Source organism: Bufo gargarizans, chromosome 11 (assembly GCF_014858855.1).
Source record: "Bufo gargarizans isolate SCDJY-AF-19 chromosome 11, ASM1485885v1, whole genome shotgun sequence".
NCBI lineage: Eukaryota > Metazoa > Chordata > Amphibia > Anura > Bufonidae > Bufo > Bufo gargarizans.
In genome coordinates, this window is record NC_058090.1 from 96848426 (window position 1) to 96981821 (window position 133396).

General features: G+C 43.0%; 1 protein-coding gene across 1 annotated transcript; it reads right to left on the reverse strand.

The window, feature by feature from the left end:
• Window positions 1-41619: 41619 nt before the first annotated feature.
• On the reverse strand, window positions 41620-109084 carry NTRK1 (neurotrophic receptor tyrosine kinase 1). Its single transcript, XM_044271428.1, has 17 exons — window positions 108843-109084; window positions 83672-83746; window positions 82802-82873; window positions 76030-76098; window positions 75428-75582; window positions 75181-75323; window positions 74742-74877; window positions 70447-70776; window positions 70157-70174; window positions 65797-65855; window positions 62997-63099; window positions 52236-52382; window positions 50077-50207; window positions 49566-49738; window positions 46106-46346; window positions 43070-43228; window positions 41620-41805 (listed from the first exon to the last, which is right to left on the reverse strand). Exons 1-17 carry the CDS (start codon window positions 109082-109084, stop codon window positions 41620-41622), a joined length of 2439 nt encoding a protein of 812 aa, XP_044127363.1.
• Window positions 109085-133396: the final 24312 nt, after the last annotated feature.

The window sequence follows — 133396 nt, forward strand, 5'->3', positions numbered from 1 at the left end:
CCATACGGTTTTTGGAAGGCAGGTTTTGCTGGACTGTTTTTTTTTACACCATGTCCCATTTGAAGCCCCCCTGATGCACCCCTAGAGTAGAAACTCCAAAAAAGTGACCCCATTTTAGAAACTACGGGATAGGGTGGCAGTTTTGTTGGTACTAGTTTAGGGTACATATGATTTTTGGTTGCTCTATATTACACTTTTTGTGCGGCAAGGTAACAAGAAATAGCTTTTTTGGCAGCGTTTTTTATTTTTTTATTTACAACATTCATCTGACAGGTTAGATCATGTGGTAATTTTATAGAGCAGGTTGTCACGGACGCGGCGATACCTAATATGTATACAATTTTTTTTATTTATGTACGTTTTACACAATGATTTCATTTTTAAAACAAAAAAAATGTTTTAGTGTCTCCATAGTCTAAGAGCCATTGTTTTTTCAGTTTTTGGGTGATTATCTTAAGTAGGGTCTCATTTTTTGCGGGATGAGATGACGGTTTGATTGGCACTATTTTGGGGTGCATATGACTTTTTGATCGCTTGCTATTACACTTTTTGTGACGTAAGATGACAAAAAATGGCTTTTTTTACACCGTTTTTATTTTTATTTTTTTACGGTGGTCACCTGAGGGGTTAGGTCATGTGATATTTTTATAGAGCCGGTCGATACGGACGCGGCGATACCTAATATGTATACTTTTTTTTATTTATGTAAGTTTTACACAATGATTTCATTTTTGAAACAAAAAAAATGATGTTTTAGTGTTTCCATAGTCTAAGAGCCATAGTTTTTTCAGTTTTTGGGCGATTATCTTAAGTAGGGTCTCATTTTTTGCGGGATGAGATGACGGTTTGATTGTTACAATTTTGGCGTACATGCGACTTTTTTGATCACTTTTATTACCTTTTTTTGGGAAGTAAGGTGGACAAAATTTCAATTTCATCATAGTTTTTTATTTTTTATTTTTATGGCGTTCACCGTTCGGGTAAAGTAACATGACCGTTTTATAGATCAGGTCGTTACGGACGCGGCGATACCAAACATGTGTAGGGAATTTTATTTTTTTAATTTTTAATCAGTGATAAATGTGTTTTTTGATTTTTACCTTTTTTTCACTTTTTTTTTGACCCAGACCCACTTGGTTCTTGAAGATCCAGTGGGTCTGATGTCTGTATAATACAGTACAGTACAATATATATTGCACTGTACTATATTTTACTTACACTGAACAGATCTATGCTTTCAGCACAGATCTGTTCAGCACCATGGACAGCAGGACGCCTGAGAGGCGTCCTGTTGCCATGGGAACCTTCCCCGTCTGCTCAGTTATGGTCAGAACTGCGCAGACGGGGAAGGGTAAGGACGGGGCTCTGGGGGGGCTGTCTGGGGGCTCTCTCCCTCTCCATCGGGGGGCTGCAAAGGCACTGCAGCCCCCCGATCGGAGAGGGAGGGAGCTCCCTCTTACTGTTAACTTTTTCCATACAGCGGTCCGTACGGACCGCTGTATGGAAAGGGTTAAACGGCTGACATCGCATCACCGATGTCAGCCGTTTATACCAGGGTGCCAGCAATGTGCTGGCACCCTGGTATACCCACTGTACACCAACGATTACGCAATAGGAGGCGGGCGGGGGATCGCGATCCCGCCTGCCGCACCGCCCGCCTCCCGCACCGCCCCCACCGCCCGCAACACCCCCCCTGCACCTCCCACCGGGCTAAAATCATTCAGAGGTGCAGGGGGGGTGATAAATATATATTTTCGCCACACTAAAGTTTCTGATCGCCGCGGTCAGGGACCGCAGCGATCAGAAACTGCAGAAAGCGCAACAAACCGCAGGTCTGAATTGACCTGCGGTTTGTTGCGATCGCGGACATGGGGGGGTCACGGGACCCCCCCGCGCATTTAGCCGAGGTGCCTGCTCAATGATTTGAGCAGGCACCTTGTTCCGATCACAGCCGGCCGCACGGCAGTGATCGGAACAACACATGACGTACCGGTACGTCATGTGTCCTTAAGGACTCGGGAAACATGCCGTACCGATACGTCATGTGTCCTTAAGGGGTTAATAATGGCCAGTCAGGTCATGCCTGACCGGCGGCACAGCGATGCGCTCTCACAGTGAATTACATCCCGCCCCACCCCCGGCCCCGCCTCCACCAATCCGGCGCCGCCTCCACCAATCCGGCGCCGCCTCCATCAATCCGGCGCTGCTTTCTTGCTGTAATCTCGCCGGATCCCTCGGGCCCGCGGCGCACGCCAGATGACGGGAGTGGAGAAGTCTCCTCAGAGAAGGTGTGTAAATGTGCACACACCGCTGGCTTCATAACTCACAGAGGGGCACCTGGCAGCATGGCACAGTGGTAATACACAGGGGACTGGCATGGCAGCAAATCCTTCATAGGGGCCCAGCCTGGGGGACAAAATAATGACATATATAGGGGCAAAGTGAAAAAAATTGAAATATATACAGAGCGGGCAAAAAATGTAATATATACACAGGGGACAAATGTAATATATACAGAGGGGGCAAAATGGATTTATATAAAGGCAGGGGCGTAACGATCGCAGGCGCAGAGGGTATATATATACATTTTGCCCCCTCTGTATATATTACATTTGTCTCCTGTGTATATATTACATTTTTTGCCCGCTCTGTATATATTTCATGATTTTGCCCCCGAGGCCGGGCCTCTATGAAGGATTTGATGCCATGCCAGTCCCCTGTGTATGACTGGTGGGGGGGGGGGGGGGGGGCAATTCAAAGTTTGCCCCGGGGCCCATAGAACTCTAGCTACGCCTCTGTATAGACCTATCTCGCTGTTGAACCTTGACTTAAAAATATGGGCGAAAATAATGGCTTCTAGGCTGAGTAAGTTCCTCCCAAAACTGATAGAGCCAGAACAGGCGGGATTTGTAAAGGGGAGAAGAGAGGGCAGGGACAATTCACATCGAGTCCTACACTCCATCCATATTGCTCAAACAAAAAAACTACCATTAGTACTACTAGGAATCGACGCTGAAAAAGCGTTCGATAGGGTGAATTGGAGTTTCATGAGAGCAACTCTTGGTAAGTTTGCCTTGCCAGAGTCCTTTATTGATGCGATATTCACCCTATACGAGCAGCCAAACGCTAAATTAAGGGTTAATGGTACACTTTCACCAACATTTGAGATCACGAACGGAACTAGGCAAGGCTGTCCTTTGTCACCTTCCCTGTTCATTCTAGTGGCCGAGACGCTTCTGCAAGCAGTCAGACAAGATCCAGAAATATCAGGCATCAAATATGGAGGGAAAGAGTTAAAATGCACGGCATTCGCTGACGATCTCCTCTTCATTGTAACGAACCCTAGAGTAGGACTGCTCAGTTTAGAGAAAAGGTTAGAGGAATTTAGCAAAATCTCGGATTTCAAAGTGAACACAGCTAAATCGGAGATCCTGAATATTACACTTGCAGAGGAAGAAGCAGTGAGACTGGAGAGAGTATCCCCATTCTGCTGGACCAAAAATCCCATTAAATACCTTGGAATAAAAATCCCACAGAAGCTGGGAGACCTTTTTAAATACAACTATGTACCCTTAATAAGCCCTATCAAACAACTTCTTCAAAAATATAATATACCATTTTTGTCATGGATGGGTAGGAAAAACATCATCAAGGCATATATAATGCCCAAGATCCTATACACTTTACAAATGGTACCCATACACATTGAGTCACATTTCTTTGTAGAAATGAAACGCCTCCTTTCTAGTTTTTTATGGGCAGGGAAGAAGTCGCGTTTGTCAAATAAAATCTTGACGAGGAGAAGAGAAAGAGGGGGTCTTGGAATACCGGATGTGGGCACATATTATAAAGCAATCCAAATACAAAGATGGCTAGAGTTAGTGCAACCACTGAGAAAGTCAGATGTAGGAGAACTATGTGAATGTAGTATTGGGCATTCATTCCAAAAATATCTTTGGCTCCCTAAAATCAAGAAAGACTCGGTAGATAGTATGGATCCTTTGTTTAAGGGAATTTACACGACATGGAGCTCAATGAGGGATATTTTGGCCCCTTCTCCATCTCCACTGATGCCAGCAAGCCTTCTTCCCGACTTGTTAGAGATCCCAATAAATATATTCCCAGACCTGTGGTCTAGCCTGGCCAAAATTGGAGTGAGAGATTTCATGGGAGATATAGAACGTCACTTAAAAGAGCAGCTCACTGAAACGCTTAGGGAATCTCCAACATTCTTCCTGACCAATTCACATATAAACTCTGTGTGCGGGAGAGCTGCGAAGAGGTTCTCATTCCAGAGACCCCTCACTGATTTGGAAGATCTGCTGAAAACTGCCCAGACAAAGAGAAGGAAGATTTCCGAGATTTACTTGGTGCTGGGAGGTCAGGGTGAGACCATAAAACCGTCTTATCTACTGGAATGGGAAAAAGAACCAAAGAAGATATTAGCAACGTCTCACGGGTTCTAGCAATGTGTACGATTGCAAGAAAACCATTACAAACTCCTTTCTAGATGGTACAGAACACCAGAATTTTTATACAAAAGAGGTCTGTCTGAATCCCAGGAGTGCTGGAGATGTGGGGAGGGGGTAGGATCTCTATCACATATTTGGTGGGCCTGTCCCTGTATTGTAGTGTCCCACTAGGTAGGGGTGGGCACTACACAAGGGCTAATTGGTGTGCGCGTTACTCCTACTCACAAGGAACAGAAGTGTTATGTTTGATTGTGCCTTTTATGTATGTTCTAATGTGTTTTTACATGCAGTGTACCCCTGTATGATGCAACAGCAGGCCTAGTTGGGTGTAGTTGGACATCCCAGACACTAGAGGGAGATAGGGAGCCCCTAGTATAAATGTCCAGGCCCAGACAGGGAGAGTTAGTGCAGAGTCAGGAGTCTGAGAAGACAGAGGTTAAAAAGCCTGCTCCTGACATGCAGCTGGATAGCCCTGGCTGCTAGTGATGTCCAGGAGGCTAGTGAGAAGCTCCAGCCTGCCTGAGAACAAGAGAGCCTAAGTTAGCTCTGAAGATACCCCGGTTGCAGGACCCAACCTCCTGGGAGAAACCCACAGTCATCCACTTTACAAGAGAGGGCGATCCAGGGTAAGCTAAGTCACCCTGATGGGCAGATGAAACTAGAAAGTGCAGCAAGAATCTAATACCTGAGGAAGATAGTAACCAAGGATTTAAGCCACCCTTTAGGCATCCGGGCCTTGGGAGATATAAAGCCAGAGCAGGAGTTCTAGAAAGGACAGTGTACAGTGATTCTGAGGAAAAGTACAACCTGCTGCTGAGTGCTTGTGAATTTACCCTCTGCGTATCTTGCCTGAATATTACCTGCCATTGTGTGAATAAGCCTACTTGTGGAACTGTGATACAAAGACTGTGCTACACCTGCTGTACAAAGTTGGATTGTCCAGTAAAGTTACGTTTGGTTCACCATATACTTGTGTACCTCCATCATTCCAACCACCAACCGGCGTGCCACCGGCCAAAGGCACTGGCGTCACGAATCCAACAGGGACCTTGCCCCAGGCACTCAAAATACCCGTAACATCCAGGGCACCTCACCCACCATCAGGCCTGGTCCCTATCTACAGAGCGTGCCCCAGAGAAACCGTGTCTACCTCTCCTTCACTGCCACGCGCCTGCCCAGGGTTCTCCAATATAGTGAGTACCCTCGATTGCCCATAACCGTGACCTCACTTCGCTATACCCTGCAGGTCTGGCGTGTTGCAGTATCACAAAGTTTTGGGAGGGAATAAATAAAGCAGTCAAAAAGATAGCTGCACCAGGTTTTAATATATCTCTAGAGATGGTAGTTCTGTCAAAATCCACGAGTCACTATTCACCAACAAAGAAAAATCTTCTAACTCATCTGATAGCAAAAGCTAAGTCTCTTATACCATTGCACTGGTTAGACACGCACCCTCCCACCCTTCAAGAATGGAAGGCAAAAGTGGATCAAATTTACAACTTTGAAGAAATGACTAGCTGGATAAACAGAAGGCATGATAGCTCTAATAAGATGTGGAATCTATGGGAGACAGTGAAATCAGGAGTCTGAGCTTCACATAGGGACGTGTGAGTTGAGTTGTTAGGAGGTATTGAAATAGAGTATTACGAGAACAAGTCCTGGTCATCCGGGAGTGACCCAGATATTTCTAAACATGATATGGGATACTAGGCTAATTTCCGTTCGTTGCTATATAGATAGTGAGCGAATTTGGGGCGAGGTGTATATATAAGTTACGCAATAGCGGATTTTAACCATTATTTACATGGTGGGTTATGGCTGGTTTGAACTGCTCCGATCTGAGAGCGCCACAATGATAATAGTAATATCCGAACCAGACAACTAAGAGTGAGACGATCTGCGGGATACTGGGCGGACGACACAGCTATAATATACCACAGATTGTTAGATGCTTTTAAGGTAATCTTTGACGGTTTATTTTTAATGGTTAGATCTCTTAGGGTCCATTCACACGTCCGTAAGTGTTTTGCGAATGGGCAAAACACGGACACCTGCAATGTGCGACCGCACATCACAGACACTATAATAGAAAATGCCTTTTCTGGTCCGCAATTGCCGACAAGAATAGGACATGTTCTATTTTTTTTCAGGAACGGAATTGCGGATCCCGAAAAAAACCGGATGCGGATCCCGAAAATGCGGATGCCGGAAAATCGGATTTGCATCCGTTCCAGCCCCATTGAAAGTGAATGGGTCCGCAAATTGCGGAACGAATGCGGACCCAAATTACGGACGTGTGAATGGACCCTTACTGTGATTTTATGTATATTTGTGTTTTACGGAAATAAAATATTTCACTCCGCAGTGACACCAGTTGCCGAGTACCAGTCTGTAATACTATACAATTACGTTTTAGTGACCGGGAGACAAGTCACGACTAGCGCACCGTATTCATTTCCTCAAACAATAGGGCCAACCCTCATCTAAAATAACTATAAAAAAAGTTTTAATTTTTAAATTTTTTTTAATTTTTATTTTTTTTCCCAGTATTAAAACACAAGAAAAACTATCCATATGTGGTATTGCCGTAATCATACTGACCTGGAGAATGAAGAGCACAAGTCAGTTTTACCACACAGTGAACGGCGGTCAAACAAAACTCATAAAACTGTGGCAGTATTACGTTTTTTTCACCCCCAATTCCACTCCACTTGGATTTTTTTTTCCAGCTTCTCACTACATAATGAAAATATTGCCTCAGAACTCGACCCAATGATAGGATTTTGCTACAGATATCAAAATAAATTTACTCCATATCTTGCATTACCCCCAGGCAAATGTCTTGTGGACGTAGAAAAACAAGCCGCAGATCCGCCGGTAATCCACCGCAAACCGGTGCATTTCTGCTGCATGTGGATAAAACCTCATCCAGCAGGTGGCGCCAGACAGATACATTTTAGTGAATAACATTTTTGATGACAAAATTCTTGGTTTGAAAAAGGTACCGTATTTTTCGCCGTATAAGACGCACTTTTTCTTCCCCCAAAATGGGGGAGAAATGCCCCTGCGTCTTATACGGCGAATGCAGTCAGTTTTACATCGCTGGATGCGATGTAAAGCGAGCGGGGACTCGGGGAGGGACTGGGAGGAGGAGCTGGGGCCGGCAATAGCGGCGGGGCGGTGCAGTCACTGTACTAAAGGCCCGCCCCGCCGCTCCGGTGTACTAATAAAATGTCATATTCAATTAATGGTTACTAGATATGCCCCTTTATGCCTAATGGTACCTTAAATCCTAAGCGCATCCGTACAATGCAGGCCGGGCGGGCGGCAGCGTAACTCCCTGATGTCACGTGCCTGCGCCGCCTACTTTATGAATGAAGCAGGCGGCGCAGGCAAGTGACGTCAGTGAGTGACGCGCCGCGCCGGCTGCCCGGCCTGCCGGCATTGTACTAAAGCGCTTAGGATTTAAGGTACTTTTAGGAATAAAGAGGCATATTTAATAACTATTAACTGAATAAGACATATTATATTAGTATACTGGAGCGGCGGGGGATCTGTGGATGGCACAGTTATGGGCTGGGAGGGTCTGTGGATGACACATGTATAACAGTGCCATCCACAGATCCCCCCCCTGTAACAGTGCCAGCCACAGATCCCCCCATAACAGTGTGTCATCCACAGTTCCCTCATAACAGTGTCCGTCATCCACAGTTCCCCCCATAACAGTGTCCGTCATCTACAGATCCCCCCCATAACAGTGTCCGTCATCTACAGATCCCCCCATAACAGTGTCCGTCATCCACAGATCCCCCCATAACAGTGTCCGTCATCCACAGATCCCCCCATAACAGTGTCCGTCATCCACAGATCCCCCCATAACAGTGTCCGTCATCCACAGATCCCCCCATAACAGTGTCCGTCATCCACAGATCCCCAGTAATAGTGCCATCCACAGACCACCTAGTTCCAAACCCACAGCACACCTTTTGGTTAAAAAATTTTTTTTTCTTATTTTCCTCCCCAAAAACCTAGGTGCGTCTTATACGCCGGTGCGTCTTATACGGCGAAAAATACGGTAGGTTATTTTTTGTGGCACAACCCCAAACGGTTTTAATTTTAATTTTTTTTTTATTCAGATTTTTATTTTATTTTGTGCCGCTATGGGATTTGTGTGATCTTTGGATCACTTATATAATACACTGTGATACTTTTGTGTAGTGAGTATGGCAGCTAGCATCTCCTTACAGTAAAACGTCTGGTATCATCTTGTCTATTCTTATAACTTTGTTACACGGTTCCTTTATTATTCCTTCTAGAAGTTATGAATACCCTAAGTTTCCAGTAGTTTGAAATAAAGGTCCAGCTGGGTGTTACCAGTTGGAGTGCGTGTCTCTACACAGTCTGACGCTATCCGATCACTGCTGTACAATCATGCCCTCAACTGGTAAAGCCCAAACTGTTAGCAATGCATTCATAACTTCTAGCAGGAATAATAAAAGAATGGCACGACATGGCGTCACAAGAAGAGAAGCTTCAGAATTGTTATTACAGGGGGGGCTCTTTAAAACTCTACTCAGTTTCAGTGAAGGGACTGAACATTGCAGCAGCCTCCCTGTTTTTAGCCGATCGATTTGGACGATTTGAAGAAAATTGATAAAAACCTGGTGTTGCTTTACCTTAACTGACCACTAGATGGCAGCAGTTGATTTTCTTTACTACAGCGGACAAGAGAGGCCTTCCTTGTGATCATACTAAACCAAAATCGAGGTAAAAATGGAAAAAATATTGAGATTTCATCCTTGATAAACCATCTGATCAAAAAGACACTTGTCTAAAACTGTAGCAGTCCTTTAAACAGCTATAAGACTGCTTATTAGGAATTAGGCCATGGCGTTGAAAGGGAATAAATATAATGAGATGGTGACAATTGATTTGCCAGTTATTGCAGTGAGCAGGTGGCGCCATCTTCTAAAACTGCATTAATAGGCCTTTTTTTGTTTTACTATTTGTTTGTGTCTGTCTTCCCTATAATTTATACCGTATCTCTTCTGTCTGCCCCATGTTCTATTATGTACAGTGTCGCCACCCACATTAAAAATACCGAAACATTGGCTTTAAATACTGCCCATATCCATATGTTTAGCGACTTGGCCATCTGTATTCTGCACGTAATGCCTGGCGACCGGGTCTTTGGGGGCGGTCAGGCACAGAACAGTTGACGCCCCCTTCCGTCAGATTGTAGGTGTTCCTTAGAACGTCCGGATGGGTGTAGACTGAAGTAAACTCTCACCTACCATAAGTGCAGGACTTCATGTCCGTATCCTCCTCTCCACAAATCTGTTGCCCCTCCCAGCCTTTGTACATTACAAGCAGAACGTACAGACTGTACATGTACGACTGGTAATCCCACTGATACCGCAACATAATACTACAGTACAGAGATATGGCAGTATATCCTATTTAAAAAATATATATATAAATCTAAGAATTAAAAACAAAACTGCTAAAGTAAAATCCCACTAATGAAATTAACACTGATACACAAAAAAGCCCTTATGTAGAGAGCTGCACTCACATCTTGTATTATACTCCAGAGCTGCACTCACTATTCTGCTGGTGCAGTCACTGTGTACATTACATTACTTATCCTGTACTGATCCTGAGTTACATCCTGTGTTATACTCCAGAGCTGCACTCACTATTCTGCTGGTGCAGTCACTGTGTACATTACATTACTTATCCTGTACTGATCCTGAGTTACATCCTGTGTTATACTCCAGAGCTGCACTCACTATTCTGCTGGTGCAGTCACTGTGTACATACATTACTTATGCTGTACTGATCCTGAGTTACATCCTGTATTATACTCCAGAGCTGCACTCACTATTCTGCTGGTGCAGTCACTGTGTACATTACATTACTTATCCTGTACTGATCCTGAGTTACATCCTGTATTATACTCCAGAGCAGCACTCACTATTCTGCTGGTGCAGTCACTGTGTACATACATTACTTATCCTATACTGATACTGAGATACATCCTGTGTTATACTCCAGAGCTGCACTCACTATTCTGCTGGTGCAGTCACTGTGTGCATACATTACTTATCCTGTACTGATCCTGAGTTACATCCTGTGTTATACTCCAGAGCTGCACTCTCTATTCTGCTGGTGGAGTCACTGTGTACATACATTACTTATCCTGTACTGATCCTGAGTTACATCCTGTATTATACTCCAGAGCTGCACTTACTATTCTGCTGGTGGAGTCACTGTGTACATACATTACTTATCCTGTACTGATCCTGAGTTACATCCTGTATTATACTCCAGAGCTGCACTCACTATTCTGCTGGTGCAGTCACTGTGTATATACATTACTTATCCTGTACTGATCCTGAGTTACATCCTGTATTATACTCCAGAGCTGCACTCATTATTCTGCTGGTGCAGTCACTGTGTACATACATTACTTATCCTGTACTGATCCTGAGTTACATCCTGTATTATACTCCAGAGCTGCACTCACTATTCTGCTGGTATATAGAACATACCTGTGACTTACTTACAATAAAATATAGTGCAATAACTAAGGCCCCAAAGAAAACCAAAATGTCAGCCTGCCAATTGTGAAAAGACTTGTATCTGCACAATGCTGGTGAGTGGTGTTTACCAATACTCCAGATACAAAAAACTTTACTGGATACACTTAACAAATAAATAATAATATTAATACTAGCAGTGAATAAAAAGAATGTATTCTACTAAATGCTCGAAGACCAGCCTTATGGATGCTGTGGGGACAATTAGGTAATTGATGTCCTGGGATTGTGTGGTCTTGTGGTGCTCCGATCTGAAAGCAGAGTCGTGGTGGTTGTCCACTGAAATGGCCTGTACTCAAATCTAGTCATCAAGTTACCAAATGTCCCATGCATTCCCCCGCTCAATGTCTGTTTCATGCAGGAAGCTTCTGTGCCAGAAGGGAGATGATGCTCACACCAAAATGTCTTCACCAAGAGGGACCTTGAGGTCTTGGTATCATCTCCATCTATGCATTGTTTTACTCTCTTTATACCATACTGATGATGTCTACAACATTCACAACATATTCCATACATTTTTACATTTTTTATATATTGTATGAAAAAAAATTCTTAAAAATGTCCACATTTCAGTCACTTCTCATAGACGTGCCTTGTACTCCTGCTCCTCACACACACAGTATGCAGGAATGTCCACATTTTCTATTACTTCATGGACGTGTCCCATATTCCAGCTCCACAAAAGCAGTATTTGTAGAACCCCAGAGTTTGGATGCAAATTGATCCAAATAAAAACTGTGGAACTTTACCACGCCTGGACTTGACTTATTCCTCCAACTACAGCTCCTTTTCATTATACGGAGCCTAACCCTGGGGAGTGATGGTATCCATGTAGGAGCACCGTGACACACAAACTCTTAAAGCTACATCACCACTTGGCATCCCTGAAGGGGGCAGCCTGTTGCATATGCAGGAATGTCCACATGTCACGGATCAGAGTGGGGGTAACTCTAATCCGTGGGATGTCAATATGAAAGATAGCTGCTAGGCCAGGACAGGACAGGAATCAGGGAGCAGGTCACCTCCTATCACATCCCTAATTCTGACCCTGTCTCCTAGCCGTATGAGCCAACCCTGATGGTAGGAGGGCTCATACTCAGGAACCTAAGATCCCTACTAGGAGCAGAGTAAGACGACTTGTTCCTCCACATCACGGAGGAACCGGAGTCTCACTGGCCAGGCAGCAAGGAAAGGGGCACATGTAGAGCATATGGCAATGACAGGTAAGTAGACTAGTATCACACGTACCTGCCACAGACACACAGCCTGGAACCCATGCACGAATGCGGCTGTCCACAAGAACACAAACGGACACAGCCCACACCACACATCACACAGGAACCCAGGACCATAAGCTGCAATAAAGATAAAGACACCACTAGACATACAATAATAAAAGAACAATAATGTCTAACATAACTTATGACCACAAGGGTGGCCCTCAGTGGACAGTTGGAATAATACCAGGAGGATGACTCCAGCAAACCGCATGGCTGGAGTACCCCTCAGCTTCTGGCATCCAGCAGGAGCTAAATAGCCCCAAGTAGCCACACCCACACAGAGACACACCCAGTGTTAACCCTTCCAATACCAGGCAAGGGATGGAAGCTACTTAAAAGGGGAAAAGCACAAACAAGCACACACTCCACCTGTTACCGCAGGCAACGGCCTGCGTGGCAACCATGTCCTGGGGATCAGCCAGAAGGCCGAGACACTGCCACCACATGCACACAACACCATACGTTGCCACGGGCAACCACAAGTGAAGGAAAGGGTCACTAAACACACCATAGGCAGTGACACCACATTTCTGTCACTTCTCATGGACGTGCCCTGTACTCCTGCTCCGCACACACAGTATGCAGGAATGTCCACATTTCTGTCACTTGTCATGGACGTGCCCTGTACTCCTGCTCCGCACACACAGTATGCAGGAATGTCCACATTTCTCTCACTTCTCATGGACGTGCCCCGTCCTCCTGCTCCTCTCACACAGTATGCAGGAATGTCCACATTTCTCTCACTTCTCATGGACGTGCCCCGTCCTCCTGCTCCTCTCACACAGTATGCAGGAATGTCCACATTTCTGTCACTTCTCATGGACGTGCCCCGTCCTCCTGCTCCTCTCACACAGTATGCAGGAATGTCCACATTTCTGTCACTTCTCATGGACGTGCCCCGTCCTCCTGCTCCTCACACACAGTATGCAGGAATGTCCACATTTCTCTCACTTCTCATGGACGTGCCCCGTCCTCCTGCTCCTCTCACACAGTATGCAGGAATGTCCACATTTCTCTCACTTCTCATGGACGTGCCCCGTCCTCCTGCTCCTCTCACACAGTATGCAGGAATGTCCACATTTCTGTCACTTCTCATGGACGTGCCCCGTCCTCCTGCTCCTCTCACACAGTATGCAGGAATGTCCACATTTCTGTCACTTCTCATGGACGTGCCCCGTCCTCCCGCTCCGCACACACAGTATGCAGGAATGTCCACATTTCTCATGGACGTGCCCTGTCCTCCTGCTCCTCACACACAGTATACAGGAATGGCCAAACCAGATGTTTATGGGCTCTTTGCTAATGGAACATCACCGCCCCATCCTTTCCTCTCCGCTTATAGACATAAGGATATACATCTGCCGGGGGCCTCAGCCCTCTGTAAATTAGTCACAATTACCATAAAGTGCCCGTATAATGTGTCTTTAGAGGTAATTGATGGGACCGAGCTCTGAAGTGCTGCGGAGGGAAATTTAGTGTAGCCGACTTCAATCTTCAATATGATTGTCAGATACTACTAGGAAGTGTGGTCATATGGTTGGGGGTATATACATACATATAAAACAACATCACAAAAATATAGTGGCCAATATGGGGGAACTGTCTCAACCACAAACACTGTAGCGTGTCTTTCATTGGGCGAGCAGTCCCACCGCATGTGAACCACAAAATACCGTGGCAAGTATGGGGGAGCTGCTGAAACCCCAAACACTGTAGCGTGTTTATCATTGGGGGAGCAATCCCACCGCATGTGGACCGCAGCAAACGACCATCCCGAGCAAGTAATGCATCCAAAGGAGGCCGCCAGCGCGGTCCACATGCACCGCAAAAACATCCTACACAGACAGGAGCATTGTGCGGATGAAAATACAATCATATAAATCACTGAAAAGCACCAAACAGATATACCTCTGACCATACTAGCTGGTCATACAAGCAGATATTAAAAGCTGAGACTTTTGCCAATATATTCCTGTCAGGAAGATATCGGAGCCCATCATGCACCACATCACGGTCACTCAGCATGGCAAGGTTGAGACAGTTCCCCCATATTGGCCACTATATTTTTGTGATGCTGTTTTATATGTATTGAATGGGCCTCTATCTGGCAATTGAACATTCTGTTGCACCTGGAAACCTCCATCACATGGTCTGATATTGGTGTGGCTTACGGTCTGGCCGTGTTCACATTGCACTAGTTGTCCTGCTAGGCGGTTGTGTGGAAGCTTGGCTGTGAGCTGGATTTCATCACCTTCAGACCTTGTTCACACCACAGTTAGTGCAGTGGTAGGACCCCTTGCCATGCTGAGTGACCGTGACGTGGTGCATGATGGGCTCCGATATCTTCCTGACAGGAATATATTGGCAAAAGTCTCAGCTTTTAATATCTGCTTGTATGACCAGCTAGTATAGTCAGTGGTATATACACTAACTTATACAATACTGTATACAAATTATTCATTAGACAGACAGATAGACTTTGTGAAGAGTGGATCTCCCCTTTAAGTAGCTGTACACCGTATAGCGATATTCACACTAGGCATGTCGCAGCCCGGTATATTTTCAGTACACAGCGCGGTTGTAAAGTTTCCAGTCGGTATCCACGATGTCTGAATCCCTATTTGGATGCAGACAAGTAAATCTGCTGACTCTGCGCATTATCGGCCGCAGGAACCCGTTATTTACATTTCCCATTCCCCGCGCCCTCATACTTAAATGAAGCTTTTTCTCTCAATGAGGAAATTGACAAGAAAACCTAATATATCGACCCGGGCTCCGTAAAGCCCTCGCTCCCCCACATCTTAAGTACAGTGTATGGAGAGAAACCTCTGTTTTGTGGTAAATAAGGGAGGAGATTCGACCTTTTGGGTCTTGAGATGGAGACGACCGTTAATTACATCTCACCGAGTTCTGCTCTTCAGTGGTTTCAGATGGATGCAGCTCACCATCAGGAGAGGAGATATCACTTAACTGATTTACCCATCCATGCATTGATGCCAGTAAAGACCATCTGGCCGCTATCAAGGCTTATATTGTGGTGTAAAATATTTAAAAGATATAAGAGCCCATGATATACAGCTATTAAAGGGGAAGTCCAGTCACCACAGATATCAGTGAACCTATATTATACCATTAATATTACTTAATTTTTTTTAAATGTCACTCCCATCGTGCTACAGACTGCAAATTCTTAATTCATTGCAGTAGAGCAATTTTGTAATGCTTCCGCTACATTACTAACTATTCAGCAACTACTTTAATATATTAACAGTACGTATCAGATTTAATATAATACTGCTCCTATGTACAAGAATATAACTACTATAATACTGCTCCTATGTACAATAATATAACTACTATAATACTGCCTCCTATGTACAATAATATAACTACTATAATACTGCTCCTATGTACAAGAATATAACTACTATAATACTGCTCCTATGTACAATAATATAACTACTATAATACTGCCTCCTATGTACAATAATATAACTACTATAATACTTCCCCCTATGTACAAGAATATAACTACTATAATACTGCTCCTATGTACAAGAATATAACTACTATAATACTGCCTCCTATGTACAAGAATATAACTACTATAATACTGCTCCTATGTACAGGAATATAACTACTATAATACTGCTCCTATGTACAAGAATATAACTACTATAATACTGCTCCTATGTACAGGAATATAACTACTATAATACTGCTCCTATGTACAAGAATATAACTACTAGAACACTGCCTTCTATGTACAAGAATATACCTACTATAATACTGCCTCCTATGTACAAGAATATAACTACTATAATGCTGCTCCTATGTATAAGAATATAACTACTATAATACTGCCTCCTATGTACAAGAATATAACTACTATAATACTGCCTCCTATGTACAAGAATATAACTACTATAATACTGCTCCTATGTACAAGAATATAACTACTATAATACTGCCTCCTATGTACAAGAATATAACTACTATAATACTGCTCCTCTGTACAAGAATATAACTACTATAATACTGCTCCTCTGTACAAGAATATAACTACTATAATACTGCTCCTCTGTACAAGAATATAACTACTATAATGCTGCTCCTATGTACAAGAATATAACTACTATAATGCTGCTCCTATGTATAAGAATATAACTACTATAATACTGCCTCCTATGTACAAGAATATAACTACTATAATACTGCCTCCTATGTACAAGAATATAACTACTATAATACTGCTCCTATGTACAAGAATATAACTACTATAATACTGCTCCTCTGTACAAGAATATAACTACTATAATACTGCTCCTATGTACAAGAATATAACTACTATAATACTGCCTCCTATGTACAAGAATATAACTACTATAATACTGCCTCCTATGTACAAGAATATAACTACTATAATGCTGCTCCTATGTACAAGAATATAACTACTATAATACTGCTCCTATGTACAAGAATATAACTACTATAATACTGCTCCTATGTACAAGAATATAACTACTATAATACTGCTCCTATGTACAATAATATAACTACTATAATACTGCCTCCTATGTACAAGAATATAACTACTATAATACTGCTCCTATGTACAAGAATATAACTACTATAATACTGCTCCTATCTACAGGAATATAACTACTATAATACGGCTCCTATGTACAAGAATATAACTACTATAATACTGCTCCTATCTACAGGAATATAACTACTATAATACGGCTCCTATGTACAAGAATATAACTACTATAATACTGCTCCTATGTACAAGAATATAACTACTATAATACTGCTCCAATGTACAAGAATATAACTACTATAATACTGCTCCTATGTACAAGAATATAACTACTATAATACTGCTCCTATGTACAAGAATATAACTACTATAATACTGCTCCTATGTACAAGAATATAACTACTATAATACTGCTTCTATGTACAAGAATATAACTACTATAATACTACCTCCTATGTACAAGAATATAGCTACTATAATACCGCCTCCTATGTACAAGAATATAACTACTATAATACTGCTCCTATGTACAAGAATATAACTACTATAATACTGCCTCCTATGTACAAGAATATAACTACTATAATACTGCTCCTATGTACAAGAATATAACTACTATAATACTGCCTCCTATGTACAAGAATATAACTACTATAATACTGCTCCTCTGTACAAGAATATAACTACTATAATACTGCTCCTCTGTACAAGAATATAACTACTATAATACTGCTCCTCTGTACAAGAATATAACTACTATAATGCTGCTCCTATGTACAAGAATATAACTACTATAATGCTGCTCCTATGTATAAGAATATAACTACTATAATACTGCCTCCTATGTACAAGAATATAACTACTATAATACTGCCTCCTATGTACAAGAATATAACTACTATAATACTGCTCCTATGTACAAGAATATAACTACTATAATACTGCTCCTCTGTACAAGAATATAACTACTATAATACTGCTCCTATGTACAAGAATATAACTACTATAATACTGCCTCCTATGTACAAGAATATAACTACTATAATACTGCCTCCTATGTACAAGAATATAACTACTATAATGCTGCTCCTATGTACAAGAATATAACTACTATAATACTGCTCCTATGTACAAGAATATAACTACTATAATACTGCTCCTATGTACAAGAATATAACTACTATAATACTGCTCCTATGTACAATAATATAACTACTATAATACTGCCTCCTATGTACAAGAATATAACTACTATAATACTGCTCCTATGTACAAGAATATAACTACTATAATACTGCTCCTATCTACAGGAATATAACTACTATAATACGGCTCCTATGTACAAGAATATAACTACTATAATACTGCTCCTATCTACAGGAATATAACTACTATAATACGGCTCCTATGTACAAGAATATAACTACTATAATACTGCTCCTATGTACAAGAATATAACTACTATAATACTGCTCCAATGTACAAGAATATAACTACTATAATACTGCTCCTATGTACAAGAATATAACTACTATAATACTGCTCCTATGTACAAGAATATAACTACTATAATACTGCTCCTATGTACAAGAATATAACTACTATAATACTGCTTCTATGTACAAGAATATAACTACTATAATACTACCTCCTATGTACAAGAATATAGCTACTATAATACCGCCTCCTATGTACAAGAATATAACTACTATAATACTGCTCCTATGTACAAGAATATAACTACTATAATACTGCCTCCTATGTACAAGAATATAACTACTATAATACTGCTCCTATGCACAAGAGTATAACTACTATAATACTGCCTTCTATGTACAAGAATATAACTACTATAATACTGGTTCTATGTACAAGAATATAACTACTATAATACTGCTCCTATGTACAGGAATATAACTACTATAATACTGCTTCTATGTACAGGAATATAACTACTATAATACTGCTCCTATGTACAGGAATATAACTACTATAATACTGCTACTATGTACAAGAATATTACTACTATAATACTGCTACTATGTACAGGAATATAACTACTATAATACTGCTCCTATGTACAGTCATGTGAAAAAATTAGGACACCCTTTGAAAGCATGTGGTTTTTTGTAACATTTTTAATAAAAGGTTATTTCATCTCCGTTTCAACAATACAGAGAGATTAAAGTAATCCGACTAAACAAAGAAAACTGAAGAAAAGTCTTTTCAAGATCTTCTGTAAATGTCATTCTACAAAAATGCCTATTCTAACTGAGGAAAAAGATAGGACACCCTTGCCCCTAATAGCGAGTGTTACCTCCTTTGGCTGAAATAACTGCAGTGAGACGGTTCTTGTAGCCATCTACCAGTCTTCGACATCGGTCTGAGGAAATTTTACCCCACTCCTCAATGCAGAACTTTTTCAGCTGTGAGATGTTTGAGGGGTTTCTTGCACGTACAGCCCTTTTCAAGTCACCCCACAGCATCTCAATGGGATTCAAATCTGGACTTTGACTTGGCCATTCCAGGACTCTCCATTTCTTCTTTTTCAGCCAATCTTTGGTTGATTTACTAGTATGTTTTGGGTCATTGTCATGTTGCATGGTCCAGTTCCGCTTCAGCTTTAATTTTCTAACTGATGGTCTCACATGTTCTTCAAGCACCTTCTGATACACAGTAGAATTCATCGTGGATTCTATGATGGTGAGCTGACCAGGTCCTGCTGCAGCAAAGCAGCCCCAAACCATGACACTTCCACCTCCATGCTTCACAGTTGGTATGAGGTTCTTTTCTTGTAATGCTGTGTTTGGTTTACGCCAAACATGTCCTATGCTGTTGTGTCCAAATAATTCAATTTTGGACTCATCTGTCCAAAGAACATTATTCCAGAAGTCCTGGTCTTTGTCAACTTTATCTCTGGCAAATGTCAGTCTGGCCTCGATGTTTCTCTTGGAAAGCAAAGGTTTCCTCCTTGCACACCTCCCATGCAAGTTAAACTTGTACAGTCTCTTTCTGATTGTAGAGGCATGTACTTCTACATCAACAGTAGCCAGAGCCTGCTGTAGTTCTCGAGATGACACTTTAGGGTTTTTGGAGACCTCTTTTAGCATCTTGCGGTCTGCTCTTGGGGTGAACTTGCTGGGGCGACCAGTCCTGGGCATGTTGGCAGTTGTTTTGAAAGCCCTCCACTTGTAGACTATCTTCCGGACAGTGGAATGGCTGATTTCAAAATCTTTTGAGATCTTTTTAAATCCCTTCCCAGACTCATAGGCTGCTACAATCTTTTTTCTGAAGTCCTCTGACAGCTCTTTTGCTCTCACCATGGTGCTCACTCTCACTTCAACAGTCAGGAGCACACCAAACTAAATGTCTGAGGTTTAAATAGGGCAAGCCTCATTCAACATGCAGAGTAACGATCTACTAATTATGTGCACCTGGTGTGATATACCTGTGTGAGATCTGAGCCAATTTAAGAGGGAATACATGTGAGGGTGTCCTATCTTTTTCCTCAGTTAGAATAGGCATTTTTGTAGAATGACATTTACAGAAGATCTTGAAAAGACTTTTCTTCAGTTTTCTTTGTTTAGTCGGATTACTTTAATCTCTCTGTATTGTTGAAACGGAGATGAAATAACCTTTTATTAAAAATGTTACAAAAAACCACATGCTTTCAAAGGGTGTCCTAATTTTTTCACATGACTGTACAAGAATATTACTACTATAATACTGCTCCTATGGACAAGAATATTACTACTATAATACTGCTACTATGTACAATACAAGTACTATAAAGCAGAAATATAAATATAATATCAGGACTGCAGTTTGTACTCTATAATTGTGGTTGTTACGGTATATAGAAAGTAGTAGCAGGACTTGGTGCATTTTCTGTCTCCACCTCTTACTATTTTATACATTGTTGTACTAATGTCGCATTAGGAGAATTTTATTATTTACCTTTGTAATTTCCTTTTTATTGTTTTTACATTTGGGGACGTTAAGCCATTTCCAAAAATTTCATCAGTATCAGATCTCAGGGCTATGACCCCCGGGAACCCTCACAGATCAGCTGTTAGAAGAGCGTTGCTGACCTCACTGTACATCGGCCACGTGGCCTAGCCCGAGCTGCAATACCAATCACTGCCACTATACCATGTACGGCGCTACCTGCATCGCTCACCAGACTCCCTGAAACAGCTGATCGGCGGAGGTGTCGGGACTTGTGCCCCCACTAAGTCATCATTATATTTTCTAGGATAACGCCTTAAAGTTCCCTAGAATAAAAAAAAAAAGCTATATTTTTCTGCCCAAAAACCCCCTCCGACCTCCAGTGGTATTAGGCAGCCTAGAGCATCATAGATTTCACCATTAACCCTTCATCACCCTAGACCACCAGAGATACTGTGCATTACTCACTAGACCATATTACAGAATTACTATCACTAATCCCTAGGTAAAAAAGTGCGATGGAGAAAACTGGCAAAAATGGATAAAATCAGGGGCATTTTGCCACCTTAACGATGGGTACCAATACAATGTGGAGTCTCCTGCTTGCCCCTAAACGCTAAGATCTTGTCACGGAAGGTGTACAGAAAACTAGAAGACACAAAATGAAGATCCGACTGACTGGATCCAAAACTAAGGAACAAAAGGGAGAGCCCTGCATCAGACCTGGCACTCTCCCTAACTGCTCAGCCTATGTGAAAATCTCAATGGTAGATGATCGCATATCCTCGTACCTCGACTGTAAAACACCTGAACACCCTATAATAGTGAGGGGACACGACCACTGGCTCCCTACACTTGATACGGAGGGAGTCAGGGTCACCTGGGATCCAGCAAACAGGAAAATACAAATGAATGAACAAAACTTATCTGTGGAAGACTCAGTAGTAGCATCAGCATGCACACACTCCAGGAAGTAATATAAACCGCAAAGTGATGCAGTATGGGAAGGGATTTAAAGGGATGCAATCAGTGCAACTACATGACAGCTGAGAGAGGCTAACGAGATGAGAAAACGAAAGCAAAACAAAACAAAAGGAACCTCAAGCAGGAGGTTCTGAAGAACGTCTGTCAGAGCTTCTCAGATGTCTGGTGGTGACAGATCTATCCTCAAGGAACTACTCCATTCGCATACTCCTCATATGGTGAATAAAACAGATCACCTTCACCCCTGCTCATGTTCTTCTGCAGGATCAGACTACACAGAGGACTCCTTTCGTAGTCTGTAACCATGGAGACACATACATTTTTGCAGAAGCTGAATGTGTAATAACAATCAGTATTTTTTATTTATTTTTTATAAAGATTATTTGCAAAATTGCTTCAGTTCTCAGTTTTTACATCTGTAGGCCATCTCAAAAAAAAAATGTAGTTGCAAAAGTCTACATACCCTTCAAAGAGATGTCTCAGAGGAAGAAGGGTTGAGAATTTTTATAGTTTTTTTAAGGGAGGGGCTCTAATAGTCCTCGTCGTACAGCAATTTAAGGAAATTGGCAGTAAGAAGCGTATGGTAATCTGCCATCACCTTCTACGTTACAAACGTGTTGGCAGTGTTGTGACTATGTCGCCCCCCCAGGTAAACAGGGCGTCGTACTGCGCCATGTCCGTCAAGTAACATTGTATATATGTCCACCGTCATGTCTGCGCAGTATAATTACACATGAGGAGCATGACATAGAAGCACTTTAGGAGAATAAAAAACATAAAAAAATAAAAATAAAATGGATTTCTCGGCCCATGTCCATAGACGGAAATGGCCCACCGCGCGGCAATGCTAAATAGGTCCAGGGAGGTTTGTCCTGATGATAAATAGGACACAGAGGCGCTAAATGCTCCAAGCTTTATACAGGATTAATCTGCTGTTCTAGAGACAAGTGGCTCCACTTAACCGACCCGTGTCTGTGTCAGGGAGGCTTATCCCGGGCCCCATATGCACACCGTGTAATCTGACACTTATATGGCGGTATAACGTACCATAAAACTTCACTTCTGCTGGAGAAATGTGCAAGACCTGTCTGCACTCAGCTGTACACAGATAACTCATTAGGAGAAGATACCCAGGTTCAGAGATGGTGTTGCGGTTCACCCGGCGGTCGTTTCACGGCGCACTTTGCGCGTTCGCCAACATGCGAACATATGGCGATGTCCGATGGCGCCATATTCTTTTGCATGGCGCCGAACTTTGACCCATGACACATCCATCAGGTGGGACAGGACGGCCAATTGAGACATTTCAGCACATGGACACACCCCCTACCTTATAAATAAACCCGATCTGGCCGCCATTTTACATTCAGTGTTTTGTCAGTGTAGGGAGAGGTTGCTGCGTGGAGCAGGGACACCAAACGCTAGCTAATAGGGCCACAAAAGTCCTTTTAAGAACTGGTATAGGTGTGCTATCGATAGGTGTGATATAGAGAGGGGTGTGATATACTTATAATATACTTTCTATATAGTGCATTTGTATTGTGCAGCAGTTGTGTGCGGTTCTGCTGCGATACCGCAGCTATATAGAGGGACAAACGCTATTGGAATACCTAATTGCAACGGGTGTAATATGCCAGTTGCCCCACAAAAAACTGATTGAGCGGTGTGATATACCTGTTGCCCCAAATAAACAGGGTGGTGGGATATAACTGTTGAGGCAAAAATAATAATTGAGGGGTGTGATATACCTGCTTCCACAAAATATTGATTGAGGCCTGCAAGATACATCTTCTTGTATATAGTGATGTGGAAGCAGGTATAACTTATACCAGCTGTACATATATAATTATATACAGGAGATACCCAGGTTATACCAGCATGCTCCATATCACTATATACAAGAAGATGTATAACTTATACCAGCTGTACATATATAATTATATACAGGAGATGCCCGGGTTATACCAGCATGCTCCATATCACTATATACAAGAAGATGTATAACTTATACCAGCTGTACATATATAATTATATACAGGAGATACCCAGGTTATACCAGCTGTACATATATAATTATATACAGGAGATACCCAGGTTATACCAGCATGCTCGATATCACTGTATACAAGAAGCTGTATAACTTATACCAGCTGTACATATATAATTATATACAGGAGATGCCCAGGTTATACCAGCATGCTCCATATCACTGTATACAAGAAGATGTGTAACTTATACCAGCTGTACATATATCATTATATACAGGAGATACCCAGGTTATACCAGCATGCTCCATATCACTATATACAAGAAGATGTATAACTTATACCAGCTGTACATATATAATTATATACAGGAGATACCCAGGTTATACCAGCATGCTCCATATCACTGTATACAAGAAGATGTATAACTTATACCAGCTGTACATATATAATTATACACAGGAGATGCCCAGGTTATACCAGCATGCTCCATATCACTATATACAGAAGATGTATAACTTATACCAGCTGTACATATATAATTATATACAGGAGATACCCAGGTTATACCAGCATGCTCCATATCACTGTATACAAGAAGATGTATAATGTATACCAGCTGTACATATATAATTATATACAGGAGATACCCAGGTTATACCAGCATGCTCCATATCACTATATACAAGAAGATGTATAACTTATACCAGCTGTACATATATAATTATATACAGGAGATACCCAGGTTATACCAGCATGCTCCATATCACTATATACAGAAGATGTATAACTTATACCAGCTGTACATATATAATTATATACAGGAGATACCCAGGTTATACCGGCATGCTCCATATCACTATATACAAGAAGATGTATAACTTATACCAGCTGTACATATATAATTATATACAGGAGATGCCCAGGTTATACCAGCATGCTCCATATTACTATATACAGGAAGATGTATAACTTATACCAGCTGTACATATATAATTATATACAGGAGATACCCAGGTTATACCAGCTGTACATATATAATTATATACAGGAGATACCCAGGTTATACCAGCTGTACATATATAATTATATACAGGAGATACACAGGTTATACCAGCTGTACATATATAATTATATACAGGAGATACCCAGGTTATACCAGCATGCTCCATATCACTATATACAGAAGATGTATAACTTATACCAGCTGTACATATATAATTATATACAGGAGATACCCAGGTTATACCAGCATGCTCCATATCACTATATACAAGAAGATGTATAACTTATACCAGCTGTACATATATAATTATATACAGGAGATGCCCAGGTTATACCAGCATGGTCCATATCACTATATACAAGAAGATGAATAACTTATACCAGCTGTACATATATAATTATATACAGGAGATGCCCAGGTTATACCAGCATGCTCCATATCACTATGTACAGGGAGATGTATAACTTATACCAGCTGTACATATATAATTATATACAGGAGATGCCCAGGTTATACCAGCATGCTCCATATCACTATGTACAAGAAGATGTATAACTTATACCGGCTGTACATATATAATTATATACAGGAGATGCCCAGGTTATACCAGCATGCTCCATATCACTGTATACAAGAAGATGTATAACTTATACCAGCTGTACATATATCATTATATACAGGAGATACCCAGGTTATACCAGCCTGCTCCATATCACTATATACAGGAAGATGTATAACTTATACCAGCTGTACATATATAATTATATACAGGAGATGCCCAGGTTATACCAGCATGCTCCATATCACTATATACAAGAAGATGTATAACTTATACCAGCTGTACATATATAATTATATATAGGAGATACCCAGGTTATACCAGCATGCTCCATATCACTATATACAAGAAGATGTATAACTTATACCAGCTGTACATATATAATTATATATAGGAGATACCCAGGTTATACCAGCATGCTCCATATCACTGTATACAGGGAGATGTATAACTTATACCCGCTATACATATATAATTATATACAGGAGATACCCAGGTTATACCAGCATGCTCCATATCACTATATACAAGAAGATGTATAACTTATACCAGCTGTACATATATAATTATATACATAAGATACCCAGGTTATACCAGCTGTACATATATAATTATATACAGGAGATGCCCAGGTTATACCAGCATGCTCCATATCACTGTATACAAGAAGATGTATAACTTATACCGGCTGTACATATATAATTATATATAGGAGATGCCCAGGTTATACCAGCATGCTCCATATCACTATATACAAGAAGATGTATAACTTATACCAGCTGTACATATATAATTATATATAGGAGATACCCAGGTTATACCAGCATGCTCCATATCACTATATACAAGAAGATGTATAACTTATACCGGCTGTACATATATAATTATATACAGGAGATGCCCAGGTTATACCAGCATGCTCCATATCACTATATACAAGAAGATGTATAACTTATACCAGCTGTACATATATAATTATATACAGGAGATGCCCAGGTTATACCAGCATGGTCCATATCACTATATACAAGAAGATGTATAACTTATACCAGCTGTACATATATAATTATATACAGGAGATACCCAGGTTATACCAGCATGCTCCATATCACTATATACAAGAAGATGTATAACTTATACCAGCAGTACATATATAATTATATACAGGAGATACCCAGGTTATACCAGCATGGTCCATATCACTATATACAAGAAGATGTATAACTTATACCAGCTGTACATATATAATTATATACAGGAGATGCCCAGGTTATACCAGCTGTACATATATAATTATATACAGGAGATACCCAGGTTATACCAGCTGTACATATATAATTATATATAGGAGATACCCAGGTTATACCAGCATGCTCCATATCACTATATACAAGAAGATGTATAACTTATACCAGCTGTACATATATAATTATATACAGGAGATGCCCAGGTTATACCAGCATGCTCCATATCACTATATACATATATAATTTTGACTCCCGCTCAGCGCTTTCAGCTGAACAAGGTAAATTTGGAGCAGGATGGAGGGTGGAAGTTGCCCCCTAGTTATTTTATTATGATCGCCCCCTCGGGACCCGATTCCAGGCCTTTCCTTTTTAAATGCAGTTAATGAGCGGCAGAGCGGGGGGGTCGGCCCTCTCTCCTGTGCAGGGTCTTATGTCCAGTGATTTTGCGGTCGGGGGTAATGCACTCCACTTACCGAGACCGAATAGGATTAATGTGCTCCACATACAGTCGAGTATCGATCCTCAGGCTGAAGAAGTAGGAAAGAATTGCGGTGGGCTGAGACAGAGGACCATGGCAGTCTAGCTAGCATGGCCGCCATTTCTACTCCTCACAACGTCGCCATAAAGCAGCCGCGCCTCACGGTAGACGCTGAGATTTTTTGTAGAATGAAAAGCTTTGCAGCTTGTTTCAAATTTTCACCATTTTCAAGATCTCTGCTTGCTGTCAATGCATGGGATGGGAATATTTGGCCTAATACAGGTGAAGGTTTGTTCCCGTTTTATCCGCTATGCATAATTCTTTGCGAGGATGCCAGTCCAATACATTTTACCTGCACTGATACATTGTAACAAACTACCAGGACAGGAAAGAGATATGCTGAGCTCACAGAGGGGTGCCTAGACTGGATACAATGGTAACAAACCCTCAGCTGTGAGTGGGTTCCATTCACTGACAGATGTCATGGGGGCACTCTAATATCAATAAGATCATGTTAGGACAACTTGCGATTAGAGATGAGCGAATCGAATGCAACAAAGTGGAATTCGATCCGAATTTCCGGATCAATTCGATTCGCCGCAAAGTCGGATTTCCTTGTGCTTTGTGGTAGCGAATCGATTTAACCTAAAATAGTGTAAAAAAACCAAAAGATTATACTTACCTCTACCATTTGCTCGCGACGGGCCGGCCGTCGTCATCTTGATGGCGAAATCCCGTGGAGGCGGTAAGTATCGTTACCAACCCGTCAGTATTACAGGCCGGTCTAGTTTATCGCCGTGTACATAAGTGTGCAGTGAACCGGTATTCGCAGTCAATCCGTTCTGATAGCTGTAGAGTTACTGTGCGTCATCATTACAGGTCACTGTTACTTTTAGGGCCCATTCACACGACCGTGGTTTGGTTCCGCATTTTTTGCGGCTCAGATACGGACCCATTCACTTCAATGGGGCCGCAAAAGATGCGGACAGCACTCCGTTCCCTGGCCCCGCAAAAATGATAGATCATGTCCTTTTCTTGTCCGCTTTGCGGACAAGAATAGGCATTTCTATAATGGGCCGTCCGTTCCGTTTCTCAAATTGCGGGAGGCACAAGAGCGGCATCTGTGTTTTGCGGACCCGCAAAACACGGCATGTTTGTGTGAACGAGCCCTTAGGCAGATTGGCCAGAGTATATCTGATTTAGGGACCACAGCAGCAGACCATGCGACTGCTATAGGGCCCAGTCTTAGGGTACTTTCACATTAGCGGCAGGGGAGTCCGGCAGGCTGTCCGGCGGGTGAACAGCCTGTCGGATCCGTCCTGCCGCTAGTTCACGTGTGCCCCCGTACTGCCGCTCCGTCCCCATTGACTGTAATGGGGACAGGGATGAAGTTCTGGCGGTAGCACGGCAGCACACGGCGACTGCATGTCGTACTTTTAGTCCGGCTGCCTCTCGCAGTCCGGGGGCACACGTGAACTAGCGGCAGGACGGATCCGACAGGCTGTTCACCCGCCGGACAGCCTGCCGGACTCCCCTGCTGCTAATGTGAAAGTACCCTAAGACTGGGCCCCCTATTGCCCTGGACCCCATAGCATTCGCATGGTCTGCCGAAAACGCCTTCCGGACTCCCCTGCCGCTAATGTGAAAGTACCCTAAGACTGGGCCCCTCTTGTCCTGGGCCCCATAGCAGTCCCATGGTCGGCCGGAACAGCCTGCCGGACTCCCCTGCCGCTAATGTGAAACTACCTTAAGTCTGGGCCCCCTCTTGCCCTGGGCCCCATAGCAGTCGCATGGTCTGCCGGAACAGCCTGCCGGACTCCCCTGCCGCTAATGTGAAAGTACCCTAAGACTGGGCCCCTCTTGCTTTGGACCCCATAGCAGTCGCATGGTCTGCCGAAAACGCCTACCGGACTCCCCTGCCGCTAATGTGAAAGTACCCTAACACTGGCCCCCTCTTGCCCTGGGCCCCATAGCAGTCGCACGGTCTGCCGAAAACGCCTACCGGACTCCCCTGCCGCTAATGTGAAAGTACCCTAACACTGGCCCCCTCTTGTCCTGGGCCCCATAGCAGTCGCACGGTCTGCCGGAACAGCCTGCCGGACTCCCCTGCCGCTAATGTGAAAGTACCCTAAGACTGGGCCCCCTCTTGCCCTGGACCCCATAGCATTCGCATGGTCTGCCGAAAATGCCTGCCAGACTCCCCTGCCGCTAATGTGAAAGTACCCGAAGACTGGGCCCCTCTTGTCCTGGACCCCATAGCAGTCGCATGGTCTGCCGAAAACGCCTGCCGGACTCCCCTGCCGCTAATGTGAAAGTACCCTAAGACTGGGCCCCCTCTTGTCCTGGGCCCCATAGCAGTAGCATGGTCTGCCGAAAACGCCTGCCAGACTCCCCTGCCGCTAATGTGAAAGTACCCTAACACTGGCCCCCTCTTGCCCCATAGCAGTCGCACGGTCTGCCGAAAACGCCTACCGGACTCCCCTGCCGCTAATGTGAAAGTACCCTAAGACTGGGCCCCCTCTTGTCCTGGGCCCCATAGCAGTCGCATGGTCTGCCGGAACAGCCTGCTGGACTCCCCTGCCGCTAATGTGAAAGTACCCCAAGACTGGGCCCCCTCTTGTCCTGGGCCCCATAGCGGTCGCATGGTCTGCCGAAAACGCCTGCCGGACTCCCCTGCTGCTAATGTGAAACTACCTTAAGACTGGGCCCCCTCTTGCCCTGGGCCCCATAGCAGTCGCATGGTCTGCCGAAAACGCCTGCCGGACTCCCCTGCTGCTAATGTGAAACTACCTTAAGACTGGGCCCCCTCTTGTCCTGGGCCCCATAGCAGTCGCATGGTCTGCCGGAACAGCCTGCCGGACTCCCCTGCCGCTAATGTGAAACTAGACTTACAGTAGTTGGGATCATGTCCTCTTCTACTGGGGGTGAAAACTTGGTCAGGACTCTACCATCTAAAGGAACAACTTTTGGCAAATGAAGCAGAGGAAAAATGGCCCAAGGCGGAAATTTATAGCGAGTCGTAACAAATCAAACTTCGGCGAAGCTGCTGAATCGAATTTTTTAAAATTTCTCTCATCTCAATGTAATCATCAAAAGACCCGAGTGCAAGACGTGTGTAACCAGTACTGAACTTTTCTACTACATCGTAACATGAGCCAAACATGAACAAAGGCCATAAAGCCGTGAAAGGTGAAATAATAAAATCCCCCTGTGCTTTATTATGTTCTTATGAAACTGAAAGCACTCCAGGAGCATCCGCGAAAATCAGAACGCCATGGCTGAGAACGAATGACAGAACGCCAAAAGTCCATTCTTAAAGGGTTAAATTGTTATTATTATTACTAACATTACATTATAATTATTACTACATAAAATTTTAACCTAACACCTTACTATTACTACATTAATATTATATTCCTATTGGTACTATTATTACATTATTATCCGTAATATTATAATTTTATTATGGCATTAATATTGCATTATATTGTTATCAACATGATTTAGTTTCTTTATTACTACTTATTACTTCTAACATTACATCCGGATCTGCTCACATCTGCCTTTGTATTTCTGCTTTTCTAGAGTTTCTTTAATCCTTATTAACATTTATAGTTATTTTCTCTAAATATTATATTTATTACAATTTTTTTTATGAGATTTCACTTTGTTATTTCCGTCTCTACATTTAATCATAATATGTGAAAAAGTTTAATTACAACAATGTATTAATACTACAAATAAAACAGTAATAATAATAATAAATAAATAATAGTATTAATACTAAAAACAATTAGTTTTAATAAATATGTAATAAAATAGTGTTAATAAATATATAATAAAATAGTTATAATATATAATAAAATATATAATAATATATAATTAAATAGTAAGAATAAAGTATATAACATTAATAAGATCAATAAATATATAATAGCACAGTAATAATAAATAAAACAAAATAATAGTAGTAATTATAAATATATAGTAATAATAATGCTAATAAATATATAATTAAATAGAAATAAAAATATAAAAATATAATAAAATAGTAATAATACAATATATAAAATAGTTATATATTATTATTACAATTTTATTATATATAATTAAAAAGTAAGAATAAAGTATACAATAACAGTAATAAGATCAATAAATATATAACAGCACAGTAATATATAAATAAAATAACAAAATAGAAGTAGTAATTATAAATATATAATAAATACATAGTAATAATAATAACGCTAATAATAAATATATAATTAGTTATATTAAATATATAATAAAATTGTAATAATAATATATAATTAAACAGTAAGAAAGTATATAATAACAGCAATAAGATCAATAAATATATCATAGCACAGTAATAAATAAAATAACAAAATAATAATAGTAGTAATTATAAATATATAATAAATAAATAGTAATAATAATGCTAATAATAAATATATAATTAAATAGTAATAATAAGATATATAATTAAATAGTAATAATAAGATATATAATTAGTAGTAACAAGATCAATAAATATATAACGGCACAGTAATAATAAACACATAAAATAGTAGTAATAATAGTAGCAATCAGAAATATATAATAAATAAAATAGTAAGAGTCATTATAATATTTATTCTGACATATTTACGTGCCCATTATGGCGGAGATTTATCAAAACGGATGCAAATGAAAACTAGCCCAGTCGCCCATAGCAACCAACCAGATTCCACCTGTCATTTTTCACAGGTCCCTTATAAAATGAAAGGATGAATGCGATTGGTTGCCAGTGTCTGATACTTTTCCATGTACACGTATTATCTACCGCTCTGTAATAAGCTGCGATGTATTCTGTGAGATTTCCCTGTAAATCGTCATGTACATCTGTGCGGGGGAGGGGGTTATTATTGCTGACCTCGCTCTTGGATGGTTACGTGCAGGTGTCACAGGGGTTAATAGCGTTTCCACATTAATGCCGCCCGCACTGATATATTGCCGTTTTATTTTTTTTAAATGGAAACTGTTTTTGGCTGAGCGAGGCCAAGGAGAGATCCCCGTAATGGAAGGCGAATTTCAGAATTTCCATTTTTTGGTCTTCTCGCTGGAGGAAAGCACTCACCGGGGATGTGAAGGACTCAATTATTTATTACAGAGCGAACCGCTCGTCATCGCCGGATTTACCACAGCTGCAGCTTTGTTCCAGTGTCAACCATTCCCATCTGCCTCATACTGTAGGGTCCAACCGTAGAGTATGGACTATTCGTGGTCACAGGATGGTTTCTACATTGTAGCAATGTTACCCTGGTCACATGACCACGGTCATGTGATAGGTCACATGACCACAGCAACATGGACACCACAGCCCATCAGCACGCGTGGGCAGGCGGTCCGTACACAATTCGCCATTGTGACCGGTTTATGGGCGCCGTTCCCCATGCGGTAAAATTGACCTGTTACCTTCATTCTCCAGGTCAGTATGATTATGGCGATACCACACTTGTATAGTTTTTCTTGCGTTTTAATACTGAATAAAATATATAAAGAAAAAAAAAAAAAAAATATTATTTCTTTTTATCGCCATAGTCTGACCCCTATAACTTGTTTGCAGTTGTGTGTACGGAGCTGTGCGAGGGCTAATTTTTTTGTGGAGCAATCTGTACTTTTCAGTGATACCATTTTGAAAAGTGTGGGGCTTTTTGATCACTTTTTATAAAATTTTTGGGGGAGGTGAAGTGGCAAAAAAAGGCAAATTGGCCCAAAAAAATTATTGTTTTTGTTTCTATTACGCCACTTGCCGTATGGGATAAATATTGTTATTTTTTATAGCATGGCAGTTTTTGCAAACGGTGATGCCCATGATGTGTATTTTTTTTATTGCTTATGTATTTTGATTTTGGGGAAAAGGGGGTGATTTGAACTTTTATATTTTTAAAAACATTTTTACTTTATTTTTTATTATTATTTCACCGTGGATGACTATGACTTGTAATCCTAACATAGACCGTTGTGTTTTGTGATGGGAATATAGCCATCATAGAACACACCATTTGCTATATAACAATACAGTGCTGCCACCTGCTGGTCTGTATTGATATATGGGCTGTAGGGATTCGCTCTGGTAGGCAGGGTAAGCGGACGCGGTACAGAGGCAAGAACGCGGTAATAAAGCAAAAGTTCCGTGTTTATTCACGCAAAAACAACACTGCGCAGAGTCCGGGTGTTAATACACACCACATAAAGTCCACAGCACAAATGTGTCACCTGGCGGACTGTTTTCTCCAGGGCAATCCACAGTCGCAGGCTTTAGGGCGCCTGATTTTCAGCGTGCGGCTCTCCAGCACGCTACCAACTGGTTGGAACCCAAGACCTCAGTGCTTCACAGATCCACTATAAAAATGCAGGGTAATCCACACACAGCTGAGCTGCTGGCTGGGTTTTTATTCCCAACCCAAAACCTGGCCTGGACGTGGGGAGCAGTCACCCACCCTGGTCTTTGGCTGCTCCCAATAAGAACCGGCCCGGATTGGCTTTACAGCCACACTAAGTAAAACAGTGTCAGCGAGCACTTGCTGCCGCTGACACATAAAATTACCGGTTTATATCTCACCTCGGTGACACATACCTTCCGTCAATGACGGACCCTTGCGCCTTCCTACAGGGCATATAACAGGTTCTCCGATTAATGCCGCTACAAGTGCAGGAACGCGCGGCTCCCATGTCCGCATCACCCAGATGCTGTGGTCACGTTTAACCACAGCATCCGAGGGGTTAAAATTTGCCTTGTTTAAGCTTGTCCAGAGCCAGAGGCCTTTTGCATTCTGGACAATGTCTGGTTAATCCGTTTTTCTCCACAGAGCTTCTGCTCGCACCTCCTCTCAACACTGGAATGCTGTTCACTTTAGCCGGTGTTTAGGCTTTAATGTGAGCTCATTTCTCCAGCGCTGTGTTCTGTTGCCTCAGCACATGCTACTCTCCATAGACATCCACCATCTCAACAATGAGTGCTCTAACCCAGGCATGTCCAAACTGCGGCCCTCCAGCTGTTGCAAAACTACAACTCCCAGCATGCCCTAATAGCTGTAAGAGTCTAACCACTTCCTATAGGGAGGGTAACAACAGCCCCACCTAGCAACTGGTTGCTAAAGCCTGTTAACTATTCGCTGTTTAGTACACAGAAAATACATAGAGATACACTGTTAGGGCTCATGCACACAAACGTATTTTCTTTCCGCTTATGTTCCTTTTTTTTTCCGGACCATTCACTTCAATGGGACTGTAGAAAATACTGATGTTCCTCCGTGTGCATTTTGTTTCTGTTTGTCCGTATGGCCGTTCTGCAAATAAGTAGTGCATGTCCTATTATTGTCCGCAAATCACGGTCCGAGGCCTCATTCAAGTCAATGGGTCCGCAAAAAAATACAGAACGCACACATAACACATCCGTATGTTATCCGTATTTCATCTGTATTTTGCGGATCCATACTGTAGAAATGCTATGCCCAGCTCATATTGCTCATGTGTTTGATCAGTTTTTTGCGGATTGGAAACGGAAACGGTAATTGATTAATCACCAAATACGGGAACAATACGGATATGTTTTGCGCAATAACGGAACGGAAGAGGACTTAAATCAAAGAAAAAAAAAAACTCAGATAGAGAACAACGGATCTGTGAAAAACGGACCGCAAAACAACAATGGTCGTTTGCATAAGCCCTAATGGGGGATCTGTGGCTGGGACTCTGTTACCCTAAGTTCACACCTGAGCGTTTTACAGCGCGTTCCTACCCGCTGTAAAACGCTCAACACGGAGAAACCAATGCTTCCCTATGGGAATGGTTCTCACCTGGGCGTTTTACAGCGCGTACGATCGCGCTGTAAAACGCCCGACGCTCAAACAAGTTCTTGAGCTTTTTTTGGGGCGTTTGTCGCGCGTTCCCGTACATAGATATTCGGGAACGCGCGACAATGTGTGCACGCCTGTCTCTGTATGCGCGATTGTAAACGCCCGTACAATCGCGCATACAGAGCGCTCGTTTCAGAACGCTCAGGTCTGAACCCAGGGTAAGGTTATGTCCACATGGGCAAAATACTCTGAAGGGATTTCCATGTCAGAATCAGTGTCAAAAAACATGGTGTGAACATACCCTTCGAGGGTCATCTGGTCAACTCCAGGGGTGTTTCCAGCAGGTCAACCACAATGAAGCTGTCTGTAAGGCCTAGTGTGCGCTATGTGGCCGTATCGCGGACCGCATTTCCGGATCCGCAATACACGAGCACCGCTCCGCGTGCATTCCGTGTCACGGATGCGGACCCATTCACTTCAATGGGTCCGCAAATCCGGAGATGCAAAATGGTGCGGAACGGAAGGAGCACTACGGAGTGCTTCCGCGAGGTTTCGTCCCGTACTTCCGTTCCGCAAGGAGATAGAACATGTCCTATCTTTTTGCGGAACGGCCGGATCGCGGACCCATTAAAGTGAACGGGTCCGAGGTCAGCTGCGGCTTCCCCACGGATGGTGTTCGTGCATTGTCCTCATTTTGCGGGCCGCAGCACGACCACGGGGGCGCACACGTTCGCGTACAGGAGGCCTTAGGCTGTGTTTACATATCATGGTCAGAAAATGCCCGAAAAACTGTCTCGCCATGGCGATTGACACATTTCCCAAGGATTGTCGCTAAAAGCGCTTCCATTTTTAGTGGTCACATCAATGGTCATTCAGTTAAACGAAAGTTTGGTCCTGTATAACCATCTGCGCTGTGTGAGCACTACCTCAACCTTTGAAGCATGGCTGCGGTGGCCACCTACCTGTGAGGCAGAGTGTGAGTGCACTGCATGGTCCTAGACCACATTATGGAGGAACTGGCACCATCACAGGTCGCGTCTCTATCACTGTAAGCAAGGACTCAGGTGGGCGGTGGAGCAGAGCTGGAGTTTTAAGGGGCGTGCCAGAATTTAAAGGGGCAGGCCAGAATATCTGATAATCTGGGACCCCTCTGGTTATTTCATTTCCTTGTGTCCTTAGACTTGCGTTTCGATCAGTACGACTTCTTGACTGTCCGCCATTAGTACTACCCCCCCCACCCCCACCCCCAGTAACATTTCTCTTCCCTCCTGTGAATCTCCATGACAGTCCGAACAGCACGGGCGTAAAGTAGCGGTACCCAGGCGATCGGCTCTCACATTGTAACCGCCTATAGTCAAGATGGCTGTCGCTCTCATTATGGGGGGCACAGCCCTCTCTGCCCCGGGACACTTAATTTGGACGTCTATCCTCCAGTGTGGGGTACCTCCGGTCAATGGCAAACGTAGGGGAGGTTTACGAAACCATCTGAAAGAAAAATCTGTCATGGTTAACCATAGCAACCAATCACAGTGCGGCTTTCATTTCATATTCTGCTCTTGGAAAATGAAAGCTAAGCTCTGATTGGTTGCTATCGGCAACAAACATAGCCCTTCCTATAGACAGTTTTAGAAATCTGCCCAAAAAGTGCTCCTCCATTTTGTTTTACTTGAATTGATACCCAGGTGTTTTATTTACCAGGGGCCAATGGTTTCTCTGGAGAGGGAACTGTACATTGATTCCCTTGACCCAATTGCAAAGGCATACTAATCGACATTTTCATTGGTAAAATTCGGGCATTTAAGTCCCTCCCTGTTATACAGGCCTGATAGGTGCTTTTGAAAATACCCTAGGGCCGTCCTTTACACTGCCTGTTGGGGCATATTTTAGGAAGAAACATATGGTCCTTTGCAAGTACTCTAGGGCTGCCTGTTATACTGCCTGTTAGGGCTTATTTTAGGAAAAGACATAAGGGTCCTTAAAAGTACCCTAGGGCTGTCAATTATACTGCCTGTAAGGGTATATTTTAGGAAAAGACATACGGGTCCTTTAAAATAAACTAGGGCTGTCCGTTATACTGCCTGTTAGCGCATATTTTAGGAAAAGACATAAGGGTCCTTAAAAGTACCCTAGGGCTGTCCATTATACTGCCTGTAAGGGTATATTTTAGGAAAAGACATACGGGTCCTTTAAAATAAACTAGGGCTGTCCGTTATACTGCCTGTTAGGGCATATTTTAGGAAAAGACATAAGGGCCCTAAAAGTACCCTAGAGCTGTCCGTTATACTGCCTGTTAGGACATATTTTAGGAAAAGACATAAGGGTCGTTGAAAGTACCCCTAGGGCTGTCCATTATACTGCCTGTTAGGGCACATTTTTAGAAGAGAATGTTTCATCCTTTCAAAGTACCCTAGGGCCACTGACCACACTGCCTATCCACTATACTGCCTGTTAGGGCTAAGAAACATATAGAATATGGCGGCATCATTTAAAAACACTTTTGTTTTCAAATTAACTTTATTAAATACATATTCGGTATCCCCATAACATCCTGTACAGTACACATGTTTATGGTGATTAGTAACCACCGCAGTTATCTTGAGAAACCTACTAATACGGTTACATAATGATGCCCGCATCCCTCACCACATGGATCTACAGTCCGGGGACCCTCTAGAAATTTGACTGACGTAAGCAATAGGAGTGGAGACTATGGACTTAACAAGACTGCCAGAAATGGAGCTATGAAGCAAGTGCCTGGGTGTAGGTGGGTAACCAAGTGACCAAAAACAGCTCTCCATAACCTCCATAATAGTGACACATCTTCCATCTGTTTACAGGTGGGGAAGTTCAGCTCTGGAATACAAACTTCTGCTCTAAAAATAACATAATTGGAACCCACATGAAAACATGTAGAGTATCTTTAGAGCAGAGTTTCCTCACCTGCTCAATACTAAGGAAATCCTGAAGGCATGAGTGGTAGGTGGGTCCCGAGGACCGGAGTGAGAAACCCTGCTTTAGAGACTTTCTCTATCATCAAGGATTGGGGCTTCAATCTTCTTTTGGTTAGGTGGCGCCCAAATTACCCCCAATTATAACTGCCTGCAGGTACAAAGCTAAATAAATATCAAGAGAAGTGTAATATACAAGAGCAAGGCAAAGATAAGTGCCCAAAGAGCTTGTAATCTGGAGTAACATAATAACCACTGCACATACACAGGAAGTTAACATGAGAAGATGATTGACTTAGGCCCGTTGCGCTTAGAGCTTACATTCTAATTATATCATACATGATACATCCAAGCACAATAAGAGGAAGGGTGGAGGGACATGTTGAGTTCTGGATAACTTTGGCACAAGAAACATATCTCCGCTCTTGTTCTTGGGCCCGTTGGCCTTTATACTAGTTCCAGCACAGGCGTAATCCATGTCCAATGTGTCTACAGCCAAAATGATTATTAATAACCCACAGAAGGTTCCATAGAATATCCCAAAAGTCCCATCATTTTCATGATTTAGTAGGAAAATATTGAAGGAAAGTTTCCAAAGTTACACGTAATACATCTGTTTCCATAAGGTCCACCACATGGTTCGTCCAGGGATGAATAAGAAGAACCTATTCCATGTTTCCAGGATTGTTTCTGACACCATACTCTTACTTGATACATAATTTATACTCCTATCATCCTGTGTAGTGGTAATGGTTGTAGGCCAGGAAAAAGGACGTAATCTTTTTTGGTTTGAGGACCATGTTTATGATTGTGCTACTCTATGGTAGAGATTCCCAACCTTTTAACCACGAGGAACCCCAAAGAAATGCTTTCCATCCACTGGAACCACTTGGTTAGGGCTACATTCAAACCAAGATTTGTTGAAGTTTCTTGCTTGTTACCCCACTAATCATCTCATGGCAGGCTGAAGTAAGTTTGCTATTCCTACAGCAAAAATGATTTGTTGTTTACCACAACAGTCTTCTCAGGAAACTTCAACTAGGTTCTATGAACCTAAGAAACTTTATCTAAGGAGATAACTTTAAGAATCTTCAGTCTACTCAAGATATAATGATGTTCTGTTCTAGATGGATCATCTCACGATACACTAAAACATCCTTTGAATAGCATATGGCATGCTGTGGTCCTTTACCTCATCTATGGTGGTGGATACATGAATATATTTTTGGTCTCTCCTGCATTGGTCAAGGTGAAGCCCAAAACCTGTAAAAAATGACCTCCTGTTCTATGGGAAGGGTCTTGGCTGGTTCCTAGAGATGAAATACCTAAAACGTATCTTTGGTTTTGTTTGATTCCCTCAAAACACTACTTATCCAACCTAAACCTCTAAACCATTCCCTACAGACACTGAGTTGAACCCTTCCTACTACTGGTAGTGCTTTACACTGTAGAAGGTTGATTGGGCAAGTAATTAAGAGATAAAGATAGCATCCTAAATTTGCAGAATAGTAACGTTAAAGACACTGACCACCACTAACAGGAATACTCTACATAAAAAAGTTAATTTGTAAATGCATTGCTTATCCTGTACTGATCATGACTTACATTCTGTATGACACCCAAGAGCTGTATTTATAATTCTGCTGATTTTAGGTGGATACAAACTTGCTGACAGACAAATCCCTAACAGCTTTGCTAAGGCTCCTGCAACCGATGTAACTCAGGATCAGTACAGGATACGTAATGTATGTACCAAGTCCCTGCACCAGTAGAATAGTGAGTGCAGCTCTGGAGTATAATACAAGATGTAACTCAGGATCAGTAAAGGATAAGTAATGTATGTACACAGTGACTCCACCAACAGAATAGTGAGTGCAGCTCTGGAGTATAATACAAGATGTAACTCGGGATCAGTACAGGATAAGTAATTTATGTACACAGTGACTTCACCAGCAGAATATTGAGTGATGCTCTGGAGTATAATACAGGATGTAACTCAGGATCAGTACAGTAATGTATGTACACAGTGACTGCACCAGCAGAATAGTGAGTGCAGCTCTGAAGTATAATACAGGATGTAACTCAGGATCAGTAAAGGATAAGTAATGTATGTACACAGTGACTCCACTAGCAGAATAGTGAGCGCAGCTGTGGAGTATAATACAGGATGTAACTCAGGATCAGTACAGGATAAGTAATGTATGTACACAGTGACTCCACTAGCAGAATAGTGAGTGCAGCTCTGCAGTATAATACAGGATGTAGCTCAGGATCAGTACAGGATAAGTAATGTATGTACACAGTGACTCCACCAGCAGAATAGTGAGTGCAGCTCTGGAGTATAATACAGGATGTAACTCTGGATCAGTACAGGATAAGTAATGTATGTACACAGTGACTGCACCAGCAGAATAGTGAGTGCAGCTCTGGAGTATAATACAGGATGTAACTCAGGATCAGTACAGGATAAGTAATATATGTACACAGTGACTGCACCAGCAGAATAGTGAGCGCAGCTCTGGAGTATAATACAGGATGTAACTCAGAATCGGTACAGGATAAGTAATGTCATGTATGTACACAGTGACTGCACCAGCAGAATAGTGAGTGCAGCTCTGGAGTATAGTACAGGATATAACTCAGGATCAGTACAGGAAAAGTAAAGTGTTTACATTATGTCTTAACCTTTTATGTAGATTTATTATATATGTAACTGTTAATTGGTGGTCACATTCTTTAAGTAAGATAATGAAATATATCTGACGTGTTCCTGTGGATCCCCTATGGCCATGAACATGATGATAAGGTCATTGTAGATATGGGCTCTCCTGGTCCTCTGTATAATATACATCTGCACTATTCACAGTTGACACTATGGCTAAAAGACATTCCTGTAAATTATATGATGCAGCTTTCAACCAAAACAAATCTACTTACAGCAGTGACATGTAAATCATAGACAGGCAGCACATATATGTGAGGAACCATCTGCATTACAGAGTATAGAATTCTAATAAATTAACATATATGTAATAAAGTCCATTGTCTCAGAGGGTAGGAGGAAACCTTTTCAAGTAAACCTCAATGGACATAGACGATATAGGACAGAATCATGTAAAGTCTGAGAAATGTCCAACTGGACTAAACATTTATCCGTGAAAGCCACAGCATAGTTGACTTAGCTAAGTATGTCTTCAAAAGTGTCTACAATGTAGAACCAGGCAAAAGGCTGGGGTAGGTGGTACTGCTAAAGTTTAGCTTTGTCTTAGGTGATGGACTCAGGATGTCCTACAGAATTCACTCATTTTATATTTCTTTTCATTTTGCCAGAGATATTGGTTAATATGATGATGTGAAGGTGATTGGCATGGTATGGACATTTGTCTTATATCTCGAACAGTAGTTGGTGAGAAGACTTTTAAAACTGGTCTCCATTGTGCTGTTATAGACCTCTCCTTATGGTCCCGTAACTTGTGCATAACAGACATTCCATAAGCCTCTTCTACTACTAGCTCTCTTGGCATTGAAGATCCAGAAATCCCATTCCCCCACAACATTATTCAGAAGATTCAGTGGAGGCATTGTTGAGATTGAAGACCTTCTATAAATCAGAGGTCTAGGATGAATCATTAGCTAAGCTTCTTCTGCAGTGCATAAGAGAGTGGTGGACTTGCAGGAGATGTTAAAGCATTCATGGTTGGTCTTCAGAAGTTGCTGCATATTCTACTGCAAAATGTCTAAGTATACCGGCGGGGCCTTAACTAGAGCTTGAAGCTTGCGGTGGATTTCTTTAATGTTTAGCCTCTGCTGAGGTTCTCTCTGCCAGCAGCCTTGCATGATGGTGTAGACTTCAGTAGGGCAGGTTCTTGGTCTTTCAAGTTCTCGTCCTTGAGTAATGCATTCAATGGCCTAGGGTAGAAAGCAGCTGGATAAGTTCACATGAAATAAATACAGAAAAAACATATCAAGAAATAGACAGATATGAGATAGATATAGAGATAGAGAGATGGATAAATAAATAGGAGGTAAATAGACAGCTTTCAGCTTCTGCTGGCCAAGTAGAGGTAAATATAACGGCACAAAGCTGAACTATTTCTAGACACTGTTTGTCCACCAATGTCACTATTGTTGGCCCACAATCCAGATACACTTCAGTAGAAGTCTATTTACCTCCTATTTATTTATCCATCTCTCTATCTCTATATCTATCTATCTATCTCATATATATCTCTCTAATATCTATCCTAGTATATCATACATATCCACCTGCCACTATCGGTCTAGACAACGTGTGTCCATGTAATGAGGTAAGTACCTCGCGGCCTCTGAACAATCACGAGTACCTGTAAATACAATTACGTGTCAGGAATAAATAATGTTGTGTTTGTAAATGTTCCTCATCTCTCTGCCAAGACGCCTTGGGCTTCACGTAACCTAATCCTTCTTGATGTAGTAAAGAGCCACTTATCTGGGTGTCTCCTGAGTTCATTACCTTCTCCAGTTCCTGAGGAGGTCACTTACAGGACCCACAGGGCATCAGAATTAAATTATCCCTATTGAGCACTGGAAAAAATTAAAATCAGATTCTTCTTTCGTGATATTAATTTATTTATTGAGAAAGCTTTCTTGGCATCACTCGGAGAGACTCGCGTGGGCCAAGAGGAGCCTTTCAGTGCCCAGAGAAACCCCCGAAATCGAGGGGCTTTATTATCCCACATGATCACGTCTTAAAGGGGGTTCTCCGGTCTTATGTATCTTAATCATTGCATGATAGAACGTTCTGAAACTATCTAATATAGTGTCTGTTTCATTTTCAAGATCTCTGCTTGTCTTCTGTGAATGGAAACCTGTACAGATCCCAACTGAGGGTTTGCTACAATGTCCCCAGTCTAGAGAATCTTCCAGGAGCACAGATCTCTCTCCAGTTCTGATATTTTTGTTGCATTGTATCAGTAAAGGCTGGAGTCCAGGCTGTTTTGATTCTTCAGACTGGATACAATTGTGGCATATCTTCAGCTTTGAGAAGCATTAGGTTTGTACAGGTTTTCAGCCTCAACGATGTAAAAGAGGTCTGATTCACTGACTGCAAGCAGAGACCTTGAAAGTGGTGAGAATCTGAAACATAGAGATTTCAAGGACTGTTTCTTTACGAAATCTGCATTCAGCAATGTACCTCTGTATTGGAAAGCTGGTACCATGGTTGTTTCCCGTAGGTGAAGATCTCCCAGAGGACCACGCCGAAGCTCCATATGTCACTATCTGTGGTGAATTTACGATACAAGATGCTCTCAGGGGGCATCCAGCGGATGGGCAGCATCGTCCGGCCCCCGACCTGTGAAGAGACAACAGTATAAGATTGTTTTCCCTTTACTTATTAAGATAATATGAACAGCTTTGATTGTCAGTGTTCCTCCAACTTGCTAGCCTACAACCAGTTATATCAGTTAGGCTTAAAGAGCACATGTCAGCAGGATCAACCCTTTAAACCACACATACTGTTTGGTAGAGTGGATCCTGTTAATTAAAATGACACCTGTCTTGTAAAAATCGGTTATGGGGTTCCTGAGAAACAGGACTTTGATTATCTCTGCAAGTGATGGCTTCAGTGCACTGAGAGGCGTGGCCAGCACTGAGAAGCTGAGGGTCTAGGCCCCTCCCCTTGATGCACTGAGGCCTTCACTTGCATACAGAATAAAGGTCTTCTTTTCTCAGGAACATCACAACCGATTTTCAAAAGACAGATATCACTGTAATCAGCAAAATCAACACTACCAGGCGATATGCCTGGTTTTATAGGGTCGATCATGCTGATAGCTACCCTTTAAGGCTTCTGATTTTATTTCTCAAGCCAAAAATGTTTTAATTTACTGACAGCAAGTAGAGATTTTGAAAATGATAGAGAGGGGAAGCTCAGTACACCCAGTACTCAATGTGAAGGGGGAGGGTATATGACATGCTTGCTTGAGGCAATATAGTAGAGGTTATACCAATGCCTAGCACCCATTATTTTTTAAGTAGCAATGATATTACACTACTAATCTATTGATCCTATTAGAAAGCTGACGTCGTGCTACATGCCCCACATCTCCGTCGCTCACTCCCCTAATTTTCCCCTCCGTTAATTTCCCTGGATTTTTCCTTTCACTTAAGTGATTTTCTTGCCTTCCCATCACAGGCTGCATTAAATATGAATACAAGTCTGACAAAGAGACAACTTCAAAGCACTAAAAGGGAAAAATAGAGGCTGGGGCAATTCAGGATGTCACAAGTTCAAATCCCGCTAGAGCCCTTGAACAGTATGAAGATGGATAGGATCTTCTGGCTGTGCCGAGGACTTGGCAGGTGCTTAGGGTTCACTCGGGCAATGAAATCCTCGATCTGGACCGGTGCCATCTCCCGAGCATGGCAGCTAAATGCCTGAAAGCATGTTACTTTCAAATGCGGTGGCTTTTTATTAGGATTACCATCAACACAAATCCTAATTTCATAGGGCTTTCCCAATGTTATGTCAGTGCAAGCTCACGCAGATGGGGAGGGATTTGGTTCTGCATTTGTCACGAATCAGCGGATGTGAACCCACTGACTGGCTATACTCTGGAGGGGCGTGTCTAAGCAACTACCTGGTTTTCACTAGAGCCTCAGATGGTGAGGATAGATTTAAGACGTTAAGGTAGTTGCCAGGAGCTACTCCAAAGCAGCCACCAAGTCAGAGGCAGCTGGTCCAGGCGGACCAGGAGGTACCTGAGTAGGTACAGCATAGTCAGGCAGGCGTGGTCGTTACCAGGAGCAACAGTGCAGGATGAGGCAGAGGCGTAGTCAGACAGGCAAAAGGTCAGGGCAGGCGGCACAGGTACAGGTCAGGAAATCCAGATCGGCAAAAGGAGAGTCAATGCAAGCAGGCAGGGAACAGATGAGAAGCAGAGTCCAGGAATAAAGCGTAAATCAGGAGCACACGAGAGTATCAGGAACTTAGCAAGCACAAGGACCTTGACACTGAGGCAACTGGAAGGGGGCCGAGCCTCCTTAATACTTGCCGAAGAGCCTGGGTTGGTCAGGGAGGTCACATGAACCAAACCCTGCAGCCCAGAGAGTGATGCGTGCCACCCCCAGGGCAGTAAAACCAGACACCAGCAACAAGCATACTGTGGCCAGGGCTGAATAGAACCCATGGAGCGGAATCCTCAGCACCACAACACGTACAGGCGACAGAGTCCAGGACAGCAGCGGTGGACAGAAGAATCATCGCTGAGCACGCCCCCCAGGTCCACGGCGGTAAGCTGGGGAACATCGGTGTACTGCAGCCGCTGTTACAGCATTCTTTCGTTCACATCCTGGGTCACCACAACCTTGAAGATTTTTGAGCTGTCCTCAGATAGGAGAGTTCTATGTTTCTCTCCTCTCAATGTGAAATCTTCTTTCATTCACATGCACCATACATGATGTCCCCTTGTATCTTAAACAGTTCTTGAGATACACCATTCTTTAAATTGACCCCCTCTATACATATAAAAAGGTCACCTCAAGGGCAGTGAACCCCCCTATATACATATAAAAAAAAATCTTAAATCCTCTGAGGAACCCAAAGCTACACCTCATATTGAGTAGAAGGGTTTTCTAAAGGGGTAAAATTGCATTTTAGTAATAGATTTCAATCTTTTTATGCATTTGCTTTTGCAGATGCCACTTGGCATTGAATGGTGCTGCTTCGATTATTGTTAGCTAGTATAGTATACACATAGTCCTTTTCTTGCTAGAGTCAGATTTCACATCCCCAGTTGGATATTGCATAACTTTGACTAGTGAAGGACCTACCCTTGGGACCCTCACTGATCCCCAAAACAGAGTCTACATTATACTGTATGGGAGATATGAAAACAACATTGTGTTCTCAAGTGCAGCCACCTCTCTTTGGGACCCTTGTTGGACTTCTAGCAGTTAACTATTAATGCTATAGCCTACATGGACAATTGGTGTGTATGGAGAGTGTTGGGAGGAATAGTAGTCGGCCAAACGAGCATTTGACCTATAGTTATTGAAGGCCTATAGGCACCTTTAACCCAAACACACCATCACATGGTGGTAGACCCACTACTCTGTAGGAGCCATCATATATATTGCAGAACTAATCTTGAGGAGACCATGCTGGAACCCAAGCCTCCTTACCTAAATAATAAACCTAGCCCTGTCTGAGATGTTTCGATGTCCTTACCCGGTAGTAATCGGTGCTATAAATATCTCGGGACATCCCAAAGTCACCAATTTTGACAACCAAATGGTTCCCCACAAGGCAGTTCCTTGTCGCAAGATCTCGGTGGACAAAGTGGAGAGATGCCAGGTAAACCATGCCCGAGGCAATCTGGCTGGAAATTTGTAACATCTGGGTCAAGTTGAGCTGGCCATATGGTTGCCCGTTGCCGTTATCCAAAATCTTGGCGTCTGGTCCATGGGATCTGTGTAATAGATGAAGGGAGTCACATCTTATAATCTATCAGAGAAAATATCAGAGGTCAACAATCAGCAGATGTATAGTATACAGATTGATTTCGAAGGAGATGCCCAAACATCTGGTGGACTGTCAGCTTCTAACTGGCCAACTCCCCCATATAGACCACATTCCTTATACTAAATTATACAATGGACCCAGATTCCATAACTTAAAGGCTATGTACACTTTGGGGGCAATTTTCTTATGATTGTATTTTACTCATTTTGGGTAAAAATATTTTTTTCAATTGGTCTTTATTAATAATATTCAACTGTTCTGCCACAAAGGGATAACTGTTTGTCTAGCTGTGTGAATCGTACTTTCACTTTGTGCCGGTCATCTAATAATCCTTATCTCAAAATTACTAACAGGTCATAAACACTTATTTAAGCCACATTCTTATCGGTAAGATAAGAATTGAGCTATAATGAGTGTTTAGGAGGTCAGAGATAAGGAGCCATCAGCGGAACTGCCTGACGAGAAACATTAAAAATACAGAGCCTGCTACTAAAGAATCTCGAGGCTGTACAGAGAAAGGGGCTCAACATAGTTAATAAAAAACAATTTAAAATAATTTAGTACAAAATGAGTACAATGCAATAAAAAAAATGTCCCAAAAGTTGTACATATCCTTTGAAGAGGTAAAATTCATAATCTTTAGTTCCTCCCAATTTCAAGATCTCGGCTTGCTGTCCGAGAATAAATATTTTGGTTCACTGGTTGAAAACCTGTACAAACCTGATACTCCTCTGAGCTGAAGGTTTGCTACTGATGTGTTTTACCTGCACAGATACTTGGTAGCAAACCATAAGGAGAAGCAAGAGATTTTTACTGTTCAGGTATTTAGCAAAAATGAGTGTGGCTCTCTTCCAGAAAGAAGAAAGCTCTCTCAGTAGACCCACCTGTAGGCAGCTACCTTGTCTGATCCAAGGAACGTCCGACCCATAAAAAAGTCTAGAAACATGACTAGAAATATTAGCCACATCAGGCGCTTATCTGTAGATCATGTTAGGGTAGCTAGCTATAGGTGGCACTCCTCCTCCTGGAGGAGAGCTCATTTGCAGGTTCTAAAGTCACTGCTTATAGGACTTCATGTATCAGCTGGATCTCATCAATGAGAACCAGCATCCCCAAGAACTAGCTCAGGAATGATCATCTACTGTAGCTTTTCACAACCCTCAGCTGTGTAAGGCCATTCGTGTAAGTCACTGGCACCAATGTCACTTGTCACTAACAGCAAACAGAGATCTTGAAAAAAAAAAACTTTTTTTGCAAAACAATTTGGTGGAATTATCATACAACACACAGATGCTTGGCCTAGTGACCTCTGTAGATCCTCCAGGTACAGTGTATTAAGAGGGGAAACCAAGTTCCTGCCCATCTTAGAAATATTTCATGTGACGGAGAGATGTGATTAGAGAGCAGCCGGCCCCTGACAAGATGCATTTCTCAGTCCCAGTGTAACAATAACCATAAAACACGGTGTCTCTGCGATCTCCCCATCAGTACCCGGACACTGTACAACGCCACTGGCAGCCCATGTCTATGTCTAATACCTACGGGACCAATCAAAAAGTCTCTGTTTATTTCAACTGATGGGCAATCTCCTTCTATTTAAGCCTCTCAGACAGATAATCTAATCAATATTGCAAAGAGGAGTGCATTAGCTGGAGAGATGGCAGCCGGAGAGAGGCAGCTCCACGGTTATAATGGTAGCTCGCTGGTGGGGGGGGGGGGGGGAGTATCGGCTGAAGGAGAACTGTAAAGATGACAATGGAAATGGGGAGCGAGCCTCAGCAATTATCATTGGGTGGGGCCTTCAACTATAATAATTGTATGGAAAAATGTATTGAAAATTCCTGGATATTTTGGAGCTAATTCTTTCCAGAAACTAAATTTAAGGAGAAAGAAGAGAACTGGAGGATCACAGAGCAACCAAGGTAAGTAGTCAGGTCTCCACTGTTTTGCAAGAGACTTTATTAGAAGTTGTCCAGTCAATGCGTTTCGGGTCACCATTGGCCCTTTTTTTCAGGCAATCACATACACATCACATAAGTTGTGACTGCCTGATTAAGAGGTCGGTCCGGCCCTGAAACACGTTAACTGGACAACTTCTAATAAAGTCTCTTGCAAATCAGTGGAAACCTGACTACTTTTAGTAAAAGACCTTTGTTGGGCTGTTGCATTCCTCCAGTTCTCCTCTTCCTCTTTAGTGTTTCATCCAGCCCTGCAAGTTCATTGGAGTTAGTCCTTGGCAGCACCTTGGTGAATTATTTGTGTTCTTCTCTTCAAGTTGTTTCACCCACAAAGGAGAAGCTCTCCTCCTCTTCTGTTTATGGTGGTCCTCCCGATGATGGGTTCTCCCTTCTCTTTCATGTCAGAAACTAAATATGAAATTTCAGCAGAAGCAGAACACTGGAAATAAATCTCCAGCATACTCTAAAGTCCAACAGCCTGATCTCCCCCCTCCCTTAATCTACAATCGGTGGAAAGTTGGGGCAGCTTCTGAATGGTTGGTCTTACCAAAATTGATGAATTCAGCCATTACTCTAATGCCTATGGTTGTCTATAAAGTTCCTTCAGAATCAATGAGATCCAAATCAACAGACCATTCCCCCATTCAAACAACGTTTTGACTTGTCCCCCACCGGTCTCATCTTCCTGCTGTTCAGAAAGACCATTATTCCCGATGGATGTCCAAATACAACCCAAGAAAGATAACCATATGTCCGTACTTAAACGCATCCAAACCTCCTCAAACTTTTATTCCAACCATTACGACCTTATGTAGGCTGCTCCTCCACATATATGGCACCCTTCTCCTCTAGCTCCTAAACCATCTTCGCCCTGAAAAAAAAATCTTAAAAATATTCTCAAAAAGGGGCCAGGGGGTCAAATCTGTGGGGTGACCCTACTAGCTATACCAGAGATAATCGTTTGGAAAGTCTTCAATGTTTCTGCACAGAAGTCCATTTGTTTTCCTCTGTGATCTACATAGATGAGCCTGGTTCTCTATGTAGAAGCTGTAATCTCTGGCTAAGAGAAGAAGGGTCCTGAATGAGCCGTACCCCTTATTCACTGAGAGAGTAGCCGGACAGAGCATTGGAAAAAAAAACCTGTCCAAGCCGAGAAACTCTAATATATAATTTTTCATCCCTGAGTCAAGACGTTGAAGGTATCTAACCTGAGGAAGCGGTTGAGATCTCCATGCTTCATGTACTCAAACACCATGATGAGCGGCTCCCCGTCAGTGCAGACACCATAAAACTTTACAATGTGCTCATGCTGAAGGACTGTGAGAAGCTCAGCCTCGCGCTGGAAGTCCTGGCGGGCCATCTCGGTAGCTTCTTTAAGAGCCTGGATTTAGTCAAAAGGAGAATTTATTCACAAATGGTAAGGAACATCATTTTTTAAGTAACAGCTAGATTCAAGAAAATGTAGCGAAGGGTGAGAAGGGAAGGAATTGATATTTGTGGGCATTTTTAAAGAAGAGGTTGACTATTGTGGTGGCATTTTTTTTATATTCTCTATTATGCTCCCATAGCTTAGATGTAGGCTCCATGTAGGGACCTGCAAAACCACAATGACTTATTCAACAGGTCAACTCCTTTAATGTGGTCCAGGTCAATATATATATATATATATATATATATTATATTATATTATATTATATATTATATATACATCCTCATTACCTTTACAGCTACCAGAGTCTTTTCTTCATCTGGGGTCAGATTGTAGCACTCGGCCAAATACACCTTCCCAAAGGCCCCTTCTCCCAACTCCCACTTGGGCAAAATGTCTCTTCTCTTGATGTGTTGAACACCTGGAATTAGAGACAGTGTCATTATCCTGTACCCCAAGTGTCAGTGTCATTATCCTGTACCCCAAGTGTCAGTGTCATTATCCTGTACCCCGAGTGTCAGTGTCATTATCCTGTACCCCGAGTGTCAGCGTCATTATCCTGTACCCCAAGTGTCAGCGTCATTATCCTGTACCCCGAGTGTCAGCATCATTATCCTGTACCCCGAGTGTCAGCGTCATTATCCTGTACCCCAAGTGTCAGCGTCATTATCCTGTACCCCGAGTGTCGGTGTCATTATCCTGTACCCCGAGTGTCAGTGTCATTATCCTGCACCCCAAGTGTCAGTGTCATTATCCTGTACCCCAAGTGTCAGCGTCATTATCCTGTACCCCGAGTGTCAGCGTCGTTATCCTGCACCCCGAGTGTCAGCGTCATTATCCTGCACCCCGAGTGTCAGTGTCATTATCCTGTACCCCAAGTGTCAGTGTCATTATCCTGTACCCCAAGTGTCAGTGTCATTATCCTGTACCCCAAGTGTCAGTGTCATTATCCTGTACCCCGAGTGTCAGTGTCATTATCCTGCACCCCGAGTGTCAGTGTCATTATCCTGCACCCCGAGTGTCAGTGTCATTATCCTGTACCCCAAGTGTCACTGTCATTATCCTGTACCCCAAGTGTCAGCGTCATTATCCTGTACCCCGAGTGTCATTATCCTGTACCCCAAGTGTCAGTGTCATTATCCTGTACCCCAAGTGTCAGTGTCATTATCCTGTACCCCAAGTGTCAGTGTCATTATCCTGTACCCCAAGTGTCAGTGTCATTGTCCTGTACCCCGAGTGTCAGTGTCATTATCCTGTACCCCAAGTGTCAGTGTGTCATTATCTTGTACCCCAAGTGTCAGTGTCATTATCCTGTACCCCGAGTGTCAGTGTCATTATCCTGCACCTCGAGTGTCAGTGTCATTATCCTGTACCCCGAGTGTCAGTGTCATTATCCTGTACCCCGAGTGTCAGTGTCATTATCCTGTACCCCGAGTGTCAGTGTCATTATCCTGTACCCCGAGTGTCAGTGTCATTATCCTGTACCCCAAGTGTCAGTGTGTCATTATCCTGTACCCCAAGTGTCAGTGTCATTATCCTGTACCCCAAGTGTCAGTGTCATTATCCTGTACCCCGAGTGTCAGTGTCATTATCCTGTACCCCAAGTGTCAGCGTCATTATCCTGTACCCCAAGTGTCAGTGTCATTATCCTGTACCCCGAGTGTCAGTGTCATTATCCAGTACCCCGAGTGTCAGTTTCATTATCCTGTACCCCAAGTGTCATTATCCTGTACCCCAAGTGTCAGCGTCGTTATCCTGCACCCCAAGTGTCAGTGTCATTATCCTGTACCCCGAGTGTCAGTGTCATTATCCCGTACACCCAGTGTCAGTGTCATTATCCCGTACCCCGAGTGTCAGTGTCATTATCCCGTACCCCGAGTGTCAGTGTCATTATCCTGTACCCCGAGTGTCAGTGTCATTATCCTGTACCCCAAGTGTCAGTGTGTCATTATCCTGTACCCCAAGTGTCAGTGTCATTATCCTGTACCCCAAGTGTCAGTGTCATTATCCTGTACCCCGAGTGTCAGTGTCATTATCCTGTACCCCAAGTGTCAGCGTCATTATCCTGTACCCCAAGTGTCAGTGTCATTATCCTGTACCCCGAGTGTCAGTGTCATTATCCAGTACCCCGAGTGTCAGTTTCATTATCCTGTACCCCAAGTGTCATTATCCTGTACCCCAAGTGTCAGCGTCGTTATCCTGCACCCCAAGTGTCAGCGTCGTTATCCTGTACCCCGAGTGTCAGTGTCATTATCCTGTACCCCAAGTGTCAGTGTCATTATCCTGTACCCCCAGTGTCAGTGTCATTATCCCGTACCCCCAGTGTCAGTGTCATTATCCCGTACCCCCAGTGTCATTATCCTGTACCCCCAGTGTCAGTGTGTCATTGAACCCCAGGTAAATGAATCCTAGTTTTCTGTAGATATTTGCACAGGATGGTTACTCTTACAGGCATCACAGAAGTATTGTGGGTTCTCAATGAAATTGTGCTTGCTTCCGTCCAGCTTTCCTTCAGCAGAGGTGAATGGACTGCTGCCAAAATTCATGAAGTTCAAAGACATGGCCAAGTCATCCTCCTGCGCCAAGACTGCTGCCCCTAAAAAAGGGAAGAAGTAATGAAAACACTAGAAGATGCTTTCCGTATCCGTTCCGCAAAAACATAGGACATGTCGTATGAAATGCGGATTACAGATCCGCTGAAGTCAATGGGTCCACAAAAAGGCAGCATGGATGTCACGGACGTCAGCCATATTTTGCAAATCCGATTTCTGCAGACCGCAAAATACATACAGCTGTGTACTGGGGGCATATCCCTAGGAGGTGGAACCCGCACCGATCCTTAGAACGGAGCCCACACATCCACTCATTTATATAGGAGTGCCGAAAATAGCCAAGCACTGGCTCGGCCATTTCCGTCAGCCCCATAGTGGATGGAGCAATGGCCGTGCTTGTGCGGTGCACTTACCATTCATTTCAATGGGACACCCATTCTCCTTCACTTTGTGGGCTCCGTTCTAAGGACAGGTGCTGGACCTGCACCTATCAGACATTGGGGGCATATTCTAGCGATATACCCCCATTATCCAAGATAATACCCCTTTATCAATGAATAATTCAAAGGACACCCACGCCATTTACTGTCAATACATGGCTACCTTTTTGTTTAAATGTAAAGCCGGAAAACCCATAGAACCAGTACTTTTCACAGCTGAGGGTCTGTTACAGTGGTCTGCAGTCTAGACAATTTTTCGGGGGGGGGGGGCACCCCTACAGATATAAGCCCCTATAGGCATCAGTTGCCTAATGGACATGACTGGCTGTGTAATGTTGGTGGCCACAGGATTGTTCCACTGAAGCTTTGTAATCTGAGCGGATATCAAATCAATATATGTTTAGGAAGGAAGGAAGAGAAACCATAATGTCATATATTAGTCGCTAGAGTCCACCACACATTATAAATATCTGAATGGATTCTCCAAAGGAGACTATCCCTGAATAATGGCCATTGTCAAGGTGCAGCCACTAACGTCATTCATCCTTAGGGAGATAACATAGTGGTCAATGAGAATACTACCATCCGTGACAAGGCTGATAACTGGGAACAATAGATTGGGGTCCCCCCCCCATCACACCATGATAGCACTGTGAGGGGGCAGTCAGAGGTCAGCTTGAGGTATGTTACATTGCTGACATCACTGCTCTCCATATATGTTGTATTTTATAGCAATGACATCACTGCTCTCTATATATATTGTATTTTATAGTAATGACATCACTGCTCTCCATATATGTTGTATTTTATAGCAATGACATCACTGCTCTCCATATATGTTGTATTTTATAGTAATGACATCACTGCTCTCCATATATATTGTATTTTATAGTAATGACATCACTGCTCTCCATATATATTGTATTTTATAGTAATGACATCACTGCTCTCCATATATGTTGTATTTTATAGCAATGACATCACTACTCTCCATATATGTTGTATTTTATAGCAATGACATCACTGCTCTCTATATATATTGTAGTTTATAGCAAAGACATCACTGCTCCCCATATATATAGTATTTTATAGTAATGACATCACTGCTCTCTATATATGTTGTAGTTTAAACAATGACATCACTACTCTCCATATATATTGTATTTTAGAGCTATGACATCACTATTCTCTATATATTGTGTAGTTTATACAATGAAATCACTACTCTCCATATACAGTGAGAAACAGAAGTATTTGAACACCCTGCAATTTTGCAAGTTCTCCCACTGGAAATCATGGCGGGGTCTGAAATTCACATTGCATTCCCACTCTGAGAGACAGAATAAATAAAAAATAAAAAAGGAAATCACATTGTATGATTTTAACTCCTTAAGGACTCGGCCATATTACACCTTCAGGACCCGGCCATTTTTTGCAAATCTGACTGGTGTCACTTTAAGTGGTGATAACTTTAAAACGCTTTGACTTATCCAGGTCATTCTGAGATTATTGTTTTTTCGTCACATGTTGTACTTCATGACACTGGTAAAATGAAGTCAAATAAATTCATTTTTATTTATAAAAAAAAATACCAAATTTAGCAAACATTTGTAAAAAAATAGCAAATTTCCAAGTTTCAATATCTCTACTTCTATAATACATAGTAATACCTCCCAAAATAGTTATTACTTTACATTCCCCATATGTCTACTTCATGTTTGGATCATTTGGGGAATGATATTTTATTTTTTGGGGATGTTACAAGGCTTAGAAATTTAGAAGCAAATCTTGAAATTTTTCTGAAATTTTCAAAAACCCAATTTTTAGGGACCAGTTCAGGTCTGAAGTCACTTTGCGAGGCTTACATAATAGAAACCACCCAAAAATGACCCCATTCTAGAAACTACACCCCTCAAGGTATTCAAAACTGATTTTACAAACGTTGTTAACCCTTAAGGTGTTCCACAAGAATTAATGGAAAATTGAGATACAATTTCAAAATGTCACATTTTTGGCAGATTTTCCATTTTAATAATTTTTTTTCAGTTACAAAGCAAGGGTTAACAGCCAAACCAAACTCAAAATTTATTGCCCAGATTCTGTAGTTTACAGAAACACCCCATATGTGGTCGTAAACCGCTGTACGGGCACACGGCAGGGCGCAGAAGGAAAGGAGCGCCATATGGTTTTTGGAAGGCAGGTTTTGCTGGACTGTTTATTTTTACACCATCTCCCATTTGAAGCCCCCTGATGCACCCCTAGAGTAGAAACTCCATAAAAGTGACCCCATCTAAGAAACTACACCCCTCAAGGTATTCAAAACTGATTTTACAAACGACGTTAACCCTTTACGTGTTCCATAAGAGTTATTGGCAAATGGAGATGAAATTTCAGAATTTAAATTTTTGGCAAATTTTCCATTTTAATCCATTTTTTCCAGTAACAAAGCAAGGGTTAACAGCCAAACAAAACTCCATATTTATGGCCCTGATTCTGTAGTTTACAGAAACACCCCATATGTGGTCGTAAACCGCTGTACGGGCAAACGGCAGGGCGCAGAAGGAAAGGAATGCCATACGGTTTTTGGATGGCAGATTTTGCTGGACTGGTTTTTTTGACACCAGTCCCATTTGAAGCCCCCCTGATGCACCCCTAGAGTAGAAACTCCCCAAAAGTTACCCCATTTTAGAAACTATGGGATAGGGTGGAAGTTTTTTTGGTACTAGTTTAGGGTACATATGATTTTTGGTTGCTCTATATTACACTTTTTGTGAGGCAAGATGACAAGAAATAGCTGTTTTGGCACCGTTTTTACTTTTTGTTATTTACAACATTCATCTGACAGGTTAGATCATGTGGTATTTTTATAGAGCAGGTCATTTTACACAATGATTTCATTTTTGAAGCAAAAAAAATCATGTTTTAGTGTTTCCATAGTCTAAGAGCCATAATTTTTTCAGTTTTTGGGCGATTACCTTGGGTAGGGTATGATTTTTGCAGGGTGAGATGACGGTTTTATTGGCACTATTTTGGGGCGCGTGTGACTTTTTGATCGCTTGCTATTACACTTTTTGTGATGTAAGGTGACAAAAAAATGGTTTATTTAGCACAGTTTTTATTTTAAATCTTTATTTTAAACCCCTCAAACCCCTTATTTTAAATCTTTATTTTAAACCCCTCAAAGTCACTGTCGGTAGAACACTACGCCGTCATGGTTTCAGATCATGCATTGCACGGAAGGTTCCCCTGCTCAAGTCATCACATGTCCAGGCGTGTCTGAAGTTTGCCAATGACCATCTGGATGATCCAGAGGAGGCATGGGAGAAAGTCATGTGGTCAGATGAGACCAAAGTAGAACCTTTTAATCTAAACTTCCCTCGTCGTGTTTGGAGGAAAAAGAAGGATGAGTTGCATCCCAAGAACACCATCCCTACTGTGAAGCATGGGGGGGGGGGGTAACATCATTCTTTGGGGGTGCTTTTCTGCAAAGGGCACAGGACAACTGCACTGTATTAAGGAGAGGATGAATGCGGCCATTTATTGTGAGATTTTGAGCAACAACCTCCTTCCTTCAGTCAGAGCATTGAAGATGGGTCGTGGCTGGGTCTTCCAACATCACAACGACCCGAAGCACACAGCCAGGATAACCAAGGAGTGGCTCTGTAAGAAGCATATTAAGGTTCTGGAGTGGCCTAGCCAGTCTCCAGACCTAAATCCAAGAGAACATCTTTGGAGGGAGCTGAAACTCTGTGTTGCTCAGCGACAGCCCCGAAACCTGACAGATCTAGAGGAGATCAGTGTGGAGGAGTGGGACAAAATCCCTGCTGCAGTGTGTGCAAACCTGGTCAACAACTACAGGAAACGTGTGACCTCTGTAACTGCAAACAACGGCTTCTGGACCAAATATTAACACTGATTTTCTCAGGTGTTCAAATACTTATATTCAGCAGAGCAAGACAAATACATTCTTTAAAAATCATACAATGTGATTTCCCCTCCATGATTTCTAAGTGGGAGAACTTGCAAAATCACAGGGTGTTCAAATACTTCTGTTCCTCACTGTATGTTGCAGTTTATACAATGACATCACTACTCTCCATATATGTTGTATTTTATAACAATGATGTCACTACTCTCCATATACACTACTCACAAAAAGTTAGGGATATTTGGCTTGTGGGTGAAATTTCAGAATGAACCTAAAATGCCCTCTAAACTTCTACAGGTGAACTGAATGTGACCTTCTCTAAACCTTTGAATGCACATGTCCAACTGATCAGTGTTTCAGTACTTTTTGCACAACTTGTTGTTCTGTAACAAGGGGCTTAACAGCAAAATTGACAACAGGTGTTTGATCCATGAACCACCCAATAAATTTTCTGCTTCAATTAGAATTGGTATTTAAACAGTCCTCCTCATCCTGCTGTTTGCATTTTTACATCAAGACGACACCTAACAATTGATCAACAGTACCTCGCCATTGCGAGACTTCAAGCAGGATGTTCTCAGACAGAAGTGGCCACTGAGCTTAGAGTGTCACCAGAAGAGAGAGTGCAACAGAGAGGGACTGGAAGAGTCACAGAAAGGCAGAGAAGTCGACATCCTTTGGCCACATCCCACAATGATGACCGCTTAATTGTGAACAATGCCCTGCGGAACCGGATGATGAATGCCACACAACTCCAGGCACATTTAAGGTAGGTGAGAGGCACCCAAGTGTCACATCAGACCAATCAAAACCATTCACATCAGTGTGGTCTGCGTGCTAGACGACCTGACGTGCTAGACGACCACAGGCGTCATCATCCTGCATGGGCCAGGGAGCATCTACGCTGGACAAGGGACCAGTAGGCCTCAGTGAGGTTCACTGACGAAAGTCTATTCACGCTGAGCAGAAATGATGGCCGCCAACAATATTAGAGACGTCAAGGAGAGTGCAAATGCATCAGCCACTGTTGTCACCAGATGAGCCTTTGGTGGTCATGGTGGTGGTGGTGTTACAGTGTAGGCAGATGTGTCTAGTCAATACAGAACTGCCCTGCACTTTGTGAATGGTACAGTGACAAACCCATACTACCTGAAAAACATCATTAATCCAGTCATTGTGCCTCTACATTAACACCACAGGCCTAATCTCATCTTCATGGAGAACAATGCGCCAGTTCATTGAGGTTGCATCATTAGGGAACGGATGCTGGAGACTGGAGGACCTCAAATGGAGTGTCCTGCACTTTCTTCAGACCTGAATCCCACTGAAAACCTATGGAATCAGCTGAGTCGCAGTGTAGAGGCTCGTAACTCTGTACCACAGAACCTCAATGACCTGAGGGCCGCCCTTCAAGAAGAGTGGGATGCCATGCCTCAGCAGACAATAAGCCGACTTGTGAATAGCATGAGATGTCGTTGTCAAGCTGTAATTGATGCTCAAGGCCACAGGACAGGTTATGGAGACATTGACATTTTGTGGGGGTATACCCAGCACTGGGGTTGGCTTTTGTCTCAATAAATTGTTCGAGATGAGGAAATCACCATTGCTGCTTGTATTTAAATGCCCGACTTTTATGATATATATCATCACTGAAGCGGGAACTTTTTACGTTTTCCATAAATTTCACCCGAAAGCCAAATATCCCTAGTGTATGTTATAGTTTATAGTAATGGCATCACTGCTCTCCATATACAGTATGTTGTAGTTTATAACAATGACATCACTACCCTCTATATATGTGTCACAGTCCCTCAGATGACTGATGTCAGGAAATCAAGGAGACTGGCTGAGCGTGGAGGAATCTAACAGCCTCCATGAATTCTCTTGATTCAGTGTTGATAGGGTTAATGACCACTTCCTTTGTCTCAGCTGTTGCTCAGTGGTCATCACTTCTACCCTTTATAGTCTGACCCCAACCTTCTGACTATGCGGTTTTGGAAAGAGCTGGAGTGTGGTTCTCCTTGAGTTTCTCCTCAACCTTCTACAACAGAAGCAAGGTGTCTTGCTTGTTTGTATTTTGTATTTTCCCCTTGGTTGTTGTTACTAGGCCTCAGGGAGATGCTTGCTCCTTCATCTGGGAAGGAACGGGTTGTCTCAGCCCTGCCAATATCTTAAGGGATCCTCAGGGTCTCCAGGGCTTCCAGGTTCCTGTGTATGGGTATTTCTACCTTCAAGGGGTGCCCATGTGGTTAGGAGTCAGGGCCAGGAGTACGGTTCTTTAGGTGGTGACCATTTCCCTTCCCTAGCGTTGAGGCCTAGTGGCTTTTCCCTTCCCCCCTGGTTGTCGGTGTGGTGTTTACTCCTTTACCTCATCCGTGACAATATGCTATATTATATTTCACAGCAGTGGTATCCAACCTGTGACTCTCCAGCAACTAAGAACGTATCCCATGCGGGTACATTAACAGCTTGTTAAAGCACACTAGGAGTTTTGCAACAGTTGAAGACTATTGTTTTAAAGCAATGACATCACTAGTCTCTTAATATCGGTTATTTAAAAAAGGAATGAATGACATCACAGCTCTCCAGTTCCCAGCAGTGATGGGCTCATCCTATCCTGAATCATTGCACTAACAATAGATGGAGTCTCTAGTATCCCTGGAAGCTGTAGTTGTAAGGTCTCTGGAGATCTATTAATGTATATAAAGCTATAAGCTGCCTATATCTAATCCTCCCGGCTAGTTAAGAGATGCCTCCTGAGATCTACCATCTCCGCCTGATATACACATATACAAGAACGATTAATCTTCTCCATATTTATGGAATTCAAGGTCCATGATGCTTTACCGCATGGCCCCAAATTCCAAGATGTCCTAAGTATGGTTAGAAGGGAGAACCATTAATATTGTGTAGGAAAGAGTCATATTCCTTTGTTAGCCAGAAGGTGTATCCTAGGCAGTAAAAAGTTCATGTACAGTCTGGCCTCTACTCCCAGGGAGCAGGAAAGTTTGGACCAAGGAGACCTGGGCCATGGAAAAGGGATCATTATGGGAGTACGGCAACTTAATTCATTGTTATTTAGGATTCCATATTTTCTGAAATAAAGGTCAAAATCTAGAGTTGAAATACTGGAGTTTTATGGCAGAAAACACATAAATAGGAGCAGGACATGACTAGTGGTTAAGATCATAAAGCAAATTCTATGTTTTGTGACAGGCATTTGATTGGTGTCAAAAGGTTTACTTGGTCGATAGCAAAGTATGTAAAACTGGAGAGAGGGTCACTGTGACACTTTATCTCTACAGTTGATTAGAGGGAGTGTCCCTCCTGTGAATGTTACCCCTGAGAGTGGTAGAGGCAGAAGGAGAGGTGGCTTGCCTCCTGCAATTATGTTTCCTTTGAAACTGGGCCAGTACCAAAGACCACAGCACACATTCTTCTGTAGGAGGTGTGCAGGACTGTAAGACCTCAAGTCAACCAGAACTAAACTAAGTATCTGGTTAGGAACATGGAGCAGAGGTCAACGGCTGGTCAGTTGTGACAAGAAAGGTGCTGAAGATCATGTTTGGGAGAAGATTGAGTCTACCTCCCGACAGGTCTGACACAAAAGAGATGACCAGCAGACGCAACAGCTGCAGGGACGACTGGCCAGTTGATGTGGAGTGTGAGTAGGGGAGTCTCGCTCCCTGCCAAAGTGTCAGGTCCCTTAGGAAGAAGACACACTAGGGTAATGCCACCAGATCAAAGAGGATCCAACTCCTTGGTCATTGTATCAGGCACTGGAGCCACAGTAAAATAAGTGCTCCGAATAAGGGTGACAACCTGTAAGTATAGAGAAAGCCCCAAGCTAAGGCTCTTGAGGCACAGAGGCCTGGGCATCACCCTTAATCAGGAAGGTTCCACTTGGGACTATTAAAGGTACAAATACAGACTGTAGAGTGTTGGAAGGGTTGTGCCTCTACAGGAGATCCAATATGGTCACTGTGCCTTGTTGTGATTTTAACTGTCACATAGGATATGCTCTCATGTTAAGTGAAGCAACCATCATGTGAGAACCTGTAAATATGTTTGAATTACCCAACTAAAGATTCTGAAAGTGCACCTTCATATTACAAGTACTGAAGTAATGTGTTCTGTTGACTATCGGGGAGCTGTTGATTGGACCCCCATCTAAGAATATTTTACTGCAACATAAAGGGTTACACATACTGCTCGGCAGCCAAAGACTATAGTGCTGAGGCCACTTTTCCATCTCACACTCACAGTCTCTCAGCTCTTCTCAGTCTTCGGGCCCTTGGGAAACAGACGCATCAAACCCATTTAAGCCTTGAATCAATTTCAAAAGTGAATTAGCTGCCTCTTACAGCCTGGCGTGGGGGAACAAGCTCTAATGAAGTGCGCTCTTCCAAACACTCTTTTCTTGCCTTAGTTAAAGTTGAGAAAATGCAGTTATGCATATTGTACAAAAACAATCTCAAGAACGCCGATTCCCGACTGCCGGTAACCCTTGAAGGGCCATGGCGGCAGCATAAGTAGGGGCATATGGAAGAGTGTCCAGTATTGCGTTAATCTACTCATTGATTATTTCAGGTCCTAGTCACATTAGCAGGGTAGGGTCAAGTTTAGATGATGATCATTTTAAATGGAATGTCCTCCAGGAAAGGCCTTTACTGTCTGATCGGCAAGGTTCCCACACCCTGCATCCCCTGTCAATTAGCTGTTCTGCAGTACCTCTGGTGTCGGAAGGATGTCAGACCCCTCCGATCAGATATTGATGACCTATCCTGAGGATAGGCCATCAATAGTATAATCCTGCACAACCATTGTCCCAAACATTGTCCGTTCTCCTCATTCTCAACTGGAGAGCAGGATGCACATGGGCTGTCCCTCTCCATAGACTTCAATAAGAGTACTGGAAATAGTTGAATCATACTTACCAATATTTTGGTTGGAAAATTCAGATGTTTTAAGCCCCGCCCCATTGACAATTTCCAAACATGTCAATAACACCCACTTCTGGGTAAGGTTATACAAGACCTACCAATTTTGAGGGACAGGAAAAGGCAAATTTGCCAGGATTGTCTCTGAAAACTCTGGCCAATTCAGGACTTTCAGCAACTATGAATGTGGTTGGCGAGTTGGGGCCCCCGTTCACCGAACAAGTGTTGATCCACACACATCAGGCATCCTGTGGATATGCCATAAATGTTGAAATGGAAACATCTCCTTTTAAGAGAGCCTGCCACTAGAAAAATTCACTGGTAAGCAAGAAACAATGCCGTGTAGGGTTAGCTGAACGTCATGATACCTTTAACTTAACAATCTGTTGCTAAGTGCACCAAGGGTAGACCAAAGCCACTCTGTGCGCCCTTGCTCCTCTGCAGGAACCTGACTCTATGACTCACGAGAGGGAAGGGCCAGCAGAGGAAGCAGGAGGAGCAAAGGTGCACAGACTCACTTGGGCCCACCCTCCGTGCACTTAACTGCTCATTTGCATATGCATTAAAAGTACGGATGGCTAAGTAAAAGGTACCATCACATTCAGCTCAGCTAGCCCTACAAGGCATTGTGCCTGGTATAACAGGGAACTTCCCGGTGATAGACTCCCTTAAAAGGGTTTGTTCCATAAACTACTTTTTACTCTAAAGCGTATTTCACCAATTACTCTAGCTCCTACTTCTCCTTTTTATCTTTTTTTTTTAATTTACCTCATTTGCCGTTTTCTCTTATCCCCCATGCTTGGATCCCACTTCCTGGTTTGTCATGTGTCTGCTGTCCAATCAGGGCAGCGAGATTTGTCCTAATACCAGCAGATCATGTGACATGTGACCACACACCGCTTCCTACCAATGAGGCCTCCTATATCCTACAGTATAAGTCTATAAGCAATGGTACGGTACAATGGGGGGCTTTGAACTTTTAAAAATGGCAATTTTGATAAACAGCGGTACTTAGTAGTGGTGTAATACATTTATATTAGTGGTACAACCCCTTTAACTGCCCCACTGCATTATGGGAGCGGTTTATTCTGCACAGCTCCATTATGGTGGTTTTAAGGGGCTATAAATCTTGTTGTGTTTAGGTTCTCACTGAGGGCTAATGGGATCCATCTATTTAACCATCGACTCACATTTTATTGAACCCTCGAAACATGGAGAAAACTAAGTCTCACACTCTTCCTCATCCCCCTGCTGTGGGGTAGATTATTCCTTACTGCAAAGCCATAGAGTTTCACGTATATTTTATCATGGCCCAAATACAACATGTCCATCAAGTTGAGGGGAACTTACGGTTGATTCCAAACTTCGAATGTCTTCCACACTTATTAAGTACAATCAGCATGATGAGAAGGAACAGGCAGGCAAAGACAGCCAAGCCTACAGCCACAGAGATCTAAGGATGAAAACACAGAGCACATCAAACCTCTTGGCTTCACATCCTGTATTATACTCCAGAGCTGCACTCACTATTCTGCTGGTGCAGTCACTGTGTACATACATTACTTATCCTGTACTGATCCTGAGTTACATCCTGTATTATACTCCAGAGCTGCACTCACTATTCTGCTGGTGCAGTCACTGTGTACATACATTACTTATCCTGTACTGATCCTGAGTTACATCCTGTATTATACTCCAGAGCTGGGACAATTCTAACATTTTTGGCTCTATACACCACCACAATGGATTTGAATGAAACAAACAAGATGTGCTTTACCTGCAGACTGTCAGCTTTAATTTGAGGTATTTACATCCAAATCAGGTAAACGGTGCAGGAATTACAGCAGTTTGCATATGTGCCTCCCAGTTAAGGAACCAAAAGTAATGGGAGAATTGGCTTCTCACCTGTTCCATGGCCAGGTGTGTGTTATTCCCTCATTATCACAACTACAATGAGCAGATAAAAGGTCCAGCGTTCATTTCAAGTGTGATATTTGCATTTGGACTCTGTTGCTGTCAACTCTCAAGATGAGATCCAAAGAGCTGTCACTATCAGTGAAGCAAGCCATCATTAGGCTGAAAAAACACAACAAACCCATCAGAGAGATATCAAAAACATTAGGTGTGGCCAAAACAACTGTTTGGAACATTCTTTAAAAGAAGGAACGCACCGGTGAGCTCAGCAACACCAAAAGACTAGGAAGACCACGGAGAACAACTGTGGTGGATGACCGAAGAATTCTTTCCCTGGTGAAGAAAACACCCTTCACAACAGTTGACCAGATCAACAACACTCTCCAGGAGGTAGGTGTATGTGTGTCAAAGTCAACAATCAAGAGAAGACTTCACCAGAGTGAATACAGAGGGTTCACCACAAAATGTAAACCGTTGGTGAGCCTCAAAAACAGGAAGGCCAGATTAGAGTTTGCCAAACGACATCTAAAAAAGCCTTCACAGTTCTGGAACAACATCCTATGGACAGATGAGACCAAGATCAGAGTGATGGGAAGAGAAAAGTACGGAGAAGGAAAGGAACTGCTCATGATCCTAAGCATACCACCTCATCAGTGAAGCATGGTGGTGGCAGTGTCATGGCGTGGGCATGTATGGCTGCCAATGGAACTGGTTCTCTTGTATTTATTGATGATGTGACTGCTGACAAAAGCAGCAGGATGAATTCTGAAGTGTTTCGGGCAATATTATCTTCTCATATTCAGCCAAATGCTTCAGAACTCATTGGACGGTGCTTCACAGTGCAGATGGACAATGACCCAAAGCATACTGCAAAAGCAACCAAAGAGTTTTTTAAGGGAAAGAAGTGGAATGTTCTGCAATGGCCAAGTCAATCCCCGGACCTGAATCCGATTGAGCTGCATTTCACTTGCTGAAGACAAAACTGAAGGGAAAATGCCCCAAGAACAAGCAGGACCTGAAGACAGTTGCAGTAGAGGCCTGGCCGAGCATCACCAGGAATGAAACCCAGCGTCTGGTGATGTCTATGCGTTCCAGACTTCAGGCTGTAATTGACTGCGAAGGATTTGCAACCAAGTATTACAAAGTGAAAGTTTGATTTATGATTATTATTCTGTCCCATTACTTTTGGTCCCGTAACAAGTGGGAGGCACATATGCAAACTGCTGTAATTCCTGCACCGTTCACCTGATTTGGATATAAATACCCTCAAAGTAAAGCTGACAGTCTGCAGGTAAAGCACATCTTGTTCATTGCATTTCAAATCCATTGTGGTGGTGTATGGAGCCAAAAAAGTTAGACTTGTGTCCATGTCCCAAGATTTATGGACCTGACGGTACATTACTTCATTACCACAACAAGTTTGAAGTCAGATAAACCCCTAACAAGGAAGTAGCTATAGGGTAACTGCAGTCAAATTCAGTCCTTGGCGTCACAGGGGGCCCAAAGACCCTTCTGCCACATAATAAGATACTAGTATTAAAAATGTCACGTGGTAGGTGGGGCACTGAGTCAAATCATGCATTGGACCCAGGAGCTTCACCTCTGGAGCTCCTATAATACAGGGGGGCAGGGCACTTTGGCCACATGAACCTACTGTACAGTGCCCAGAATATCAGTCAGATGAGGCACTAGACAGTTTTGGGAGACTTCAGCTCCTTTGTCTGTAGAATTACGAGTTCTGCTCTGAAGTATAACTCAGTACAGTATAAGTGCTGTAATATATTTAGTATTTTTTATTTAGATGGTAAAATGTTGTCCAGAGGTGGGCATGTACACTATGCTTCAAGTCACACCTGCCAACCTGAAACCTGTCAGCAAGTAGGGTAAACTAAAAGAGCAGCGCCGTCGCTCCGGATAAACTGTCTGCACTCATGTAATAAATGAGTGTTTCCAGGGACCAGGGTTTGACCTCTCTTCCCCACCACACTTCGGCTCTTAGGATGTTTTATAAAATTTACTATGCAGCTAGAATCAGCCGTATTTATTACTTAGTGGTTTTTGCCTCATTTTTTTATTTTTATAAATTACCAGCAAATTAACGCACTGTCAAAGGAGCATCAATTACGTCTTAAATTACCTCTGGCCGCGTAATTACACTGCGGTGTTAGAGTCTCGTGGTTCTAGGTGCCGGTAACTCAAGGTTTGTGTGTATGTGCAGCAACATCTACAAACTCACCCCAAATGTGTTGTCGTCCACCGTCTCCACTGGGTTCACGTACGTGCTATTGCCTCCGCCTGTTGTACCGAAATTGTTATAACTCTGTTAGTAAAATTCAATTAATTGGAAGTAAAATTAATAAATTTTTCATTATAAATATTAGATAGCTTGCATTGATCCTGAATGACATCCGTGCGATGACAGCCGTGCGATGCCAGATGATGTTGTGGCTACTCGGCCAGGAGAACAGGATAGGGAGCAGGTCACCTCCTCAAGCATCCCTAACCTGACCCTAACTCCTACCAGCATGGGCCAACTTTTAAGGTAGGAGGACCCATGCGCAGGAACCTCGGAGCCCTGACTTACCCTCCGCAGATCCCTGAGCTAGGAGCTGGGTAAGACGACCTACTCCTCCAAAGTACGGAGGAGCAGGAGTCTCCATGGCCAAGCTGCTGGGACAAGGGGAACACAAACAGCTTTACGGGTATGGCAGGCGAACTAAAAGTTCCACCAACCTGCCACAGCCTTGCTGACTGGATCCCTGAGCAAACAGGAATCCAGAACCGTAAACTGCACCAAATACATAGGAAGGTCCCAACAGAACATTACATACAACTGCACACACAAGAAGGCATAAATATAAACATACAATATATTTATGACCACAGGTGGCTGCTCCAGCCAAGCATGACTGAAGCAACCTACTGAGCCATGCCAAACACCAAGGCTATATAGGCCAAGAAGCCACACCCCACAGTCGGACACACCCAGTGACATCACACACACACTGGGAAGGGAGTTAACCCTTCCAGAACCACAGAAGGGAAACACACATAAAGGGGAAGTGACCAAACTAAGATCACACTGTGGCTGTTGCCGCAGGCAACGACATGGGTGGCAGCCGTCCTTGGAGACAGCCCGAAGGCCAGGACACTGCCACCACATGTACAACATACCAAACGTTGCCACGGGCAGCCACAGTGAAAGGAAGATGTCAAAGTGCACACCAAACACAAAGTGCACACCAGACATACCAAACGTGCATACACACACGCACACAACTCCAAGGGAACCGCACACATAGCTGTTGTCCGCGGCAACCGCACTTGAGGCAAACAACATCATGCCTCAAGCTGCGGTTGAAACAACAAACCGCGGGCAACTGTATGCGGCTCCCAAGGAGTCACGGCCATAACCGTGGCCGTGACACTCCCACCTCTCAAAGCCCCCCCCCCACCAAAAAAAAAACACGTGAGGGACTCAACACAAGGGGATGGGAGAAGGGGACGTCCACTCTCAGACACGGTTCCCAAAAAGCCGCTGTCAGCTGCATCCTCTCCCAGCACACAACACAGCCAGTCCGACAAGGCCTGCAGCCCGCACCAGCGACACAGGGGAGAAAACCACTGAGAGATGGACGAGGGGACTCTCCACTCACGTCCCCACTCCAGTCGCTGCCAGCAGACACTCCTAACCAGCACGCAGCCGGACCACTTACGGAGTGCTGCCAGCAAACGACCAGAGATGGGACATGGAGAGGGACGAGGGATCACCAACACGGACACGGAAGGTACGGTGGCGGGGAATAAGCCACCAACCGTGCCGTTAACAGTGATCCCCCCGGGATGCTCTCCCTCCGGAGAACGCGCATGCAGACCACAAGGGGATGGCACTGCATGCTGCACCCTCTTCCGAAGGTGTGCAAAACCGCACACCAAATAAACACCACGTGCAATAAAATCAGGGGGACGCCAAACGAACACGGTGAGGAAGTGGCGGGGAAAAGTCACTCACCGCGCCGTCAGCGGCGAAACCCCCATAACGCTCTCCCTCCGAAGAGCGCGCATGCACCCCATCCGCAGACGGCGGTACATGCTTTACCCTCTTTCGAGGGAGGCCAGGTGAGAAGCCTTTGTGGTCATACTGTCACGGCTGAGGATGGGGGAAAATCCTCAGCCGTGCGATGCCAGATGATGTTGTGGCTACTCGGCCAGGAGAACAGGATAGGGAGCAGGTCACCTCCTCAGGCATCCCTAACCTGACCCTAACTCCTACCAGCATGGGCCAACCTTTAAGGTAGGAGGACCCATGCGCAGGAACCTCGGAGCCCTGACTTACCCTCCGCAGATCCCTGAGCTAGGAGCTGGGTAAGACGACCTACTCCTCCAAAGTACGGAGGAGCAGGAGTCTCCATGGCCAAGCTGCTGGGACAAGGGGAACACAAACAGCTTTACGGGTATGGCAGGCGAACTAAAAGTTCCACCAACCTGCCACAGCCTTGCTGACTGGATCCCTGAGCAAACAGGAATCCAGAACCGTAAACTGCACCAAATACATAGGAAGGTCCCAACAGAACATCACATACAACTGCACACAAGAAGGCATAAACATAAACATACAATATCTTTATGACCACAGGGGTGGCTCTCACTGGCAGGTAATATGCACAGGAGGCTGCTCCAGCCAAGCATGACTGAAGCAACCTACTGAGCCATGCCAAACACCAAGGCTATATAGGCCAAGAAGCCACACCCCACAGTCGGACACACCCAGTGACATCACACACACACTGGGAAGGGAGTTAACCCTTCCAGCACCACAGAAGGGAAACACACATAAAGGGGAAGTGACCAAACTAAGATCACACTGTGGCTGTTGCCGCAGGCAACGACATGGGTGGCAGCCGTCCTTGGAGACAGCCCGAAGGCCAGGACACTGCCACCACATGTACAACATACCAAACGTTGCCACGAGCAGCCACAGTGAAAGGAAGATGTCAAAGTGCACACCAGACAACACAAAGTGCACACCAGACATACCAAACGTGCATACACACACGCACACAACTCCAAGGGAACCGCACACATAGCTGTTGTCCAAGCTGCGGTTGAAACAACAAACCGCGGGCAACTGTATGCGGCTCCCAAGGAGTCACGGCCATAACCGTGGCCGTGACACATCCTATTTCATACTCCAGAGCTGCACTCACTATTCTGCTGGTGCAGTCACTGTGTACATACATTACTTATCCTGTACTGATCCTGAATGACATCCTGTATTATACTTCAGAGCTGCACTCACTATTCTGCTGAATCTGAATCAGTACAACCTAAGCAGAATAGTGTATTTACCAAGTGAATCCACAGTTTATGTAGATTCTAGAATGAAAAAGGAAGCAATATTGTACATTTTCTCATTGAAAAGTTTAGCAATTTCTTTGGTCTGTGTGTCTCCATGGTTTCAGACTACAAATAAACACTATGTAGTCTGATCCTGCAGTCGTGTGTTACTCTTCTCCCTCTGCTTGTTCTGCTACAGACTTTAGTAATCAGTCAGGTCTAGGGCCAGACACTGCAGCACCCCACACGTCATCCCTGTAGCTTCAGGCTCCATCTTGTCGTAGTCCAGCTAGCCTCTAGGCAGGACTGATTTATCAGTTAGATTATGTTATTGCATTTACCAAGGTAAGGGAAAGAGCTAATCTGTTTAACTGCATAAAGTGCGCAAAAGACGTCTTATCATATTAGCTGAAATCGGACATGGCAGTATCTGTTCAATACTGACCTGAGTATAAGGCAGGGGCCTATCCTGTCCTTGGCCTTAAAGGGCTCTTAATGTTGATGCTTAATGGGGTTGTCCAGGGGACTACTTTTTTGTTAAATAAAAGACCAGAATGTGTAAAAACTAAGAAATAGCATTACTCACCTCACTGATCCTCTCTGCTCTCTACTTTCTAGTCCCAGACATGCAAGAAATGGCTGGGAAACCATGTTCAACCAATCACTGGCCACAGCAGAGACCCGCCTCAGTCAGTGATAGGCTGAACTAAGCGATAGGCTGGACAGGCATTTCCATCGGGGACCAGGAAGTAGAGAGCAGTGGACAACCCTTAGAGTTGTCTACCAAGGGTGATCTTCTTTTATGCAGCACTAGTGACCTGATCTCCTACGGTATGGCTGTGGACACAAGTTAGATGATACCTCTCCTATTATAGGGGTTTTCCAGGTTCAGAATGTTGAGGGCCTATCCTCAAGGTAGAGTATCAATATTGGATCATGGGGGACCGACTCTCGGTCAGTCTCGGCCGATCAGGAGTTTGAAGTGGGCTCTTCATTCTTATCATTGGTCTGTCTACATAGTAGTGGTGGTGCAGAATATTGCTGCTTTGTCCCATTTAAGTGAACGAGATGAAGCTGCAATATCCTGTACCATGGCTACTAAGTAGAGGTAAAGAGGACACAGCACACTACACACAATCAGCTAATTGCACCTCTCTTGGGACCCAACACCCAGACTACATGCCCTGGTAATCCCCCTAGCTGAATCCTTGAATATCCAAGTATAGTCAACCAATTGGACATCTAGCAGAATGACTTACCAGATGGAGACAGCGACACTGCAAAAGAAAAAAGGCATAAAATTACAAAAAACTAAAAACTAAACTCAAAGTGGATAGTAAAGTAGTGTTACATATTATAAAAATGTACAATTCAAGGTACTCCTCAAACACAATCAACATCTACTGTACCACTCTTATGGTGTGTGACCATCCTTGAGTGGTCAGCTCTTCAGCTAAGGAACAAGAACCTCCACCATTCACACTTTTACAGTCTAACTAACTGACACAGGTCAAGAACCCTTTAATTACTATCCCCTCTCACTGCTCACCTGGAATGGGCTCTTCCGGGTCAAATTTAAATGGATTATCCATAAAGATACTGTAGACACTCTTGCTGTCCTCCCCGAGCCAGTTCCTCACCAGTAGCGTGTAATTACCATTATTGACATGCGTTGGGTTATTAAAGTACAAGCAGCCATGGATTAGAGTCCCGTTTTCTCTGTACTCAAGCAGCCTTGTGTATATGTAGGTGTTCATGAATAGGGTCTCTCCATTTAACTGCCAGCTGACCTCCGGGGCAGGGTTCCCATCTATTGTATAAGGGATGCAGGAGTGATGTTGATGAATCACCTCGCCCAAGTCAATAATTACTGCAGAAACTGGTAAAGAAAGAGAATGGTCAAGGGAAGCAATATATATATATATATATATATAAACGTCTGCCACTCAGCCGCCTCTAAACTCCTATCACTGTCTTCCTCCTTTGGCCTTTCACAGTGGTCTTCCGCTCCCACCCACAGAGATGGTCACACTCTAAATCTGGTCTTTACCCGCCTCTGCTCCCTATCTAACCTTTCTAATTTGCCTCTCCCCCTATCTGACCACAACCTACTCACCTTCTCTTTACTGGTCTCTTCTTCTGCTCCCCCGGTCCACACACTAGTACACCCCCGCAGGAACCTTAAACATCTCGACTTTCGCTTGCTTTCTGACTCTTTCTGCCACTCTCTACCATTTGTTCCCTCCAAGACCCACATATTGCCACCATCATTTATAACACCACAATAAGTACAGCTCTGGACATTGTTGCCCCCCTCACACACAATAAAACCTGAAAAATCAACAGGCAACCCTGGCACACCAACCTGACCAAAAAACTCAGACATCGCTGAGCGGCGATGGAAGAAATCCCATTCTAAGGATCACTTCACCAAATACAAGCAATCCCTCTTCATTTTTAAATCCTCACTCGCTGATGCAAAACTTCTCATCTCATATCTTCCCTGTCCCACAGCCCTAAACAACTTTTTAACACTTTTAACTCCCTTCTCCATCCCCCAGCGCCCCCACCCTCTCCTCTCATCTCAGCTGAGGACTTTGCCACATACTTCAAACAAAAGATAGTCAGCATCAGAGAAAGCTTCAGTACACAGTCCCCACAGACCCTCTACTCAACTACCTCTTCTTCCAAAACCCGTTTCTCCACCATTAAAGAAGAAAACCTCTCCACTTTACTCTCCAGATCACATCTCACCACCTGTGCACTTGACCCAATCCCATCCCACCACATCCCTAACCTCACCACAGTTTTTATCCCAGCCATACCTCACCTATCACTAACCTCTGGTGTCTTCTCCTCTGGTTTTAAACCATTACACCCATCCTCAAAAAGCCTTCACTTGACCCATCTTCTTTGACCAGTTATCACCCCATATCACTTCTTCCATATGCCTCAAAGCTAGTTGAGCAACACGTCCATTCTGAACTGTCCTCTCATCTCTCCTCCTGCTCCCACTTTGACCGGCTATAGTCTGGCTTCCGACCCCACCACTCAACTGAGACTGCCCTCACCAAAGTCACCAATGACCTACTAATAGCCAAAACCATAAAACATTACTCTGTCCTCCTTTTCCTTGACCTGTCCTCTTCCTTTGACACTGTCAACAGCTCTCTTCTGTTACAAACTTTCTCATCTCTTGGCATCACTGACCTGGCCCTCTCCTGGATCACATCATACCTTACAGACCGGACATTTAGAGTCCCATGGCTTTCAGTATCACTTTTATGCTGACGACACACAAATCTACCTCTCTGGTCCAGACATCAACACCTTACTATCCAGAATCCCACAATGCCCATCTTCCATATCCTCCTTCTCCTCTCGCTTTCTAAAACTGAACATGGATAAAACAGAATCCATCATCTTTCCCCCATCTTTCTCAACCCCCCCCCCCCCCCAAAGACCTATCTATCACGATCAATGGCTGCACACTCTCCTCGGCCAACCATGTCCGCTGCCTTGGAGTGACCTTGGATTCTGCCCTCCCCTTCCGACCACACATCCAAGCTCTTTCCACCACCTGCCACCTCCAACTCAAAAACATCTCCCGCATCCTTGCTTTCCTCAACTTTGAGTCTGCGAAAATGCTTGTACATGCCGTCATCCACTCCCGCCTAGACTACTGCAACATTCTCCTCTGTGGCCTTCCATCTAGCACTCTCTCACCACTCCAATCTATCCCCAATTCTGCTTCCCGACTAATCCACCTCTCACCCTGTTACTCCTCTGCCTCTACCCTCTGCCAATCCCTTCACTGGCTCCCCATTGCCCAGCGAATTCAGTTCAAAATACTAACAAATACATACAAGGCTGTCCACAACCTGTCCCCTCCCTACATCTCGGAGCTACTTTCCCGATACATCCCCACACACAATCTCCGATCCTCACAAGAGCTCCTTCTCTTCTCTTATCACCTCTTCCCACAATTGCATCCAAGATTTCTCCCGTGCATCCCCCACACTCTGGAACTCACCACCCCAACATTTTAGACTCTCACCTACAGTGGAATCCTTCAAATAAACCTAAAAACCCACCTCTTCAGACAAGCCTACAACCAGTATACCCTATACAGCCTCTATACCGCCATGACCAACTTTACCCTCTCCTACTGTGTCCTTCTCCCATACCATGTACATTGTAAGCCCTCACAGGCAGGGCCCTCTCTCCTTCTATACAAGTTTCTAACTCGTCTTGTTCATGCTTTGTGCAATTGTCTGTATTATGTATGTATATCCCTTTTCATATGTACAGCGCTATGGAATAAATGACGCTTTAATAATAAATAATAATATTATAACAAACTCAAAAAAGCCACCTAGTGAATCTCCAAAATACAAACTGGAGAACACAAACAAGTAACTGAAATAGAGATGTCCTAGACCATGGGCTACCATGTGAAATTGATGTTTGGCTTTTTGGGCTGAGCATCAAAAATGCCCCAGGAGGTAATTTTTTAACTATATAATGTTGGCATCCACACGTTGTAACAGAGGGTTGGAAATTGTCCTTCTCCATAACTGTAGCAGCTAAATACTTTTGCAGCAGTAGATCTACTAAAATCATGTGTAGCTCTAAATGGATGAGAGTCTTGGGCAAGAGATGTCCAATCCTGAAAGGGTCAATTAGAGAGTTGCGTTAGAGTTAAATCACTTGTTTGGAATATTTCCTACTACAATTCCATTAGGTTTTGTGTGGGTATTGGTTCTCTGAATTAATTAGAAGGTTTTTCCAGTGAGTAAGATTTTCTTCCCATAAATCAGTTGGAGAGGTGTCTGCCAGGAATAGATACTTTCTTCCATCGTGTCGTTCCCCAGACGTACGTTGTCTAGTGGCTTAAGGTGCCCATACATTTTCAGTAGCTGCTGGCCAAGTGCTCACTCGGCTGACAGCTATACTCCTCAACTCCCCTCGGCTCAACCATGCATACATGTCTTTTTAGTGGGGAGAGGAGAGTGACTCACTGCCAGAAAAGCTCCAGTGGAAGCTTATCTCCCAGGGAACAAAGGATTAGGCATGATAAAATTCCACATCAATTCTTTCTTTCCCTGAGATCATATGAGATGGGAGGCCTTCATACACATAAGAAAGTTATCTGGTCCCACCAAGATCAGCAGGCTTTTCCGACTTTTCTCTAATGTTTATGGGAGCTTATAGGGAACCAAGTACAAAACAAGTACAGATTGTCTTCTAGAGATCACATATTATAGTCATCAACCTTCAGACCAATACCTAATTCTTGGACACTAATCAATTCAAATATCTCCTGACAGATAATGATGAAATAAGCCTAGATCATCCATAGCTCTGATTTGTACATTATGGCTGGTTCAACCGACTTCAGTTCTGGCCACCCAGTTTGGAGAAATCTTGGGTAGGCCAATCTATGAGAAGGCCAAAAGATACACTTTTGATCTTCAGCCAAAACATCTATTGTCTTACAGATGACCTCATTTATCGACATTCAATACCAATTTGCTTTGATATGTTCTCCTCTTTTGTGTATGATCTATTTATCAGTTCACCTTAAGGTAAATCGTGGCCCTGATGGTGAGCAGGCCATAGCCTGTGTGAAGTGGCAGAGCAGACCCAGCGGCCGGACCTGCTAGGAAAAAGGCAACAGGAGGCGTGTCTGGGTTGCCTAGCAGGGCAAGCAGGAAAGGGGAGGCTCATGGCTGCCACTGTACAATACTCATACAGACAAGTACCCAATACTATTTCATCTCTACAGCCACTTCTGTGTAAGGTTCTAAATACATACAGATCAAAGCTTGAATGTGAACTTACAGTGGACATCTATCTGAACTGACTTTTTGGTGGGACCAGCCATGTTCTCAGCCCAGCAGCTGACATCGCGCTTGTTGAATCCGGAAGAGATATTAAAAATGTGCAAGAAGATCTCGATATCAGGACCATCAGACTGCTGCGGATGAAAGACATAGATAACATTGCAAAAGAGTGTTGTAATGATGGAGAAACTACAACATAATGTTCACAAGTCTATTGACATTTATAGTACACTTAGATCCCATGGGAAACCATTCCAAGTATGACTTTTTGTGTTGTCCCCATTTGGACATTCTTAGTTAATGATAATGAACTATCAACAGGACAACTGCTGTGGCTATCGGGAAACATTTCAGATTTTTTTTATCAATTTACTCTGTCAGTGATTGGAACCTTCAGAGTGTCATCATTACTCTAGCCAGACTCATTTTTTTCATACCTCAATTTCATATTGAGCGTTCAGATCTGGTAAAATCCAGGTAGCCGTTGGTGTAGGCTGACCAGCTACATTACACTGAAGGGTTAGGTTGTCCCCATAAAGAACTGTCAGATTTTGCTCTGCAATGAAGACATCTGGACGATCTACAAGAAGAAAACTAAAATAAAACTAAGCAATCATAGGTTTCATCTGCCTATCAGTTGTCAATAAACACACCATTTCATTTGTGGACACCTGAGATGCTTACCACAGTTCGAGATGTTGTCGTCTTCTATAAAAATCTCCACCCCATATTTCCAGCAGCTTAAGGATTGGTTTCCAAGATCAGCCCAACCTTCTTCTCTACGAAACTGAATCCACCGCACTTCACAGGAGCACTGGAATGGGTTCTCAGTCAGGACTCTAGCAGAGGAACAATGAGGTTAAAGAAGGCAATAAATTATGGTTGAATTCCCTTTCTTGGTTCTTATAATGGTTCAAACATAAGACTTCTTCATGTCTGACTCCTAATAGGTACAAGTTCTCCTTGTGGAGCTGCAGACAGTAGGCAACCTACCTAACAATAGTATACAAAACTCTCTGTACTAATGGGGAGCAAAAATTCTGAAACCATGCTGTCTACAGATGAGTGTCTGTGGTTTGGCTGATCACCCAAGTCATGTTTCATGACACTTTAAGGGGTTAATTGACTTGCAGGGTAGTCACCTATAGATGGCACTAGAGGTACAGCATTATTTCTTCTAGAGGAGAGCTATCCTGTATTTTTCACAAATAATTGCTTATGTCTTTAGAGACAGTTATGCACACACATAGGACTAATTTTCATGGTAATAAAGAAGTTTGACCTACAACTCCTGTAGAGGTAGACCATGAAATGTCCTCCAAGACAGCGAGACCAAGGAGTTAGAAGATAGGTTGCTGTTGAAAGAAGAAGAAAAAACAGCTTAGACAAGACTCCAAACATATGTGTTCTGGTGTGACAAGACCGAAGACTACAGTTGTCAACATCCGAAGGAAGAGGAAGGTGAAAGGGTGAGGAGTTGGGTTCATTAAGACACATGGCTGCTTGTGTTGGCTCCAAAGCTAGACTATGTCCTCTTGATAGATGGAAGAGTTTCCAGTGTATAAACCCTCCTCCCACAGGAACAAAATAGTCTATACAAGAGTCCTCTTAGCACTTTTAGTAAATCCTTGTATTCCCCACTGCAACAATTCTGGATCATCATTTCATTTGGCTCCGCAATGTGCCATTCGTCTGTTATTCCCACCCTAAAAATTTAGGACTAAATTGAAAAATAGGTGTTTCCCCTTGTCAAATGATGTGTCCTTCCGAACTGTTCGGACAGTATCAGACTATTAGGGAACACACTCCCAAATGGTAACACCCAGTTGACAATTTATTTGTCCCTTTGCAGTAGTTATAACCGAGGAACACCACATTACTAAGTGAAATTTGTAGCTTTTACGTCTTTTTCGCCTGCTTTCAGCTAAGTAACGACTGATGTAAATGGCTGTAAATAAGCCTGCACGTGCCTCCATTTGGCAAGATTTCCATGCAGCCTTGGGTAGCGAGGGCAGATACATTTCAGCTCTTGTCAGGTCAATGATTGTCCACAGGGGAGTAAATATGAGCGCTCGCTGTCAGTCCCCACACTGAGTCCCCGCTGTACCCAGCTGCTGAGAGATTGTATTCTGCTGTAAGCATTGATTTCAGCAAACAAGACATCTGACTGCAGTCACTTTTCACCGTCACTTATTGCTCTCAGGCCTAAGATGAGGCGTAACACCTGGAAAAACAGCGCCAAGAATATGACAGCAATTATGTAATATATTTTTTTTAATTACATTATTGTATTATATTATCATTATTGTTTTATTAATCATTATTTTATTATTAGTGCCAGTTTATTATTCCTATTTTTGCAATAATTACTATTATTTTTTTTTACATTACTAATTAATAGTTACTTTTAAATTATAATTGTTATTTTATTAGTACGAATTTATAATGATATATTTATTATTCAGATTTTGTGTTAATCATTTGCAATTATTATTATTTTATCATTACCATATTATGTATTAATTAATATAATAACTTATTATTAATACATATTTTACCTCATTATTATTTCTGCATTTAGTGCAATTATAATTAATTTTTACAAGAAATATTTCTTATTTTTAACTATTTTGTGATTAAATTTTTATATTTTTTGAGGCTTTTTTGAGTGCTTATTTAAAATCTTTGCTTATTAGTCTTTTTTTAGTTTCCTTTCTCCCTAGGTATTTTTTATCTATGAATCTCTTTTAGCATAACCTGCAAAAAAATTACTATAAATTAATTTTTGTTTAGTTTGTTTTTCAAGAATATTTTACATGAAACTAAAAGCAAATTTGCATTTGCCTGGATGGAAATGAATTAAATTATAATAAAGCATGATATTTGTATGTATGTCAATTTAAAATATATTACAGTCCTTGGCTACTTTATGAGCTGTAATTAGATAATAATTTTTAAGAGACAGATTTTTCTCATAGATACGTGGCTACAAATAAAAATAAGTTAAATTTAAATATATTAATTATTTTTATTTTATGTTGAGATTTTCTTTTTTATGGTTGGCATTGTCAATAATATATATGTTTTATTAATTTTTTATGTGTTTAATAATATGAGACCTGATTTTATGTTGTGTTATGATTATGTCCTTTTTTATAGTAATTTTTCAAGCAAAATACACATTTGAATTCTTGGGATGAAGTAAAATAAAGCCATTTTCAAACAGTACAGTTACGTGTGGGTTTTTGACATATAAAAAATTGCAAAAACTGCATCTAAACAAGTTTGCGCTTCAAATTTTTGAAGTATCCTTTATTTCAATGAATACTATCTTACGTGTTGACTAAAATATGCAGGATAAAAGTATAAAATGTAGATTTTGTATATAAATGTACAGTGTATTTCCACATATAAAATATATATAAAAAAGAACAGTATTTATTCATTTTTTACTGTTATACATAAATTATATAAAAATACAAAAAGCAAAAAAAAAATATAAAATCACACAAAAAGAGTTGTCCTTTGATAATAAGAACCTTTGCATTTGTGCTCTTCGGGATGGGAGCTCCCGTTGATTGATGATAGTAAAATATTGAGATTCCCCTCCTACCATGAATTCGATACCTACAATAACATTTTGCTTGGCAGAAGATCTGCTTCACAGAAGCTCTTTGTTTCAGACGAGGTGGAGAAAGAGATCACACAGAACGTAGCTGGTGGAGATGGCGTTTATGTTCTCATAATATTTTATTATACTACTTTACTACAATATTTTATTATACTACCCTATAGTTATTTTAGTGAAGGCATGGCCTATGCATGATCTAAAAACCCTGTCCTGTTTTCATGCATGGAACAGAAGTTCTGCTTCTGGGAAGGGACTGAAAGTCTGGTCAGAGCCTAATTTTGATTCGCATTGTTTGTCTCTTTTTCTGTCTCACTCCCAACAGTACCACATATTCAGATCTGCATGAAAACAAGTGCCAAATCCTTGGTTATTCTTGGTGACTACTCTCCTGTGCTACATGTTATGGTATCATATACCTGGTTCTGCTTGACTATGTAACTGACAATCCTCTGGTACCCACCTCCTTGTTATAGCCTTCCCAATACTTTTATTTTGGCTCATAACAACCATAGCTCTTATAACTCCAACTTGACTTGATCCTCCTACTGAAAGAATTGTCTCATCAGATACAAGACCCGTAATAATGGGGCAATCAGTTGATCCCACTCCAGAAACCTCCAGAAAACAGCCAATGTTGCCAGCAGAAGACACAACCAGACTAGCATTCACTGCAGGGAACTGTAGTGTTGCCTGGTGGCCATTTAGATGAATGGTCATCCATGTATTGCGGTGATAACTCGGGTCCACCAGAACAAGAGGGGGGCCACCCTCTATGATGTCCATTTTCCCTAAAGGGGCATATAGGCAGAGGTTGCTTTTAGACTTAGTAATTTAGAGAGTTATAACCTTCATCTAAAGTAGACAACCCCTTTAAGAAATGCCGTTAAATGAAAACTGGCATTATGAATTGGAATTACTGAAGCAAATATGAATAAATAATGCACTGTGTGTAGTATTAGTAGGAAGATAAGACTTTAGTATCCTCGGGACATGATGTACACTTCAAAACAGAGCTGCTTTGACCCAGGTCCTCTTGTTTAGTGGCCTGTAGCCAAAAACATCACAAACGGGAACTGAAAACCCAAACAAAGCAAGACGATGGATGCACAAGAAGAAGGCAAAAACACAAATAAAAAATAACAACTACAAGATCTAAACATGGATTGTAATCATCCGCAGATGATGGCCCTTTGTAGAACTTCAGGAACCGTCATCTCCCACTTTTTTTTATAGGGACAGGACCTTCGGATAGTTGATATTGGCTTTGTTTGTGATTGTTTATGTTTTTGTCATTTGCAGTTGACATGATAGCTCATAAATGAATGGAGTAAGGATTTCAAGGCAGTGTTTTATTTGATGTCTTCCATTGGAATCTCAATTCTAGCGTGAAGCCTTCACTAAACCTTGTCCCTCCATACACAAGTATGTACATCTTTATTCAAGCCATAAAATTTCTAGCACAGCCCAAAAAGTCCTCTTTTTGCATGTACTATGTACTAAGCACCAGTACTCCATCAGGGAACCCACATGTGTAAAGTTTATATTGATCTTCAAGGGGAGTTTCAGTCAACAGAAATGCTCAGGTTGGAGCATAGATGTTATATTTTCTCTTTGGAGGTCCTCTTTTTCACTCTCCTTCACTTTACCAGCTGCCCTGAAGAATGCGGGAAGAGTAGCAACAATAGCTCTAAGTTCATTTCTGGCTCAGAATGCTGGTTGTCACTTTTGAAGCCCGTTATACGCTACACTAATACTGTAACCTATACACAAGAATTAGAACTTCCATAGTCAGGAGAGTTCCTTCATTTAAAGGGGTTATGCAAGTGTTTTATTCTGAGGACCTATCCTAAGGATATGTCATCGGTATCTGATCAGTGGGGATCCCACTCCCAGCACCCCCACCAATCAGCTACTTTAAGAGGCCAATGAGTGCCACGTCCTCCTTGCAGCTTACCCTAGGCCATTGCCATGTTCATCGGTTATGTGGCCTAGGCTTAGCTGAGTCCCATTCAAGTGAACGGGGCTGAGCTGCGATAACAAGCTCAGCCGCTACCCAATGGATGGTGCTATGCTTAATAGGCAGGGATGGGAGGTCCCACATGGATCAGATATTGATGACCTATGCTGAGGCAAGGTCACTAGTATAAAACACTCCGAAAACTCCAGCAGAATAGGGTCCATTGTTTTGGAGCTGTTGCATTGGGATAGCAGGTGGAATTGCTTAGCAGAAGAGTCAAGATAGGTAATCATGCCCTAAACCCACCCAATATGACATAAGGCTAGGGATGAGCGAATCAAAACATCCAAAGTCGATATGCATGAAACTTTGTTTCAATACTGTAAGGAATTAGAATGTATTGGCTCCGATGAACCAAAGTTATTACTTTGCGAAGTTTCGAGAGACTTTGCATAATAAGTTCATAAATTAATTTGTGCTGAAAAAAAAAAATTACCGAACTCGGGTTCGGTTCCAAGGTACCACTTGGAACCGAACCCAAGTTCGGTAAATGTTTTTTACAGTATAAATCAATTTCTGAAGTTATTATGCGAAGTCTCCAGAGACTTCGCAAAGTAATAACTTCGGCTCATCGGAGCCAATACATTCTAATACTGTACAGAGCGCTCGCTCCGTACAGTATTGAAACAAAGTTTTATGCGAATTGACTTCAGATGTTTCATCCGAAGTCGATTCGCTCATCCCTAGACATAACCTATCCTGGGGATTCCACCATCTCCATTGAAATCAATGAACTGTCCAGGTAATGCATGGACATGCAAGGTCTTCCAGAGTGAGTAGACACTCTTTGCAGCTCGTACTGAAAATAGGTTATCAAAACGAGACAATTCCTTTATTAACGTAATTACTTGGAACATACCAAATATTAGGGCTATGACCTCATTTAAACCCTAGAATGATGAACAATAGTTCCACCTTTACTAGGATGGATCTAGTAAATTCACTGGAGGATAAATATGGTGCCAAGGGATGAAGTATTGCCTACCTATGAAAATCATATTCCCATCAAACTTTAAAAAATAAAGAGCTTTTATTTTATTTAATTGCTTATTCAAATCACCTCATCGGTGAGAAGTCCATTAGTGGTGCAGTTCGTGCCAGCAACACTCTCCTGCAATTAGGAACGCTCCAGGAGAACACTTAATAACTTTGCAGAACAACAAAACAAGTGCTCAATAAGCCACATTATTAATGACAAGGCAAAATCAGCCTAACGAAGCAAAAAATCCTCTGAGAGCTCTACAGGAGATCATCGATGTAGGAAGTCGCATGGAAAACTGGGCACACGGGGGTCTTAAAATGATTTTACTTATGTAGCCTCCAAATGAACGCACCATATCTACAGTACAATGGAGAGGCCCCTTACCAGCTAAAAAAAACTGTCCCTACTGGAAGAAGTTCCCTTCCATAGGAGTCTATGCAGCTCCATGTGAGTCTACACAGTCTGTGTACGCCTGGAACAGAGGCAGAACTTCCATTTCCAAAAATTTTAATTTTTGAACCGAGTTAAGGGGTTGTCTGGTAAGGACAATTTGTCCACAAACTGAAAAACATGGCTGCTTGTTTCCAATGGAAGTAAGCTTTAATGGCAGACATAACCCATGGAGAGGTGCAGCACTGTTCCTGGAAGAAAGTAGCCATGTTTTCCTAATCCTGTGCAAGCCATAGGATTCCAACAGCAGGAACCTTCGGTGATCAGCCCTAATCAGTAGAGGAGCCCATTGCAAGTGTAAGATTTTCCTGCAGTGCCACCACAGGAAAAATTAAGAATTACATGGTTTTCCGTTAAATCTATGGGCTGTTTGGGAAGTCTATTCCAGGTCCTGTAGAATGAGAGGCCTTCTCATTATCCAATCTGGCTGCTAGGTGAAGGTCATGAGCAGGGAGCACCCCCTTCTATTAGGTCAGAATTTCCTATTTGAAAATAGATTTTCTGAACCAGGCAGCAGCATTTGGATCTCCCACATCATGAATTTAATTCATTATGTATCCATTCTTGGCATTCTAGGAGTCCATAAAAACCTTTCCCCAACAGTGTCTTCTACCTAACATGCATAATAGAAGGAGTTTGTCTTATAGTTTTCAGTTTCTACCCCCCTCCTGATTTTCGACTGGCCTCCGTTGTAGACATTCTTTGCTTCCTGCTGTGGGGCATGGGTGTAGTTTCAGCATGAAGCTCTAAACTTTAGTTCACAGCATGCAACACAGGAGGAGTGTTCTTCAGGGCGAACCACTCCCACCAACTTCAGCCTAGTAGACTCCATACATGTGCAATGAGCCAATGGCTCTGAATAATGTAGTCTGCGCATGCGCAAGGGGTGAGATCAGCGCCTGTGAGTATAGGTTACATCCCTTCCCAGACACAGATGATGTCCTGTACCAAAAAATATCAAATATGATATTCACTTACATGTGAGTCATTCGTGGATTCATGTGAAAAGCGTCTTCAGAAATGTACTTTAAGCCGGTGTTCGAAATGGTCCTGTGAGAAGAAAAGAGAGCAGTCTTAAAGGAAAGACCTCAGATTTTCTGTCTAGATTGCGTGCAGCTCAATCCTGTTCACTGTCTCTATGGTGAGTAGACTAAAAAAATTACACTATGACAAAATAAGGGAATTTTTACGGTTGCAAAAATTTAAAAGAACACTATCAGCAGGCTCAACTCTATTCAACCAGGCATACTGCCCAGTAGGGCTGATCCCGCTGATTCGGCTGATACCCATCTTGTGAAAATCGTTTATAGCAATCCATAGAAAAATACTTTTATCCTTTATACAAATGTGAGCTTTGGTGCACTGAGGGGGCGTGGTCAGCATGAGGCGCACTGAGAGATAAGCCCCGCCCCACAGTGCATTGAAGTACTCATTTACCCAAAGAGTAAGTAAGCCTTTTTCTCAGGAACTCTTTAACCGATTTTCACAAGACAGGTATCATTTTAATCAGCAGGATCAATCCTGCCAGGTAGCATGTCTGTTTTCATAGGGTTAAACATTCTGACAGGTGCTCTTAAATAAAAAATGAATGCAAGGAATGTAGAGTGGCTGATGATGAAATATGGGCCTTCATCCTCATCCTCTGTGAGGAAACCAGGGATGTTGGAGTGAACTTTGTCTTCACTCTGGCCCTAATTATGCTTGTTTCATTCCACCCTAGGCTCAAGGTCATGTCCCTTCTCCTCACACTTCCTGAACCATTTGTCTTACATTCCCCTTATGGCATCAAGAGACATGATGACAAGAAGAGTTAATGTCTCTACACAGAGCGTAGAGCTGAGTACTCACAGATTTTTCAGCTCTCTGAAGTTCTTCATGTCCATCTGAGTTAGGTTCAACAAGTCCTTCTGGTTTTCGATCACACTGTTGGAGAGGAGACAACTGTCAATCAAGATGTAAGGATTCCCCGAGGAAGAGCTTCTTGAAGCTTCAATGTCTACTTGACAATGTCACTGAAGATACTTAGATTGGGTCATTATATTGTAATGCTTCACTGGGCAAAATCCTTTGCCTCTTAGTGTGACCTCTACAGTCTCATGGACAATTAGAATCATTAGGCAAGAAGATCGTTACAAAAGATGCCCTCACAAAATATTCTGAAATCACATTGTGGTCTATTAGAGACTTCCTGGACCTAATAAAATATGTAGTCATATACAAATGTGGTTAAATGGTAAAAAAAAAAAAAAATATTCAGAAAAATTGTATTTTTTTTTTACTACTTTCATCTCTTGACCTTATATCTAGTTTCCTTAAAGTGGGGTTGTAAAAACATGGCTGTCATACCTGTGCACAGGTTGGCTGTGATATTTTAGTACACTCCATACAATTCAATTGGAGTTGAGCTGCACTACCAGACACAACCTGTGGACGCAGTCGGAAATTAGTTCTCCTGTCTGTTCTAGCAAATACATGCATTTCCCATAAATCAACATATCGGAAGCTTTTTTTTAGGACTCTGCATTCAAATGTTCCTCTCTCATTCCTCTTGGAGTGCATTTATTAATTTATTATTTTATATGGTGCTTCAGATATCAATTGATGTATAAAAATTGTCATCACTCACTGTGACTCTTAAATTTAAGTCCCAAATTAACTTATTGGTATGTGTTTGGAATGTGGGAGGAAAGTCACGCAAAGATAAAGAGGACGTAGAAACTCGATGCAGATGTTACCCATGGTCAAATTTGAACCCAGGACTCCAGCATTGAAAGGCCACTGGGTATATGACAAATGGATGATACCTTTCCCCTTTTCAATAGTTCCTACACACTCGACACTATCAGCACTGATTGGCACAGTGGTCAACTATGTTCTAAGAGGAATAACAGATGAATGGCATAACGCAAAGGTCTAAGAAACAACGTTTTCCAGAGTTATTATTTCATAGGGAATACATGTTGCTACACAAACAGAAATTCCAGAAAAGCTGCCCGGTCCTGTCCAAGTCTAAAATTCGACTAGGCCCACCTAGGTAGGTGCAACCGTCTTTTAGTTTCCACCATTTGTAACTGCTCATAGGGTACTGTTATCTTGGGCCCCTCCAACCACCTGGAGCCAGGCTTCCAACTTAGCTCATTAGGTTTTCAGCCGCAGGCTAAATGTAAATTGGCCAAGTCAAGATAATAAAAAAATTCAGCCTCTAGAGACTAGTTCCCAGTTGGATTTCCTAGTCTGAGGTAGGTGCAACTATCTTTTAGTTTCCACTATTTGTAACTGCTCATAAGGTACTGTTATCCTGGTCCCCTTCAACCACCTGGAGCCAGGTTTCCAACTTAGCTCACTAGGTTTCCAGCAGAAGGTTACATGTAAATTGGCCAAATCTAGATAATAAAATTTTTTCACCCTCTAGACTGGTTCCTGGTAAGATTTTTCAGTCTGAGGTAGGTGCGACTATCTTTCAATTTCCACTACTTTTAACTGCTTATGGAACACTGTTATTCTGGGCCCCTCCGACCACCTGGAGACAGGCCTCAAACTTAGTTCAATAGACTAAATATAAATTGGCCAGGTCTGAATAAAAAAAATTCCCAGCCTCTAGAGCAGGGGTCAGCAACCTCCGGCACTCCAGCTGTTGTGAAACTACAACACACAAGATGCTCCATTCACTTCAATGAGAGTTCTGAGAACTGCGAAGCAAGTGTTCATGCTAGGAGTTGTAGTTCCATTACAGCTGGAATGCCGCAGGTTGCTGATACCTGCTCTAGAGACTGCTTACCAGTCTGATTTTCCACTCACTGCTCATGGGATTATGTTATCATGGCCTTTCCAACCACCTGGAGTCAGGCCTGCAACTTAGCTCACTAGGCTTCCAGCATATGAGCATTGGCCTCAGGTTGGGTCCCCCATACATCCGGGCTATAAATCTGGGACTTTGATGTGCAAGAACTATTTCTGAAATGAAGACAGAGCACTGTGTCTTATAACTAGGCCACCCACTTACAAACTCCTCAGTAGTCTTGAGCTCCAGTGAAGACCACCTGAACTTTGGTTCTTCCCTTTGAGAGTTCACAGCTGCAAAATCATTGGCCAGTGGCTCAAACCTAAAATCCTTTGAAGGTTCCCAAGAGGATTCTTGTGCAATGACATTAATAAATAACCAGATTAGGAAGGGAATAATCCTGCTCGGCTGAGGCAGTAGTCTGGAGTCACATCTGGAGGAAGCACAGGTGTAGAGAATAGCCAAAAGGGACAGCCAGTTCTCAGATTAACTCTTCCCATTCTATTTGTGTAGATTCATCCACCCAAACCTTCCAAAATTCTATTTTTTTAAAATAAATTGACTTACATTTTTACACCCAGTCTATTAATTAGAGTTTGAAATATAGAAGATAGGAAGGGGGAGATGTGGGAGCTTGTTTTCATTCTCCTCCTCCACCAGCCACGTATCTGATTTCTCAAAAATTTAAATCAGGGTTCTAGATGGCATCACTATAAGATCCTGGAAGTTATTACAAATTTCAGTTGGATTTATGATGTCAAATGTTGACATTTTGGCCAGATTATTAGGAAGAAGTATGTAGGACCATGCCTACCATTCCCTAGACGTTAGATGGGTTGTCCTATGACTCCTCTGTATTAGCCTGAGTGGAGGGGAGCTAGCAAAGAGTATAGCTTACTCTGGTGGATCCATACTTACCAACATTTCTGTTGCTAAAGTCTGGGAATTTAAGCCCCACTCTGAGAAACACTCACTTCTGGATGGGGCTTACATAAGCTATTTTCAGCCTGGGATAGCCTGACCATCATGTCGGCTTCAATCTAAACAGGGGTTGTCATGATAAGATAACCTCTTTAAAAACAGATAACTAGGAAATATCTAGGAGAACCATATTAGTGCTGTTTTAATGTGTTCCTACTTATGGTCAAAAGCCCTAAAAAGAAAAATGAATGTGAATATAATACGTGCTGCAGCTCTGACGCAGACAGGACTTCATCTAATTTCACCAGTAAATTAGGAGATCAGATATTTCAGATGCCTAGATTATAAGGATCAGGGGACAGATTAACCAGGCGCACATTCTGTGTTCTTCTTGTTACATAAATTCAAAATGGGACACAAACGTCTTCAACATACAGTACAGTATACATATAAAAAAGGCATAAAATGATATTAACTTGTCTTCAGGTCCAAAAGCATAATTATACTAGCTGAAGACCATGTAATTAATATGGTCCAATGAGGTTGTGCAGAAAACTCATTGTACCACAATTCCCAGCATGCCCTTCCTTGACCTCACTGTTTGTGTATATGAAAAGACTGAGAAAGTAGACAGATGACATCGTTCCCAGACAGGTATTAAATTTCTCCGTCCCCCTCTTCTCCCTCCATCCCACCAATAACACCCACTAGTAAAGAGCGTGCTTTTAATGAAGTGGGTGTCCTCTTACAACATGAGGTCATCGCTCTTCATCTACAGAGTGGGCTTCTCCTATTATCACCTTCCATAAATGGCCTCCACCGTTGTATCAGATGAAGATGGAGAATGTACGACACACACGTAATCAGGGCAAACACTAAATTATTTCTTGATCTGTCAAAACAGTCACAACTGGATGCCAAGGAGGTGTGAACCCTGTGGATTTATGACCTCGATACATGTCCTCCATGCTAAGGTGCCACCATGACTCATAGGGATTGTTTCATGGGATACAGAATTTCCATGGAAAGAAAATTCTTACAAGGGCGGAATGTATAAACAGCATAAAAAATCCCTCTGTGTAACGACATAAAAAACGCTCTCGGAATGCAGATATTTTGGCAGGAAAGTCCCCAGACATAGAAAAGTTTATGTTTCCGGTATAATGGATGGCACATCCTAATGTTGATAGCAGAGATTTTCCTTAGTCCGTCTGCATCTCATGTGCCAACACGTCCACGAACTATGGGCCAAAATTGGCTGCTGTGGGCAATCGAATGGTGAAAATTTAGTAGGTCACATGCCAATCTACCCCAGCCAAAGCTAAGCTATGGCTTAATAGGGGGCACATCTCAGGCAGGTTCTTAAAGTGCAACACCTGTCACAAGGCACTTGTGGTGATTAGGACACTCAAGGAGGTACCCTTGGAACTGGGACATTTAAGGGTGCACATTTGTACATGGGGAACTTAAGGGGAAAGACTTGTGACTAATTACATAGGTATCTCTGGCTGACACTTAAAAATCATATGGGCATTTATTGGGCAGATAAGACTGGGGCCTTTATGTGAGCATCAAGAGTTCTTGTTGATGCACTTGGGCAATTTGAGGGTGCATGTGCTGTATTGATAAGGGACTTATGAGGCATCTGTGGCTGTGGCCCTTAAGAGGAATATATACCTAGGACACTTATCAGGGCATTTATGGGAGCATCTGTGGTTAGGGCACTTATGGGGGCATATCAATGGATGATCACTGAAAGGGGTTGCACATATGGCTAGGCACGTATGGGGAAAATAGGAGGATGGGGCATTAAATATATGGGTGGGGCAGGGATTTATTGGGCATCTATGTATAAGATCTTAACAAGGGATCGAGGCTTCTGTGGTGAGGGCACTTATGGCGGCATCTGAAGCTGGGGCACATCTGTTGATGATACACTTATGGGGGCATCTGTGGCTTGGGACACAGGTACTTATAAGTGACTTATGAGGCATCTTTGTAGACACTCGCCAAGGCAAAAGTGGCACTTTTGGAGCATCTTGGCTTATGCTGGCATCTGAAGCTGGGGCATCTATGGCAATTAAGAGGGTACATTGGGAATGATGCACTTAAATGGGTTAAACATATGACTGGGCACTTATGGAGGCATCTTTGGCTTAGACAGTTAACAAAGCATCAGTCACTTAAGTGGTTAGGGCACTTATGGGGGCATATTGATGAATGAGGCACATATATGGCTGGGGCCATTTATGGTGGAATCTGTGGCTTTCTCTAAATAAAAAACCATTTGGAAACGAGAAACAATTCCATTCTAAACTTTATTCATATATTCTCCACAGCAGCCATTAAACAAGTCCACGTCCTCCCGTTCGAGTTGAGTTTCAGCATACGATCACCTTATTATAAGTGATGTCCAATCAAATATTCATACATTAAACCCATGCCGGTTGTTTGCCGTGTCCTTGGCATCGCCTATATAGTATTTGCTCTTGAATCGTTTCCAGGTCTCAGGAGGGTTTATTAAGCACAATAGAGGGAAGTAATATTTGTTATGCTCAAGTCGAGTCGTCCATCTCTGGAGACCTGATGGATAATGTTAATTTACCCAGTGATGCAAAAAGCAGGGACTGGGTTCAAATCAGATCAACTCATGCAAGGTAATGTCACTTCTATCATCTCACCCCATGTGCTCCCTGCTCCCAGGAGTGATGTAGGCTGAGATTTCTGCAGATTCTTAAGGTGTACAATCACAGGGTGGCTATTAGAAGCAAGGGAACCCATAGATTCATGCCCATCAGGGTTCTACCAAAGTTGGGGGAGGCCCCTAGGTGATACTTACAAACACACCCAAAATGCCTGTTTTTGAGGTGAGAATTTCTCCACCCGGTTTGCAGAATTGTCCAGACAAAATTAGGACTGTTGGCAAGTAGTATGCCCTAGGTGGTGTAGTTGCCCCATTTGCCCTCTTTATAATTATTCATTAAGTTGAGGCTAAAGTTTATAGGATGGAAAGTGGGTTGCAACTTGTGTTGAGAGATTACAGAAATCCCCCACTGTGTAGTAATGAGGAGTAGGACACACATAGGTGATAATATCAGCCAATACCATTACAAACCACTAAGGTTTCCCCTCATAAAATCATTATGAGATGATCCCAGGGTCTGGAATTGATTTGCAGGCTCCTCTCCGCCCATTAGAGCAGACATGGACCAGAAATGTGACAATTAGCAGACCAATTTCTATTAAAACGTCGAACATTTAATTGCATTGTCAATATTCTTTAAATAACCATAAATCTGCCACAGGGTTTCACGGCTTGTATGATATTACCGTCTTCAGTGTCAAGGCAAAATGGGAGAAGATGGACATTTCACAAAGCCAAACCAAAGCTTAGGGCAATATTCTTCTGAGAGCACGTCTATGATGTGTGTAGCAATGACACCTGATCTAATTAACCTGACAGATTAGCGTGAGGTCATACAGCCTGGGCCAAGATAGCAGCCTATAAAATAGCCCCAAAAACCATCACAAGGCTTAGGGATATGCGATCTGAGTCCACAGGATATACCTGTATCTTCTGTTACTCTTGTAGGGGGTGCCACCTAGTCTAGCTGTATTACTGGAGCAAGACACCACAATGTTATTTGGGAACTGTACGATTCTATTATATGGGCACCACATCGTACACAATGAAAGGTTTTGCACAGGGCACTAACCCACCTATGGTCTGAATTATCAGATAACATTTATACTAGCAATGCTGGAATTCAGTGTTGGTCCGCCTTATCTGACTACAACTTACATCCTCCCATTGACTGTGCGAATATAGCATTAGATTCCTCAGCTTGTAGTCAAACCTAGGAAATAGTCGCTAAGGTGTATCTTCTCCAACTTGACCTCAGACCTTGAGGGCCACATGGAGTCACACAGAACTTTGCATGCCTCAGCATTACCAAATGGACCATGGATGAGCTTCATTAATCTCATTACATGATCACAGTGCTCCACGAGTGGACCTGAGGATCTTCTACTGGGCACCACCAGGTTGTGACTTAGTAATGAGATTGACACAGGGGACAACCATAATTCCTGTTGGAGTCATTTTTGGGAGGATATTCCACAGAGAACCTTCCAGTCTTAGAGGTTGTCCCCTCAGAATGTGTTTCTTTGGTGGGCCCATGGTAACCCCCTCCAACACTGAGGGCCTCATCTATCAAAACTGTCTAAAGGTACGTCCACGCAGGACGGAAATGGCAACAGAAAAAATCTATGAGGTATCCATAGCAAGATTTACATTTGTTATATACGGATTATTTGTGGATTTTGCTGCGGCTATGCATTGCACATATGTAAAATTTCCATACTGTGTATTGTCCGCCCGTAATGCAGCTGAAAATCCACAATTTATATACGTCCCATAGCAACCAATCAGAACTCAGCTTTCATTTTCACAGAGCAGTTTAGTAAATGAAAGCTGTGCTCTGATTGGTTGATATGGGCAATAAATACAGCCTGACGTTTTGACAGTCTTTGGTGCCCTTAGCAACCAATCAGAGCTCAGCTTTTATTTTTCCAGGGCACTTTACGAAATGAAAGCAATGCTCTAATTGGTTGCTATGAGCCTGGGCCTTAATACAGTGCATATAATATGCTTAACTTACAATTACCTGATAAATATTCATAACCTACTGAAGATACAATAATAATTCTTGTTATATCACTTGTATAAAAGAGCCTGATGTTGACGGCCAGGCTTTTGGTTGAGCGCTGTAGGCTCTTCCTGGGATAAAACCCTTTTAGGACTGAGCAGATTATCACTAATAGCCTCTAATGCAGCTGGGATTCGATTAGGAGCAATGATTAAACTTGGCCGTCCTTATTCGATGGCGCTCACAAGTCCCCGAGCTTCCTGGTGTAAATAGAATATTCCGCCGTATACCTTGTCCTACACATGTTCTGATCACATCTCCAGACTCCGTACATTCCCACAGTGCGGGTGTAACATTAAGCTCCCTGGCCTCCTCGTAATTCACAGCGGACTCAAGTAATGTAAGATTTTATTACAAAATAAGTACATTATACATGCAGAGAGCTCCCAGAATATTATATGAGACCCCCCCCCCCCACCTCCCCCGATCCAGGAAATATATGATGTTCTATCTCTGCTTCCTGCTCCCTCTGGTGATGTGCCATATAAATCATCATTGCCATGATATATGATCAAAATCACAGCCAAAATGCACACAGATCGTTGGGAATAACCTGTTCGGGCCGTGATTCTCAACTAAACTCCTAAAATGTATCTTTAATGGGTCAAAAATGATTCATTTCATAATATATCTTTTATGGGGTCAGAGCTCGGTTTCTATGATACAGAGCTGTAGGATTTATCAAGGGACGTATACCACTTTTCACGTAGCATTTTGCACATAAACTTTCCAATTTTACTCCGCTCTTGGGAAAAAGTTGGGTGGGGCTTAACGGGAAGCGGCGTGACCTCCCATGACCAAAAATATTTACAATAAGCCCTTCCAACTCTTCTCATATGGGTGAGACAATCACAATTTTGGGATCCTTAAAGGGTGCACTGGATGAGGGGATCATAAAATACAGGTCTGTTCAAAATGGTTGGACATGTGGACAAAGTAGGCACTGGCCTTGGCCAATTATAGGTCAATGGAGGTAAAATAATGGATGAGGTGGTCAAAAAAAAATTGTGATGGTCAAGAAGCAGAAGACTGAACAGTCTTTAACCAATTACAAGACCTAGAATAAGGAGAGTGGGGACAAGATGTAGGTTTTCAGACTAGATACTAGAGGCAGACCAGGACCTTTGGAGAGAGGGAGCCCGGCCATGGTCAGTTCTACCCTCTTTTCTACTTGGGTAGACAACCTGTGTAGCACTTCCTTCGCCAAAGGAACTGGTTAGTATAGAATTATCCAAAGACCATAGACAAACAATAGGTTTTTCTATCCCATGAGGCATAACCTTGGTACCATAACAGATGCCCATTTTGATCTTTGCTATAAGCCTCCTTCTGTTTTGGGTCTTGGGTCAAACCTATAAGGAACCCCATGGTGAAAGTTCTTCTATAAGCCCAGCCACTTCCTTATCTCCTCTAGCAGACATCGGCCTCAGTCAGATGTAATCAGCACTTACGACAGTGATGATAATGTACGTAATTAATTAGTCATTTTTATTTAGTCCTGCATTGTAGCTTCGGCTTGATATCATCAACCTTCCAGTCAATAAAGGTCTGGGAGATTAAAGAGGTTTTAAAACTCCATTACCCCCAACCTATAAATTAACTGAGATTATGATCTGTGACTGACTCTTTAATGATGCGCTATCTGCTCTGTAAAGCAGTAACTAATGGAAGCCATGCTGTTCTCCTGCAAATGTAATTGGTTAAAGACCTTGCCGTCTCTATCTTCTCAGACTCATGAAAGATCAAAGAGCCTGCGTCCTTCTTGTAATTAATAAAGAAACGTGGTACCAGAGCTGTTAACAGGGAAATCTATTCATTTATAGACCACAGGGAGAACAGGTGACGGTATAACATGCTGTCACTGACTGGATGAACTGGGGACACAAATCAGAGGGTTAATGATAGAAGGAGATCTATTGTACTGCCTGAGCCAAGATAAGCAGTTTTCACCATTTACCACTAGTTGACACCACTACAAGCTACACTCCAGACTCTTCTAAAAGCCTTCAATGAAACTGCAACACCATATTATCACTAGCAGGCAGTAGGCTAATGATCGAATGACAGCTTTATTGTACTGCCTGAGCCAAGATAGGCCGTTTTCACATTTGCCACTAGTTGACACCACAATCAGCTACATTTCAGACTTTTCAGACAGTCCACATTGAAACTGAATCATCATGTTATCACTAGCAGACAGAGGGTTAATTAAATGACAGATCTATTGTACTGCCTGAGCCAAGATAAGCAGTTTTCACCATTTACCACTAGTTGACACCACTACAAGCTACACTCCAGACATTTCTAAAAGCCTTCAATGAAACTGCAACACCATATTATCACTATGAGGCAGTGGGTTGATGATAGAATGACAGCTCTATTGTACTGCCTGAGCCAAGATAAACCGTTTTCACATTTGCCACTAGTTGACACCACTACAAGCAACACTAACTCTTCTAACACCCCACATTGAAAATGAATCATCTTATATTACAAGCTGTCATAGGGGCAATGCTAGAATAGAATGACAGGTCATTTGTACTGCCTGAACCAAGATAAGCAGTTTTCGCATATGCCATCTATTGGCTACACTCCAGACTCTTCTAAAAGTCCATATTGAAAGTTGATCATCTTATTTGAATAGCAGGCTGAGCGTTAATGATAGAATGACAGATCTATTGTACTGCCTGGGCCAAGATAAGCTGTTTTCACATCAGTTTTTAGGTTGACACCACAACAAACTTTGCCCCAGACTGTTCTAGAAGCCCTCAATGAAACTGAAACACTTTATTATCACTAGCAAGCACAAGGTTAATGATAGAATGACAGATCTATTATACTGCTTGAGCCAAGATAAGCAGTTTTCACGCTGGCAATTTTAAAGGGGATATTAAAGACATCTGACACAGAGTGATGTCTCTAACCATCTCCAGTGATAGATACCATCTGTAGACAGGAAGGGAAAGAGTTTTTTAAGGAACTAGTAACATCTGCAACTTACTACACCAAGGAAATAGTGTCTATAACACTAAAAGGAGTCTGCTTTCCTCTTGGGTATATAGGGGGGACTAAATATTTGCTGTATCCCATTTCCTCCTGGGTGGGACTAGTAAGAAAACAGGGTAAGATATCACGGGTTGGCCTGTGGTGGGTCAGTGCCCTGTGCAGTAGCTTCTGTTGACACCCCTTTACCATATAGTGCCCAAATAATGCAGTTATATTGGGGCTCAAATCAATAAACTTAGGAATAAGTCTGAATCCTGTACAGTTGGATCTCCATCGGATGAGGCATTGGTGGCACCATCTGAGTGACTAGGCCATCTGGGACCGTCATGCCTCCAAATTATATGTCCGGTGGAAACTCTCTCCGGGTCCGCACACCTAAGGTTGGTTCTGAGAGGGTTGGGAATGTACCAGATGGTCACCAGGGAGTGGACATTTGGAGTCTCCAGTGAGTGGTCACTCATTGGCTACAAAAGGTTTTGTTGAACCGATCTGGGCTTTTAAGGTGATATATGGTCCTGTCATGTTTTCTTCTTTTCAAGAAAAAAAATTGGGCGGATTGTATGTATTAAGGCCACATTACACGACAGGAAATCCTAAATTTCATTAGCATTGCTTGAGATGTAACTAGAGCACATTGCGGAGAATGCTCATTCCAGCTTTGAAAGCTTATAATGGATCTGCTGAGCTTAAACCTTTTATCATTTGTGTCAACCAAGTCATAAATCTTCCACTAAACTTGCTCTGACAATAGAGGGCGCTACAGGGAACCCCCAGTGAGGGATATGTTGTAGGTCTCTTCTACCTCTTGTCTCTGGGTTCTAACTATCAGTATTCACCAGTGCTGGCAGGAGACCCTGGTAAAACAGGAGCCCCCTCTTCATTCCATCCATTATTCCGCTGGCCTGTGGCTAATCGACAAATATATTTTTATTTGTAATTATTTGGACACCCATGAAATGATATGTGACAGCTGCACGTCAAGAGCCTTAGGGGTAGGCGCTGCACCTCGTTCCCTCCACTGCAGGGTCCATCTGATGAGCAGATAATGTGTACAGAACAGGAGAGGGGAGGACTCCACGTTGGTCATTAATGAGCTTCACCCCCAGGGGACGTCCATTAAATAATATAATGTTGGAGAAATGTGGCTGTGTATAGAAAATCAATACGGAGCTCTCCTGAGGATGGGGCCTGCAAGGTGGAAAGTGGAGCTGTCGACACCAACAAAGGACTTCACGGAACTGGAGCATGGCATAGGTTGAAGGGGAACACCATCCTGCTCTCCCCTTGTCAGGATATTTACATCTAGATAACTAGATGGATAGATATGAGATAGATAGATTAAAGTGGCCCTGGAACGAAAACTAAAAGTGTCTCCATGTTGTAGGGGAGTACAACACAAGTACGTGGGCCTACCAATACCAGTGTTGGACAAAATGTAGCCCAAGCTGAATGAAATACCACAGTGCAGCACAAAATACTGCCCAGAAGCTGCCCCTCTTATGTAGATGTTATCTTTCCTTATCTTCTCCATTCAGTCCAGACCACCATGATGACCTCTGAGGACTCACAGTTGAATTCAGGAAGGGATCTGCAGATGGCACCTGACCTTATTTAACACTGGGGGCATCAGATCTTTATAGACTTAGCTTAAGAGGAGACCCTGTAGGTCTATGGCCAGTCCACCCCTGGACTTCACCCTAGTGATCCTTATGGCACAGGACTCTGACTCCTCAGTGGAGATCTTGCTTCATTTTCAAAGGTATATAAATTAAGGGCAATTTTCTTAAGATTCTATATCTCACCAGATATAGAGTCACCCTCAAACATTCACCATCATCACCATGACAGGTTGGATCGCCGCCGGTCTGGTGTAGGGTCCCCGGTCACAGATGAATCTCTCCACACTGAGGCATTTCTATGTATAAACAACACACTCAACTTAAAAGCCCTGTAAAGTGATATGTCCCAATATGCAAGGCAGCAGTCGTGTGTCATCCCCCCAGCCCCCATATCACCACCATCATCCACCACCACTGCCTACACGCTCCATACACACATATATACTGTCCTTGGAAGAGACCACCAGCTCAGTACTGTGTGTGGGCAGTCTGATGGACGTTCCGGACCCGGACTTTTTTCTTCTCGGTGCCAATCACAGGCTCCCCTGGGGGAGAGGTAACCAAACTCCTGAGCTTTGTGGTCCTGTTAAAAGCCTTCAATCATCCTCACACGGTGATCCTGCTCAGAATTTAACCTTTTGCCGCTCCCTGTGGGTACAGTCAACACCTGGGTTTCAAAAATTCTGCATCTTATGAATAACCGGCCTGTAAGTGCTCAAATCTCCAGGAAAATCACAGACTGGGAGGACTGGTCTTCCCAGCTCTCCCCTGATGGGGGGGTGTAGTGCTCCATGGTTCTCCGAGACAGTATCACACATGATAGGCTTAGATACACCCCAGGCCAGCCACCTTATGTTGGATAATCCCGAGATATGCTTAGGTACTCAAACTCTACAACACTGTATAATATATACATTGTTACAACCAGGGGTCGAGTGGAGGGGGAACGCGTGGGAACGGCGTTCCTGCACTTTTTTCATGGCAGGAACGCCGTTCCCTTTCAAGCCTCAAGCCAGGAGAACGCGGCTGAAGCGCACTGTGCAGGGCAGGCTAAGCGGCTTCACAGCTGTCTGTGACTCCTCTCATGGCGCCCCGCCCCCTACTGACCTCATCTCCTTCACTTCTTCTGTCGGCCTAATATGCTGCGAGTATGTTCAGTCACTTCGCAGCTGACACATAGGAGATCATTTAGAAGTTCATCATTAAGAAAAGGTTGTCCCTGGGATTCGAACTCACGACCTCTACACATCAGAGGCAAGGCATTTACCCTCACAGCCATGAATGCTGTCTAGGTAGTTGCTTAAAAAAAAAAAAAAAAAAAAAAAAAAAAAAAATATAAGACTTCTACTTATATCTAGTGTACTGATACCTAGTGTACAACCATACACATGACAGCTGCCCACTGTGTATGGATGTAGCAGAGCTGGGTGTGTTGGGGCAGCTGTCATGTGTATGGTTGTACACTAGGTATCAGTACACTAGGTATAAGTAGAAGTCTTTTTTTTTTTTTTTAAGTAACTACCTAGACAGCTTTCATGGCTGTGGGGGTAAATGCCTTGCCTCTGATGTGTAGAGGTCATGAGTTCGAATCCCAGGAGAAACTTTTCTAAAAGTGTTTTTTTTTTTTTAAGACTCCTACTGATACCTAGTGTACTGATACCTAGTGTACAACCATACACATGACAGCTGCCCCAACACACCCAGCTCTGCTACATCCACACACAGTGGGCAAAGTTACCTACAGTAGAAGTCTTATATATTTTTTTTTAAGCAACTACCTAGACAGCATTCATGGCTGTGAGGGTAAATTCCTTGCCTCTGATGTGTAGGGGTCATGAGTTCGAATCCCATGACAAACTTTTCTAAAAGTTGTTTTTTTTTTTTTTTTTAAATACAGGACTGTTACTTTACTGCCACGGGGGAGGCGGGCTATTGGCGCCATGATACTGGCACATGAAGGGGGTAGGAGAGAGGAACTTGATACTGGCACATTAGGGGACAGGGGGAGAGGATGGCACTGTGATATTGTGTTTTGATCACAATGTGTACATTTGGCTCAGTCCGCAGCTACACAAATTACAGCGTGCTAGATTTTCTGTGCTTTTTTTTTTTTTTTTTGGAGGGGGGGGGGGTTGCAGTGGATCTTGGGTGAGTTCCCACACTTTTTTTCCCAGGACTTGACCCCTGGTTACAACAGATATGATAGGCTTAGATACACCAGCTCAGCAGATGGTATCACACACGATAGGCTTAGATACACCAGCTCAGCAGATGGTATCACACATGATAGGCTTAGATACACCAGCTCAGCAGATGATCTCACACATGATAGGCTCAGATAAAATGGCTCAGCAGATGGTATCCCATATGAGAAACTTAGATACGCAGCTCAGCAGACAGTACGACACTCGATAGGCTTAGATACACCAGCTCAGCAGACAGTATGACACACGATAGGCTTAGATACACCAGCTCAGCAGTTGATATCTCACATGATAGGCTCAGATAAAATGGCTCAGCAGATGGTATCCCATATGAGAGACTTAGATACGCAGCTCAGCAGACAGTACGACACACGATAGGCCTGGATACACTAGCGCAGAACACAAAAATGCATATGATAAGCTTGGATACACCACTTGCAAACTGTACAACCCATAAACGCCAGCCTTATTTGTGATGGTGCCCCTTCTATTGTCCTATATACCGTCATACCATGTGCAACCAATCATACCAGAAGTGCCACACAGTATGGGGCCCAAATAACAGCGCCATACCATGGCTATATAATGCACCCATAGAGTAGCTTAAATAATGCTGCTATACTATGTTGTCACCACCGTACACTTAATAACTTACATGATGTACAATACCCATCATTGTAAACACCATAATATAGTGACCAGATAACAGCGCCGTATAATGCTTCCATATAGCAGCCTTAATAATAGTCACCTCTGTACACTACAGAAGTCACTTGATGTACCGTAGCTATGCTGGTAAACACCGTAATACAGTGCTCAAATAATACCAACATATAGTGACCAAATAGTGGCACCGTACATACCGTGATCTAATAAATAATACCGCTATGCAATTCATATTAAGATTCTCTCGTCAGTTACCAGACGATCTGTGGCCCCCACAGATGCTGTGCCATTTGTGACCGCACGGACTGCTCACGCCCGGTGGTACCGTCATCTGGTGGAGCTCCCTATCCCTCCGGAGAGACGCCGCTATAGTCTGAAATGAATTACAGAGGCATTTAAGCTCACAGCTACGGTACAACACGTACAGACAGGGGACGGCCAGCACTTTCCTTACTGGGCAGTCTAATGGCGGAGTAACGGTTTGGGGAACTACCTTTAGGAAATACTTGAATTTCTTTTTTTTTTTTAAGACTCCTACTGATACCTAGTGTACTGATACCTAGTGTACAACCATACACATGACAGCTGCCCCAACACACCCAGCTCTGCTACATCCACACACAGTGGGCAAAGTTACCTACAGTAGAAGTCTTATATATTTTTTTTTAAGCAACTACCTAGACAGCATTCATGGCTGTGAGGGTAAATTCCTTGCCTCTGATGTGTAGGGGTCATGAGTTCGAATCCCATGACAAACTTTTCTAAAAGTGTTTTTTTTTTTTTTTTTAAATACAGGACTGTTACTTTACTGCCACGGGGGAGGCGGGCTATTGGCGCCATGATACTGGCACATGAAGGGGGTAGGAGAGAGGAACTTGATACTGGCACATTAGGGGACAGGGGGAGAGGATGGCACTGTGATATTGTGTTTTGATCACAATGTGTACATTTGGCTCAGTCCGCAGCTACACAAATTACAGCGTGCTAGATTTTCTGTGCTTTTTTTTTTTTTTTTTGGAGGGGGGGGGGGTTGCAGTGGATCTTGGGTGAGTTCCCACACTTTTTTTCCCAGGACTTGACCCCTGGTTACAACAGATATGATAGGCTTAGATACACCAGCTCAGCAGATGGTATCACACACGATAGGCTTAGATACACCAGCTCAGCAGATGGTATCACACATGATAGGCTTAGATACACCAGCTCAGCAGATGATCTCACACATGATAGGCTCAGATAAAATGGCTCAGCAGATGGTATCCCATATGAGAAACTTAGATACGCAGCTCAGCAGACAGTACGACACTCGATAGGCTTAGATACACCAGCTCAGCAGACAGTATGACACACGATAGGCTTAGATACACCAGCTCAGCAGTTGATATCTCACATGATAGGCTCAGATAAAATGGCTCAGCAGATGGTATCCCATATGAGAGACTTAGATACGCAGCTCAGCAGACAGTACGACACACGATAGGCCTGGATACACTAGCGCAGAACACAAAAATGCATATGATAAGCTTGGATACACCACTTGCAAACTGTACAACCCATAAACGCCAGCCTTATTTGTGATGGTGCCCCTTCTATTGTCCTATATACCGTCATACCATGTGCAACCAATCATACCAGAAGTGCCACACAGTATGGGGCCCAAATAACAGCGCCATACCATGGCTATATAATGCACCCATAGAGTAGCTTAAATAATGCTGCTATACTATGTTGTCACCACCGTACACTTCATAACTTACATGATGTACAATACCCATCATTGTAAACACCATAATATAGTGACCAGATAACAGCGCCATATAATGCTTCCATATAGCAGCCTTAATAATAGTCACCTCTGTACACTACAGAAGTCACTTGATGTACCGTAGCTATGGTGGTAAACACCGTAATACAGTGCTCAAATAATACCAACATATAGTGACCAAATAGTGGCACCGTACATACCGTGATCTAATAAATAATACCGCTATGCAATTCATATTAAGATTCTCTCGTCAGTTACCAGACGATCTGTGGCCCCCACAGATGCTGTGCCATTTGTGACCGCACGGACTGCTCACGCCCGGTGGTACCGTCATCTGGTGGAGCTCCCCTTTACTGGCCGTCAGTGAGGTGTTAGCGGACCTCCTAGTACATTTATTTTCTATCCCTCCGGACAGACGCCGCTATAGTCTGAAATGAATTACAGAGGCATTTAAGCTCACAGCTACGGTACAACACGTACAGACAGGGAACGGCCAGCACTTTCCTTACTGGGCAGTCTAATGGCGGAGTAACGGTTTGGGGAACTACCTTTAGGAAATACTTGAATTTCTTTTTTTTTACTCTGAATTGTTATGTCCCTCTGTTATTCCTCCTAGAAATATAGGAATAATTGACCGCTGTGTTCGCAGTCACACACAAAAAAAATCTGAAAAAAAAAAGATGGCAAACTAGGCAACTGTACAGGGCCTCATGTTTTAGGTTCTAAGGAGTAGTCTGAATTTACCACTGACCACTTCACTGCCCTAGACCACCAAGGAATAAAAGTCTGGGAATGCAATTCAGGTAGCTGTGGCCCGAGTGCTTCAGAGTAACAGCGATACCTCCTGAGCCCGCCATACACATGCACGCCCAGCTCCGCCAAGTGGACATGTCTTCTGAATGGGGCATAGAATCCGCTGCCCGATACCTCTGGGGGTGACTTCTCTCCCTTGATGTCCATGGATCGGGCATGTAGAAATCCAATAGAACATCTGCCATGGGAAATGTCGGGCACTCCATGCATAACAGATGATTGGCTGGCGCCTCCAAAATCGTCAGATTTGGAAAACTTAAAGGTGTATGGTCCGCTTTAGACCGCAAGGGATTTTATAACTGCCCTCTCACTGCCCTAGACCACCGGGGATGTTACAGTGACAAGATGTATTATCCAAATCATAGATATCTCATGAAAAAGGTGGTTGATGCATTAGCGGCTTCATTGCCCTTCACTGGAACAGATCTCAGCTCACAGACAACCATTATACTAAGATAGATAGATAGATAGATAGATAGATAGATAGATAGATAGATAGATAGATAGATAGATAGATATGAGATATGAGATAGATAGATATGAGATAGATAGATATGAGATAGATAGATAGATAGATAGATAGATAGATAGATATGAGATAGATAGATAGATAGATAGATATGAGATAGATAGATAGATATGAGATAGATAGATAGAGATATGAGATAGATAGATAGATATGAGATAGATAGATAGATATGATAGATAGATAGATATAGATAGATAGATATGAGATAGATAGATATGAGATAGATAGATATGAGATAGATAGATATGAGATAGAGAGATAGATAGATATGAGATAGATAGAGAGATAGATAGATAGATAGATAGATATGAGATAGATATGATAGATATGAGATAGATAGATATGAGATAGATAGATAGATAGATAGATAGATAGATGAGATAGAGATAGATAGAGATAGATAGAGATATGAGATAGATAGATAGATAGGAGATAGATAGATAGATAGATAGATATGAGATAGATAGATAGATAGATAGAGATAGATAGATAGATAGATATGAGATAGATAGATAGATAGATAGGAGATAGATAGTAGATATGAGATAGATAGATATAGGAGATAGATAGATAATATATGAGATAGATAGATAGATAGTAGATAGATAGATAGTAGATAGATATGAGATAGATAGATAGGAGATAGATAGATAATAGATAGATAGGAGATAGATAGATAGATATGAGATAGATAGATAGGAGATAGATATGAGATAGATAGATATGAGATAGATAGATAGATATGAGATAGATAGATAGATATGAGATAGATAGATAGATAAATAGATAGATAGATATGAGATAGATAGATAGATAGATATGAGATAGATAGATAGATATGAGATAGATATGAGATAGATAGATAGATAGATAGATATGAGATAGATAGATAGATAGGAGATAGATAGATAGATAGATATGAGATAGATATGAGATAGATAGATAGATAGATATTAGATAGATAGATAGATAGATAGATATGAGATAGATAGATAGATAGATATGAGATAGATAGATAGATAGGAGATAGATAGATAGATAGATATGAGATAGATAGATATGAGATAGATAGGAGATAGATAGATAGATATGAGATAGATAGGAGATAGATAGATAGATAGATAGATAGATATGAGATAGATAGATAGGAGATAGATAGATAGATAGATAGATAGATAGATATGAGATAGATAGATAGATAGATAGATATGAGATAGATAGATATGAGATAGATAGATAGATATGAGATAGATAGATAGATAGATAGATAGATATGAGATAGATAGATAGATAGATAGATAGATAGATATGAGATAGATAGATAATAGATAGATAGATAGATAGATAGATAGATATGAGATAGATAGATATGAGATAGATAGATAGATAGACATCAGATAGACAGATAGATAGATATGAGATAGATAGATATGAGATAGATAGATAGATAGATAGATAGATAGATAGGAGATAGATAGATAGATATGAGATAGATAGATAGATAGATAGACATCAGATAGACAGATAGATAGATAGATATGAGATAGATAGATAGATAGGAGATAGATAGATAGATAGATATGAGATAGATAGATATGAGATAGATATGAGATAGATAGATAGATAGATAGATATGAGATAGATAGATAGATAGGAGATAGATAGATAGATAGATATGAGATAGATATGAGATAGATAGATAGATAGATATTAGATAGATAGATAGATAGATAGATAGATATGAGATAGATAGGAGATAGATAGATAGATAGATATGAGATAGATAGATAGATAGATAGATAGATATGAGATAGATATGAGATAGATAGATAGGAGATAGATAGATAGATATGAGATAGATAGGAGATAGATAGATAGATAGATAGATATGAGATAGATAGATAGGAGATAGATAGATAGATAGATAGATAGATAGATATGAGATAGATAGATAGATAGATATGAGATAGATAGATATGAGATAGATAGATAGATATGAGATAGATAGATAGATAGATAGATATGAGATAGATAGATAGATAGATAGATAGATATGAGATAGATAGATAATAGATAGATAGATAGATAGATAGATAGATAGATATGAGATAGATAGATATGAGATAGATAGATAGATAGATAGACATCAGATAGACAGATAGATAGATATGAGATAGATAGATATGAGATAGATAGATAGATAGATAGATAGATAGATAGATAGATAGGAGATAGATAGATAGATAGATATGAGATAGATAGATAGATAGATAGATAGATAGATAGACATCAGATAGACAGATAGATAGATATGAGATAGATAGATATGAGATAGATAGATAGATAGATAGATAGATAGATAGATAGGAGATAGATAGATAGATAGATATGAGATAGATAGATAGATAGATAATAGATAGATAGATATGAGATAGATAGATATGAGATAGATAGATATGAGATAGATAGATAATAGATAGATAGATAGATAGGAGATAGATAGATATGAGATAGATAGATAATAGATAGATAGATAGATAGATAGATAGATAGATATGAGATAGATAGATATGAGATAGATAGATAGATATGAGATAGATAGATAGATATGAGATAGATAGATAGATAGATAGATAGATATGAGATAGATAGATAGATAGATAGACATCAGATAGATAGATATACGCCGCGGACTCCTATACACTGACCCCGGGTGTGTCCCCATTTCTCAGCCCCCGTTTCCCACAAGCTTTGGATTTAGACCTGACAGTAAAGCTTCATTGGTTGATAGGAGATAGATTGTACCTGTTGCGTCCCCCCCACTTCCTCACAGATTGCAAGCTCTTGGGAGCCGGCCCTCGCCCCCAGCCTATCACTTGTATATTACCCTGTAACTTTGTGATGTCCATTGTTTTGTACATGAACCCTCTGGATATGTACAGCGCTATATAAATGGATGCTATTATCATTATTGGATAGACGGGTATGAGATGGACAGGGGCAGATATGAAGATATTTCTGACTATATCTCCAGTCTGATACTCCTTACATATATACATCATTACAATAAATAAATAGTTCTCTCAGCGGATATTTCCGGAGAACCCGGCTGGATCGCTGCCGCTGTATGACGCCCAGCGCCGCTGCTTCTATTCAGCCCCAACTGTTGTGGAGCGACCCTCGAGTGCTCCTGTAGTACACAAACACTGCACCTCGGGGGGCAATCCATCAGAGCGGGCGAGTGCCGGAACTCCCTCTCAAGACAGCCCATTAATAAGTCAGGCGCAGCAGGGGGGCATTGTCATTAGGGGGGGGGGGGGTGCCACTAAATGCACGGAACATTAGAATAAACTGCATCTGATGGGATCATTATCACAAGTATTCCAGTTCATTCATAACAATCCAAATCTATTGTCCCCAAACATACTTTGTATTCAAATACTTGAAACTGCATCTGTGATAAAAGATAGATAAAGATAGACAGCAGTGAGGGAGACTGACTGATCTCTGCCCAGACGTCACCTCCATGGAGGAGGAGGAGGACACAACGGCCACAGCAGCACAATGTATTACTGCCTGCCATAGAGAGGAGCCTGATATACCATGGACACCCCCCAACCCTACCCAATTATTTCCCACTTGCTTTGGCAATGCTAAAATGTATTTAGTCCTGCCAATAAAGCTGATTTGATTTAGATAGATAGATATGAGATAGATAGATATGAGATAGATAGGAGATAGATAGATAGAAATGAGATAGATAGATAGATAGATAGATAGATAGATAGATATGAGATAGATATGAGATAGATAGATAGATAGATAGATAGATAGGAGATAGATAGGAGATAGATATGAGATAGATAGATAGGAGATAGATAGATAGATAGATAGATAGGAGATAGATAGATAGATAGATAGATAGATAGATAGATAGATATGAGATAGATAGATAGGAGATAGATAGATAGATAGATAGATAGATATGAGATAGATAGATAGGAGATAGATAGATAGATAGATAGATAGATAGATAGATAGATAGATAGGAGATAGATAGATAGATAGATAGATAGATAGATATGAGATAGATAGATAGATAGATAGATAGATAGATATGAGATAGATAGATAGATAGATAGACATCAGATAGATAGATATACGCCGCGGACTCCTATACACTGACCCCGGGTGTGTCCCCATTTCTCAGCCCCCGTTTCCCACAAGCTTTGGATTTAGACCTGACAGTAAAGCTTCATTGGTTGATAGGAGATAGATTGTACCTGTTGTGTCCCCCCCACTTCCTCACAGATTGCAAGCTCTTGGGAGCCGGCCCTCGCCCCCAGCCTATCACTTGTATATTACCCTGTAACTTTGTGATGTCCATTGTTTTGTACATGAACCCTCTGGATATGTACAGCGCTATATAAATGGATGCTATTATCATTATTGGATAGACGGGTATGAGATGGACAGGGGCAGATATGAAGATATTTCTGACTATATCTCCAGTCTGATACTCCTTACATATATACATCATTACAATAAATAAATAGTTCTCTCAGCGGATATTTCCGGAGAACCCGGCTGGATCGCTGCCGCTGTATGACGCCCAGCGCCGCTGCTTCTATTCAGCCCCAACTGTTGTGGAGCGACCCTCGAGTGCTCCTGTAGTACACAAACACTGCACCTCGGGGGGCAATCCATCAGAGCGGGCGAGTGCCGGAACTCCCTCTCAAGACAGCCCATTAATAAGTCAGGCGCAGCAGGGGGGCATTGTCATTAGGGGGGGGGGGGGTGCCACTAAATGCACAGAACATTAGAATAAACTGCATCTGATGGGATCATTATCACAAGTATTCCAGTTCATTCATAACAATCCAAATCTATTGTCCCCAAACATACTTTGTATTCAAATACTTGAAACTGCATCTGTGATAAAAGATAGATAAAGATAGACAGCAGTGAGGGAGACTGACTGATCTCTGTCCAGACGTCACCTCCATGGAGGAGGAGGAGGAGAACACAGCGGCCACAGCAGCACAATGTATCACTGCCTGCCATAGAGAGGAGCCTGATGTACCATGGACATCCCCCAACCCTACCCAATTATTTCCCACTTGCTTTGGCAATGCTAAAATGTATTTAGTCCTGCCAATAAAGCTGATTTCATTTAGATAGATAGATATGAGATAGATATGAGATAGATAGATAGATATGAGATAGATAGATAGATAGGAGATAGATATGAGATAGATAGATAGATAGATAGGAGATAGATATGAGATAGATAGATAGATAGATAGATAGGAGATAGATAGAAATGAGATAGATAGATAGATAGATAGATAGGAGATAGATAGATATGAGATAGATAGATAGATAGATAGATAGGAGATAGATATGAGATAGATAGATATGAGATAGATAGATAGATATGAGATAGATAGATAGATAGATATGAGATAGATAGAAATGAGATAGATAGATAGATAGATAGATAGATAGATAGGAGATAGATAGATAGGAGATAGATAGATATGAGATAGATATGAGACAGATAGATAGATAGATAGATAGATAGATATGAGATAGATAGATAGATAGATAGATAGATAGATAGGAGATAGATATGAGATAGATAGATAGATAGATAGATATGAGATAGATAGATAGATAGATAGATATGAGATAGATAGATAGATAGATAGATAGATAGATAGGAGATAGATAGATATGAGATAGATAGATAGATAGATAGATAGATATGGGATAGATAGATAGATAGATAGGAGATAGATAGATATGAGATAGATAGATATGAGATAGATAGATAGATAGATAGATAGATAGATAGATATGGGATAGATAGATAGATATGAGATAGATATGAGATAGATAGATAGATAGATAGATAGATAGATAGATAGATAGGAGATAGATATGAGATAGATAGATAGATAGATAGGAGATAGATAGATAGATATGAGATAGATAATAGATATGATAGATATGAGATAGATATGAGATAGATAGATATGAGATAGATAGATAGATATGAGATAGATAATAGATATGATAGATATGAGATAGATAGATATGAGATAGATAGATAGATAGATAGATAGATAGATATGGGATAGATAGATAGATATGAGATAGATATGAGATAGATATGAGATAGATAGATATGAGATAGATAGATAGATATGAGATAGATAGATAGATATGAGATAGATAGATAGATAGATAGATAGATAGATAGATATGAGATAGATAGATATGAGATAGATAGATATGAGATAGATAGATAGATAGATAGATAGATATGAGATAGATAGATATGAGATAGATAGATAGATATGAGATAGATAATAGATATGATAGATATGAGATAGATAGATATGAGATAGATATGAGATAGATAGATAGATATGAGATAGATAGATAGATAGATAGATAGATAGATAGATATGAGATAGATAGATAGATAGATAGATATGAGATAGATAGATAGATAGATAGATAGATAGATAGATATGGGATAGATAGATAGATAGATAGGAGATAGATAGATAGATAGATAGATCTCATATAAAAATTTCTGTGTCTATTGTTTGTTACTATTGCTATATTTTTTTCGGTCTGATCTGATCCAGCAGAATTGCAGGTATTAGGACGTACAAACTATATACAGTAGTTTAAAGAGGCGCCCAGTTGAGGACCTATCAAGTTGGTTAAACTGAGTCTCTGTTCTGGGTTTGTACATTATCTATCTATCTGATATCTATCTATTCATCTCCTTTCCAGTCTATCTATATAGGTGTCTATGTTTCTATCTCTCACTGCTTTGATTGCGAGCTCTTTGGCTCAGTCTTCGGATCTGGTCTCTGTACCACCAGTCTTCCCCGTCTCACTTGTTTTCAGGCTCAAGAACAAAGTTTAGACAGAACCTTCCACAGAACCCCCTTCTCCCTCTAGAAGTTCAGTAAGACAATACACTCACGCTTCCGTGATGTTCTCCACGTCTCTGAAGAGCGAGATGTTGCTGATAGTGTTGGGCTCCAAGCACTGCATCAGGGTCCCGTAACACCTGCAGAACTCCGGACAAGAGGTCACCGCACCCGACAGAAGGAAGACCATGAGGCCCGCCAGGATCCAGGAGGTGGGACATTGCACGACCATCTCCACAACCGTCGTAGAATCCACATGGGATCTCAGGCGGTGGCTTCTGTGCAAAGCCCCCATCTTCCAGGAGGTCCCCACCAGCACTTCACTGCTGGTCCTGGAAGATCATAGCTGTGAGCTCATCTAGCACTACTAGTGAAGTGATGCTACTGCCCCTCCTTGTGAAGACTCCTCTCATCAAAGGCATCAGCCTGGGATAGGGAGGGGCTGTGCAACTCTCATCATCCCCCTGGACACACAGCTCGCTGATGGCCACATTAATAAACACTTAGAGACACCAATAAAAATGTCCACACACCATATTTATCCCTCAGCCACCTACCAGGCGGACCCTCCTTAATTCAGCTCAGGATCGGGGGGGGGGGGGGGACATTTTTTCCCCAGGATTAGGCAGAAACTCATGGAAGAAAACTAAGACTTTAGAACCTGAGAATTACCTGAGGAAGGAGGGGAGGCTGAGAGAAGAGCACATGCCGGGACTTACCTGCAGGGGACAGTGCTGCTGAGCTGTGTATCTAAGCTTATCGTGAGTGATACTGTCTGCTGAGCTGTGTATCTAATCCTATCCTGTGTGATACTGCCTGCTGAGCTGTGTATCTAATCCTATCATGTGTGATACTGTCTGCTGAGCTGTGTATCTAATCCTATCCTGTGTGATACTGTCTGCTGGGCTATGTATCTAATCCAGTCCTGTGTGATACTGTCTGCTGAGCTGTGTATCTAATCCTGTCCTGTGTCATACTGACTGCTGAGCTATGTATCTAATCCTATCCTGTGTGATACTATCTGCTGAGCTATGTATCTAATCCCCTCCTGTGTGATACTGTCTGCTGAGCTGTGTATCTAATCCTATCCTGTGTGATACTGTCTGCTGAGCTATGTATCTAATCCTATCCTGTGTGATACTGTCTGCTGAGCTATGTATCTAATCCTATCCTGTGTGATACTGTCTGCTGAGCTGTGTATCTAATCCTATCCTGTGTGATACTGTCTGCTGAGCTGTGTATCTAAGCTTATCGTGAGTGATACTGTCTGCTAAGCTGGTGTATCTAATCCTATCATGTGTGATACTGTCTGCTGAGCTGTGTATCTAATCCTATCCTGTGTGATACTGTCTGCTGAGCTGTGTATCTAAGCTTATCGTGAGTGATACTGTCTGTTAAGCTGGTGTATCTAATCCTATCATGTGTGATACTGTCTGGAGAGGGTTAAAGCTCTGCACTGCAATGTCCCATAGACTGCATTGCTTTGGGGAGACCTCTCACTGCTCCCACCTTTCCCGTTGCAGTTGGTAACTCATTCAAAGAAATCCATCTTTACTCCTAGAGCAGGAATGTGGAGACCCATTCCCACATAATACCGCCATACAGCGCCCAGATCATACTGCCACACAGAATCCAAAGACCTGGAGGAGTCAGTCAAACTACCTACTATTGGAAATAGTGGAGTCTTATATGGGGACTGCTTACAAGGTGTCTTGTTAGATGGTTGGGATGACCATGCCATGAAAGGTGAGGCATAAAGGAATTGTATGAGGACAGACATGGCTGCTTTCTTCTAGAAACAGCATCCCCCTTGCCCTCAGGCAGGGTCGTCTTTAATATTGATTGGACCCTGGGTAAGAGGGAGAACACAAGTGCCGCTGCTGCATTCATGGGTCCACACTTTATTAACTAAGTAGCAGGACATGTAGGGCATACATGGGGGATGTCCCTGCACTTACTATTATTTCTGTGTGCTGCTCCGTTGTTCTGCTGTGGCCCCCGTTACATTCTCCCGCGCTGTATGCTAAGTAACAGCATCGGAACACCAGGGAGGAAACATCTGCTTCTCTCCCTGGGCGTTCCTTCTCCCTGGCTGTAGCGCTGTCCAATCGCAGCGCAGAACGTCACAGCCAGAGAGAAGGTGAGATTTCTTTTCTCCAAGCCAGGGAGAAGGAACGCCCAGGGAAAAAAGCTGATGTCTCCTCCCTGGTGTTCCGATGCTGTTACTTAGCATACAGCGCGGGAGAATGTAACGGGGGCCACAGCGGTGCTACGGAGCGGCGCCCAGAAACAATAGTAAGTGCAAGGACATCCCACATGTATGCCCTACATGTCCTGCTACTTAGTTAACAAAGTATGGACCCATGAAAGGTCCTCCAGTGGCCAGCGGGGCTCAAGAGGCAGTTGCCTTGCGCCCCCCTCCCGGGAGCAACTGGGCCTGGGGCAGCTGCCCCTTTTGCCCTGCGATAGATACGGCCCTGCCCTTGGGCAATGTCTGGTATTACAGCTCAATCTGATTCAAGAGGAGGTCCAGAAACTAGCCAAAGCCATCATTTTGGAGACACCACACAGTTACCCAAGCTTAGGTGAAACTCCCATCATGATGTACAGAGGACTCCTACATTTTTCCCATAACTTCTTAATTATTATTATTTTTTTTCTTAACATCCATCTTTCAGGCGAGGTATGCTAGATCCATAAAACATTCCTAGCTTTATCTTACTCCTCGGAAAAACAATGAAACTCGATATAACGGCCTCCTCCGTACCAGAGGCCTACCATGTTTAATGCAGCCCTGTCAGGTCTATAACTACAGAAACGTCAGTCATAACTCAAACGATGGCTCCGGGCCAATTCTTACATATCTGAGCCATCTTGAGATCCCTGGAGGTCCACATCTACAGAAAATACGCTCAGGTCTTTTGCCCTTTCTCTCGCTCTTCTTCTTAAAAGGTTTATAATGAAACAATTCTCTGATAAGCCACGTTATCAAGGCCAACTGCTGAGGCTCACCTTGACCTAGAGTAATAGAGGAAGACTGCTTGGCCCTCCTGGTCCCTCATAACAGCCATGAAATGATAAGACAGGACTTTGCAGTGAAATAGTCCATCGTACAGGGGGCTCCACCCAGAAGCTTTTCAGCTGCTTTAATTTAATAGCACCAGAAGCTCCTTACACAGTAAGTTTCCTATCTCGAGTCCTGACTAATGATTTATGGTCATGAGAAGAAAACTGATGGAAAACACATGGATGTTTATGTCTTCTTTGTGCTTTCAGGGTGCAGTCTCTTGGTTTTTCAGAATATTATGGGACAACCAGAAAGCAACAAGCCCAGGAGCATTGGTGGACATCATTTTTGGGGCTACCTGAGTTTAGTTTGCATAGTGCTCATAGGTGGTTCTACCTGGTTTATAAGTTTGCATACACAGTGAACCATCCTTAAGCTGAACACCCAAATTGGTACAGAAAATGGTCTTTATGTGGGTGGTCCTCTAAAAGAAATAAGGTTGAAGTTTCTAATGGAGTCAGCAAACATGTACAGCCCACCAAAACAAATGTCTATTAAAGAGGCCGGAATCATTCTTGGCAACAGTATGTAATACCCCGGAGTGGTATTACTGTTCTTTCTCCGTGCTACTGTCTTTTATTGCGAACACCAATGTCATTCTTGTATTTATTTCCAGGTCTTTCGCAATTGTGCATTGATAATATTGTTATGCAACTGTTTTCTACATGTAATATGCCTGGTTCACCAGAAGGTGGCAGCGTAAATGGCAGACAGATACTTAGATAGAATGGAACTCACCATTCCATCCACCCCCCACACACACACACATTTGGGGACAAGTGGGCCAGTCCTGCTTCTTACCAGACGGGAGGGGCAGCAGTTGGAGTTTAGACTCGATAGTGGAGCTGAGAAGACATAAAAGATGTAGCAGAAAGGGGAAAAGGTTCTCTGGCTGCGGCAAGAGTCTCTCCAAAAGGAAGTAGCTCATAGAAACCCCTAACTCCTTACTAGTTTATTTACTTAGTGTCAGGAGGGGGACAACAGCCAAAGGCACCCCAATCAAGGGATACCAGAACTGACCGAAAGTCCAGTAACCAGACCTCAAATTTGCCTGCTAATTTATGCTTAAACCTGCTGGAGCCAAGAGAAAGCCTGAATATTGTCTGGATACAAGTTGATGCAAGTAAAGCTGTTGAACTTTATCAAGTTCTGGACTCAATATTTATTCTCCATCTCCTACCTCAATCATCCCCCGTTATTGCTTCAGCGCCTAACCCTGGGGACACTATCGGCCCTGGGGGGGGGGGGGGGGGCACGTTGCAAGTATATCAGATAGAAATAGCCCTAGACTAGGACAGGTAAAACTGCCAAGGCACTGTACACAAGTCGCTCGATCCAACACATGTAACCGTTGGTGATCCAAGAGAGAGGAGTCTCCATTATGACTCCTCTCTTACCCATTTCAAGAAGGACCCGTAATTCTTGGTCCACAGCATGGTACTCTTACAAATTTTGGTCCCCAGCTTGGCTCCCCTGCTCACTACTGGTCTCCAGTAATACTCACCTCTGAATTCTCATCCCCAACTTCGTTCCGCTCTTGGTCTCTAGCATGGTTTCTTCTCTCATTCCTGGTCCCCAGCATGACTCCAGCTCTCATTTCAGGTCCCCAGTATGGCACACCACTAAATCTTCTTCCCCAGCTTGATTCCACTTTTGGTCCCCTTCATGACTCCACCTCTCATTCCTAGTCTCCAGCAAAGCTCCACTTCTTATTCCTGATCTTCAGTATGGCTCCACCTTCCATTCATGGTCTTTAGCATGGCTCCTTCTCTCATCCCCAGTAAGGCTCCACCTTTGATCCCTGGTCCCCAGCATGGCTTCTCCACTCATTTGTGGTCACCAGCATGGCCTAACCTCTCATTCCTGGACTACAGGATGGCTCCCACACTACTTATTCCTGATCCCTACTATATCTAGCCTCTCATTTCTGGTTCCCACCATGGCTTTCTTTCTCACTTCTGGTCACCAGCATGACTCAATCTCATTTCTGGTCTCCCGTTCTGGTACTTTCTCTCCCTTGATGTTCCTTGCAAGTCTTCTGCTCCTACTCACCCTGGTCCTATGATGCGCCTCAGCATTGAATTGCCTCCAAACATAGCTCAGCACGTCAAATTCCAATGTGTGTGTGTTTTTTTTTTTAAAGAGGTTCCCATTTAAAAAATTTGATAAAAATGTTGTCTTTGGTTGGAATAGGGGGTGGCCTGCTTATCGGGGAACATCTTCCACAGAAGAAGGAAGTACGATTATACATACAGTATGTATGTTATACATGGGTACTGTGTCACATAATATTACATGTGTGTGTTTGGTGGCACAGTATTGTATAGTGTTATTATTAGATTAGTTGACTTTTCTGTTATGTGGTCACTGTATGTTGGTACTGTCAAGACTGGCGTGCACTCAGACTCACAGATAAACCACCAACCAGGCTCTAGGCGAGAGGCAGGGGAAGGGTCACCTCCTAGCTTATCCCTGACCTCTCTCCCTGCACTGCTCAGCCCACATGAAAACCTTAGTGGTAGGTGTGATGTGTCCTTGTGCCTGGGCTGGCACACCCTAAATTCCCTGAGATGGTGAAGAGGGGAAATAGGAGCAGCCTGCTCGCACAGAACCTGGATGGGAGAGATGACATTAAACAACCAAGACAGTAAACGACAAAACTAGAAACAACACTTATCTTTCTGAGCTGGAACAGACAACCTTCCTTCCTAGCTTCTAAGACCAAAGTGATTACTATAATCCGCTCAGAGCACTGGGATGGAGTGCTATTTAAACTAATGACCCCACCCAGTGCACCTGATGAGAGGCGGATCCAGCACGGCTCCAAAACAAAACACTAAACTCGTGCTGCTATTCTAGCCGACCTCCGCACATAGTCAGAGCGGGGCATGACAGGTACATTGTAAGCACTGCACAGTGCAGTATATTATTTTTACAGTGTATCACAGTGGCGCCACTATATAACATTGTTATTTGGGCACCTATATGGAAGTATTATTTGGCTGACATATTTGTCCACACTTATTTGTGTACCGTACTGTATAGCGCTTAGAATTAGGCACTATTTGGTACGGTTATTCAGTCACTGTATGGTAGGACACCATATTGGCGCACCACAGCCTGCACCGCACACACAACACAGACTGCATGTTGATTAAGAATGATTTGATGATATGCTGTGGATAAGGGGCCTTATTGTCATTTATGTCCCATTAACTAAGGCGTTTTATGCAAAATGAAAAAACATATAATGTTACATAATCATACACATTATGCAAACTTACCAAAATGATGACCAATGGAGACTAAATCAATGAGATCCTCCTCCAGGTCAAAGCACTTAAAGAGCAAATTGATTTAACCTCTCATTTAGCCATAGTAAAAAAAAAGTCTATAATGTGCTCAATCTGGACCTGGTCATGGATCCCATAAGGCCTGTAAATCTGTCCCCTACTGTGACAGCGTCCAACAATAACATTCACTGAAAAGCTGGTGGCCCAGAAGACAAGCACCTGGAAGCCCACCTTTGGTGAATGGGTCCTGAATAGACAGATGGAGATCCAGCTTCCACCTTAATTAGGCTACTTTCACACTAGAGTTTACGTTTTCCATAGTGTTGGAAAAAAAAACACTTCACTTTTGTCCCCATTTATTGTCAATGGGGACAAAACTGAACTGAACAGAACGGAACGCTCCAAAATCATTCCGTTCCGTTTGGTTGCGTTCCCAGACCGGAGAGCAAACCGCAACATGTCATGACATGTCAATGCAAGTCAATGGGGATGGATCCGTTTTCTCTGACACAATGGAAAATGGATCCGTCCCCTATTGACTTTCAATGGAGTTCATGACGGATCCGTCTTGGGTATGTTAAGAAGTTTCTGCCTGGTGCAGACTATTGGCAGCAGAAAGTCAGAACCAACCAGATACTGGATCAGCTGGCAACAAGCTGAACTTAAAGGAGCCCAGAAATGCAAAAGCCACAGCAGTGCCAGAGAACACAGGCAAGTCGCAACCCAGTCTAAGTCTGTCGCCCTCTAGCAGCACCTTTCTTGCCCATCACCAGTGAAATCAAAAGGGTCATCTGTTCCTTCAGAAATGTAAAGAGAATCAAGAGAGGGACACTAGTGAAAGCCTCCCCACCTTCTTTGACAGATCTTAAAGGGGTTCTCCAGAATTCAAAGTGATTTGTTTTCCACTGTAGTCCTTCAAATGTCTGTATGGGAGCTCAAACAATGGGGCTTAATTGTAATACCAGACAAAGCCTACAGACATGTGTGGTGCTGTTTCTGGGGGAAAAAAAGAGCATCCTTTTTTTTCTAAACCTAAACCAGTTTGCTCAACCAACCATCTGATGTGTATGGGGGTCTCCCAACTTTACCCCAATGACAGATGTAGGGGAAGAGAAGGATTAGGCAGTTGGTTTCAACATTGCCGATCCTTTTGGACTTGAAGGGAGATGTCAATAGTGGCTTATTCTCCTTTCCCTGGTGAGAACACATGAACATTTGGTAGAGCCTGCATATCTATAGGGAGTTCGAGAGGCAACTGAGCGCTCTTCGGTGTATGGTTGTCTTCTTAACGATTGTATTTCTTCTCGGAGCTTATCTCTGCTGTGCATGACGTGAGTCGGCACAGCCGGCAGTGAGTCAGACATTGGAGCTGGAATACCTTTTAGGAAGGTGAGTTAGACCAATCTCAAGGGTGCTTATAAAGGGAAATCAATGATCGTCAACCAGTATTTTACTACTGTATCTTCTGTGGTGACGTAGCTCCTCTCTTGCACAACTTATAAATTATCTGTCACCAGATAAGTTCTCTCTACATTAGGGCAACTTTACTGGAGGTCTAACGGGCTGTATACTTTTTCTTTTACCACAGGAGCCTATAGATGACGTATATAACTGTATGCCCACGCTGAGCCTGGTATACGATTGGAAATCCTTCCATCTGATGGTAAAAATGCAGCATGAAAAGAGCTCTCCTAGAAGTCCTGGATGAAGATGTTCTGAGAAAGAAGGTGTCACAATCCAAGGCGAGCCATATAGCTTCTCACCCTGCTTACAAATGCAAAGCCATTGCGACTCTTTACCCGTTACAGGTATCACGACCCTTCAGGCTTCAGACATGGTCCATACCATCCTGACCAAAGTGCTCCGAAAAGTTCCTGCAAACTTCCTCCCCTCAATTTATGTGATCAGCACTGAACCTGCTGACTGCTGGCGTTTCAGAAACGGATCTCCTTGTGTCTGCAGACTCTAAATACAGCTCATCGACAGAGCTCTATGGGGATAAATGGCTCCCATTATGTTCTTTAGGTCCCAAGTGACCACCACCGACAGAAGAGAACCAGGAGTCACTAGAGGAAGAGTAACGTAGCTCAGCTAAAACCACAGCTGTGGCCTTCTTTCCTGCCCATAAATCATAGCGAAGGTCCCCTCCAATTCCCGTCCTTTGTCAGGGATTTCAATGGTACCCCAGAGGTCCATCCACCTCACTCTCCTCCAACCTTCAGCACTGCCACAAATCTGTCAGGAGATAAATGGCGCTCACCTTAGTTTGCTGCCCCCCAAGTGCTTAGCTTCCCATCACCATTAATCCCTAATAAATGAGTCATAGATTTACACTCAATCAAGGCTGCTATGTCCCCTTAAAGCAGGTGCCTATGTCCCATTTATCCCCGCCGGGCGGGGGTTAGGTTTACAGAGCCTCCTAAAAGGACATCTCAGAAATCGAAATTGGATGGCGAGATCTGCTGCTGAGTGCATTACAGTTCCTCATCCTCATTAAGACGATTGGGTTAAATTAGGTAACGTGTTGTCTTCAGCTTTTTCTTCTAGACGGGAGGTCGGGGGTCCAAGCCAGTGATTTTGAATTTGGTAGATAACAACTCGACGATTGTTGTTGAGGGGGTCAATTTGAGGAGATGCGGCTACACAATGACTTTGGCTGTGCAGGGTTGTCATGAAATCCAGTAGGGTTGGATTTCTGCTGACTCTTGTGTCATGGCAACAGTAACTTGATGGTAACATTGCAACCCTATTTTCTTTTAATAGTTGCGATTTTAGAGACGCAACATTACGGTCTTATATCACGCGGCTCCAAGTTGCCGTGTAGCCCTAAACTAAGGCTCGGCAAGATAAAACTATGAAATTTAGCTGTCATATTAAAGAACTCCTGGCAGGAAGAGTTGTGACTATAGTGCTTGCAGGGGAAACATGGAGGCCCATAAGACCACACTCTGCGATGTGATATTCGGGGGCCCGGTTATACATTTTTACATTGGACCCTGGAAGCCTCATGTTACGCTGGTAGACATGACCCCCTATGATCTGTCCCCACCCCCTTTAAACATAAAACTATGGGTAACTAAGCTAGATTTCCTTTGCATCAGTTTTGGCCCAGCTGTCTTTGTTGCCCATAGCAACCAATCACAGTGGAGCTTTCATTTTTCAACAGCACTATATGAAATGTAATCTGCGCCGTGATTGGCTGCCATGGGCAACAAAGACAGTTTTGAGCTACTAGGCCTCAATGTTAAATCAGTTACAGGCCTTAACCTGCCATGTGCCATTGTTGTGTCTGTGGCAAAGGGACCTTTGGGCCCTCTCAGGAGCGAGGGCCCATCTCAGACTGCTACCTCTGTCCAATGCCCCTTATTAGAGGGGTGCGTGAGGTGAGGCCAAATTTCCCCTGTTCTCCAACCAATGGTGGTCATAGTTTATGGAGTGCTCTGGGTGACATAACCAAGGCCCAAATCGAACCCCTTTCCCCACAGCTTTCATACAATGTCCTCTGTATGAACACGTTTTCCATATTATCACTCTAGTCAAGAAATAACTCTTGACAGTGAAGGGGTCTTCTCTATATACATCCTATACCAGCTATTACTGGTGCCCCATAGGTCCTGGCAGTGAAGGTGTCTCCTCTATGTACAGTACTATATACATCCTATACCAGCTATTACTGGTGCCCCATAGGTCCTGGCAGTGAAGGTGTCTCCTCTATGTACAGTACTATATACATCCTATACCAGCTATTACTGGTGCCCCATAGGTCCTGGCAGTGAAGGGGTCTCCTCTATGTACAGTACTATATACATCCTATACCAGCTATTACTGGTGCCCCATACGTCCTGGCAGTGAAGGGGTCTCCTCTATGTACAGCACTATATACATCCTATACCAGCTATTACTGGTGCACCATACGTCCTGGCAGTGAAGGGGTCTCCTCTATATACAGCACTATATACATCCTATACCAGCTATTACTGGTGCCCCATAGGTCCTGGCAGTGAAGGGGTCTCCTCTATGTACAGTACTATATACATCCTATACCAGCTATTACTGGTGCCCCATAGGTCCTGGCAGTGAAGGGGTCTCCTCTATGTACAGTACTATATACATCCTATACCAGCTATTACTGGTGCCCCATAGGTCCTGGCAGTGAAGGGGTCTCCTCTATGAACAGTACTATATACATCCTATACCAGCTATTACAGGTGCACCATACATCCTGGCAGTGAAGGGGTCTCCTCTATATACAGCACTATATACATCCTATACCAGCTATTACTGGTGCCCCATAGGTCCTGGCAGTGAATGGGTCTCCTCTATATACAGTACTATATACATCCTATACCAGCTATTACTGGTGCCCCATAGGTCCTGGCAGTGAAGGGGTCTCCTCTATGTACAGCACTATATACATCCTATACCAGCTATTACTGGTGCCCCATAGGTCCTGGCAGTGAAGGGGTCTCCTCTATGTACAGTACTATATACATCCTATACCAGCTATTACTGGTGCCCCATAGGTCCTGGCAGTGAAGGGGTCTCCTCTATGTACAGTACTATATTCATCCTATACCAGCTATTACTGGTGCCCCATAGGTCCTGGCAGTGAAGGGGTCTCCTCTATGTACAGCACTATATACATCCTATACCAGCTATTACTGGTGCACCATACGTCCTGGCAGTGAAGGGGTCTCCTCTATATACAGCACTATATACATCCTATACCAGCTATTACTGGTGCCCCATAGGTCCTGGCAGTGAAGGGGTCTCCTCTATATACAGCACTATATACATCCTATACCGGCTATTACCGCCAGTTCATATACAGGTGCACCATACGTCCCGGCAGTGAAGGGGTCTCTTCTATATACAGTACTATATACATCTAATACCAGCTATTACTGACGGTTCATATACAGGTGCCCCATATGTCCTGCCAGTGAAGGGGTCTTCTCTATATACAGTACTATATACATCCTATACCAGCTATTACTGACGGTTCATATACAGGTGCACCATACGTCCTGGCAGTGAAGGGGTCTCTTCTATATACAGTACTATATACATCCTATACCAGCTATTACTGACGGTTCATATACAGGTGCACCATACGTCCTGGCAGTGAAGGGGTCTTCTCTATATACAGTACTATATACATCCTATACCAGCTATTACTGGTGCCCCATAGGTCCTGGCAGTGAAAGGGTCTCCTCTATATACAGTACTATATGCATCCTATACCAGCTATTACTGGTGCCCCATACGTCCTGGCAGTGAAAGGGTCTCCTCTATATACAGTACTATATGCATCCTATACCAGCTATTACTGGTGCACCATACGTCCTGGCAGTGAAAGGGTCTCCTCTATATACAGTACTATATGCATCCTATACCAGCTATTACCGCCAGTTCATATACAGGTGCACCATACGTCCCGGCAGTGAAGGGGTCTCTTCTATATACAGTACTATATACATCTAATACCAGCTATTACTGACGGTTCATATACAGGTGCCCCATAGGTCCTGCCAGTGAAGGAGTCTCCTCTATGTACAGCACTATATACATCCTATACCAGCTATTACTGGTGCCCCATAGGTCCTGGCAGTGAAGGGGTCTCCTCTATATACAGCACTATATACATCCTATACCGGTTATTACCGCCAGTTCATATACAGGTGCCCCATATGTCCTGCCAGTGAAGGGGTCTCCTCTATGTACAGCACTATATACATCCTATACCAGCTATTACTGACGGTTCATATACAGGTGCACCATACGTCCTGGCAGTGAAGGGGTCTCTTCTATATACATCCTATACCAGCTATTACTGACGGTTCATATACAGGTGCACCATACGTCCTGGCAGTGAAGGGGTCTCCTCTATGTACAGTACTATATACATCCTATACCAGCTATTACTGGTGCACCATACGTCCTGGCAGTGAAAGGGTCTCCTCTATATACAGTACTATATGCATCCTATACCAGCTATTACTGGTGCACCATACGTCCTGGCAGTGAAAGGGTCTCCTCTATATACAGTACTATATACATCCTATACCAGCTATTACAGGTGCACCATACGTCTTGGCAGTGAAGGGGTCTTCTCTATATACAGTAATATATACATCCTATACCAGCTATTACTGGTGCCCCATAGGTCCTGGCAGTGAAAGGGTCTCCTCTATATACAGTACTATATGCATCCTATACCAGCTATTACCGCCAGTTGATATACAGGTGCACTATACGTCCTGGCAGTGAAGGGGTGCCTTTCGGACCTGAGTCATTTATCAAATCCAATTTGCCGGTATCTCGAGTGGATGGGTCGGCCATCAGTGCCCGCTTTGTCAGGTTACATACATCACTCATTATTATTAAACCATCCTGACTGCGTTAAGTTACAAGATATTGATCGGACGCTTAAAATTTTCAGCAGGGCAGTCGGAGGGTGCCAGGGTCTCGTCACATTAACCCCGCCAAGCTCATCTGACCCATCTGAGAAGAGAATGCTATAGTCAATGCATTAAGTTATTATGGGGATTGCTAATAGGGCACCATAGCCATAGAGCGCCATAACTATAGATCACAGCTATATATCACCATAGTCAGAGAGCACCATAGCCATAGATTACCATAGCCAGAGAGCACCACAGCTATATGTAACACCCCAGAGATGTGTTACCGCTTCTGCACCCTGCTACTATCTCTAATGGGCTAATATAATGTCATCTTATGTATGTCTTTTCAGGTCCTCCACAATGTGCATTCATAATCTTGTTATGTAACTGTCTATTACATGTAATGTGCCTGGTTCACCAGCAGGTGGCAGAGTAAATGGCAGAGCTATCCTTAGAGAGAATGGAATTTACCATTCCATGCTCGCTCCTCTGGGCAGAAGTGGGCCAGTCCTGCTTGCTACCAGAAGGAGGTGGGGCAGTTCTGGTTTGTTCTGGTTGAGACTCCACGTTGGGGCTGCCAGGATTCTAACCTACTTTTTGGCTGAACACAAGTCCGACTACAAGAGTAAAGTGCAGCATAAAGAGGAAACAAAAACACCAAGTTAGCTTGTCAGTACAGCAGAGTGAGAGAAAGATAGAGCAGAGTTGAGTTCGCCTGCCAGTTTAATGCTTAAGCCTGCTGGAACCAAGACAAAGCATGAAACTGTTTGGAGAAACATTTATTCAAGTAAAACTGCCATTGAACTTCACCTCAAGGTCTGAACTCAAGTTATTTCTTCAAATCCCTCAATTATTCCCCCTATTTATTGCTTCGGAGCCAAAGCCTGGCGTCCAGCCGTATCCAGGTAGGAGCACCGTGACACACATAAAGAGACATTTTAGGCCACAACATACCACTTGGCATTTCCTACACCTGAGACGCAACATAGAGGGCCCTGGGGCGCTGCCGCCCGTTTCACATAGAACATCTAGCCATAGATCACCATAGCCATAGAGCACCATAACCATAGAGCACCATAGCCATAGAGCACCATAACTATAGATCACCATAGCCATAGAGCACTATAACTATAGATCACCATAGCCATAGAGCACCATAACCATAGCGCACCATAGCCATAGCGCACCATAACCATAGAGCACCATAGCCATAGAGCACTATAACTATAGATCACCATAGCCATAGAGCACCACAGCCATAGATCGCCATAGCTAGAGAGCACTATAACTATAGATCACCATAGCCATAGAGCACTATAACTATAGATCACCATAGCCATAGAGCCTCATAACCATAGCGCACCATAGCTTTAGAGCACCACAGCCATAGAACATTTAGCAATAGAGCGCCATAGCCATAGAGTGCCATAGCCATAGAGCACCACAGCCATACAGCGCCACAGCCATAGAGCACCACAGCCATACAGCGCCACAGCCATACAGCGCCATAGCCATAATGCACCACAGCCATACAGCGCCATAGCCATAGAGCACCACAGCCATACAGCGCCATAGCCATAGAGTGCCATAGCCATAGAGCACCACAGCCATACAGCGCCATAGCCATAATGCTCCACAGCCATACAGCGCCATAGCCATAGAGCACCACAGCCATACAGCGCCATAGCCATAATGCACCACAGCCATACAGCACCATAGCCATAGAGCACCACAGCCATACAGCGCCATAGCCATAGAGCACCACAGCCGTACAGCGCCATAGCATTAGAGCGCCATAGTCATGGATCCCCCATTCTGCATGATGAATCCTAGGTTGGCGCCAATAATAACGGTCCCTCCCCATTTCTGATAAGATCCTGTCTGCACTACCTGTGAGTATATGGAATCAGGCTTACGTCCTAGACGTCTGTGGACAGACCAAGGTTTCAAGTCTTCATCCCTCACAATTATTTTTTTATTAGCGATCAGCCCTATTGACGTTAATGGAGCCGAACTACAATACCAAACACGGCCCATGGACAGGTGTGGCGCTGTTTCTGGAAGAGAGCAGACATGTTTGTCAAAACCTGTAAAACAGAGTTTTAACTTAGTACTTTTGGAAGTGTGTAGTGGGCACGTGGCAGGCATGTAGCTGGCACGTGGCAGGCATGTAGCTGGCACTTATGGATATCCTACTGCACGGTGTATGTGCACCCCCTAACTGGTTACTCTGGGATCAATAGCAACTAGAAAAGCAGAGCACAATGGTTGTTATGTATGTCCACATTTGCAGCCTCAGGATATAAACAAAAATGCTCCCATTCACTGACAGCAAGCAGAGTAATGAGGATTTGTAAATTAGAAAATAACAGGACTTTTTCAGGTAGGGTGGAAAAATCAAAGAACCAACCTTCTAGGTTGCGATGGGCAAACTTTTAGATCCGCACCATTTCCAGGTAAATATTCTTTATAAATCCCCTACCTGCTGATCGATCGCTCTGGGTGCTCCCTCTTCTTACAGTCACACTGCCCTCTGGTGATCTGTGCAGGTATTGCATCCTGGAAGACATTGCAAATGCATAGTGACATGAAGGGACACTGGGGACACAACATCACAAAGGAGTCGTCATAAAATCAGTGTCTCTTTAAGAGGAAAAACGGAAAAATGTTTGCATGGATGATACTGTGGAGCGGTGGGGGCTGTACTGCAGGCCATGCTTGATGTAATGCTGCCACCTTGTGGACAACCTAAACTTTTTCGTAAAAGTAAACATTTTGCAAGCAAGTTCAGTTTTGTCTACGACTGCGTTCAGGTGTTCAGTTTTTTCCACGCGGGTGCGATGCATTTTGATGCGTTTTTCACACGCGTGATAAAAAACTGAAGGTTTACAAACAACATCTCTTAGCAACCATCAGTAAAAATCCGCACTTACTTCCGGATGCAATGCGTTTTTTACTGAAGCCCCATTCACTTCTATGGGGCCAGGGCTGAGTAAAAAAAAGTCCTGGACCTGTGCAAGTGTAGAATAAACACCCTAATACACCTGCGCAGGCGCATACATGCCGTTTACAGGCTGACTGATTAGCCACCTACCCCCTCCCATACCACACAGGATCACTGGTCTCGTAGAGGGTCACGCTGGAACTTCCTGCCTCCTTCATGTGTGGACAGGACTCCTGCAAAAGTGGTGCCCCCTACATGCAGGAGGATGAATAGCCCCCCACACCCAAAACTCAAATGTTCCTGCAAAGTTGAGGGGTTTTCTGGGTGTTTAATATTGATGACCTGTGCTCAGGATACCTGGCACCACCGCTGATCAGTTGTTTAAGGAGGCCACTGTGCCCCGGCCTCTTCCCAGCTGACCAAGCACAGCACCATCACTTGCATAGTGGCAATGCTTGGAATTACAGCTCAGCCCCATTCACTTAAAAGGGACTGAGCTATGTCTGGGCCATGTAAACGTGACATCATAAATGTCATGTCATGGCCAAGGAGGAGGCCACAGGGCTAAAGTCCGGGTTCGGGTTATCGAAGAATCCCGTTATGGATTCCGCTACCACGGACCATAACGGAATTTAGAAGTTGAGCTTATCTGATATTGATCTCCTACGAGGATAGGTCATCAATATCAACATATCTAGTGGCGTAACTACCGGGGAAGCAGGGGAAGCAGCTGCTTCGGGGCCCGGGCTGCCAAGGGGGCCCGGCGCCCCGGCTTAAATATCGTGTTCATTTTCATGTTATCGTGTTCATTTTCATGTTAGTTAAATATCGTGTTCAGGGCCCCTTCACAGCAGCCGCTAGTGTGATCTAATTTTACTGTCTGCTAAAGTCTCCTGGTCTGGGATTCGAACCCACAACCTCCAATCTATTAGTGAATCAGTGGCAAAGCATTTACCCTCAGAGCCATAAAGGCTGCATTACAACTGACTGTAAAAAAAAATAAAAATACATCTATACACATGACAGCTGCCAAAACACACCTAGCACTGCTATATCTGTATAGGACAGCTGTCCCTGCACACTCAGCTCTGCTATATCTCTATATATGACAGCTGCCCCAGCAAACCCAGCTCTACTACATCTATACATGACAGATGCCCAAACACACCCAGCTCTACTACATCTATACACATGACAGCTGCCGAAACACAGCCAGCTCTGCTACATCTATACACATGACAGCTGCCCCCAACACACCAGCACTGCTATATATCTATATGACAGCTGTCCCAGCACGCTCAGCTCTGCTATATCTCTATATATGACAGTTGCCCCAGCAAACCCAGCTCTACTACATCTATACACATGACAGATGCCTAAACACACCCAGCTCTGCTACATCTATACACATGACAGCTATCATATATAGAGATATAGCAGAGCTGAGTGTGCTGGAACAGCTGTCATATAGAGATATATCTGAGATACTGCTATATCTGTATATGACAGCTGTCTCAGCACATTCAGCTCTGCTACATCTCTATATATGAGCAGCTGCCATGTGTATAGATGTACACTTAGCCAGCTATAACAGTAGAAGTCTCATATTTTTTCAGTCAGCATCAAGGCAGCTCCTATGGTCTAGTGGTTAGCTGTTCTGCCTCTGAAGCAGAAGGTCGTGGGTTCGAATCCCAGCAGACTCTTTTCTGAAATACAAGCACTGAGTCCATATAAGGACATACAGGGCGGGACACAGGAAGAGGCTGCATCGCATTGCTGACATGGAGGTAAGTAGAAGTGTTTATTATTTTTTTTTTAATACCCGACCTGTTACTGCCATGGGGGGAGCGGAAGGCACCTGATACTGGCACATGGGGGGGAGTGGGGTTGGCACCTGATACTGGCATGGGGGGGGGAGAGAGGCACCTGATACTGGCATGGGGGGGGGAGGGAGAGAGGCACTTGATACTGGCACTTTTTTTGTGGTGGTGGTGGGGGGGGGGAAGATGGCACTATGATACTGGGACATGGGGGGGAGGCACCTGATACTGGCACCTGGAGGGGAGAGGGGGGTTGGCACCTGATACTGGCACATGGGGAGGGGGGAGGGAGAGAGGCACTTGATATTGGCACTTTTTAGTGGGGGGGGGGGGGGAGATGGCACTATGATACTGGGACATGGGGGGGAGGAGAGAGGCACTTGATACTGGCATGTGGGGGGGGGGGTTGGCACTATGATACTGGCACATGGGGGGAGAGGCACTTAATACTGGCACTTTTTTGCGGGGGAGATGGCACTATGATACTGGCACATGGGGGGAAGAGAGAGGCACTTGATACTGGCACATGGGGGGTGGGAAGGAGAGAGGCACTTGATACTGGCACATGGGGGGAGATGGCACTATGATACTGGGACATGTGGGGGGGGGGGAGGCACTTGATACTGGCACATTATTGGGGGGCATTATGGGGGACACTAGGCTGGCAGCCTATCAGAGGCCGGACACTGAGGGGCATCTACTGGGGCACTATATATGGGGCATTTTATACTGGTACATTTTGGGGGGCACTAGCAGGAAGGGGGGAGAGGAGCACTATGGGGGAATTTACTGGGGGCACTATATAGGGGTATTTTATACTGGCACATTATGGGGGCACTATGGGGACATTAGCTCAACTGGGGGCATTACAAGGGTGTATTTTTTGCACTGTCACATTATAAGGAGAATTATTACTACTGGGGGGGGGGGGCATTATGGTGGGTTTTATTACTGCCCCATGGTATGACCCCCTAGTAGCAGCACCGGCCTCTCCCTGCTTTGCTATCCCACTGCCCCTTCTCCAAATCCTTATTATAAAATCTTTCTCATTAGGATAAAACACAACATCAGCTCCGCCGAGCCCCCGGCCAAAGTGTGGAAGTGGCGTCCGAGATCCCCAAGGGCCGAGCCAAGTAACTGTAAGTGTTCATGTGGAGTATGTTTATGTTATGCACATATAGCCTACACTGTGCCCCACAATATACAGTATACCGCTACACTGTGCCCCACAATGTACAGTATACCTCTATACTGTGCCCCACAATGTACAGTATACCTCTATACTGTGCCCCACAATGTACAGTATACTGCTACACTGTGCCCCACAATATACAGTATACCGCTACACTGTGCCCCACAATGTACAGTATACCTCTATACTGTGCCCCACAATATACAGTATACCTCTACACTGTGCCTCACAATATACAGTATACTGCTACTGTGCCACACAATATACAGTATACCTCTACACTGTGCCACACAATATACAGTATACCGCTACACTGTGCCACACAATATACAGTATACCTCTACACTGTGCCTCACAATATACCGCTACACTGTACCACACAATATACAGTATACCGCTACACTGTGCCTCACAATATACCTCAACACTGTGCCACACAATATACAGTATACCGCTACACTGTGCCTCACAATATACCTCTACACTGTGCCACACAATATACAGTATACCGCTACACTGTGCCACACAATATACAGTATACCTCTATACTGTGCCACACAATATACAGTATACCGCTACACTGTGCCCCACAATATACAGTATACCTCTACACTGTGCCACACAATATACAGTATACCGCTACACTGTGCCACACAATATACAGTATACCTCTATACTGTGCCACACAATATACAGTATACCGCTACACTGTGCCAAAGGAGTGGGGTTTACACAGGAGGAGGGAGGTGCGAAGCGCGCTGAGGGGGGCCCTTACAAATATTTGCTGTGGGGCCCAGTCACTTCTAGTTACGCCCCTGAACATATCGGACTACCCCTTTAAATCAACCCTACAATGTACTGTATAAACGCAGACCTGAAACACTCTGCTCCGCCATAGATTTCACTTGGTGCATCCACGGTGATTCAGTGCTTCAGATCTTCTGGGGGCCAGCCCTGTCTCAACACAGAGAACAAGTAGGATGTCGTCAGTCTAGTAATGTGGGAGCACCTGTGATGTCATCAGTGTAAACACAACTGCATAACCCTCACCTCTTCATCCTAGTCAGGGAACGGCTACGTGTTCAGATTTTATGGTGCATCTTTTGAAGCCAAGACCAAGAATGGAGTCGATGAAGAAGAGAAGTAGTGCCTGTCCTTAAAGGGGTTGACCCAAATGAGACATTGATGGCATATCGATAAGAAGAAAAGCTCACTGCGCATGTGCGGTCACCCTCCATTCACAGATAGGGGAGTTCTGAAAATAGCCGGTGGTGTGCTCTCCTTCATTTCAGGGGCCCCATTCTGGAGATAGAAGTGGGTCCCAGAGGTGGATATGCCATCAAAATCTGAGATGAGCCAACCCCTTGATACTTTTCTTTTATGATGCACTCCTGATAGTGGCTTCAAAAACTGCATAAAAAACTTGAGCGTGTGGCTGTACCCTCAGATATTTATTCCAGGTCCTCCACACTGTGCATTTCTAATGTTTGCAACTGTTTATGACATGTAATATGCCTGGTTCACCAGCAGGTGGCAGCAAACCCGGCAGAGCTGTAATTATGTAGAATGGAGCTCACCATTCCCTTCTAACCCCCCTCTGGAGAGAAGTGGGCGAGTCCTACTTCCTGCAGGAAGGTTGGGGCAGAAGTTCAAATTAGTCTAGCTTACCCCAAGCTAGGGGAAGGTGTTCAGGGGCACGTCTCTGCTGGACATGCCCATGCCAGCTAGAGCACCCCAAGCTCTGCTAGCCATGGAGGCCAAAGCTTGAAGCCTCAGGAGCCAGGAGGAAAGTTCCCTGGCATAACCTAGAGTCAGACTACAAAGTGAAGTGCAGCATACAGAATAAGCTGAGTTATATGGCCAGCCTGTCAATACAGCAGAGTCAGAGAGAAACAGATATACCAGAGTGGAGTTTACTTGTCAGTTTCATGCTAAAGCCTGCTGGAAACAAGACAAAGCCTGTAAACCGTTCTGGAGAAACATTTATTCAAGTAAAGCTGCCATTGAACTTCATCTCAAGGTCTGGACTCAAGTTATTTTTTTATTCCTCAATTATTCCCCCTATTTATTGCTTCGGAGTCAAAGCCTGGGGTCCAGCGGTATCCAGGTAGGAGCACCCTGACACACATAAAGAGACATTTTAGGCCGCACTACACCACTCTGCATCCCTACACCTGGGTCGCCTTATAGATGGCCCTAGGGGGAGGTGTCCATTGCATATGTTACAATCATTCCTGTGCAGATCTGTATGGTGGAGGTTTTGGTTCCTCTTGGTCACCTCTGATGTTCTGCAGTCATCAGCATTTTCTCTAATTTTGGGTTTTACAGACTTTCTTTTAGATGCCATCATTATGTTCCTAAATACATATGCAGTGCTCCACTGCTTAAGGGGTTAAAGTTGTGCTTTGTATGTGTGTAGGGGCACTTTGAACTCTGGGCATCTGTGAACATTTGCCCTGTTCCTCCTACGTAAAGAATAACTTTTTACTTTATTTCACTTTAAAGGGTTAACTTGCAGCGACATACTGTTTAATACTGTGTAACTGCATTTTATATGTATGTTGTGATATACATTCACCTAAAGAATTATTAGGAACACCATACTAATATGGTGTTGGACCCCCTTTTGCCTTCAGAACTGCCTTAATTCTACGTGGCATTGATTCCACAAGGCGCTGATAGCATTCTTTAGAAATGTTGGCCCATATTGATAGGATAGCATCTTGCAGTTGATGGAGATTTGAGGGATGCACATCCAGGGCACGAAGCTCCCGTTCCACCACATCCCAAAGATGCTCTATTGGGTTGAGATCTGGTGACTGTGGGGCCATTTTAGTACAGTGAACTCATTGTCATGTTCAAGAAACCAATTTGAAATGATTCGAGCTTTGTGACATGGTGCATTATCCTGCTGGAAGTAGCCATCAGAGGATGGGTACATGGTGGTCATGAAGGGATGGACATGGTCAGAAACAAGGCTCAGGTAGCCCGTGGCATTTAAACGATGGCCAATTGGCACTAAGGGGCCTAAAGTGTGCCCAGAAAACATCCCCCACACCATTACACCACCACCAGCCTGCACAGTGGTAACAAGGCATGATGGATACATGTTCTCATTCTGTTTGCGCCAAATTCGGACTCTACCATTTGAATGTCTCAACAGAAATCGAGACTCATCAGACCAGGCAACATTTTTCCAGTCTTCAACAGTCCAATTTTGGTGAGCTCGTGCAAATTGTAGCCTCTTTTTCCTATTTGTAGTGGAGATGAGTGGTACCCGGTGGGGTCTTCTGCTGTTGTAGACCATCCGCCTCAAGGTTGTGCGTGTTGTGGCTTCACAAATGCTTTGCTGCAGACCTCGGTTGTAACGCGTGGGTATTTCAGTCAACGTTGCGCTTCTATCAGCTTGAATCAGTCGGCCCATTCTCCTCTGACCTCTAGCATCAACAAGGCATTTTCGCCCACAGGACTGCCGCATTCTGGATGTTTTTTCCTTTTCACACCATTCTTTGTTAACCCTAGAAATGGTTGTGCGTGAAAATCCCAGTTGTGAAATACTCAGATCGGCCTGTCTGGCACCAACAACCATGCCACGCTTAAAATTGCTTAAATCACCTTTCTTTCCCATTCTGACATTCAGTTTGGAGTTCAGGAGATTGTCTTGGCCAGGACCACAACCCTACATGCAGTGAAGCAACTGCCATGTGATTGGTTGACTAGATAATCGCATTAATGAGAAATAGAACAGGTGTTCCTAATAATTCTTTAGGTGAGTGTATATGCTGTTCATTATCAATGTATTTGTGAGGCTCTTTGGAAAGGGTTAATGAATACCGAGAGACTTTTGAGACTTTGAATGAGAAGCTGGCAATTTTCCACAGTTCTGGAGGGGAAAAGCCAAAGTTGTTTACCACCAAAACCAGACAGACTGACCTTTTGAATGTCTGAAAACCTGTCTGTGTCTGGAAAAACCACTGTGTCAATGCCAAATCATTGAAGCTCTAATGGAATTCTGAGAGACAGGAGTTGTAACATTGTATCTGTGTAGGCAGAGTTTCTCCACTTCATCCCTCCCACTAGAAGGTTCAAGTTTAGCTAAAAATGGTAGATAAGGAAAACAGTCAGAGTCCCTAGTCTTCTGCAGTTAGGTTGCAGTGCTTAGAAGAGGAGACTCTTCCAGTCTGCATGAATGGCCAGAAGATGATGCGGAGATGGTGACATTGAGCCACCCGGACTACCAAGATACAGACCGTGGGCCTCCACAGCCTTTGGCCAGGATACCAGCCTTCTGAGAGCGAGAGGGACAGCTAGCTCAGGCCTTTGTTCAGCATCAAACCCTTCTTATGCCAGGGAGGAGATTGGAGAAGCCAGCCCTATGCCTTGCCAGTATTGTTTAGCACTTGAGTTCCTCCAGTAAAAAAGCACACTAGTTTACTGCAGACCCTGACTCACTGGACTTATTTTTTATTGGGGTAGACAATGCCTTACCACCCCATCCGGAGAGTAGCATCACGTGTTGACACTTAGATGGTGTCCAGGAGGGCCACCCCAAACCCAGCCACCGCATTTGATTTATACATTTCATGTGAAGCAGCTTCTGAGGGAGGGATAAGAGACATTTTGTGGAGTATTCCAGTGTTACATAGTTAATACACTAAAGTGGTATTATTACATCCCTGCCCCGCCAGTCCATGCCTCATTTGATGCATGACAATATCCTGGTGGCCTTAGAAGCAGCTGATTGACATTGTATGCTATAATTTAATCTACCATCCACAAGGACACCCAAATCCTTCTCTATAAGTGACTCCCCCAGTGTTACATCACCTAGGAAATATGAAGCACAGAGATTATTACTACCAGGATGCAGAACTTTACATTTGTCCACATTGAACCTCATTTGCCAAGTTGATGCCCAATCACTCTGTCAAGTCAGCTTGTAGTTTATGGACATCTTCCATAGACTGCACAGTACTACACAGCTTAGTGCCATCTACAAAAATTTATATAGTGCTAATAATCCCCTCCTCAATATCATTAATAAATAAATTAAATAAATAAAGGGCCCAGCACTGAACCTTGGGGTACACCACTTATAACCTGGGACCATTCTGCATAGGAATCATTGACCACAACTCTCTGGACCACAACTTCAGCCAGTTTTCAATCCAATTACAAACTTTACTTTCCAAGCCTATAGACCTTACTTTACCTATTAAACATCTGTGAGGGACAAGATCAAAAGCCTTTGCAAAATCCAGAAAATCTACATCCACAGCCGCCCCTCTGTCCAGGCTACTACTCACCTCCTCATAAAAACAAAATCAGGTTAGGCTGACAACTTCTGTCCTTAGTAAACCCATGCTGGTTATCAATTATTGCTAAGAGGAGGTGTATGCAACAAAGACTGTGGAGGTATTTTGCCTGAATGACTTATGGATCCACAGCTAACTTGTAAGGCTTTAGGAATCTGGGCATACTTTGGAGACAGACCAGATCTGTTAAGCACTACTTCCCGCAGTGGAATAATAAACTGTAAGAACTATGAAGTTACAAAACTTTGTAAGATCAGCCAGTTCATGCAGAGTCTGGACTGTGACAGCTTCTGTGAGTACTGTATGGGAACTCTATTTGCCAGTAAAGAACTGTTCTACTGTTAAACTATCCTCATCCCACACCTGCATTGCCCGTCTCCTTCATCTGGGACACTGCCTTGCACCTACCACCAGGCATGAGACCCCCCCCCCCCCCACACCAAATCCAGGGGGTGCCCTTCCATCACTTAATGACCCCAGGGAGCATCAGAGTGAGGACGACGACAATCATTGTTACCACCGCTCTACTCCTGGGCCCACTGCATTAAGAAGGTCCAGAACCATCCAGG

Excerpts from the sequence above, each read along its gene's own strand:
- NTRK1 (XM_044271428.1), bottom strand. The coding sequence starts at position 109,084 with ATGGGGGCTTTGCACAGAAGCCACCGCCTGAGATCCCATGTGGATTCT. Across the intron at positions 76,099-82,801 it reads AATCCACGAATGACTCACAT|CAACCTATCTTCTAACTCCT; the intron begins GTAAGTGAATAT and ends TTCTTTCAACAG. Across the intron at positions 41,806-43,069 it reads ACCAGCTTTCCAATACAGAG|GCCATTGAATGCATTACTCA; the intron begins GTACATTGCTGA and ends TTTCTACCCTAG.